Here is a 101,372-nt window from a genome sequence, read left to right on the forward strand (position 1 = left end):
AAAATCACGATCTGTTTCTTTCTTGCACGATGATGGATCCCCAAGCTGTCGAGTGATTTCCCGCAAAAGGATGAAAATGGCCCAAGTGATGAAGGAGTGACGGATTGCATCGCGGCGACTTTTCCGTCAAGGATTCGGGGGCGCACGCCAGAGACAATAAACGCGGTTGGATAAATGTTTACTGTTGCCTCGGAAAAAACAACGCTCATTACTGAAGATTAATTTGAAGTCATACATCTGGTGTTATTTTCAGTATTATTTGTTAAAAAAAAAGTTAGTTTCAAGGTGAATTCCAAAAGTTTTTCTTGAACCTGTCATATTTCATTTAAAATCGAAATACCATCCAACTCACTTTTTTAAGAAAATCATGTTTGACCGTTGCAACTACTGCACTTTTCGAAATCCTTCAATATCTCACAGCTCTCTCGCACTTCGTCAACGCTTTCTCACGTTCGCACTATTACTCTCTCATTCTCAGAAAAACACACAGTCTCAAGCTAAAATGTGCAACATAGAGGTGCAAAACACACCTTTCCTAATGTTGGCCGCTCTCGCGAGAGAAAAAATTTCCACTCTTTCTCTTTCGCTCGCTTTTCCTCAGTTCTCTAGACGATGATTTGCGAGCCGGAGCCAAGCAAGATCGCGCGAGACGACGCGAGTGGAAACTTTAGAATAAAAGTGGGTGCGGGAAAATTATTTATATTTAAAACCAGTTCTCACGTTTGCCGCAGAACACCCCACTTTGGCGGCATCAGTCTACCGCGGACAGTCACTCGAAAACGATCGTTGAAACCGCGACTTGATCCACTCCGGCCTGCTGAACCAGCTGCTGGACTTGGACCCCGGGACCAGAGCATCATCTGGAACTTGCGTGGAAATTTGTGAAATTTTGTGAATCAAGTTCGAGGAAGAAAAACAGCCATTCATAGCAAGTGTAAAGTGATACTGTGACACAACAGTCGTTTGACTCAGCGGCGTGTTTCGGATGCTGTAAAGTGTCAACGAGAGCCAAGATTTACGAGATCACTGTCAAGAGTGGTTGATGATCCGCAGAATTAAAAATAATTGAAGAAACGGGGAAGCCTGCCTAGAAGATAAAGCATTTTCACGTAATATCACCGAGGAATTTTGTGATTTCGCGGGACCGTGAAGACCAAAAGGCCAGAAAAGCCGTGACGAACGCATTTTATTTTTAGTGGAAACCGAAGGCTTTCTCGTTTTGTGCTCGCGTTAAAAGGAACAGAAGCTGTCAGTCAAAATCATTCTCAATTTTTGCGAGAAAACAACGGAAGAATACCGTACCTTGCGAAGATTTGGAGGTCGAATAGCAGTGACTTCAAGATTTTACCCCCCGGTGAAGTAAAGAAGAAGGAAAACTCCCAAATTTTCCGCGAAAACGCAACATCGCCCGGTTAAAAATAGAACTGCATTTGGTCCAGAAGTAACCTGAGGTCTGAGCAAATCCCCGAAAATCTATGCTCCACTGACTCACTCGTCTGAGTTAGACGATGCTGCTCGGCGTCAGACAGACTCAACAGCACGTGCTTCTGGATCGGGAATCGCATTAGTCAAATCGCGCGCTGGTGCAGAAGAAGTGTACACGCCGTCGCCCGCTATTAATAGCGCAGAACTCGAGGAAGAGAGTTCGAAAAAGTAGATCAACCCAAATCTAGCCGCAATTAAGCAAATGTTCCGCTGTTGCCTGGAGCGGCAACAGAACAGTGAAATTTCAACAGACACGTTCAGACCTCCCAGGAAGCCAACATGTCTTTCTGTCGCATCACCGGCAAGTGCCGGTCACTGCCGAAGCCAAACTATTTCCCCATGCTGCCACCAATCTCTCCAGCAGATGCCAAACGGTTCTGTCGAGTGACGGGGAAGTCGTACGGACTTCCGTCGCACCACTTCATACCGGTCTGCCTGATCAAATCTTCACGCAAAGAAAAGTGCAAAGTTACCAACATTGCCGGCGAGCTAGACCCCCACCACTACCAGCCAGGAAACTACGGAAATCGCAAGCATGCAGTCGTCGTTGCGTTCCGGTACGTGTTTCCGGTTCTGGACGATACCGACGAAGCGCAGAAAACACTCACCAGCATCTTGGTTCAGAAGAACAAACCAATTGAGCAAAGCCTCTACGTGTACAAAGTCGATGAACGAAACTTTGGGCTGGTTTTCCCAGCCCGCTTGGAAGCTGCCGTCCGCGACGGAGATGTTCGCGATGTAATGCTGGCCAAAGAATCCGACAAACTGCTGATCAAACTCAAAAAAGGCAACAGCGTTTCCGTCAGCCTGAAAACTGTCGAGCAAACCGATCTGGAGCAACTGTACGAGGGTGAAGGTCCTCGCGAAGAGGTCATCAAAAAGCGTGAAAAGGAGGAAGCCAAACGTCCAAAACCAAAGAGCAAATCCAATCTCTCGAGCATCGCAAACATTTTCGAGCAGAAAGAAAAGGTTCAAGATCTTAAGGAAGAGGAAGAACAAAAGTTCATCGAAGCTCATCGCGAAAAGGCTGTCCGCCTTGCCACAGAACGTCGTGAACGTCAACTCGCCGAGAAACTCAACGCTTTGAAACTCAGCGAACACCTAATCACGCAAGAAAGTGAACTTGGTGACCTAGTCAAGCCAATGATCGAGTCCTGGGATTGGAACACCTTGGAAAAAGAAGCCGCTGAAAACAGCGCAAACGAAGTGTCGATCAAGAATCTTCCAGAACCCGTTCAAATCACCCCCGTCGAACTTCCACCCAAACAAATTCAAGTCGATCACGCGATCCTCGAAAAATCCTCCGGCATGGAGGCAGCCTCTTACGTTGGAACAATAAACCCAACCAAGATCGAAATCAAATCCGATCGTCTCAAAGCAATGAAATCCCTCACCCCAGAAACCTTGGACGCCCTCGCCCACGTAGAAGAAAAGCTAGCCTCCCAGTCGGAACTCTTCCCCCATCTGGACGACCTCGCCTCAGTCATCGCCCGCATTCAAGACTCCCAAGCTACCACCGTCGACGGCGTCCCCGGCGTTAAACTCATCGTCAACCACCAGGAAGTCTTCATCCCCGGGCAAACACTAACCATAAACAACAAACCAACCTTCGTACCCGGCCAAACGCTCGAGTCCCAAAACGGAATCCTCGAGTTCGTCCCAGGGGTAACCATCACCGCCCACGAAGGATCGATCCACTTCATCCCGGGTGAGATCGCCCTGACGAAGGCGGGTAAACCGCAGAACTTTATCGCCGGAAAGGTCATCGACGGAAAGTTCGTGTGCGGTCAGGTGTTGACCATCAACGACGAGCCCCAGTTCGTGCAGGGACAGACGATCGTTACGCCCGAAGGTGTCAGCAAGTTTGTGGCTGGGGTTGTGGACGAAGCTACGGGCGTGTTCGTACCAGGGCAAAATATTGAAACGCCAGAGGGAGTAAAGTTCGTCCCCGGACAGACGATCACGGTGAACGGAAAGGAGAAGTTTATCCCTGGACAGACCGTGATGGGTGCCAACAAGGAAATGGTATTCGTTCCAGGTCAAACGGTGGTTGACGAACATGGGGTTTCCAAGTTTATACCAGGCAAAACGGTTGTCACACCGGAGGGTTCCAAATTCGTTCCTGGACAGTACGTGGACGATACCTTTGTTCCCGGTATCACCGAAGGAGACAAGTTTGTGCCGGGAGTTAACATTGAAACCAAGGAAGGATCCAAGTTTGTCCAAGGACAGATTGTTCACACGAAGCACGGTGATGTGTTTATGCCGGGATCAACGACGGTGGCGGAGAATGGAGAGTTGATGTTTGAAATCGCTTCGACTATTGATGCCGTCAAGTTTAGTGAAGCTACTCCGGTTGGGCTGGTTATGGATAGTGATAACATGAAGATCACCGAACCTTCTCTGTGTGTGTTTGGACACATGGTCCAGCAAGAGTCTGGTGTCGAGTTTTATCCGGAGAAGATTAAGCGGGAAGAGCTGCCGCAGGGTAAGATCGTCCCAGGAAAGTTGATCAAACAGCAAGCGAATACTAAATTCATTCCTGGAATGAACGTTGAAGAAGGTTTCATCCCAGGACAGGTGGTCCTCACCGATCACGGTGAGCAGTTTGTACCCGGACAGGTGATTGAAACATCCGAAGGACTCAAGTTCGTCCCGGGTCAGATCATTGAAACGAAGAACGGTGCCAAATTTGTGCCCGGACAAACGATGCAGACGGCGGATGGTCCACGATTCGTGCCAGGTCAGATCATCAATACGAAGGCCGGACCAACGTTTATTCCTGGCCAGGTAATCAGTACCGATGATGACGGAGAAAAGTTCGTACCCGGCCAGATTGTGGACACGGATGATGGGCCACGGTTTGTGCCGGGTCGGGTTGTGGAGACGGAGAATAAGGTGACGTTCATCCCGGGTAGAATTGTTCAGACAGCTGATGGTCCCAAGTTTGTTGCTCCGGACCTGAAGGATACCGAGGACGGCGATGAAGAGTTCTTGGTGCAGAGTTACACCGTGACTCCGGAGGAATTGAAACTGTTGAAGCCAAATCAAACATTGAGCACGATGGACTCGCAGGAGAGTTCTTTGATCGTGACGCTGGATAGTTCGATGCTGCAGCAGCTTTCGGAGGCTGGAATGCACGTTGGACGCCAGGTTGAAGCATCCGCTGTGGATTACGTACTGCAAAGTACCAAGGAGCGAAAGGCACTGCAGAAGTTCATTGCCGAACACAACATCCAGAATGGCAGTGTGGATGTATTGGAGAATATATTCGACGGCTTGAAGTCGGTTTGCAGTCGGGTTAACCTGGAATCGTTGCAATGTGAACTCAACGAACGGAAGCCTATGGATGTTTCCGTTTGCAATGGATCAGTGGGAGTGGTGGATGCATTGGCAACTAACTTGGCTTCAATCTTGGCGAATACTGACGAAAATGAGAATCGCACCATGTACGAGGTGATCGCTGAAGCGATTAAGATGTCCAACGGCGAATACAGTATCGAGGAGCTTCAGCACGTGATGCAGAATCCGGCTGCGGTGGATTACCTGGCTGGTATGGTAAACAAGACGATCGTGAAGAACAACATTGATCAAAAGTTAAAAACGATTACCGCGTTGGTTGGAGATAACGAGCAGAGTGGAGAGACGGCTGTTGCAAGCCACACAGCGATCGAGGAGTTCTGTCAGCTGATGGACAATGATCGTATGTCGGAAGCGTTTGTCAATTTGTTGAAGAAGGACGAAAATCTGTTCAAGTCTATTGTGAGTGGACTGAAGACTTCTGGGTTGGCGGAAGATACTGTCAATATTGCGGAGATTTTGCAAGCTGCCGTGGTGGATAGTATTCAGGAGAAGGCACAGTGTGCACTGGTGGAGTTGATGGTAGATCCGAACCACGATCAGTTGACGGCGTTGTTGAAAAAGTCCGAAGGATTGGCACTTGCGTTAGGCAACAGTAAAGAAGCTGAGACGTTTGAGTATCTGATGAAGCATCCGGAAGCGTTGAAGGATTTGAACAAGGATGATGATCTGTTCACCATCATCAACCGAGTGTTGATTATGGAGGAGCTGGCCCAGGATGACGACGAGTATCGGGAGTTGATCGATAGTTTGGAGAAGACTCCGGCGCACGCAACTAGTAGTGATAAGCTGCGAGAGTTGATCCGACAGAGTGGAGCTCTTTCGTATGCTCCTACCAAGAAGCTCGCGATCGAGACATCCAAGGATGTTCCCATTTCGCTGTTCTACACCAACAATCAGCTAGCCATTGAGGAGTTCTTCCTGAAGAGTGGACAAACCCAGCGACACTGTCCGAAGGCTTTCCTGATCATCAAGAAGGGCATCCAGGCTGTCATCCCGCGGGAATCCAGCCATGAAGTGCTTGCTGGCAAGATCGCCTACACCGTGCTGGACGAGAACGGCATCCGGCACTTCCAGCCGATGAACGTGCTGAACGCGCTCAAAATCACACCCCGATTCCTGAATCGGTTCTCGATGTACACTTGTGATATCGCCGAGGAGCTGGACAATGACACGCTGAGCAGTAGCAGCAGCCACGATGGGGAGTTTGAAGACGTGTACTGTTACGGCCGGCCATTGTCACGGCGGGGTTCGTTGAGAGTGCCAGCGGTTAATGGAGGAAATGGTGCTCCGTATCCCAGGAGAGGAGACAGACTGGACAGCTACGGCTACTTGGGATCGACGCCACCGTCGACACCACTGTCACATCGCAAAACGACAGCTCCAGCGGCCAGGATTCACCACCAGAAGCATTATCCGCTGCATCACGTTGAGAATGTTAAGGTGAGTGTTTTTTTCGCGACTAGGGTGTTGGTTTGTTGCAATTGGAAATTGTGCGTTACCCGATATTGATCAGGTGTCAAGAAAAGATTGTTGCTAGTCCGCTATATTTAGCTTAGGCCAAACAACAGCTGCCCTTCAAAAGTGAGATAGGTTTTATTACTATCGACGTCGTAAATGTCGTGCGTGTGACATCGTATCATAGTGCGGACCCGAGCAAAAAATGTTCCTATTTCATGTGAACCACCGAACTCTCGGTCAAGGTGCTCCGCGTTGGACGTTTTCAGGTCACAATGTTCTCCGAAATCACGCAGGTGAACAGGTGCACTGGACAGTTTGCGCTGCGAAGGAAATATTTTGCGTTTTTCAAGTCAAAAGTGGATGTTTCGCAAAAAAAAAAACGAACATCGTGTAAAGTTCTGTTCGGACAACGGTAACAACGCGTTTTCAGTACCGAAATACCACAGCAGCGCGTGCACCTCTCCATTAGCGAATCGTTCATAAATTCCTCCCACTTTCAACGTGCTGTGTTTTGCAACGTGTGCCCATGAAAATAGAGAAAACAGGAAGACTTTGAGTTTGATCGTCAGTGCAAATTTGTTGCTTATGTTTGTTGCGGAGTTTTTTGTTGTTTTTTTGCTCGGGTTCACCAAACTGAACCTTGTACCACTGCCATCGTAGATCTTAGCGCAAAAGCTGATCGACCTCCGTTACAAATGACAGTTCTGGCGCGAGAAGAGATATGGTGAACTTTAACAGGCTCCGTGAATGTACACAATTTTTGCTCGATACTCGGACGGCGTTGCCGCGCCGATCTTCGAACAATTGCCCCGTCTTACAACAGGGTCGATATTTTTAAACTTTTTCAAGCAGCAAACGAAAAAAAATCGCGTCTCTTCGCATCACAAGTAGTAATTTTCGCTGCGATACACTTCGACGAAGCACAATCTGCGGCCTCCTTAAAATAGACCGCTTAAACGAAGAAGCGCGCCGAACCCCAACCAATGGCCGCCGCCAACGCGCCCGGAAAATCTGTTGCAACAAATCAACCACAAGTAGATAATGAGCCGCTCCACAAACGCTGGACCATCTGGTGTTACGATGCTATGAATCTTTCCCGTTTCCCCTTTTTCAGACTCTCCCGATGGCGATGCGGATAGCGATCAAGGCCTCACTTTCGCGGGAAGCGCCGATCATGAAGTCCTCCAGCCGGGACTACCTGCACCGGTCCTCGTCGCTTGCCCGGCTCAAGTGATTTGTGGATCCTGGGCTTTAGTTTTTAACCGCACACCTGTATAGAGTTTATCCCATGAGTGAGCTGTGGTCTATTAGCTGCTAAGCGCCTGATTTTGGTTATTTTATAGAAATATACATTACGCAATCTAATAAGACTTTTTCAAAGATGTATACATTGTATTAGTTACACCTGTGCACAAACCCCCACTACACTGCTGTTTCAACTGATGCTGCATAGTATTTATACTCTTTGATAGGTATAGACGAAACAACAACGGTTTCTTTTTAAACAAACATAATCTGACACATAATAAAGAAAGTGAAAATCGACACTTCCAGGAAGTTTGTTTTCCTTCACGACACGAGAAACCCCCATCATCTGGTTCATCACGATTTCCTGGGAAGCGATTCGCCGATTCGCAGACCATTTTTGCACATCTGATACCGCTGAACCGTGGTTTTTTGACCACTCTAAACTCACAACATCCTTTAATTTGATCCCTCCAACGTACCAAGGTCCAACGCCCGTTGATTGTTTACTTATGGTGGATCGACATTTCAGTAGAATTAGCTGCACTGGTAAAACCAGTTTTCGCGATGATCCGCAACTTTTGAGCGCATTTGCGAGAAAGTGAATCAAGATATTCGAGCTGTCCTAGATTTGAGGGGTGGCCACAGCACAGACCTTGTTCTGCCACGGGTCAAAACATTAGCTGCGGTTCACTGCAAAGTCTAAACCACCGCGACTTGCGGAGGAGATGATGATGTTAGATTGCTGCTGCAGTGTCCCTCCGAGAGTGTAGGTGGAAAACCCAAGCAATTAGTCTCTTTCGAGGGAGGAGCAACGAGGAGTGTGGACGCCGCTAGGGTGATTAATCATGCCCTGGCCAGGGCTAATCGAGGACGTTCTTGAGCTGTCATAGAGGCGGGTAAGAAATATTGTCTTTGGCATTGAAAATGTTCGATAATTTTAGATACCTCCATGGAGTCGCGTGGTTTTTCCATGGAGTCACGAAAGACCACGCGACTCCATGGAATTTCGCCAAAATGAAAACACTCATCGATTTGGTAATACATCGGGTAAACATCATGCAAACGCTTGCTCAATTTCCTGGCTGGTCGTCCCGCGAACAGACAAGCATTACACGTATATCGTAAACCTATTAAAATATTGTTTTTGCACGCATAAAAAGATTGGAGATGCTCAAAAAGCGAGAAGGGAGCCATAAAAAACGCTCAGTCTTGTCAGCCGGACGAAGACAGAAGTGAGCCGAACCGGTTTAATGCGGTAAGCACACTTAAGTGTCCTGGATTTATTTGTTTGGTTACGACTCATAGAATTGTCAAATGCCGGTATCTATAATACTTAATCTATAATATTTAAAAAAATAATCTCTTCGAAAAACAATATTTCAAAATTTAAATATAAAAGGTATGACATCAAGACAAATGTTCCAAATACATGAATATTGTTCAACATATTTTTAGTTATTTTAAAACACTTCAAATTTCTTAGCAAATGACCATTTGACGTTATCCATTAAATTTTAATCTGGAATAACACAGCATGATAGTCAGCCAGATTTCAAAATATCAATTGCAACAATGCAACAATTTCTAAAGATGCATGGACATTATGGAGCCTACCACAATACATGTTTTTAATAAAAAAATTGAAACAAGCCCAGGGTGACCACTCGAATTACATTTTTAAATACTTGACTTTTCCCGACATTTTCCAGACTCTTCCAGATAGCTCAAATAATAGACATTTCTTATCTAAAGAATGATTACAAAAAAAATTGTGTATAAGTAAAGTCAATATCAACCACTGAAAAAAAATTCTAAGTTAATTTAAAAAAAATCCAACTATTGGCATTTTTTGTAAAAACAAAAACTGAACAACAAATCAAAAAATACATCAAAAATGGAAATTCATTATTTATGAATCAGAATAGAAACATAAACAGTTCGTAGTCGAAAAAAATCGAAAGTTCAACAATACTTATAACTTTCATGTTATTTTTTATATTGGAAAACGTATAGTTTTTGATAGGGCATTTGTCCCTATTTTGGGCCTAGTACGTATTTTGGGTCTACCAAACTTAATTCAACGAAATTGAGCATTTCACCAAATCTGGCAGAGATCTGCCACTTGAGAATGATACATGCAGTCATTATCTTCATTTTGGCCGGCAAGGATCATTCACTTTTTCCTCCTAAATTAGAAATAAAGCAAAAAATATATCACTCTTCACAATTTTCTTGGCAAATCGCTAGGTGCCCATTAGGTCCAAAATATTCACCACTTTTGCTTACCACTTGTTGACACTCAGCGTCACGGTTTTCATCGCTCAGCACATGAGTGAGAGTTGTCCCCCGAATCTCGAACCACCGGCAATGTGTTTTTATTGGTGGGTTGCACAATCCCATTGCAAAAACAATCACAAAACTGCCACCAAATCAATAAAATAACTGATTGAAGTCGTTCGTCCATATCGGAGAGAAATGGATATATTTTCGGTACATTTGACAATTCTACAAACTGTGCCAGTGTGTGTGCGCTTCTCGAATTTCACAGTCTTTCTTGCATATTACGAGCTTGTTGTTTGGCTACGCAACAATTGTTTAATTATGTTTAAAACTCGTAAAGAATGATATAAATCATGTCCAAGCTAATTGTGCACGTAATGCAAGTGAAATCAATCATTCTAATGTTTATTTGTGGCTTAAAACATCACAATGATTTAGCATATTTGTCGACCGAATTTGTGCGGCTGTACTGTACGAGCTGGGGCTGAACCGTACGTCATAAAAAGTTCGCCACGTGCTTCGAGATTTCAACCAATCAGAAGGTAGGTCGAAAATATGCACAAAGAAGGTCGTATGCTAGGAGCAATATCCCCAACATAGGGGCAAAAAGTGTTTTAGTTTTTCGTGCTTTTACAGCGATATAATGTATTTTTATCAAAATGTTGATAATGTACGAGCTTAAGCATTAAAAATCCAACTTATTCATGTATAACAAACTAGGCTGCCAATAGCAGTCTATGAGAATAAATCAAATTAAAAGTGCGCTCTGCTTAGTAGGCCCAAAATAGGGACAAATACCCTACTTCGTTTCAAATAGAAAAGACAAAAAGTAAAAAAAAACTGAATTTAAAATTTCATGCCTACTTTTCCCACTTATTTTAAGCAAAATGTTTTTTTTTTTCGTAGAACAAAAGTTGCTCAAAATGAACTCCTAAACACGGGAAAAATGAAAACATTCGAAAAAAATTGGGCAGTAGAGGGTTAACTTTACCTCTTGTTGATAAACAAAAATTTATAGAGATCATTGGATTTATAAAAAATATTATTAAAATCTGTGTAAACTGCATCTAATATTTATTAAGATTTTCCATACTCAAATATAGCTTTTCCATACTCAAATATATTAAAATAGTGAAAAGAACCTTAAATTGGAAGTGATTTATTAAAGCAGAATTGAGTGAATTAAATTTGAAAATTGTACAAAATATCAAAAAATTATTCAAGAGTTGAAATTAATTTTCAAACAAGTATGCTTGGAATTCCCGACTTTTTTCTGATTTGGCGGATTTTTACGAATTCCCGACATTTCCCGATTTTCCGACATGAGATGCCACCCTGAACAAGCCATACCAGTTGAAAATTAAAAATATACAAATTAAATTCTTTCAATATCACTAAAGTTTACGGTAATTATACATAAAAAAAATCTACTGTTATTTTTTTGTTTACGTTCTAAAACAATCTGAATTTAGACAATTGAGCAGTTCTCTAGGATTTCGGTCATTCGATTTTTTTTTGTATTTTTTAATCCGACTGAAACTTTTTTGGTGCCTTCGGTATGCCCAAAGAAGCCATTTTGCATCATTAGTTTGTCCATATAATTTTCCATACAAATTTGGCAGCTGTCCATACAAAAATGATGTATGAAAATTCAAAAATCTGTATCTTTTGAAGGAATTTTTTGATCGATTTGGTGTCTTCGGCAAAGTTGTAGGTATGGATACGGACTACACTAGAAAAAAATAATACACGGTAAAAAAAATTTGGTGATTTTTTTATTTAAGAGCGAGTCCACGAGCAAAGCATACCCATCTCGCATCGACCTCACCAATCTGCCTGAAATTTTCAGGGGTTGTTTGTACATATAAAACTAGCATCTGGCCAAAATATGAGCACTCTAGGTCAACGGGAAGTGGGGCAAATCGGGACACAAAGTTTAAAGGTTCAAAAACGTCAAAAATCTTAAAAAGGCTATAACTTTGGCAAAATTCAATTTATTTTCAATGTTCAAAATGCATCTGAAAGGGTTTAAAAAATGCAACAAAATGCAGGATAGAGCATCCCAATTGGTTAAACCTAAAGGGAGTTATTGGCATTTTAGTGAAAAAAAAGCATAATTTTCAAACTCAAATAAAAAAGTGTTCCATCCAGATATCAACTCGGTTCGACCTGCAGCTTGTAGGGGACATCTGGGACTACCATCTGAAACTGAGAACGCTTTGGGTAAGGCAGTTTAACATATTAAATAGACACTTTTACTTTTAGTGATTTTTTTGGTCGTAAATTTTTGATCGGGGGACCCCTTAGATCCCATTTTCTGGTGATATTTTTATCATATTCGTGTTCCTGAGACAATTTCACAATAGAAACATGCATAAAAATGTTTATTTTGATCCATTTTAACCCTTTAAAAAATAAAAGTTAAAAAAAAACCTCCATTCACATTTATTGAAAATCAAGCTCGTTTCCAAGGATACTAGATGACACCAGAAAAAAGAAGCTTTTTAATTTTTTTTAACTTTTATTTTTTAAAGGGTTAAAATGGATCAAAATAAACATTTTTATGCATGTTTCTATTGTGAAATTGTCTCAGGAACACGAATATGATAAAAATATCACCAGAAAATGGGATCTAAGGGGTCCCCCGAGCAAAAATTTACGGCCAAAAAAATCACTAAAAGTAAAAGTGTCTATTTAATATGTTAAACTGCCTTACCCAAAGCGTTCTCAGTTTCAGATGGTAGTCCCAGATGTCCCCTACAAGCTGCAGGTCGAACCGAGTTGATATCTGGATGGAACACTTTTTTATTTGAGTTTGAAAATTATGCTTTTTTTTCACTAAAATGCCAATAACTCCCTTTAGGTTTAACCAATTGGGATGCTCTATCCTGCATTTTGTTGCATTTTTTAAACCCTTTCAGATGCATTTTGAACATTGAAAATAAATTGAATTTTGCCAAAGTTATAGCCATTTTAAGATTTTTGACGTTTTTGAACCTTTAAACTTTGTGTCCCGATTTGCCCAACTTCCCGTTGACCTAGAGTGCTCATATTTTGGCCAGATGCTAGTTTTATATGTACAAACAACCCCTGAAAATTTCAGGCAGATTGGTGAGGTCCAAACGACGTCCCATACAAAGGGGTATGCCCTGTTCGTGGACTCGCTCTTAACTTTTTGTCACTAAAACTTGATTTACAAAAAAACACTATTTTTAATTTTTTTTATTTTTTGATATGTTTTAGAGGACATAAAATGCCAACTTTTCAGAAATTTCCAGGTTGTGCAAAAAATCATTGACCGAGTTATGAATTTTTTAATCAATACTGATTTTTTCAAAAAATCGAAATTTTGGTCGTAAAAATTTTTTAACTTCATTTTTCGATGTAAAATTAAATTTGCAATCAAAAAGTACTTTAGTGAAATTTTGATAAAGTGCACCGTTTTCAAGTTATAGCCATATTTAAGTGACTTTTTTGAAAATAGTCGCAGTTTTTCATTTTTTAAAATTAGTGCACATGTTTGCCCAGTTTTGAAAAAAATATTTTTGAAAAGCTGAGAAAATTCTCTATATTTTGCTTATTCGGACTTTGTTGATACGACCTTTAGTTGCTGAGATATTGCAATGCAAAGGTTTAAAAACAGGAAAATTGATGATTTCTAAGTCTCACCCAAACAACCCACCATTTTCTATCGTCAATATCTTAGCAACTAATGGTCCGATTTTCAATGTTAATATATGAAACATTTGTGAAATTTTCCGATCTTTTCGAAAAAAATATTTTCAAAATTTTCAAATCAAGACTAACATTTCAAAAAGGCCAAACATTCAATATTACGCCCTTTTAAAATGTTAGTCTTGATTTGAAAATTTTGAAAATATTTTTTTCGAAAAGATCGGAAAATTTCACAATTGTTTCATATATTAACATTGAAAATACTTTTTGATTGCAAATTTGATTTTACATCGAAAAATGAAGTTGAAAAATTTTACGACCAAAATTTCGATTTTTTGAAAAAATCAGTATTGATTAAAAAATTCATAACTCGGTCAATGATTTTTTGCACAACCTGGAAATTTCTGAAAAGTTGGCATTTTATGTCCTCTAAAACATATCAAAAAATAAAAAAAATTAAAAATAGTGTTTTTTTGTAAATCAAGTTTTAGTGATAAAAAGTTAAATAAAAAAATCACCAAATTTTTTTTACCGTGTATTATTTTTTTCCAGTGTAGTCCGTATCCATACCTACAACTTTGCCGAAGACACCAAATCGATCAAAAATTCCTTCAAAAGATACAGATTTTTGAATTTTCATACATCATTTTTGTATGGACAGCTGCCAAATTTGTATGGAAAATTATATGGACAAACTAATGATGCAAAATGGCTTCTTTGGGCATACCGAAGGCACCAAAAAAGTTTCAGTCGGATTAAAAAATACAAAAATTAAAATTGAAGAAAAAAGACCGATTTCGTAGAGAATTGCTCAATTAAGACATGAATTCATTGCAAATATTTGTTCTCACTAAAATAATCAAGAAAAAAACCCATTCCAAATGTCCCCGTTCCCCAAATCATCACCGTCGGAGGTCTTGGAAGCATTACCACTCTACCGGCAGCCAACAAACTGAAAGTGATCTTCCGGATGACATTTCAACCCACCATGTCACGGATGAAGTCACGACGGACATCACCTCCCGGCCTGCGTGCAGCACGATGGTAACATAAATCAGACTGCGCTCCTCTGGTCGGCCTGCGGCCAGCGAAACCTGCAGAGTGCATCAAGCTGTCAGCTCTTTTCAAGCTCATAAATTTGGGATTTGGAAGTCGGTGTACTGCTCAGACGATCTTAGTTTTGTTTTTCGTTTTCATGCCTTTTGGCAGAAGCATTACGCGTAAAGTTCGTGTTCATGTCTGTTCACTTTCCTGCGTGCCCGCTTAATTACACAACATCGACTAGCGGAGATCTTTGGACCAACCAGGCCAACATCTGACTGGGACTGATGGCGAACACCGGCTTGAGAAGCGGTAAGAGCATGTTGTCATTGACGTGCTCTACGAACGCACACGGATAGAAATCCTGTCCGGGAAATCGACAACATTGTTCTCGATTCGTTCTGAAATTCGTTTCAGAATGTTGTCGATCAGTCGTCCGGTAACATTTGCAACAAAATCGAGAACAATGTTGTCGATTTTGAGTGGTAACGGTTGGTGACGCCTGATTCAAAACAAAACGCACGCAGCCATCCCGAACGGTTTAATCGGTTTTTGAATTGACCGTTGGTTTTGGTTTTTGAATTGACCGTTGGATATTTCTTTGGTTCAGTAAAACAGTTGATTCGTTTTATTTATTTATTGAGGCAAATAATACATAATTAATTTAATAACTAATCTTTGTGTGAGTGTGTGTGTGTGTGTGTGTGTGTGTGTGTGTGTGTGTGTTAAGAATTTTGGAATTTGTGAATTTGTGAATTTGGGATTTTGGGAATCTGGGAATCTGGGAATTTGAGAATTTAGGAATTTAGGAAATTGGGAATTTGGGAATTTAGGAATATATTTGGGAATTGGAAAATTTAAGAACTTGGGAATTTAAGAATTTGAGAATTGAGGAATTTGGGAATTTAGGAATTTGAGAATTTAGGAATTAAGGAATTTGGGAATTTGAGAGTTTGGGAATTTGGGAATTTAAGAATTTGGGAATTGGGGAATTTGTGCTTTTGGGAATATGGAAATTTGGGAATTGGGGAATTTGTGATTTTGGGAATTTAGGAATTTAAGAATTTGGGAATTTGTGAATTTGTGAATTTGGGATTTGGGATTTTGGGAATCTGGGAATTTGAGAATTTGGGAATTTAAGAATTTGGGAATTTGGGAATTCAGGAATTTAGGAATTTAGGAAATTATGAATTTAGGATTTTGGGAATTTAAGAATTTAGTAATTTAGGAATTTAGGAATTTATGAATATGGGAATTTGAGAATTTGGGAATTTAGGAATTTGGGAATTTGGGAATTTAAGAATTTGGGAATTCGGGAAATTAAGAATTTGAGAATTGAGGAATTTGTGAATTTGGGAATTTAGGAATTTAGGAATTTAGGAATTTAGGAATTTAGGAATTTAGGAATTTAGGAATTAAGGAATTTAGGAATTTAGAAATTTAGGAATTAAGGAATTAAGGAATTTAGGAATTTATGAATTTGGGAATTTGGAAATTTGGGAATTTGGGAATTTGGGAATTTAGGAATTTAGGAATTTTGGAATTTAGGAATTTTGGAACTTAGGAATTCAGGAATTTAGGAACTTAGGAATTTAGGAATTAAGGAATTTAGGAATTCAGGAATTTAGGAATTCAGGAATTTAGGAATTTAGGAATTTAGGAATTTAGGAATTTAGGAATTTAGGAATTTAGGAATCTAGGAATTTAGGAATTTAGGAATTTAGGAATTTAGGAATTTAGACATTTAGGAATTTAGGAATTAAGGAATTTAGGAATTAAGGAATTTAGGAACTTAGGAACTTAGGAATTTAGGAATTTAGGAATTTAGGAATTAAGAAATTTAGGAATTTAGGAATTTAGAAATTAAGGAATCTAGAAATTAAGGAATTAAGGAATTTAGGAATTTAGGAATTAAGGAATGAAGGAATTAAGGAATTAAGGAATTTAGGAATTTAGGAACTTAGGAATTTAGGAATTTACGAATTAAGGAATTAAGAAATTTAGGAATTTAGGAATTTAGGAATTAAGGAATTTAGCAATTTAGGAATTTAGGAATTTAGGAATTTATAAATTTAGGAATTTGGGCATTTAGGAATTTAGGAATTAAGGAATTTAGGAATTTAGGAACTTAGGAACTTAGGAATTTAGGAATTTAGGAATTAAGAAATTTAGGAATTTAGGAATTTAGGAATTTAGAAATTAAGGAATTAAGGAATTAAGGAATTTAGGAATTTAGGAATTTAGGAATTAAGGAATTTAGGAATTAAGGAATTTAGGAATTTAGGAATTTAGGAATTTAGGAATTTAGGAATTTAGGAATTTAGGAATTAAGGAATTTAGGAATTTAGGATTATAGGAATTGAGAAATAAAGGAATTTTGAATTTTTTGAATAATTGAAGTTTTGAATTGTTAAATTATTGAATTTCTAAATTTTTGAATTTTTGAATTTTTGAAATTTTGAATTTTTGAATTTTAGATTTTTTGATTTTATTTTTAGGAATATGGGAATTTGAGAATTCAGGAATTTGGGAATTTGGGAATTTAAGAATTTGAGAATTTGGGAAATTAAGAATTTGAGAATTGAGGAATTTGTGAATTTGGGAATTTAGGAATTTGATAATATAGGAATTTAGGAATTTGAGAATTTGAGAGTTTGGCAATTTGGGAATTTAAGAATTTGAAAATTTGGGAATTTGGGATTTTGGGAACTTAAGAATTTAGGAATTTGGGAATTAAAGAATTAGGGAATTTGAGATTTTGGGAATTTGAGAATAACGGACTTTGGGAATTTTGGAATTTCAGAATTTTAGAATTTTAGAATTTTAGAATTTTAGAATTTTAGAATTTTATTATTTTATAATTTTAGGATTTTTGAATTTTTGAATTTTTGAATTTTAGAATTTTAGAATTTTAGAATTTTAAATTTTAGAATTTTAGAATTTTAGAATTTTAGATTTTAAATTTTAAATTTTAAATTTTAGAACTTTAGAATTTTAAATTTTAGAATTTTAGAATTTTAGAATTTTAAATTTTAGAATTTTAAATTTTAAATTTTAGAATTTTAGAATTTTAGAATTTTAAATTTTAGAATTTTAGAATTTTAGAATTTTAGAATTTTAAATTTTAAATTTTAGAATTTTAAATTTTAAATTTTAGAATTTTAGAATTTTAGAATTTTAAATTTTAGAATTTTAGAATTTTAGAATTTTAGAATTTTAGAATTTTAGAATTTTAAATTTTAAATTTTAGAATTTTAGAATTTTAGAATTTTAGAATTTTAGAATTTTAGAATTTTAGAATTTTAGAATTTTAAATTTTAAATTTTAGAATTTTAGAATTTTAGAATTTTAAATTTTAGAATTTTAGAATTTTAGAATTTTAAATTTTAGAATTTTAGAATTTTAGAATTTTAAATTTTAGAATTTTAGAATTTTAGAATTTTAGAATTTTAGAATTTTAAATTTTAAATTTTAAATTTTAGAATTTTAGAATTTTAGAATTTTAAATTTTAAATTTTAGAATTTTAAATTTTAAATTTTAGAATTTTAGAATTTTAGAATTTTAGAATTTTAAATTTTAGAATTTTAGAATTTTAGAATTTTAGAATTTTAAATTTTAAATTTTAAATTTTAGAATTTTAGAATTTTAAATTTTAGAATTTTAAATTTTAGAATTTTAAATTTTAGAATTTTAAATTTTAGAATTTTAAATTTTAAATTTTAAATTTTAGAATTTTAAATTTTAGAATTTTAAATTTTAGAATTTTAAATTTTAAATTTTAGAATTTTAGAATTTTAGAATTTTAGAATTTTAGAATTTTAGAATTTTAAATTTTAGAATTTTAAATTTTAAATTTTAAATTTTAGAATTTTAAATTTTAAATTTTAGAATTTTAAATTTTAAATTTTAGAATTTTAGAATTTTAGAATTTTAGAATTTTAGAATTTTAGAATTTTAGAATTTTAGAATTTTAAATTTTAAATTTTAAATTTTAGAATTTTAAATTTTAGAATTTTAGAATTTTAGAATTTTAGAATTTTAGAATTTTAGAATTTTAGAATTTTAGAATTTTAAATTTTAGAATTTTAAATTTTAAATTTTAGAATTTTAGAATTTTAGAATTTTAAATTTTAGAATTTTAGAATTTTAAATTTTAGAATTTTAGAATTTTAGAATTTTAAATTTTAGAATTTTAAATTTTAGAATTTTAGAATTTTAGAATTTTAGAATTTTAGATTTTAAATTTTAGAATTTTAGAATTTTAGAATTTTAAATTTTAGAATTTTAAATTTTAGAATTTTAAATTTTAAATTTTAGAATTTTAGAATTTAGAATTTAAGAATTTTAAATTTTAGAATTTTAGAATTTTAGAATTTTAGAATTTTAGAATTTTAGAATTTTAAATTTTAGAATTTTAGAATTTTAGAATTTTAGAATTTTAAATTTTAGAATTTTAGAATTTTAAATTTTAGAATTTTAGAATTTTAGAATTTTAGAATTTTAGAATTTTAAATTTTAGAATTTTAAATTTTAAATTTTAGATTTTAGAATTTTAGAATTTTAGAATTTTAAATTTTAGAATTTTAGAATTTTAAATTTTAGAATTTTAGAATTTTAGAATTTTAGAATTTTAAATTTTAGAATTTTAGAATTTTAAATTTTAGAATTTTAGAATTTTAAATTTTAGAATTTTAGAATTTTAGAATTTTAAATTTTAAATTTTAGAATTTTAGAATTTTAAATTTTAGAATTTTAGAATTTTAGAATTTTAAATTTTAAATTTTAAATTTTAGAATTTTAGAATTTTAAATTTTAAATTTTAGAATTTTAGAATTTTAAATTTTAAATTTTAAATTTTAAATTTTAGAATTTTAAATTTTAAATTTTAGAATTTTAGAATTTTAAATTTTAGAATTTTAGAATTTTAGAATTTTAAATTTTAGAATTTTAGAATTTTAAATTTTAAATTTTAAATTTTAGAATTTTAGAATTTTAGAATTTTAGAATTTTAGAATTTTAGAATTTTAAATTTTAGAATTTTAGAATTTTAGAATTTTAGAATTTTAGAATTTTAAATTTTAGAATTTTAGAATTTTAGAATTTTAGAATTTTAGAATTTTAGAATTTTAGAATTTTAGAATTTTAGAATTTTAGAATTTTAGAATTTTAGAATTTTAGAATTTTAGAATTTTAGAATTTTAGAATTTTAGAATTTTAGAATTTTAGAATCATAGAATTTTAGAACCTAATACTACTATTACAATTTTGAAATTTTAGACTATTACAATTTGAACATTTTAGACTTTAAGAATTTTTAGAATATTAAAATTTTAGAATTTCAATCCTTAAATTTTACAAAATTTTATTGTTTAAAGATTAAAGAACTTTAGAATTACAGAATTTAAGATTTTCAAAATTTAAAGTTTCGAATTTCAAAATTTTATAATTCAAAGTTTTAAAATTTCAAATTTTATGAACTTCAAAATGTTAAAATTTTTAAATTTTAGGATCTTTGAATTTTAGAATTTAAGAAATTCTCAATTTAGAAGTATAAAAATTAAGAAATTTTGAAATAAAGAAATTGAGTTGCTGAAAAATTTAGAATTTTCGAAATTTTTAATTAATTTAAATAAAAAAATATAGAATTTAAAAATTTCTGAACATTGGAATCATAGAATTTTAGAATCTCATATATATAAATATAGAATTGAAGAATTGAGGAAGTATAAATTTTGAGAATTTCTGTGTTTTGGAAATTTAGAATTTTAGAAATCTAGAAATGTAGAAATTCAGACGAGTCTTGAATTTTTGAATTAAGGTTATTAAAATTTGAAAAGTATTGAGTTTTGGAATTTTAAAATTTAAGAATGAAATTTTTTGGAATTCAAAAATTTTATTATTTTGTAATTTAATAATTTTAAAATTACAGAATATTAGAATCTTAGAATTTTAGAATTTGGAATTCAATAATTTAAAATTTCAGAATTTGGAATTTTAGAATTTAATAAATTTGAAATTTCTGAATTATAGAATATAAGAATTTTAGAATTTTATAGTTAAACAATTTCAGAATTTTGAATCTATTTTTAATTTTGAATTGTAGAATATTAGAACTGAAATTTTAGAATTTAATAAATTTGTAATTTCAGAATATTAAATATTTTTTTTAGAATTTAATCATTTTAAAATTTGTCGAATGTTATTTAAGAACTTTGGATTTTGGAATTTTAGAATTTTAAAATTTATTTAGAAATGTGTGTGTGTGTGTGAATTTCAAATTTAGGTTAAGAATCCTAGAATTTTGGAATTTAAGGTCTTGAGAGTTTTAAAAATTTAGAAATTTAGGTTTTTTTTAGGAGGAGGAGGAGGAGGAGGAGGAGGAGGAGGAGGAGGAGGAGGAGGAGGAGGAGGAGGAGAGGAGGAGGAGGAGGAGGATTGGGGACTCCTCGACGGCGCAGCTTCGTGGAACGTCTCGCCTCGTGATGAATTCGGCGGGTCAGCGTCGTTCTGTGTAAGCAAACTTACTACACTTTTGGAAACACTATTGAATGGCATTGGACGCTCCTCGAGGTCCGAGGCCCGAATCCGTCCTCTTTCGATACCTAGGGACCGGGCTCCGCGAAACTCAACGCCGCTAGCTTCCGCACCGACATTGCCCTTCTTGTCCGGTACACCGGCCAGCTGCGTTTGCCTGTACGCCTGTCGGTCCTTGCAGGAATCTCCCTTGCGGTCATCGCGATCGCCGCGGGGCCCTCCGGAATCGCCGGCACAGCGGCTTCAGTGTCGACGGAACAATCTCTGGAGGGCAGGGCAGTTATCTTCGCCACCGGTTCCACCGCGCACCAAGCTTTTGGCCAGCACTCGAAAAAAAACAAACATAAACAAACTGTCGCACTCACAATCGTCCGTGTGGTGTGGGTTGCGATTTTGGTTGCGTTTGACAGTTGTTACGCTTGAAAAAACTTTGAGGAAATCGAGGGGCGTTTTCGAAAACAAAATGTTTCGAAAGTGATGAACATGTTGTCGTTTTTGAGAACATTTGAAACGAAATCGAAAACAAACGATGTTCTCGATTTCAACACAATTTGGTTTCGGTAATGCGGACCGGATTTCTATCCGTGCAGTAAGCAATTTTTCGTTTCATAATTAGACGCCAATCTTTCTTCTACATGAAATTTCGTAAACATCAAAATTGACACTTGCGCCAAGAGCGTACAACACCCGGCAAAGTGTGTTTACACTAAACGATCATCGTCATCAGCGATACGGTTGGGTTGCATAATTCTAAAAATATTAATTAGGACCTACCATACTGCCACTGACTGGTCGGCTGGTAGCGAATGTCGACTTGGACGTTACGATCGACGACGTGACAGTCCATCGCCAACCCCGGGGTCAATGGGGTTCGCTGAGTGCAAAACCCTTTCGACTAAAGTGGCCATAAATTATAAAGGGATATAATCATCCAAACTGGAGTAGAATTTCGCACATCTTTCGAAAATTTTCCGCTCAGTCGTGCGAGTCCAGTGTTTGACAAACGGTTCTACAAATGGAGCACCGTTGATGGACGTAAGTGGTGCAAAAGATCAACGATGCCGTAACTTTTGCGGAAGAGAGTACCGACTGTTTGTCTATAATTGTTCGGTGACGTCAAACTATCCTGAAACTTTGAAATTCGTAAAGTGGCACTTTAATCCAGACTTTGCGAAAAGTGTAAAAACGCAAAATCCGGCCGGCCGAGCGATCGCCGTGGGAGTATTTCCACCGGCACGGGGTGTGGTGAGGTAAATGACGCATTTCGTCAATTTGTCTCCTCATTTGCTGCACCTCTAGGTGTCACTGAACGACTACGCCAACGCCCTGATGTCGACCGAGTGTAGGTGTGAAAATGGGCACGTGCGATGTGTATGGCGGACTAGTTTTGAAAGGACTTTATTTGAACCCGTGGGATAATTAGTGGGTATATCATCAATTGAATCCAATATGATATATGAAATATATGAAAATTTTATATAGAATTATCTCCACAGTTACATAATTTTGACATTTTAGTCGAAAATGAGTTAATGATGACGTTTACGTACACTACAAGATGCTTTAACCCAATTTTGGAAACTCGCTTCCGTTTCCCGGATATCGCAATACACACTTGTGACATAGACCAATTTATCATCAAAATGATTGTGCACACTTGTGACACGTCATACATGTTGTTGGAAAATGTGGAAAATTTGTCTTGTTTTTCACAAATTTATGTTGATACACACTTTCTAAAAGCAATACAATCTTTTGTTTTTGAAAATACACTGATTAAGTCGGTTAAACTATTGATTTGAGCTTATTTTAGTTTGTATGGGAATTTTGTGCACACTTGTGACACGTAGTACAATTTTACTTACGAAACACACTTGTGACACGTGCTTTTCAGATTTTTGTTTACATTATATACTGTAACTTTTAACTGGTGTAACCAAATTAGTTGAAACTTGGAGCGTTTGTTAAGCAATAGTATACGAACCGATTGCTTCAAAAGGTTTGGCTCTACCATTCATAGTTTTGAAAATATTTATCATCAAACTTTAAAAATCGATTTTCTCGAAAAGTACTAAACGGTCGTTGTCACAAGATATCACACAGCTGACGATTGCCTGAATAAATATTTCCTAATTGAGCCATCATGCGTCTCCATTGAACGAGTTTGTTTGGAGATATTTGATGGAGAAGCTTCATATGATCAGTCACCATGCCTAGCTAACACGATTCGAGCATTTTAAAACGAGAAAAAACTGAATTTTCAACTGCAGGTTAGATGCCCTAGTAACATTTTTAAACATACAGGTTTTATCATGGTTCTGGAAACCCTCATACGGCCTAAAAAGGCTTTATGGCCTACTTAAAACTTAAAATGTTACGAGGGTGGTGACGATTAGCGGGATTTGAAAATCCCGAAAATCAAGAGCTAAATTTATAAATTTTTCGTCGTTTAACACTCCTCCGTCCAAGCCTCCGAAACCGTTGCTTCGCTAATTTCAACTCGCTCGCATTTGGCCCCATTTCAACCAATCTTGATCGTTCTTGCAGCATTCGAACCGGTAGGATTTCAAGATTCATCTTAAATAAGAACGAACCTGATCTGACTTACCTGCTAGTAACACCGACTAAATTCGTCGAAGCAACTCTTTTTAGGCGCTCGTTTTAGGGAACACACCATGGCCAAATCAACAACAAATTTTAAATCAACCATTCAAATTTTACTAATTTGGGGTCGCTGAACACGAATATGACACTTAGAATATTCCAAAGTATTCAGAAATCCAGAAATCCAAGATGGTGGCCAATATGGCGCCTGTAGTATATTGGGAACATATATTTGAGGGTGTAATAGTGATTCAACCACTCAAATCTAACTAATTTGAGGTCGCTGAACAAGAATATGACATTTAGAAAATCCCAAAGTATTCAGAAATCCAGAAATCCAAGATGGCGGCCAATATGGCGCCTGTAGTATATTGGGAATATTTATTTGAGGTTGAAATAGTGATTCAACCACTCAAATGTAACTAATTTGAGGTCGCTGAACACGAATATGACACTAAGAATATTCCAAAATATTCAGAAATCCAGAAATCCAAGATGGCGACCAATATGGCACCTGTAGTATATTGGGAACATATATTTGGAGTGCAATAGTGATTCAACCACTCAAATCTGACTAATTTGAGCTCGCTGAACAAGAATATGACACTTTGAATATCCCAAAGTATTCCGATGTCAAGAATTTCGATATGGCGGCCAAAAAAAAATGGCGCCTGTAAAATATTGGGAATATTTATTTGAGGGTGTAATAGCCATTCAACCACTCAAATCCAACTAGTTTGGGGTCGCTGAACACGAATATGACACTTTGTATATTCCAAAGTATTCTGAAATTCAGAAATCCAAGATGGCGGCCAATATGGCGCCTGTAGAATTTTGGGAATATTTATTTGAGGGTGTAATAGCCATTCAACCACTCAAATCCAACTAATTTGAAGTCGCCGAACACGAATATGACACTAAGAATATTCCAAAGTATTCAGAAATCCAGAAATCCAAGCTGGCGGCCTATATGGCGCCTGTAGAATTTTGGGAATATTTATATGAGAGTGTTAAAGACATTCAACCACTCAAATCTAACTGATTTGAGGTTGCTGAACATGAATATGACACTTGGTATAATCCAAAGTATTCAGAAATCCAGAAATCCAAGATGGCGGCCAATATGGCGCCTGTAGAATTTTGGGAATATTTATTTGAGGTTGAAATAGTGATTCAACCACTCAAATGTAACTAATTTGTGGTCGCTGAACACGAATATGACACTAAGAATATTCCAAAATATTCAGAAATCCAGAAATCCAAGATGGCGACCAATATGGCACCTGTAGTATATTGGGAACATATATTTGAGTGCAATAGTGATTCAACCACTCAAATCTGACTAATTTGAGCTCGCTGAACAAGAATATGACACTTTGAATATCCCAAAGTATTCCGATGTCAAGAATTTCGATATGGCGGCCAAAAAAAAATGGCGCCTGTAAAATATTGGGAATATTTATTTGAGGGTGTAATAGCCATTCAACTACTCAAATCCAACTAGTTTGGGGTCGCTGAACACGAATATGACACTTTGTATATTCCAAAGTATTCTGAAATTCAGAAATCCAAGATGGCGGCCAATATGGCGCCTGTAGAATTTTGGAAATATTTATTTGAGGGTGTAATAGCCATTCAACCACTCAAATCCAACTAATTTGAAGTCGCCGAACACGAATATGACACTAAGAATATTCCAAAGTATTCAGAAATCCAGAAATCCAAGCTGGCGGCCTATATGGCGCCTGTAGAATTTTGGGAATATTTATATGAGAGTGTTAAAGACATTCAACCACTCAAATCTAACTGATTTGAGGTTGCTGAACATGAATATGACACTTGGTATAATCCAAAGTATTCAGAAATCCAGAAATCCAAGATGGCGGCCAATATGGCGCCTGTAGAATTTTGGGAATATTTATTTGAGGGTGTAATAGCCATTCAACCACTCAAATCTAACTAATTTGGGGTCGCTGAACACGAATATGACACTTGGTATATTCCAAAGTATTATGAAATTCAGAAATCCAAGATGGCGGCCAATATGGCGCCTGTAGTATATTAGGAATATTTATTTGAAGTTGTAATAGTGATTCAACAACTCAAATCTAACTGATTTGAGGTTGCTGAACATGAATATGACACTTGGTATAATCCAAAGTATTCAAAAATCCAGAAATCCAAGATGGCGGCCAATATGGCGCCTGTAGAATTTTGGGAATATTTATTTGAGGGTGTAATAGCCATTCAACCACTCAAATCTAACTAGTTTGGGGTCGCTGAACACGAATATGACACTTGGTATATTCCAAAGTATTATGAAATTCAGAAATCCAAGATGGCGACCAATATGGCGCCTGTAGAATTTTGAGAATATTTATTTGAGGGTGTAATAGCCATTCAACCACTCCAATCTAACTAATTTGGGGTCGCTGAACACGAATATGACACTAAAAATATCCCAAAGTATTCAGAAATCTAGAAATCCAAGATGGTTGCCAATATGGCGCCTGTAGTATATTGGGGATATTTGTTTGAGGTTGTAATAGTAATTCAACCATTCAAATCTTATTATTTGGGGTTGCTGAACATGAATATGACACTTGGTATATTCCAAAATATTAAGAAATTCAGAAATCCAAGATGGTGGCCAATATGGCGCCTGTAGTATATTGGGAATATTTTATTGAGGTTGAAATAGTGATTCAACCACTCAAATCTAACTGATTTGAGGTTGCTGAACATGAATATGACACTTTGTATAATCCAAAGTATTCAGAAATCCAGAAATCCAAGATGGCGGTCAATATGGCGCCTGTAGAATTTTGGGAATATTTATTTGAGGGTGTAATAGCCATTCAACCACTCAAATCCAACTAATTTGGGGTCGCTGAACACGAATATGACACTAAGAAAATCACAAAGTATTCAGAAATCCAGAAATCCAAGATGGCGGCCAATATGGCGCCTGTAGTATATTGGGAACATATATTTGAGGGTGTAATAGCCATTCAACCACTCAAATCTAACTAATTTGGGGTCGCTGAACACGAATATGACACTTTGTATATTCCAAAGTATTATGAAATTCAGAAATCCAAGATGGCGGCCAATAAAGCGCCTGTAGAATTTTGGGAATATTTATTTGAGGGTGTAATAGCTATTCAACCACTCAAATCTAACTAATTTGGGGTCGCTGAACACGAATATGACACTTGGTATATTCCAAAGTGTTCAGAAAATCAGAAATCCAAGATGGCGGCCATTACGGCGCCTGTAGTATATTGGGAATATTTATTAGAGGTTGTAATAGTGATTCAACCACTCAAATCCAACTAATTTGAAGTCGCCGAACACGAATATGACACTAAGAATATTCCAAAGTATACAGAAATCCAGAAATCCAAGCTGGCGGCCTATACGGCGCCTGTAGAATTTTGGGAATATTTATATGAGAGTGTTAAAGACATTCAACCACTCAAATCCAACTAATTTGGGGTCGCTGAACACGAATATGACACTAAGAATATCCAAAAGTATTCAGAAATCCAGAAATCCAAGATGGTTGCCAATATGTAGTATACTACAGGCGCCATATTGGCAACCATCTTGGATTTCTGGATTTCTGAATACTTTTGGATATTCTTAGTGTCATATTCGTGTTCAGCGACCCCAAATTAGTTAGATTTGAGTGGTTGAATGGCTATTACACCCTCATATAAATATTCCCAATATACTACAGGCGCCATATTGGCCGCCATCTTGGATTTCTGGATTTCTGAATACTTTGGAATATTCTAAGTGTCATATTCGTGTTCAGCGACCCCAAATTATTTACATTTGAGTGGTTGAATCACTATTACACCCTCAAATAAATATTTCCAATATACTACAAGCGCCATATTGGCCGCCATCTTGGATTTCTGAATTTTATAATACTTTGTAATATACCAAGGGTCATATTCGTGTTCAGCGACCCCAAATAAGTAAGATTTGAGTGGTTGAATCACTATTACAACCACAAATAAATATCCCCAATATACTACAGGCGCTATAGTGGCAACCATCTTTGATTTCTAGAATTCTGAATACTTTGGAATATACAAAGTGTCATATTCGTGTTCAGCGACCTCAAATCAGCTAGATTTGAGTGGTTGAATCACTATTACAACCTCAAATAAATATTCCCAATATACTACAGGCGCCATATTGGCCGCCATCTTGGATTTCTGAATTTCAGAATACTTTGGAATATACAAAGTGTCATATTCGTGTTCAGCGACCCCAAATTAGTTTGATTTGAGTGGTTGAATGGCTTTTACAACCCCAAATAAATACTCCCAATATACTACAGGCGCCATATTGGCAACCATCTTGGATTTCTAGATTTCTGAATACTTTGGGATATTCTTAGTGTCATATTCGTGTTCAGCGACCCCAAATTAGTTTGATTTGAGTGGTTGAATGGCTTTTACAACCCCAAATAAATACTCCCAATATACTACAGGCGCCATATTGGCCGCCATCTTGGATTTCTGGATTTCTGAATACTTTGTGATTTTCTAAGTGTCATATTCTTGTTCAGCGACCTCAAATTAGTTAGATTTGAGTGGTTGAATCACTATTACACCCTCAAATATATGTTCCCAATATACTACAGGCGCCATATTGGCCGCCATCTTGGATTTCTGGATTTCTGAATACTTTGGAATATTCTAAGTGTCATATTCGTGTTCAGCTACCCCAAATTAGTAAAATTTGAATGGTTGATTTAAAATTTTAATGCTTTCTTGTTGATTTGGCCATGGTGTATTTCCTAAAACGAGCGCCTAAAAAGAGTTGCTTCGACGAATTTAGTCGGTGTTACTAGCAGGTAAGTCGGATCAGGTTCGTTCTTGTTTTAGATGAATCTTGAAATCCTACCGGTTCGAATGCTGCAAGAACGATCAAGATTGGTTGAAATGGGGCCAAATGCGAGCGAGTTGAAATTAGCGAAGCAACGGTTTCGGAGGCTTGGTCGTCCGTGTAAGTGAAATATGCCTTGGACGGAGGAGTGTTAAATTAAATTTTATTTCAGTTTCACAAATTTTATTGAAATTAGATTTTTTTTTTTATAATCTGTATCAAAATTCTTTTTCACGAATGAAATGCAAAATTTTCAAAAAAAAAAGTTATTCTAAAATATGTTTATGAAAAATGTCTCAGTAAAAAAAGCAACTAATTTGCTTTTATTTTATCATTTTTAAATTTCGACCCAGATGGGAAACACACAAATTTGATAATATTGAAAAATAATTTTGCAGTAATCGATATAGGTATTTTGCCTGACACATTTTAATTAAAAAATTGTAGGTTTTTCATACAAATCACCTTTTTAAATTATATCACTCTGCTCTTGAAAAAAAGGTTAGTATTAAACGCATACATCTGGTTCAACATTCGTATTTCACAAGAAAGCTTTCCAAAGATCTTATGTACCGTTTTGATCAAACAGTTTTGATCAGTTCAAATACCACACCCCTAAAAAAATGGTTAACTTTTTTTAACGAAATTTTCAGATGTTAATCAAATAAAATCCGACAAATTTCAGTTTGTTTTAATTGCTGTAGTTTTAACCTAAAAGCGATTTTTTTTAATTGAGAGTGCCTTTTTTTATTTAGTTGAACTCTAAAAAAATGTTTTTTAATTTATCTGAAAAAAAAATTATATAACAATTCTGGGAATGTATAAAAAAAGAAAGATATTTTGTTTCTCACATTTTTTTTATATTTTGAATACAACCCTGCGTTAACCACTACTAAAGATACAGATAAACTTTCAAAAATATATAATAATATATTTTATTTCACTTCCATTAAAATTTCGGTAATGTTTGGCGAAACTTTGTATGGCATACTTAAATATGAGATATAATTGATAAAAAATTGAATGTGGACAGATTTTGTGAAAAAATGTGTGATATTACCTCTAAACATGCGTAATTTTATTATATCTATTAAACTTGTTTGTAATGTGAAAGGTTTTGGAATATTTTTCAAAAAACTTCAAAATATGTGCAACAGTTTAAGTTAGAAATGTTCAAAAATCATCAAAATTTTCTTTTTTTTAAACAGTAAAATTTAAGAGAAAGCATGTAATGTGTCTTTTCTAAAAATGTTTTATCAGAATAATAAAACTAAAATTCTTTGTTGTGCTTTGAATTCCGTACACTCGATTTGGCTTATGAATCGCTAAAATTTGGACTAAAATTTTAAGTAAAGCACAATCATTTTATTTTATTATTAATTGCATTTGGCACTGACTGCAGCCTCCAAATAAATTTTACATGGAAGTTGATGTAAATTTCAATTAGCTTAAAATAAATAATTGTTAAAACAAGATTCCGAATATCAAAGCGTCCGGGAAGAAAAACATTCAGAAAAAAATTCGCTGAACTGCTTAAAACTTTCTATAATTTTTTTTACGCACAGTTGATGAGATGCAGACGAGGGATTAAATCTCTAAGTTAAATCACCATTATTCTTAAGACTACAAAATCATTCAGCGAATTGCGCCAACAACCGCCATTCATTCATCGACATTCATCGTTAAGCAACAAAAAAAAAACTGCCCAATCGAGATCAATCGATGCGCAATAGCGTGGTCAATCGCCAATCAAATTAACCATTTATTTTTGAAAGTGTGAGAACTGTGCAATTTTGTGTGGCGTGGGTGGTTTCCATCTTTAAATGTTGCAGTGAATCATATTTGCAAAAAATCAGTCCCACTCAGACAGTTTTTTCACACTTTTTCTTCAGTAAGCTGTATCCAACGAATTTTCCTCCCGAGCTGGGTGACGTGTGTCGTCTGGTCTAACCTTAAACTATGACCGTTTGATCTGAGAGACCAAGTATCAGAAGAAAAAATGACTTGAATTATCTTGTTAATCGACCAAAAGCTGAAGCATCAGTTCAGCTTAGGTTTCTTTATGATGAACCAAGAACGAAATATGTCTTCAATTAACGAAATAAAGTCAAAAAGCATGCCACACCAAACTCAAACACCTGTCAAAGTCCGTGGGAAAACTCATTTTCGTAAATAAATAATAAATAAAGTCCATTTTCCGGGTAGTCCCGGCGGCGACTGTCGCATAATCATCCGGGAAGCAGAGAAAGTTCAAGCTGTTCGTTCGCTTCAAAATCACGTGTCCAACCCACAACAAGGAGGAAAACTCGACCCATCTCTATCGCTAAATATGAACCACGCGGTGACACAGCGGCGGAAAAACACCAACTGGCCGCTCCAAACCAAACCCAAAATAACAACAAAGTCTGGGCGGGATTTGCGGCCTAAGGTCAGCAGGTTCGTTGCACCGGGTGCGGCAGCAGTGGCCGTTGGAAAATTGGAAAATTCGCTCTTGGAAAATGGTCAACCCATACGCTTCTATTGGGTTGGCGAGATTCAAGTGCAAAGTGTTTCATGCTAGTTTTAGGTGTAATTGATTGTAATCGTTTCAAATTTGACTCTATTACCTAATTTTTAAATAAAATTGTTTAAATACTATTGTCTTCTTTGTCTTTTTTACTTCAATTTAGTTTGATTTCTCAATTATTTAACAAAAAAACACTTTAAGGTGTTTTAAGCACGTTGTGCACCCTGGCCACCTACAAACTTTTTGACGCGAGTCAAGGACACATTGACCTGCGGGAGGGCTTGTACTGACTGTTTCACCGACGTCATTCGTGCACAAAACTGAACCCCAGAAGCAGGAGGCCAGGAAACAACATCTCCGCTGCTAAATTGGCCGGTAATCTTCCACCCGGCAGTTTGAAAACTACTCACACGCTCTGAGCTGTCACACTAGCGATGATGAAGGGGAGAAAACATTTTCCATATTGCTGGTCTAAGTCTGAAAGTAAAAACGGGATTTCCGGGCTTTTCCCTTCAAAGTGCTGAAATATTGCAATTTAATACCATCGATCATATGATGCTCCCTTCTTTTTAGACTAAAAATAAAGGTGTGAAGACTATTTTTAGAGGAAAACAAGCAACCAAACAACACTTTAACGGGTAATAAATTTACTAAAATGTTGATTTTACTAAAAATGTCCAAAATGCTTGAAAACATCGTAAAAAACCGAGTAGCTCTGATTCAGGACGTTACGGCTGAATGGTCCCTTATGTAACACACTTTTGCTTTATGGCCGGCAACAAAACAAAACGTATAGGCTCAAAAAGAGTGACGCAGGGTAAATTCTGTGTTCGGTGTAAATTTACATTTCAAAACAAACAACAAAACTGATGAAAATAGTCACCGTTGGACACACCGGCTAGGGTCGTTACAATATTTATAAACTTAAACCCCCCGTGGGCAGTGAGTGTGAGTTTGTGTCCATTTGGAAGCGCAGTACATAGTATAAGGTCATTCCATGGCATACAAACCATTTTTCCACCCACAGACTCGTTTTCCCGTACGGTACACGCGGCTTAAAATAGAACGCTTTCGCACCTTTTTCGGTGAGAAAACTGCCACAGACAGGGAGACGATGTTTTTTGAGATATTAATTTCTTCATTTTTTAAATTTAAAAAAAAAATATTTGAGAGTGGTTTCAAATATTGAGCATAAGTTGCAAATCTAACAGAAAAACTGAAATTACCTAAAACAAACCTTTGAAAAAGTTTGAACATAAAATTATTTTCCTCGAAATTTATTTAAAGTTTAGTATAATCAGGTGACTAGAATTTATATGTTATATATGTTTTTCCATGTAATTTTGCCCGCTGAATCTGAATCTGCCCTCAGAATTGAGCTAAAGTGTCAAAAAATAGATTTTTGGTCATATTTTAGGTTCAAATTATAATTTAACATGGAAACCCAAAATATGACCAAAAATCGATTTTTCGACACTTTAACTCAATTCTGAGGGCAGATTCAGATTCAGCGGGCAAAATTACATGGAAAAACATATATTTGGGCAATTTTTGAATTTCGTTAGGGTGATCCCATATGGTTTTCCCTTGAAAATTAGACTTTTTCAAATGAAGATATCTTGAGTTTAAAGAAAAACACTCCTGAGATGTTTTCAGCGTTTGTAGTGCTGGATCTCCTCTTTCAAATGCAAACAAGTGCTTAAAATTTGGCTTGCGCCTTTTCGAGATATTTGAGTTTTCAATCTGCATCTTTTTTACCTTAAAATGGCTGTAACTTTTGACCCTTTAGGTCCAAATTTACTTGTCAAAAAATAAAAATGTGTGTTTTTTTGAGCTCTAAAAGTGCCCCCAATATCACTTTTCTCTAAAACTTAACCCTGAATTTCCACGTTCAAAAACTGATTTTCGAAGGTTTGCTTAAGATGCTTTCTATAAATTTGGTTGTAGAAGGCGTAGATTACGAGATAAAATTTTGGTATCTTCGACAAAGTTGCTTGGATTGGCAAGCCCAACAACTTTCTAGAAGACAAAAAATTCCCAAAAATAATCCTGAAAAGTTAGATTTTCAAAATCACCCTAATCGTCAACCACCCTTATTTTCAACCAAGCCAAAAGTTGCCCCTTTTTATTTAAAACAACTCTTCTGAGGACACCAAAGCTCCAAAACTTCACCATTTTTCGGAAAATCCGTTTCCACTTAATTTTGCGATCTGGACCACTGTGCATTGCTCTTACTGGTTTTGAAAAAAAAAACCTTGATTCAAAGCAGTCGATTCTTTTCAGAATAACCAGTTAATCAGAATCATCAGTTAATCAGAGCGCAGTGCTCTCTAAAAACTGAATATGCTGTTTTTTATATATTTTGTTATTTAGCTGAAACTATTCGGGACTGATCATAGACATCAAGGCAATTTTATATTAATCCGTTTTTTCCCGCTTTTTCTGAAGTTTTTTCATTTTTTCTGAATTTTTTTAAGCGTTTGAAGTGTTAAATCTTCCCTTTTGAATGCAACCTGGCGTTTCAAATTTGGTTTGCGCCTTTTCAAGATATTTACCTCTTTACCCTAAAAATACTGTAACTTTTGATCAAGTCTAAATTATTTTTTTTTCAAAAAAGATTTTTTTTTTTGTTTTTCAGAGCTCACATTTGTTCACTTTTTTTTTCTTAAACTTAACCCTAAAATGCTACGTTCATTGCGAAATAAAATTTTGATGTTTTCGACGGTTGTTGTTTAGAAGAGGAAACAAAATCCCAAAAATATTCCCAGAAAGTTAGATAATATAAAACACCCAGATCGTGAACCACTCGAGTCAAAATTTGCCTATCAGCACTTGGACCTTTAATTACAGTCTTTGCGACTATTTAAAAATAATAAGGCTGGTACAAATATTTTTAAAAGGGAGGGGGGCCCTTTTTTTCAAAATCGACTCGAAAAAACAAGGATTAAAAATATACATATTTAAAATCAAAATTCCAATAGAAATTTAAGTCAAATCAGCTTAAATGCAATTATCCTGCATTTCTAGTCATTTCTAGCATGTTTAAATTTATGTTTAAAAGCGTTGATTTTTTTTTTTGCAAAGGTTTCTCTTATTTAAATTTAGAAAAAAAATATTTTGTAGCGAATCGCCACAAGTAATTTTGCAATTAGTGTACACTTGATTTATGACCCCTAAATGGGTCTAAATATAAATAATATTATGCTTTTTCTATTAATAATATTATGCTTTTTCTATATTTTATTCAAATAACAAGCTTAGTAACTTGCCTTAGAAAACAAATTCGTATACGTGTAGATCTTTCGATCTGTGATGTAATTGCCGGTTAGAACCAAACCAGCCGTTAAAAATTTCATTCGATACACTCAATTGCAATTTCATGCTTTCGGTGTCACTTGAGCAAATCGGTAATTTTCACGTAATTTTACATGAAATAACTTGAAATAAAAAAAAAAAGCGACAATGTCTTTCCTTAGAAATTTCTTTCCAATATTGCAAAAGTGTGAACCCGCAACCCATTCCCATAAAACAAAAAAGATTAGAAACTCGTGCTAAAGTACTGCATTCCACCAATCAATTCACAATTAATGACTTCCGCGGAAGCATCCCACCACCCCAGTTGTTCCACGGTGCATGCAACGTCCATAAAGATCCGCTCGATGACACCGAAAACGGCTCGCCCGCTATTCCCGAAAGATTGATACCCATCGTTAAGTCCGGATTTATGAGCCATCGTCTTTTTCGGACGGGAAAAGCAAACACCGCGGGGGAGAATAAAAGTTTCTTGAAAGCTAGAAACGAGTGTATTATTTAACGGGCGAAAATTAGCTGACAAATTTTACGGATTGAACGTAAAAAAAGTGTTCCAAAATTTATTACATCATTTGAACTTTCGCTATAAGTGGTTGCGAAAAGTACAGGGAATGAATTCACGCAGATGCGATTCGTTATGCGAAAATGAGTTATATTCTCAAAGTGGTATTCAAAAATAGACCGCGCATACTCATGCGATTAATTAATCCACTTCATTAGCACTGCTCTCTGTACTCGTCTACTCGAGAGTGGCAAACCTTAATTCACATCCGAAACTTGTTGAATGCTGGCTCAATTTTACGGTCTCTTTTGCACTAATTACCAACTAATTAAATTATATCTCACCGTGCACCCTCGCACGCGCACCTTTCCACATGCTTTCAGATGTACGATATTTTGGTTGTAAACAAAAACTACGATGCCGAAGGGCCCGACTCCATCTCGGTGCGAGTGGGGGATCTGGTCGAGGTCCTGGACATGGGCGAGTCCGCCAAGAACAACACCGCAAAGTGAGTAAAGTATTTTTGTTTGTTTTTTTTTTTTGGTTGCTGCCATAAGGGTGACTGAGACCATTGTAGCCATTATGGCACATCTTGACAGCTCAAGCACAGACAAACGGTCGTGAATCTCTTCTAGAGTTTGCATTTTGTGTGGTGCTCGCACTCACATCTAGATTTCTCCAGTGAAGAGTGATTGATGGATTTTAAAAAAGCGTTCAAAAATTTACGTCTGTTTGTCTGTGGCTCATGTATTCAAATACTTCCGTCTGCAGGAAGCCCAAACTGGACCCATCGCTGAACGTGGGCAAAACCGAGAGCCTGCTGGACAGTTCCGTCTCCAAGCACAAGCTGGCCGTCAAACCGAAGAAGAACCACCAGAGTTCGCTACGGAGAAGCGTCAGTCCACAGCCGCCGCAGTACCAGCCCAAACCGAATGAAAAGTGAGTATTCGACTAGACTACATTTATTTTCTACATCAGAGTGCGACGTTTTCTCTTCCACTTGCTTTTCCAAATCAAATCCTTCGTTATCTTCCTACGAGATCTTTCCTTAGTAACAATTTTACATGTTGACAATCTTCCCGAGAGTTCTTCTTGTAGTCATCTGAACAGCTTGAACCACTGCTTCTCTTCGGAAATCTTCGGTTCAAGTACCGCCAGAATCATCTCCAGAAACACGTCCTCCAGTCCGGCGTTTGTTTTCGTCGAGCATTCGACATAGTTCGCCGCCTTCAGCTTCCTAGCAATTTTCACACCTTGCGCCTTCGTCAAAAACTTCCTCCCCTCGTCCCTCCGATCGATCCTCGTTCTAACCAGCAAAAACGGTGTCCCCTTCCTGCAGTACCTCCCAATTTCCGGCAACTACCTGGCCCTTACATTCACCAACGCCCCAGGACTGTCCACGGGAAAACACACCAGGAACACATCGGCCTGCTGGTACCACTGCTGAGGTCGCAACCCGTCCAAATCCTTCCGATCAGCAGCGTAGAACAAGTTCAGCGTGCACGGCTCGTCGCCGATCTGCAGTTCGGCGGAATAACTCTCAAACGGCATACTCAGCCGGAATCCGTGCGGTGATTGGCGGGAACAAACGGGCTTCCCGAAGATTCGATCTCCCACGGCGACGCACCGGATGGTTCGACGGGGCAACGGTCTTGGGACGGATGGTTCCATTTCTCTGTTCGATAAGCAGCGCTGGATCGTCAACGAATAGCTGCAGTTTACTGACTGGTTTCTTCTGTACGCCGCGGACAGGCTCGAGCTAAGCCCAGCGCCAGGCCGAGGGGGACTAATTTGCGAATTTCGACGTATGCAATTAGCGTGATTAGCGAGCTGCTAAAGCTCGAATCTTTGAAATGGTTACGTTTTAGTTAATTTCTTTTGTAAATCAAGTAACGTCATGAACAGAAGTAGCGAGTGATAAATTGAGAGTTTGTTCTTTGATAGTGGTCCTTTTGAAATGCGACCTTTTATCCATTCGATTTGATTGCTGGAATAAATTATACATTTGAGCAATTCTCTACAAGTCTCCATACAATTTTGGCAGCTGTCCATACAAAAATGGTATGTAAATATTCAAACAGCTGTAACTTTTGAGTGAATTTTCTGATCAATTTGGTGTCTTCGGCAAAGTTGTAGGTATTGTTGAGGACTTTTTAGAAAAAAATAGGTACACGGAAAACAAAATTTGCAGATTTTTTAATTAACTTTTTTTTCACTAAAACTCAATTTCCCAAAATACGTATTTTTTGATATTCGAGATTTTTTTATATGTTTTAGGGGACAAAAATTCGCAACTTTTGAGCCATAGAGAAACATAGTGAATTTTTGAAAAAATAGTGATTTTTGGAAAAAATCGAAGTTTCATGCAAAAACAAGTTTGACATAATTTTTTAATGCAAAATTGAATTTGCAATCGAAAAGTACTTTACAGATTTTTTTGATAAAGGGCTTCGTTTTCAAGATATAGCCACCGAAAGTTTGATTTTAGCGAAATATTTGCAGTTTTTCCATTTTTAAAAATAGTGACCATGAGTGACCATTTCAGAAAATATTTTCAGAAAATTTGCTATAAAATTGTCTACGAGGCATTGAAGATTGGACCACGGGTTGCTGAGATAGAGCCGCTTTAAGAAAAAGAAACACGAAAATTGAAGTTTTCTAAGTCTCACCAAAACAACCCACCATTTTCTAATGACGATATCTCAGCAACTAATGGTCCGATTTTCAATGTTAATACATGAAACATTCGTGAAATTTTCCGATCTTTTCGAAAAAAATATTTTGAAAAATTTAAATCAAGACTAGCATTTTAAATAGGCGTAATATTCAATGTTTGGCCCTTTTAAAATGTTAGTCTTGATTTAAAAATTTTCAAAATATTTTTTTTCGAAAAGATCGGAAAATTTCACGAATGTTTTATGTACCTATTTTTTCTCAAAAGCCCTCAACAATACCTACAACTTTGCCGAAGACACCAAATTGATCAGAAAATTCACTCAAAAGTTACAGCTGTTTGAATATTTACATACCATTTTTGTATGGACAGCTGCCAAAATTGTATGGATACTTGTATGGGTGAACCAATGACGCAAAATAGCTTATTTGGTCATAGGGAAGGCCCCCACAAAGTTTGAGCTAATTCAAAAAATACAAAAAATAAAAATGGTCGAAATCGGCCGATTTCGTAGAGAGTTGCTCATTTATGCAACGAGACTTGTGGAGTTATACTTAAATTTATTTATTTGTTTGCTATTTGGAATGGTTTTTTTTTGTAACAGAAAAATAAGTTAAAACAATTACTCCACTAATATCATTCAAAGAAGAGAAGCTATGATTTGCCAATATTTGATCCCTGAAACGTATCAAACATTGACAAAATGAAAGGTAAAGTAAAGTTTTTCGAAATCGACCAAGTTCAATAGAATTCCTGAAGCGAAAACAAGTCCGCTGATTGAAAACATCTGTACTAACGTCACTACGTTCATACTACACGAAAATCGTCATTTTGCTCAAAATGTGTTAAAGAATGCTTATAAAATTAGCACCATGATGCGATCTGATTGTAAATTTACGAGGGACATCGTATTATTATTATTCTATTGTACAACATTCGTTGAATATCATAAGTAGGGTTAGTGAAATTTCACGATTTCGCGGACAGCGTGAAATCCGCGAAATTTGGCTTTTTCCGCGAAATCCCGTGAAATTTTATGTTTGTATGAAAATGTAACGATTTTTCATAAAATAACTTATCAAACTCAAAAAGGAATAAAAATAATGTCATGAACTACTGTAGAATTAAGCGAGTGAATACCCTGGTTTTATTACTAATATAAGGTTAATGATTTTTGACGGTTTCGTAGACGGCGTGAAATTCGTTAAATTTATCAATTTTCTCGAATCATTGAATGCAAATATGGGCAAAAAAAAATAAAAAATAAAAATGTTGAAATAACAAGCCATAGTTTCAACATTTGCATGGAAAAAGGGTTTTAAAATGCATTTTACACTAGTTCAGTAGTTTTGCAATCATTAGTTTTCAAAAAATGTAAGATCTGACGAAAACAAAAATTTTAGCAAAAAAAAACATTTTGCGATAGCAAACATCGAAAATTTTCAAAAATTCGAAAGATTTTTAAATCAACCCAAACATTCTTAAAATGATCCCAAACATTCTAAAAATGGAATGAAAAACGCAGGGGAATGAATTAAAAATTTATTTTAGCTGATCCATTGAAATGTTTAAGTTTTTCGAAAAAATATTTTTTTGTCCCCTGATTTTTCGGGCCAACTTCGAAGGGATGGGGAGGGGGGGGGGAGACAAAAACTTTTAATAAAATTTGTACTAGCCTAACAACTTGATAAATATTTCACCCAAAAAGAAAAGAAATTTTATTAGTTTTCAATTAAAAAGCTTGATTATATATGTGTGTCAAGTTGATATGAACCATTTGAAGAAATGTTGAGATTTTTTAGTTTTTTAGAAACTAGCAACATTTAGTAATATTTTCATTCGCTGTACTAAAAATTGTAGTGCTATTTTATTTGAAAGGTATAGTTTTGAAAAAAATTAAAAAAATCAAGGTTTGTTTTATTCAAAATAAAATTAAGAGTATTTTTTTATTTTTGGAATCATATTTTAAAAACATAACAATTTTTTTGGCCCTGTTAAATTTTAACGATATTTGTTTATTTGGGTAGATGATTCCCTTGAAAGTTAAAAAATACTCCTTTTTTGTTTTCTCTTCTCATTTAGAATAGATTTTGTTAAAAATTATATTATTCTTTCAAAATGTTTATAAATTTAGTTTTTGAAAAATGAGCTAAAACCCTTAAAAAATATGTTTAATGGGCTAAATGACGCAGAAAATTCTATTTATTTTACTCATTTTGACTGAACAAATCTAGCTTTGATATGAAATTCAATAAAATGTAAAATGATATAACAGAAGCAAATTAGCGAAAACATTTGAGCTTTGTTAGTCGAATATTAAAAGAGCAGTTCAGTAAATGAGAATACGCGTGCCCTACTCATTTTGTTTCAAAAAATATATAGAGCCCATCCAATAACCAGGAGGTTTTTTTTAATTGGAAGAATTTTTTTGTCGCATTCAAATTTAGTATTTTTTTTACATAATAATACATAATGAAGCATAAAAAGTAGTTTCTGTGATTTAAACATAGGATTTTCAGAGTTATTTTAACATTTTTCAAGTTCCGCGAAATTTGCGTGAAATTTGGTGTTTTGAAATGGAGGTCCCCGTGAAATTTGCAATTTTCGAGCGTGAAAAATCACTAAGCCTAATCATAAGCAAAAGCTAATAAAGCGATTTCAAATACTTCCATCTCCTACAGGTGGAAAGTACGAATCTTCGACGGGGATGACAACGCCAAAGCGGGCTGGATTCCGGTCTCGGTGCTGGACATCATGCACACCGACCAGGCCGTGTTCGGCGAGAAGGCCAACGATGCCGCCTACCGTCGAGAGTGAGTCATGTCCTAAATCGATGCTAAAAATGATTTAAAACTACTTCTTCCTTAATTCAAAACAGAGCTGTCGTTCGAGAGCTGATTGAAACTGAGGAAGAGTTCGGCCGCGACCTGCAGCAGGTCGTCGAGAACTACATCAAGTACATCGACAACCCGGACAACAAGATCCCCCGGATGATCCGCGATCACAAGGACGACATCTTCAACAACTTCAAACAGATCGCGGACTTTCACAACACGTAAGCAGCAATTTCGACGGTTTTTGGCACCATTTTAGGAAGCACGGTCTGCGAATTTCAAAAAACCTTGCAAAAGTGACAACCGAAACCGGTCTTCTTTTCCGCTCAATTTAAGTCATCGCCTGGTCTATATTTGAGCATTTTTTTTATTCTTATTTTCTTTGGCTCCATCAGCGTACTGATCGAGGGCGTCAAGTACAACGCCAACAATCCAAAAATGATCGGCAAAACGTTCCTGCGGTTGGAACGCGACTTCGACAAGCACGTGCGGTACTGCCGGGATGTGCCGGCCGCCCAAGAGTTTCTGGCCGCCAACGACGCCGTGCGGGACTTTTTTATGGTAAGTTCAAACTGCTGCTATAATTTTATTCCAACCGATTTCGACGCGACGCGCCAAAGTTCCAAAATTAATCAGCACCATCTCGCGGTTGGCGATGGAAGCTCGCAAGTTTTCCTGTCTCAAACTGCGCATGTCCAACTTGGCCAACCGCGTCTTCCCCCCAACCAGCAATGTCGCACCGCTAATCCGCCGGGTTTCAATTTCAAGTGGCGTTGATGTTGACAGCATGTGATGCGCTTAATACGGTCGAGTTTTCGCGCACCATCAGACTCCGTATGTTGTGGTCGTCGACACCTCTTTGAGATATGTTGCGCCTGGTGTCGTTTAATCTGATGTTATAGCGGACAAGCCGACAACTAGTCAACCCATTTGCAGCGGTTGTCAAGGTTGATGACATGCTCGTTAGGCCACGACGAAGTCGCAGAGGTTGCAACATTGTAGTCCTGGGGTTGATTTATGGGCGGGTTGAGTTTGATTGCTGGGGGATTAACGAAGGAGGAAGGATTAAACGGTACAATATATTTGCCAATTTTTGTTCCTTGAAAAGAATAAGGTAATAAAACTCCTTATTTTTTGGAATATAATAGATTTGCTGGTTTTACTTTTTTATTTTGACTCTGCCAATGATCGATGATATTATAGACAAGCATATGAAAAATCAAGAAGTCTGTTGAAAATAGGGAAAACAAAAGTCAATTATTGCAGACTTCAATAAACTTTTTTTTGCTGTTTGGGGTTTTTTGAATACCCCTTACTTGATGGCTTAAAAAAAATAAATTATTAAGCCTTTGAACAACATTCCATTGTGAAACTACTTACTTTTCCTGCCATTCTCTAATGACAAAATGGCTTTATTTTCATCGCATAAATAACAATGCTAAAAGTTCTTTTCTGCATCCATTTGATTGATGAAATGTTTAAATTCAGTTGTGTTGATTTCGACACCACAATAATCTTTTTTTTTTGTTTGTCAATCATTTCGAAATCTTGGAAAACGATACAGCTGCTGTTCACATGTATCAGAAGTATTTGGTTTTGTTTTTGAAATTAAATGTGCCAGAATTGAAAAAAAAAAACAATTATTCAACTGGCTCACAATATAAAAATCGGTTCAATATGATCAATCTTTCAACCCGTAAGGCAGATTTTGGGGTTTTTGCTGAATGGCACTATTTCGCTACCGCACATGGCAAAAGTTCTAGAACCCATGAGAATTATTTCATCTACTACAGCCAGCTCTACATTTATTCTCGCTTCAAATAAAAGAAATAATTTGATAAAGTGGGAAGGATGAGGAATTAGGAAAAATATGAAAACAATAGAAAAATTATATATATTTTTTAAATATATTGTAAAAACGTTGTAGCATTTGCAAATAAATATTAAAAGTTCAAATTTTACTTAATATGGTTCAATGACACTGTGATCAGGAAAAACAGTGCATTAAAAATTACCCAATAAATAGTCCTTAAACAAAAATAGATTGTTCAAGGTATTAATTATCTCAAAATCGTATAAAATTATAAAAATAATTTATCTTACAGAACACCAGGTAGTTATTATTGATCAGCACGACTGAGTGCTTCTAGCATATGCGGCGAGTGTAGCTAATTTAGGTAATCTCAAATACTCAAAACTTTAAAATTCGATATCTCTGGAACGAAACATATTCCTTTCTGTCGATAAGTGATTCTTATGTAAAATTGGACGGGGAATACGATGGTGAGGTAAAATTTAAAAAATAAATAGGGCTGTTTTGAGATATAGCCATTTCAAGTTTTCAATTGTGCAATACAGGTAGAAAACATATTTTAATCTAAGTTTTGATCACGGAAATGGATTCTACGTCCAATTTCCTTCAAAATTGAGTCTAAGACCGACCCTCTAAGATTTGTGGTTCCTGGGTTATCGTCGTTTGAAGATATAGGTTTCGCTCAAAAATCGCCAAAAAGGCGATTTTTTGGGAGGGTACAAAAATGGAGGGGTTGGTCCGATTTGGATGAAATTCGGAATTTTTGCATGTTTTGATAGTCTCAACAGCTCTGCCAAATTTGAGCAGAATCGGATATGGTAATTTTCGAATGCTTTTGGAAAATTTGGAATGCATTTTCTCAACATTTCTTTGATTTAACATTTTCAAATCACTTCAGAACATTTTTGGGGTCATATTTAACCTCAAGGACCCAAAACAAGAAAACGAAAAACAATTTTTTAGTTGATTCGTTTATCCGAATTAAAATTTTCCGAGTGCTTCAGATAATCGCACTTGGACTGTATGTTCAAACACTGAACAACAAAAACTGCTTCAACAGAAAATTCATATTTTTTTTCAAATTTAAAATTCAACCGTCAAACTGAATATAAAATGCAATTTATTAGGTTCGTTCCATACATCCCACTTAAATGACCTCCGATTTTTTCCCTGCAAGTTACTTCAACGATATCGACTACACCCACCACCGCTGAACTGCCCCTGATCGCATAAATGTCCCATATGCATTTTCATCGATTTCGAGTTAATGATGCAGTTTGGTTCAAAATTGTGTGCTCTTTCTAAAGAGAATATAACATCCAGTACTTTGTTCTAGAAATCAGGAGGAAATCCAGTTTTTTCGCGAAAACTTAACACGTAGCCTTATGTATGGGACAAACTTCAAATGCGTTTTTCTCAGCTTGCTGTTTTTGCATATGGGACATTTATGCGAACATGGGCAGTGAACTTGCTCGAATTTATTGGCCATTTTTGGGACGGCAAGACATGTGACGCCAAGCCAGCTGGCCGTCCGTCAGTCAGAAGGTGGCTGTATAGCATGCGGGGTGGTGTCACCATCAACCGACACCAGTTACATACAAATTTGCCAAACTTGAGCGGAAAATGAGAAAAATTCTTCCCAACGTGCCGCCGCGAGACTGTCTTAAAATTAGACCACGTTGGACGGATGGCTAGAAGAAACACAAGAAGAAGAAAAAAGATGGTCAATGTTATTAAAATGACCACAAGAATTTTTCTAGATCTTTTTTCTACAAAATGCATCAGTTTGAGGAATTTAGTTGAACTCAAATCTTTAAAAAAGGCATTGCAAGTTTCTTCGACTTTTCAGACATAAAACCAACGCAAGATTGCGTCAAAATATTTGACACACACACACCAACAAAAAAATTTATGGTGCTTTCCCATTTTCCTCAAATGACATAACAGAACACAAAGTTTGACGACCACCAGCAAGGGAAGAATGGGATGAGATAACTGAAGAGAACAATAAAACAAGAATAGATGTCACCGCTCTGAAGCAGGAAAAAAACGTGTGTGTGAAAGCGTCTTCGTTGCTCAATCTCTAGCAGTGAAAATCGTTTCCGGATTTTTCGGTTCAAAGAAGACAGCTGATGTTCAGGCGCCGAGGAAAAGTCAGTTTCAAAATGTTACGAAATTATGTCTTAATTATTAAAAAATGCAATTTTTCAAACAAGGATATGACAGAAAAATATTGCTTCATAAACTCGAAATTAAAAAATCTGACAAATTACCGCAAATGTCCTTGTTTTGTCGCCAGCACCCTCTGTCTGTGTTTTGGAATCCGGAGGATCAATCTCTCAAACGGCGGTGGTGGCGGCACCATTTGTCACGGTCGATCATTTGAACCACTTTCGGCGAGGATCAACGAAAAAAAAAACGGGCGCCAAAACAACATTTCAGTGGGTTTACGCCGGATGCGGCGGTCTCACTCTCTGCGGGAAACTCAACTGAGCGTGAGAGCGCGTGAGTGACCAGGGGGAGAGCAGAGGGGAAATGAGTGCATTGGGGAATGCCAAGGAGAGTGATTGGAACGCGATCTTTTTTTTTAATATGAATGAACAATAAATTTAAAAAAAAAAACTACAAAAATAAAGCAAAGAATTGAAAAAATGAACACAACGTTTTATTTTAGAGCAATTCCAGCTCAAATCAGGATTTTGTCTGGTACTTTTGTACCCGACCCTCTCCGATTTCAATGAAACTTTGTAGACATGTTATCCTAGGTCTATATAAGCCATTTTTGTGTATATGGAGCAAACAGTACTCGAAAATAACATTTGAGAAGGGCGTGAGGTTTTTAAATATTTTTGTATTTTGCAATTTAAAAATTACTTTATCTCGAAGCCGTTGCATCGTATCAAAAAGTGGTCAAAGACAAACTCGTAGGAAATTGGACGGTCTTTCTGAAAAAAAAAATACACTGAAATACACGCCACTTCTATGAGATTTCTTGATTTTTAAGTTTAAAAGTTAAATTTCAAGGTGATGTCACGATTTTTTTTCGCTCAAAATTTTTGAGGAAATAGCCTAAAATATTGCAAAAAGACTCACAAAAAATGCAGGATGGTATGTCTCTCCTAAAAAAATACAAAAATCTTTTACTAAAACTGTTTTTTTTTTTTTTGAAAAGTGGTCTTAACGTCAAAATTTTCAAAAACCGATAGTGGGAATCGATTCCCCAGACAATTTTACATAAAAGTCTCCATATTGACCATTGCCTTAAGTCCAATCCTTGGGAAGATACAGCGGTTTTAAAAATAAAAATGATGAAAAAACTGGATTTTTTGTGGATTTTGGCAATTTCTATATGACGGACTTGGTTTTTTAGTTTCGTAAATATTTTTACCGGAAAGCTCGTCCAATTTCCCATAAATTTGTCTTTGACAGCATTTCAATTGGATGTATGACCTTACAGATATAAGTTTAATTACATTGCTCATAACTGTAAATAGAATATTTTTTTCAGTGTGGTAGAAAAATGGATAGTAAATAAGCTTACATAAATAGATAAAACGAGTTAAATTGACAAGCTGTCAAAGACAAACTTATGGGAAATTGGACGAGCTTTCCGGTAAAAATATTTACGAAACTAAAAAACCAAGTCTGTCATATAGAAATTGCCAAAAACCACAAAAAAAAACAGTTTTTCATAATATTTATTTTTAAAGCCGCTGTATCTTCCCAAGGATTGGACTTAGGACAATGGTCAATATGGAGACTTTTATGTAAAATTGTCTGAGGAATCGATTCCCACTATGAAAATTTTGACGTTTAGACCACTTTTCAAAAAAACAGTTTTAGTAAATGATTTTTGTATTTTTTTAGGAGAGACATACCATTCTGCATTTATCATCTTTTTGTAACATTTTAGGCTATTTCCTCAAAAATTTTGAGCTAAAAAAAATCGTGACATCACCTTGAAATTTAACTTTTAAACTTAAAAATCAAAAAATCTCATAGAAGTGGCGTGTATTTTTGTTTCAGTGCATTTTTTCGGAAAGCTCGTCCAATTTTTTACGAGTTTGTCTTTGACCACTTTTTGATACGATGCAACGGCTTCGAGATAAAGTAATTTTTAAATTGCAAAATACAAAAATATTTTAAAACCTTACGCCCTTCTCAAATGTTATTTTCGAGTACTGGGCTCCATTTATACAAAAATGGCTTATATAGGCCTAGGATAACATGTCACAAAGTTTCATTGAAATCGGAGAGGGTCGGGTACAAAAGTACCAGTAAAATTCCTGATTTGAGCTGGAATTGCTCTTTATTCAAGATTTTACTCATTTTTAGTTTGTACAACGGATACATGATTCAGTATAATTTGAATAAAAACATCAGTAAAAAAAATACATTCTACTTGATAATATTTGAAAAATGTATGGCTTTACCATATAAACTTTATCATAAATCTTGAATTTGCGATTTCTAGAACTTTTTTATGTTTATTGAGATACTGTATCAAGTATTACAAAATCGTTATCAGATATCTACGTTTGAAACCATTGAAATAATGAAATAATCAAATATTTGTTAGATTGATCAAGGTTAATGTTTGAATTATATTTTTGATTTAATTTATTTTGCTGGCAAATTTTTGATGATTAAATCAATATTTTTTTTAATAAACCATATTTCTAATTTTCAAAATATTTGTGAAATATAAAAATAATTTACTGGTGTTTGAAAGTGTTTTTTAGGCCGTTGCATATATTTTTCAAAGTTTATGTTCATGAGAAAAAGAGCAACAGAATTGTTTATACTCAATTTCAGGCATTTAGAAATATTACTTGAAAAATAATTCGTAACCAAAAATTCAACACCTTTGACTGTTTTGTTATATGAAAATTGGGCCATTCCAAATTTTATTAAAAGTTTTATCCTTCGATTCTGACTGAGATCAAATATGAGAAGAATTATTGCTCAAAATAAAGCCAAAATAATGAAACATTTAAGGGGCCATCCATGAACCACGTGGATGCTATGGGGGAGGGGGTTGAGATTTACGAAAAAAAGTGTCCACGTGGTTTATGGATGTTCCCTAAAAAGTGCTGCATAATCTTTTAAATTTATTATTGGATGTTAAAATTATCAGTTTCCGAATGCAAAAGATCCAGATTTGTCTATATTTTCAACTGACAGAAGGGAAAAGAAATTTCAATTTTAACCGGATATTCCGGATTGCGATGAGGTACCTCGGTCTACCAATTATAGGTATTTGATCAGAGTTCCTATAGGGTTATTTTCAAAAAATGGTCGGAGATATAATACGACATGCCATAATGAGTGTTGTAAAAACAAAGAAGATATCATATCATCAAATTTCGGCTGTATTCTAAAATGTGAGAAGAAAGAAAATACTTGTTTACTGCTTGTTGGACATAGTATCCACTTCCGGTCTATCCAAAATTTTGTTCCCAACTGAGATACTTTTCAATTTATCGTCAGTTGTGTGCTATCTTGTGACAACGACCATTTAGTACTTTTCGAGAAAATCGATTTTTAAAGTTTGTTGGTAAATAATTTCAAAATTATGAATGATAGAGCCAAACTTTTTGAAGCAATCGGTTCGTATGCTATCGCTTAACAAACGCTCCAAGTTTCAACTAATTTGGTTACACCAGTTAAAAGATACAGTAAATAATGTAAACAAAAATCTGAAAAGCACGTGTCACAAGTGTGTTTCGCATAGCATAGCATAGCATTGGTGTCTACCCGTAGTTGCTACTCTGTTATTGACCAGGACCTCCAAGAATTGCTCCGTGGACCACAGATGAAGAGTAGGAACCAATCATCACCACTTCGCAACTTTCAAATGTCCCTATCATGCTAGCCAATCACAGCGCCGGCCACGACCAGTGGTAAGACACGGGGGAAGTGGTTAGGAATTTTAGTCCGATACTTGAGTGATGAAGACCGCTAAATCGGCTGCGTCTTCGACAAAGTATCACGTGAGGTTTGAGGGTGTTAGTAAGATGGGTGTGAAGCCAGGATTCACCGTGGTAAGTGATGCGGCCGGTCAAATCTATTTATAGTCCTTAATTCTTCGTATGTTCTTGGGTTCATTTTGGAAGCTTTCCAATTCGGTTCACCAAGCTTTTTTGTGGTGAATTCTGGTCGTGTTGAAAGTTCAATATTCGCCTAACAATTATGCAACCAGTGTTCTTGAATTCTACTTGCATTCAATATTGCATTTTCCTGTTCTTAGGTTCACACAGATTACAATCAAGTTTCTTGGATTCTTATAGCATTCTTAATAGTCAGGACCCGGTGCCTGCAATCCCCGTTACAGTTTATATGGAATTCCAATAAGAATGTAACAGAAAAATCAGGCTTCGGGTCCAGACTGTTAATCCTTCTAATCAACTAAGCCTCGATGGTCTGGTGGTTAGCATTTTTGTCTGCTGACCCAAAGGACGGGGGATCGAACCCCGCCGCGAGCTAATGAATTTTTCGTTCATATTCAAGTGTTCAGAATTCCCTCTTTCCATAATTTCTCGATAGGAGCAGATGGGAATCGAACCCAGAACCTTCCGCTTACAAAGCGAACAGCGTAACCATTTAGCCACGCCTACCCAACACGTGTCACAAGTGTGTTTCGAAAGTAAAATTGTACTACGTGTCACAAGTGTGCACATAATTCCCATACAAACTAAAATAGGCTTAAATCAATAGTTTAATCGACTCAATCAGTATATTTTCAAAAACAAAAGGTTGCATGGCCTTTGGATAGTATGTGTGTACATAAATTTGTGAAAAACAAGAAAAAATTTCCACATTTTCCAACAACACGTATGACGTGTCACAAGTGTGCACGATCATTTTGATGATAAATTGGTCTATGTCACAAGTGTGTATTGCGATATCCGGGAAACGGAAGCGAGTTTCCAAATTCGGGTTAAAGCATCTTTTAGTGTTTGTTAAGTATAGCAAAACGTCATCATTAACTCATTTTCGACCAAAATGGTCTATGTCACAAAATAGCACACACGTTATGTCAAATATGTCAAGCGATAGATCAAAACACGAGTAAGAAGTGTTCTGGAATGGGAGAAGATATCTATAGAAAGAATTGAAATCAATACCAGAAATGCAGAGTTTGAGGATGCAGGTTGCTGCACGACCCTGGTAATTTTTCCAAAATTGGCATCTTGTTTTTAATGATTCATTTTTTATCAAAATCTTAAAACATTTTTAAAGAATAAAGAAGTGTTTGTTTTGAAAAAAAAAAAAACTCTTTTCCAACAACTTTCCACGTCAAGATCCCAAATAAAACCACTCTTTCTCTCTGTTCCGGACCCCCGCCTCCTCCGCCCACCCCCAGATCCCACCGGGTGGTCACTCCGAGCGCTCCCAACGCTGCAAGAGCGCTGCTGGGAATGTAATTTTAGAATCCCGTCGTGACGATCGCGCCTTTCGGCCGCGGCCCGTCAGTCGTTGGTCATAGTTTCTAGTGGCAAGATCGCCCCGTCCGCGGAACGCGTTTTCTTCTTTTCTCCCACACCCAAGTGTCTGAGGAAAATTGTTCAAAGTGTTCAAGCCGTGGTCGGCAGCAGCAGCAGCAGGAAGGAAGAAGTGAGTGGCTCGCAGGGGTTTGAAGTTGGTTTGAGAAGAAATTTTGAAATTTTCCAAACGTGAAAATCGCTGGCTGACGGAGCAAGATAGAGTTGGTGAATTTGTGAGCGTTTTTTTTTTTTTTTGCTTCTTGTATTTGAGAATTTAAAGGTGAAGATCGTGCGTGCTCGTGATTGATCACTGAAGATTTGAAGGTTATCTTTGGCTCTCGCAGGAAAAATCTTGACCCACAAGTGTCACACTTTGTAGAACCAGTCAGCCAGCTAGTCAGTGTGTATGTGTTTGTGTGTTATGTAATAATACCAGACTCAGTGACAGTGGAAGTTGTGCGAAAATAGGACACAGGAAAATTCAACTTTCTCTTGTTCATCGCAGATTTTTTCCCGAATTTGGATACTTCCAACGCAGTTCAGGATTGGCGGTTTCTGCAGACGAGCTCTAGAAACTCCAAGAGGTTAGCTAAAATTTTGCAATTTTTCACTCCCACGGCCATTTTCCGACCGCGACGGACACATACAGACACACATACACAGAATGTACCGGATGTCGAGTTGAGCCGAATCTGAGATCACGCTCGCTCTGGAACCCCCTCCGTAGATCATGTTTTAGACGAGGAGGTCTTCATCAGTGGATTTCCAATAATAAATTTTCCAATCTTTATCTCCGGTTCTGTCCTGAATTAAACCCATTTTCCCATTAAATCTCGCAAACTACCACAGGCAAACACCAACCGCCACCACTTCCACCACCACAATCAGAGGCGGTTTATATTTATAACAATCTCGAAATCAAGTCTGGCTTTTTCGCACAAAGCGCCAAAAAACCTAGCTCAAACGCGCCCATGATTCGCTCATTGCGCGTATTCAAGGACACCTGGCCCAATCGCCAGAGATCAATGAAACTACGCGGCATTTGTTTACCAAACAACCAACACATACACACAAAACACACACACAGACAACAGTTACACCTCTTAAGAGGTTGTTTACACCTGCAATCCATACCCTTGGTCTGAACCTCGCGAGGAATTCCCACCACCACCTCACCTTTCGAAATGTGCAGCTTGGATCGACACCGAGCGTCAACAGGTGGTGGCTCGGCCGCTCTCCCAAGTTCATGGAGTGGGTCCAAGAAATGTGGTTCCAATTTCACGCAACGCCCCCACATGTGGCGGACGATTGCATCACTGCCAGCTCGGTTGGCGACACTGACAGTTGCTGGTTTTTCAAGTTTTTTTCTTTTTCGTTTTCCTTTTTTTACGGAACAGAGCAGTTCAAGAAAAATGAGTGTAATTAAACACACATCAGAGTGAAATTTTCCCGACACTCGCGCAATGTTTTTGCGAAAAACTCTGACGCGCGTGGAAAAGGGTGTAAAATCGGATGGCGAGTGTTACTTATTTTTCGATAAACAGTGCAGAAATTCGGTATTGACATTGTGTAAGCGAGCGGTAGACAAACCAGGCAGTTAAAATAATACTTCTTGGAAATTTGTTAATGTACACAGAAAAAAAAGTTGAATTCTGGAATGTTAAAAATTTGGTAGGTTGAATATAACATCTTTTTTTGAGCATTATTACATAAAAAATGTGTAAAAATGTGAACCTGATGATAATTCATCAAAAACTGATGAAAATTCATCATTTTCTGGGGTAAAATTAATCATTTTTTTGCCACAAAATCTGTCACCATTTCCTGATGAATATTATAATCATTTTTTTTTCTGTGTAGGGAGAGTTGCTTCTTATTTTCATTATACTAAGCTGAGCGACCTATTCTAAATATCTTAGGTTGTTTTTCACTTTCAGAGAAGCTTTGAATCAACAACTTTTATCTTGACTTTTATTAAATGAATGTTGTTGATTAATATGAAAAATAAATAGAATAAATTTTATTCATTATTTTTTTAAAGTGATTAAAATAGGTATTTTCCCCTACTTTGAATCTATCAACACATAAAAAAATATATTTTATCACCGGCATGAATTGAGTTCAACAAATCATATAAGTTATATCTTTCTATCAATTTGTTTGTTTGTTTTTTTTTTGTGATAATGGAATTATAAAATATTACAAAACTGCAGTAAAACAAAACAGTTTTCTCAATATTTTTTAGTTTAATGAGTTCTCTTTATTTATCATAAAATAACCATACTCACTGAAGCTATGATGGCTTGGTAAAAAAAACCGTCGACTTCTTGCTTGTTACGGCGGTAGACCCACCGATCTTAACTCCAAGGAGTTTCTGGATGAACCAGAACATACTTACATAGTAAAACAAAATCATATTATAAAACATAAATATTTCATCTGGGAATAAACACGAATTTCGACTCAGAAAAATGTGTTAAATTACATATTTGTATGTGGAATTGCACTTTTCCCTCATAGAATGTAAAATTACATCTTAATATTAAACCATACAATTTGCAAACTTCAATTTATTAGCGGGAAAGGTTATTGTGTCTTTCAAAAACTCAAACCCCTTAAGGCTTCTTCCTTGGTAAATTTAGACATTTTTAGAGGTAAAATTGAATATTGACAAAAAAGATGTACTCATTCCCAGATTTAAAATTTTAATGATTTTATACTGTGTACTTTACTAAAATGTTTAGTTTTCGATGTTGATTTCTTCAACACATGCAATGTTTTAAAAAAGTCTGAAAAACTTGACAAACACAAGATGGACAAAAAAATAAACTAAAGGATAGCTTCATTATTATATAGCAGAAATATTAGTGATAACAGAAATCAAGTTTTTCACAAAAAAACAATCATGTTTTTCCAAAAACAGCAAACTATTTTTTTACTTTTAATAAACATAATAATTTATTAAATTTGAAATTGGTAAATTTACAAACTATCTAGAATAAAATAAAAACTTGCATAATTTTAATTTTTTTTTGAAAAATTGCGTATTTGTCTTGTCTTTTAGTTTTGTATATTGTTCATATTATTATTTTATCCTAATTAACATTTTCCTAAAATTAATCATTTTTTTGCCACAAAATCTGTCACCATTTCCTGATGAATATTATAATCATTTTTTTCTGTGTAGGGAGAGTTGCTTCTTATTTTCATTATACTAAGCTGAGCGACCTATTCTAAATATCTTAGGTTGTTTTTCACTTTCAGAGAAGCTTTGAATCAACAACTTTTATCTTGACTTTTATTAAATGAATGTTGTTGATTAATATGAAAAATAAATAGAATAAATTTTAGTAAAGTGATTAAAATAGGTATTTGCCCCTACTTTGAATCTATGAACACATAAAAAAATATATTTTATCACTGGCATGAATTGAATTCAACAAATCATATAAGTTATATCTTTCTATCAATTTGTTTGTTTGTTTTTTTGTGATAATGGAATTATAAAAATAAAATATTACAAAATAAAAAATAAACTCACCTTCTAATTTAAAGCTAAACTTTCAATTTATTGAAGCAAACAGTATTACAAAATGATTCACTTCATGCATTCTTACAGAAATCCTGCTGTCAAAAATTTAAAATTCATCAACGAATATATGAAAATAAATTCCTTAAATTTATAAGTTATTTTTCGATCCATGGTCCCAAAATTCAATATTTTCAAAAAGCTTGAAATAGCCCTAATTTAATAAAAATGAAAATAATAAACTTTGTACAAAGTTTTTTTTTATAGTAAACAATCAATTACACAACACGACATTTTCGAAGTTGATGTCAGTAAACAGTTCAAGTTTCACTCGTTGAACACGCTATAATTGACAGAATTGAAATTACGTGAATTTGCAACGAAAAAATAAAAATATAGATTTTAGGTATAAATTCTATGAGTTCATCAACTGAACAGTGTAAAATGTATTTTAAAACACTTTTTTCATTTAAATGTGAAGACTATGGCTTGTTATTTAAATTTTTATTTTTTTTATAGTTTTGCCCCCCCCCCCTTGACCTCGGCCAGGGCCGAGGGACAAAAACTTTTTTAAATATTTGCATCGGCCTAAACTTCAAAAAATATTTGCAACGGCCTTTTACCCGAAATTTACAATGTTATTTATTGGCAGAAATTTCACCTAAATTCAATTCTGTCAATTGAGGCGTGTTCAGGGAGCTTTTCGGTTTTTATATAATCAAAATCCATTTTGGAATTCGGGAATTCGGGAATTCGGGAATTCGGGAAGAATTGTTCTAAAGTGTTTTCGAAAAAAAATAAAGGAGATTTGAAGAAAATAAAAAAAATATTTCATGTACACTTTAATACCGCACTGGATTATTCTAAGTGAAGCAAAATAAGAGCGAATTACCAACGCTATTTTATTACAACCTGTAAAAAAACAAAATATTGAGAGGTAATAGGGAAAGAAATTAAGATCATAATTTTTTCAATTGTTTTGAAATAAATTCCAATGTTATTCTTACTCAAATTAACTTATCTTAAGTTATACTAAAGCATTCAGATGTAAGGGTAAACAATAACAACACATTTTTTTATTTATAAAAAAATAGGTCAAATGCCTCCTCCGCTCAACCAAACCAGAATGTCCTCTATATCAACCAGAAGATCTGTCAAGTTGAGGGCCAATTTTCCCACGATTACCCTCACCCAAACCAAGCAAAAGAACACCGAAAGGTGTGAAAAACTTTCCACCACCCAGCAGCACGAGGTGACGGTTTTACGAGTGAAATAAAAATATTTGGAATCGACCCAAGTTCAACACGCCCACGCATTTTGCCCATGCTTGAATGTCTAAATTTCCACGCAAATAATGATGATCTGTGAGGTGCGGTGCGAGCAAGTTGGCAAAATAATCTGGTGAAATTTAAATTATCGCATGCCGGGGGAAATTTGGTCGTTCGATCATAATTTACGATTTTAGTGTTACGAAAATGTGCCCGGAATTTCAAATTTGGTGCGTAATTAGTGTTCAGTAATTTATGTCGCCAAGTTGAAAGGACAGAAATTTTAAATAAAATGAGATATTTCAAAGAAAACAGCTCAGCAAACATGCCAGCCAGTGGGGAATCTATCTTCCGGGGTTGTTTACAAGTAACTTCAGTCGTGTTCGATTTTGGAACGAACATGCTTTGCTAGCTGGGCGAAATCCATGTGACGCAAATCGCCTAAGTTATTGCTAATTACACAAAATCTTTGATGTCATACGGGCGAGCGCTCGGGAAAGTGATTTGTGCGTTGGTTGGCGTTGGTTTTAATTGGAGTGCAAAAAAAGTTCATTCGTTAGGAAATATAAATTAAAATCGAGCACCATGCGCCTCCATGGTTTTCTTTAGAGATAAATTTAAGAAGGATGACACTTAGTTAATAGAATTATTTTGTGTGGTGGTTATGAAAAATTACCTTCTTATACCTTGTTTTTTTTTGCGAAGTTTTTTCGGTTTAAGTGGTCAATTACAACAAACATTTTTCCTACAAAAATCTGCTCCTGTTTTTTGTTATCTTTCTTATTTTGAATATTTTTGCTAGAATACTCTATTGCTTTAAGTTGCTTTAAGTAAACACAAAAAAAACTTCTGTATAACAACTGTCCTCATATTGGGAGGAGAGCGCATCCACGTCGTTTATGGATGGCCCTTTCCCAACACAACATCTCAAAAGTCATCGAACTTTGGTCGGCATTTCATAACACGAAAGTTTCTCATAAATACTTCCCCCGGCAAAAGCCCCATTAAACTGTCGAGCTCAATATCCCTCAATTGCCGCACCCGCCAGAACTATGTTTCCTCATTCGCTTCGTGGCATCAGCATTGTCTGCGTCCGCTTTCAACCCACCACATACATTTTTCCGAGCAAGTAAAATCCCATCAATTTGGCAACGAGAAAAGTTCAATCCCTCGTGAATATCTCCTCCGCCGCCGCGGATAATCTCGCGATATGCCTCACAGCGAACGAAATTGCAAACATCTCCTCCCCATAAACTCAGCGCAGAAGCTCGCAGTTGAATTTCATTGACGCGAAGATCTAATTTTAACCACCCCCGTCCTCGATTTCGGTTAGATGCGAAACAATAACGAAAAATATTGATGGAGGGGGAATTTTTGCACCGCCGTCGAACAATGTTAATTGCAAAATTGCGCTACATGAAATTTTGTTTTAATTTTTACTTCTAGGACCTCTCCCAAAAACTAGACGACGACAAGAGTTTAGTGGAACACCTCAAACTACCCATCCAGCGCATCAACGACTATAAACTTTTATTCAAGGTGAGTTAATTGAGATTTTTGTTGAGTACCATGCGTCTCCACCAACTTGAAGTCGTGGAGGCGCATGGTACTAAATTTGTGCACTTCATAACATCATGCTTAACACTGAAACAACCAAACCTAAATAGTGGGGACGAAGGTTTACAACCGTACTCGGCTATACACCCTAATTTAAGCGGACAAATTTGTAAGAGATTTCCCATTAGGGGAAGGTGGGGCAAGACGACCATATGGGGCAAGAGGAACAATCGCTCGTACGGCCGTAATTTTTACAATTTTGATTATTTCCAGTATGAGGAAATGTTGCTAGCAATGCAATTAGCTGATTCTACTACCACATAACCGCCAAAACGACGTAAACGCCACGGAGCATAAGAATGAAGTTTTTTTACAAACCTTTATTTTCTTATAATATTTGGGAAGTACAAAATAAGACTTTGGGTTCGTTTTAAGGCTCATTTTATCAAAATGCAATTTTTCCTAGATCAGTAGTGTCCCTACAAATGACTTGCACCTATTATAAAGTATGATTTGACTTTTGATTATATTTGTTGAGAGCTTTTAAAAAAATTTGTTCAGGTGGGGCAAGTGTACCATATGGATTTTTAGTATGGAAAAAATACGAATTGCTGCAACAACATATTTTATTGGGAAATAAATAAATAAACGTATTTAATAACTGATAAACAATTGTTTAAAAAAATGTCCATACAAAATATAGTGATATTATGAAAATTTCCTTTTTTCATCTAAGTAATGATCTTTTTCGTAAAAACGATCAAATTTTTAGTAAAATAATATTCTTTAATCTAAAAATGAAAGAAACGTTTCAAATACATCCTAATCTGATGTATCTAAGTGATAACAGTTCAATTGTCAGCAAATTAACATGTTTTTTCATGCATTGTTCCTCTTGCCCCAACGGGTTGTTCGTCTTGCCCCACTAGTTGAGTAGAACATACGGAAAATAAAAAAATTTAAAATCATTTTTTTTGCATTATAAAACAGGATTTTTTGAAAACTTGTTCTATCAAAGTCTTAGTCAAGACCTGGAATAATATGATTATTATAAAATCCGTCCCGCCCGTGTGGATCAATCGGACCGCGCACTGAACTCACAATCCGGAGGTCGCTGGAACGAATCCCGCGGCGGGCGCTCTAAAATTCTTTGTGTTAATATAGGTATTCGGCGCCGTCGCTCCGTGCCATACTTTCATACACTTAGGAGCCCAGGGCGGCGAAGTCCTTGTAGATAAAAAGGAAGACACTAGTGGTTGGTACTAGCAATGGTGGCCGACAGCTATAAAGTCAACTTCGTTTTTTTTATAAAATCCGACAGATTTTTAACGTTTTTAATGGGTTACAACGATCATTTCCTTAGCTTGTTACACTTGCCCCACTTTCCCCTATATGTAAAGCCTCATCTACAATCAATCTTACGCAAACTCTTGCGAAAACAATCATCAAGTTGATCCAGATTTCAGTCGAGTATCTACCATCGGTTGCTGCGATCCCTGTCTGACATCGAAGTAACAAAGTAAACAGTGACAGACGCAACATTCTGCGATTTGCCATTGTAGATCAGGCTTAAAGGACGTATTGGACTATGACAAATAAACAAACAAACCAACCAACTTTTTGACAGTTTGGCAGTTTGCCTGTTTTATTTGTTTGCAAAAAAAAAACACAAAACACTAAAAAATGCGAATTTGTTTGTTTGTTTGCCATAGTCTAATACATCCTTAGGAAAACTACGCTATTAGATTAAATATGTCCTAGGTCCAAATTTGCAGTCGATCATTTCTTAGCTCTTAAAAATGTATGCATTTAAACATTAAAAAAACTGAAAGCGTACAACGAAATTCTTACCGAAGCTTTTTGGATTAGAGTCTAGAGAGTTTTGCAGTATGTGTTTGATCGGGTGTATCTTTCAGTAATTTTGGTCTAAATTGATGAAATTAGCTTCAAGTGCGAGCAAAAGAGGGTTTTCCAATTTGGGTATTCTGGTTTAAATTTATCAAATTTTAACTCTTTTTTTTTTGGCGTTCAAAGTTCAAAATTTGGTCATAAAAATTGTCTATTTTTATTACCGTTCAATGTTTTTTTCCTTCCGAACGCGGGAGGTCGCCGCCAAGGTTAGCAAACGGCGCGTCACGCATTAGTTTTCCAGACGATCCGCGAGATAAATGCGTGGGCGGAGAGAAAAAGTTGCCCACACACTCGACGTGGGGGATTGAGAAATCGCCCTGAGATATTTTTGGGGGGAAAGTACTATAAATAATAACCTTGATGAAGGATCGCGACCTTGTTCAACGTTGCAGATATTCATTTTTTTTTGTAGAAAAGTAATATTATATTCAAGTTGTTGGATTTAGCCAAACAACACTGTCTTTCCGGTTTAGGGCGATACAAACACAGAAAAAAAATGATGGCAATATTCAACAGGGAATGATAACAGATTTTGTGTAAAAAAAAGTGTAATATTGCATCAGGAACTGATGTTTTTGAAAATTTTTTATCAGGTTCTATTTTTACACATTTTTTATGTAATATTACTTAAAAAAGAGGTAATATTCAACCTAACAAATTTTCATAATTCCAAAATTCACCTTTTTTTTCTGTGAATTATACGCCACTCAGGTAACTTAGGTCTAGGAACGATTTTCTTGGCACTATGTTACATCTGACTTGATCAGGATAAGGGTCGAATTCGTTGAAATGGCGTTTACGTTACATGACCATAAAACGGTAGCAGACGTGCGTAGGTGGAATTTTGTGTACCCCTGCCGAATGAAACATTTCTTCAAACAAACAATGTGGGCGTGGTTTTATAAAAAGAACATTCTTCCACACCTGAGGAGCACGGGATTTTGATTGTATAATTTCTGTGAGAATATTTTTAAACGCTTGTTTACCAAAACCAGATGCCACCGACTCGAACTATGAATCATTAATGTAAATTGCTCATCATTCAAATTGAATCCACACAAAAAAATAAATTTTCTTCACGCCTTGTAAAAGTTCACATCCAAATCCCGGCTACAAATCTGTACAGGTTGACTGGTCTCAAAAGTGGGGCAAATGATTTAACAAACGTATGTCTATGAGTCAGTCAAACTGCTGATGACGACATGGTAAACGACTCAAGCGCACCTTGAAACAATTGTGTCTGGTTTGTCTTGAGGCAAACACGGTGAGGTGCGATAACGCTAAAATAATTATAAGGACAATTGATTCAGATTATTTTACAAGCATTCCTAAACGTATTTCTGACCTGTTTTTTTTAATTTACCGGAACACATTGCCCCATTGTTGATTTTTCATCACCACCCTATTAGTCTGTGTATTATTTTTAAAATACCATATTTTTCCAAGCCAACCCCCTGAGAATGAATTCACCGGTGGTTATAAACAAACGTGTCATTTGCCAACACATGTGTCTAAAAATAAGTTACGATGTTTACAAAATGACGATGTTTGCAATATGCTGCGGTGCGTCTTGTTGGTGCGTTTTGAGATATTTTTGGCTAAGCCGAATCATATTCTCAAATGCAACTTAACAGGTGTTTCACAAAACCGTGACTTTCGTTTTTTTTTTTTAAAAAAAACAACATTCTCTGTCATATTCTTTCACAATAAGTTACTTACCTGGTTGGCATCAGCGAAGTTTCGATCTCTGCAATAAAAAGAAAACAAAAAAAAGATGAAAAATCTAATAATTTTGTTTCGCAATCTGTAGGAACTTCTGAAATATTCCAACGCGCTCGGCGAAAATGTCACCGACCTCCAGAAGGCCCTAGAGTTGATGCTCTCGGTGCCCAGTCGAGCAGCCAACAACAAGTATCTGGAGAGCATCGAAGGTTTCCGCGGGAACCTCCAGAAGCTAGGTCGCGTCCTCGCCCACGAGTACTTCGGCGTCAAGGACAAGGAGAACAAGATCAAGGAGCGCTACCTCTTTCTATTCAAGGCTCGAATTCTCATCACCAAGGCGAAACGCCTCTCGGACGAAAAATCGATTTTTATTCTTAAGGATATCGTTAAGCTACCCGACGCGCAAATCAAGGACATCGATTCCCGTGCCTTTGAGCTAGCCCCAAAGACCGCCGGAAAAGGAGACAGCAGTGCGGTGGTGCATCTGATCGCGTACTCGGAGGAGGCGAAGAAGCGCTGGATCTACGAGATCGAGGAGTACGTCAACAACGCGGTTGCACTGCAGGAGCACGCTAACGACGATTTGCGTATAGATCCGACCCAAACCAACATCGACGAAAGTATCATTAAGCTACCGCAGCGCATCGAAGCGCACAAAACCGACGAGAATATCAAACCGTCGGACATCGCGGACAATTACGTAGTGTTCAAGCACAAGGCGCACCGCGACGACGCACAGTTGGTGCAGAAAACCGTCAGCCAAGAAGTAGTGGTCGCGGCTGACGAAGAAGAAGAGGAGAAATCCGCCAGTGTCTCGGAAAGGCTCGCTGCATTCGAGGTCCAAAAGTCCCGAAAGCTCGAGTTCAACTCCAGCAAACAAGAAGCCAAAACCCAGGAACGTAGAACCTCATCTTCATCCACACAAGTTCAACAAGTCACGCAGCAGAAACAAGTTGTTCAAACTTCCACAACTCAGGTTCAGGAACGTAGAACATCATCCACAACTCAAGTTCAAAGCTCTACTGTTGTGCAAAACTCATCAGTGCGACAAGAATCCAAGGCCGTCACCCAATCAAAGACTCAAGTCCAGGAAAGCAAGCAAATCGAAGCTCAAACCAAGGTTCAATCACAAGAGTCCAAATCGGCAGCTGTCAAGCGTCAACAAGAAGTACAACTTGAAGCCCAATCCAAGGTTCAAGTTGTCGAAGCTTCTCAGCAATCAGTTTCAAAAGTCGAATCGAAAACCTCATCGACCCAGCAAAAGTCCGTTTCTAAAGCTCAACAGCAAACAATTGTCGAAACTACCACAACAGCAGCATCGGCAGTCCAAGCACAAGAATCCGTCTCCAAAGTCGCCCAGATTGAATCGAAATACGCTTCCCTAAAACAGAAGCAGCACCAACAGGCGACCACAGTCAGCGAAGAGGTAAAGACAGAATCCGTACAGGTTGTAACCAGCACCAAGCTAGACTCCGTGTCCAGCTCACCGATTGACGCCGACTCGAAAATCAAACAGATTGAATCCAAGTACGCAGCTCTAAAGCAGAAGCAGCTCGAGCAAAAATCTGACGAAGTCGACGCCAAGTTCCAGATTGTAGAGACCAAGTTTGCTGCCCTCAAGCAGAAGCAAGAACAGCAGAAGCAGCTACAGCAACCGAAGCAAGAGCCCACAAAGCCAGTTGAACAGCTGTCCAAGGTTGAGCAGATTGAATCCAAATACAAAAAGCAAGAACAACAGCAAGAAGTCGTTGTAGCTAGAGTTCAAGAAACTGTAGTCCAAGAACAGAAGCAAGAAACACCAAAACCACTGTCCAAACTAGAACAGTTAGAGTCCAAGTACAAGAGCAAGCAGGTTCAGCAAGAAACTACTGAAGTTATCCCGACTACTCCAATTGTCGAGACAAAGCCGGCTGTTGCAGCCGAACCACTGACCCCAGATTCTCTTTCGAAGATCCAACTGATCGAGTCAAAGTACGCGGCACTCAAGCAAAGGCAACAGCAAGTTCAAGAAACTCAAGTAACCGAGGTAAAGGCAACTGTCGAAGTACAGGAAACTCAATCGAAACTAGCGCAGATCGAAGCCAGGCACACCGCTCGCCGACAATCGTTCCAGAAGGACCACGAAGAAGAAGTTACCAAGAGCAAGCAGGAGTCGAAACTTCCAGTGCTAGCCAAATCCGAAGAAAAGCACTTTACCGCGCAAAAGGTTGAAGCAGTCAAGCTAGTTGAAGCTCAGAAGAAAACTGAGGAAGCATCGAAACCAACTCCCGAATCGCCTAAGCCAAAGGTCGACAAGAAGGATCGTCCACGACTGCAGATTCCAGTGCCGGAGAAACCGCTAGACTCGGTGAAAGCTCCCGAAAGTCCAAAGAAAGTACCGGAATCGCCAAAAACTCCAGTTAAGAAGCCGGAGAGTCCACCACCAGCTAGCAAAAAGTTACCCGAAGCACCCAAGACTCCAGTGAAGGTTCCAGAGAGTCCTAAACCAGTTGAGAAGAAGGTTGAGCCTGTGAAAACACCAGAGCCACCAAAGACTCCAACCAAAGTATCCGAGTCACCGAAGCCAAAGCTTCCGGAAACACCCAAGACACCAACAAAGGCTCCAGAGAGTCCAAAACCAGTTGAGAAGAAGCTTCCTGAAGCACCAAAAACTCCAACAAAGGCTCCAGAGAGCCCAAAACCGGTAGAACAGAAGCTTCCTGAAGTTCCAAAGACTCCAGTGAAGGTTCCTGAAAGTCCAAAACCAGTTGAGAAGAAGCTTCCAGAGGCTCCGAAGACTCCCGTGAAAGTTCCAGAGAGTCCGAAAGCAGTTGAGAAGAAGCTTCCCGAAGCACCCAAGACTCCAGTGAAAGCTCCAGAGAGTCCGAAAGCAGTTGAGAAGAAGCTTCCCGAAGCTCCTAAGACTCCAACAAAGGCCCCGGAGAGTCCAAAACCAGTTGAGAAGAAGGTTGAGCCTGTGAAAACACCAGAGCCACCGAAAACTCCAACTAAGGTACCCGAGTCACCGAAGCCTAAACTTCCGGAAACACCCAAGACACCAACAAAGGTTCCAGATAGTCCAAAACCCGTTGAGAAGAAGCTTCCAGAAGCTCCACAGACTCCAGTGAAAGCTCCAGAGAGTCCAAAACCCGTTGAGAAGAAGCTTCCAGAGGCTCCGAAGACTCCAGTGAAGGCTCCAGAGAGTCCGAAAGCAGTTGAAAAGAAGCTTCCCGAGGCGCCGAAAACTCCAACAAAGGCCCCAGAGAGTCCAAAACCGGTAGAACAGAAGCTTCCTGAAGTTCCAAAGACACCGACTAAGGTTCCTGAGAGTCCAAAGCCAGTTGAGAAGAAGCTTCCAGAGGCACCAAAGACTCCAACAAAGGCCCCAGAGAGTCCTAAGCCAGTTGAGAAGAAGCCGGAAAAGGTCGACCCACCGAAGCCGAAAGAACCTGAGAAGAAACCATTCGAAGCAAAGAAGGTTGAGGCAGTCAAGCTTCCTGAACCGGCCAAGAAGGTTGAAACACCAGCAGCAGCTGTAAAAGCACCGGAATCACCAAAGCCCAAGGAAGTTGAGAAAAAGCCATTTGAAGCAAAGAAGGTTGAAGCCGTTAAGCTACCAGAACCTGTTAAAAAGGTTGATACTCCTGCCGTGAAGACACCGGAATCGCCGAAGCCAAAGGAAGCAGATAAAAAGCCGTTCGACGCGAAGAAGGTTGAAGCAGTCAAGCTACCGGAACTGAACAAGAAGTCCGAACCTGCTAAAACTAAAGGTAAGTTGAATGCGTTATTGTTTCGATCCGTTTGGGTGAATACATTACGGACCGAACACGTTTGTTGAATTCATCTGCACTGTATACCAGGCTTTTACATTATTTTTGAACTTGAACATAATTACAGCAGAGTCCGCTAGCACAACAGGTTACGATACCCCTGTAGCGGATGATGATCAGGAACCCTCTCTAGAGAGTCTAGTAGAGCAGAAATCTAGAGAGGAATCACTCAAGCTTAAGCTTGACGAGATCTACGCTAAGGAGAAGGCAGCCCTTGTCGAGGCCAAGCGAATCCGACAAGCAGAGGAGGAAGAAATACGTAGGAAGTTTGACCAGAGAAGCAAGCGAGAGATCCAGCAGATCAAGGAAACTGCGTTGGAACTTTTGGAGCAGATTCAAGCAACAAGGGAATCGGTAAAGACAGTATTAGGTGACAGTGACGAACCGAACAAGAGGGAATCGAAATTGCCAAAGGTTGAAAAGTTAGCGGTGCAATCCGATTCGAAACTTCCGAAGATCACCAAGGCGGCAGATAACGGTTCAGATTCTCAACAGCAGCAAGAACCTCCGCCACAAGAGAGTTCTAACGAAGGAGGATCTGATCAACAGGAAGGCACATCTGGTGGAGATCAGAGCAGCCAAGGCAATCAGGGAGGAGATAACCGAGAAGGGTCAGGCGACGGAAGTGGAGGCAAGCGAACTCCACCGCCTCTTCGGTTACCAACTTTCTTTGATCCACCTCCACCACCAGTATATCAGGCTACTATCGAGGTATTCATCAAGAAGGAACGTCCACCACCACCACCGCCACCAAAGATCACCAGAAAGCTTGTGGTCAATACCGACGAACTAGAACGGAAGACACAGCTGTTCTTTGAAGGCCATATCGACGTTCCGGATCCGGACTATTCTACAGCAGCCGCTCACCGGAAGGTAAAAGGTCTTAAGCACCTTATTGGTAAAACCGGTGAAACAGTTCGGTACGCCGAGGACACAGTTCACAAGGCGGAACAGGGTGAATTCTCTAGTATTGTATTCCCCGAACCAGAAGAAGAGCGAAAGCCAAGGGAACCTGCCTACGAGTATCAGTACACGGTGGAGGATCCGATTACCGGCGAAAAGATTTGTACTGCTGATCCTAACGTCGTTTTGATTGAAAAAGAACTAGAGATGGAAGATCAGTATACCTCTAGATCGTCGTCGAGATACACTTCCCTTAAGAATCGTTCACTAGAAGGTACAGTTAGTAGTTTGGACGCTTGTGTCCTCTGTTGTCTCTCTATCTGTTAACTCGCACTCCGTAGTACGGCAAGCCCGTTGGCTACAATGCACCAGCTCGAATCGGCAAATTGATGGCGATTAATAGCATGCTTCTACCCGTATAACTGTGTCTTCGTCTGAAATATCGAATTGTACTTTATTTGCAGCTAGCCTCTTCGAATCATCCTGTTCTTTTTTGTTTGTTATGTTCTATCAACTTTAAGCAAATTTTCCGAAAGAATAAAAGAAATTTCGTGAGCTAACCAAAACAATTTTTGATTAAAAACCACTCAAAACGAACTCATGCTTTCTGTCATCTCAAGATTATACCATTTCCTGTTCGCTGCGTGTGTGCACTTCTCGACATTAATACCAATCTAATTCCTTTCCAAACCTCCCTTAAACCAACCCAACAACTTGACCATTTTTGGACGTATAGCGCAACTCGAGGAGTTGGCCGATTTCGAGGACAAGCACCTGGAGAAGATGTCGGCGACGCAAACCGAGAAATTGCGGGTGCCAACCAACATTCGGCCCCACTTTGTGCAGGCCATTCATGGTCTGTGCGTTGAGCGTAAGTTGTCGTTCCAGTAGATCGTATAGTCATACACAAGCAGTAGTACCCCGTGATCAAATGGAAATGTCATACGTATGGATTTTTGGCACATTTGCATTTGATACTAAGGATCATTCGAGTCTTCTACAGATTATGCAAAGACACAAGACTTTACATCGAAATACCCACATCATCATCGAAACGAGAAACAAACATAAATAATCGCTTCAAGCAAGCTTATTGGAGTCCCTTGTCCGCTTCAAATAAATGTTCAAATTAAGGGTATAAAAGCTTTGAGTACATATCTAAACTAGCTTCGTAGAGTACGCTTCTACTTCTCAGTGTAGAGTGACCCAGTAAATAATGGTAATTCTATGTAATCCAAGTTATCTTTCTTGTATCTAAACAGCTTTCAAGTGAAAACCTTAAGTAAAACAGAGGACATTACACCCTGAACAAGCACACTATACCAAAGGCAACCGAAACGTTGTCACTCAGTAGAACACTTTCACAAACCTTACTAGAATCTCTAATCAAAACTTTCTACAGCAAACCGAAACCCCTTGTGAAACCCCCAAACTAATCTGCTACTTTCTTGCAAAACCAGCTGGCGAAAATGCCAAGTTCTCGTGCCAACTGGACGAACGTTCCAGCGTGCAATGGCTCAAGGATAACAAGCCGCTCGATGACAAGCTGGCGGATCGCGTCATCACAAAGGAAGCCGACAACCTGACGTACTCGCTGGAGATTCAGCACTGTCGCGAAGAGGACACCGGCACCTACACGGCACGGGCCATCAACGGTTCGGAGAATGCCGCCTGTACGGCGCAACTCACCGTGGAGAAGTGTAAGTAGCTTCGTCGGGGAGAGGTCACCGTAGGTCACCGGCATCACCGGTATTCATCATTTTGGTTGTTCCCACGCAGTGACCCCAGAGCAGAGGAAGGCTCTCTCGGAAACCAACGCCCCAGTGTTTAGCGTCATACTTAGAAACACCGAGGTCGTTGAGAAGACTTACCTGACCTTCCTGGTCAAGGTCAAGGGAGATCCCAAGCCGAAGATCCGATTGTAAGTAGTTCGCGGTGGGTGGGACGTTGTCCTCTAATGTTCGTGTCTCGATCTTTCGTTTCTCTGTTTAGCTGCAAAGACGATCGTGAGATTTCTGACACTGACAAGCGTATGAAGGTCGTTCGCGAGCGTGAGGACAGTGGGTACTACGAGTTGATCATTCCGGAAGTCCACAAGGGCGACTGTGGTGTGTACTCGTGCACGGCCTACAACAAGTTCGGCAGTACCAAAACCGAAGCCCAGCTTCTGGTTACTGACCAGAGAGAACTGTTTAACGAGCTGGACACTCTCGACGATAAGAGTAAATTCGTTTGGAAAAAGAACGGTGTTCCCTTCGATCCTGAAGAGCGGTTTAAGGTGCTAATGGCGGATGATTCCGACTCGTTGGCGCTTGTCTTCCAGCACGTGAAACCTGAAGATGCTGGACTCTACACTTGTGTTGCCGCAACCGCTTCCGGCAATATCCAGTGTAGTGCTGAACTCACGGTTCAGGGGCAAGTCAACCAACTCATGCAGGACCCATCCAAGCCGCACATAGTAATTGAGTCGAAGGACGCACTGTCGCGAATTGGCGGTAAAGCTATGCTCGAGGTGAAAGTCCACGGCTATCCCAAGCCGGAGCTCGTATGGCGTCACGAGGGCACCATCATCGAACCCGGTGGTCGCTTCAAGTTCCTCTACGAGGACGCCGAGTCCGTATCGCTGGTCATCATGGATGTGCAATCTTCGGACGCCGGTGCCTACTCGATCGTTGCGCAGAACGAACTTGGCGAAGACTCTACCTTCATCAATCTGACCGTCAAGTGTCCACCAAGTATCGTGCGGCCTCACGACACCTCTGTCATGGTTGGCGAAAACTTCAAGATGTCCGTGGAAGTCAATGCCGTGCCGGAGGCTACCGTTCGCTTCTACAAGAACGGTAAGGAACTCAAGGAGGACAACCGTATCAAGTTCCTGACGGCCGAAAACTATCACATCATCAAGTACAGTCCGACCACCATGGACGATGCTGGCAATTATTCGGTAGGTTGACCCATTTTTCAATTTTCATGTCTCGACTCCAAGCAATGCTTTCTTCCAGATCATCGCCGCTAACGAGATCAGCCAGGCAACCGAATTCTGGGAGTTCACCATCAACTCTCCACCGCGTCTGATGCACGGTCTGTCGAAGGAAACGATCGTCAACGAGAAGGAGGACATCGAGTTGTACGTCAAGGCGGACAGTAACCCCAAGCCGATCGTGCGCTGGTACAAGGAAGGAAAGGAGGTGTTCCCCGATGGCAAGCGTATTCTGATTATCGAAGAAGATAATCGTTACACGCTGAAGATACACGCGGCTAACCGTGACGACACTGCGTTGTATACGGCCGATATCATCAACGATTACGGTACCGTTACGGAGCGTTCCCAGGTGAATGTGAACACCAAGTCCAAGGTCCGTGAACAGCTGGAGGCCATCACTTGCAAGGAGGGCGATAGCAATGTGGTCATGAGCATCAAGGCCGACGGTTACCCACGACCAAAGGTTCAGTGGTACATCGATGACGTCGAGATCACCGAATCCCGCAACGAGTTCAAAACGGTTGAGGAAGGACTGTACTACAAGTTGATCATGAAGGAAGCCAAGGCAGAACTGCAGGGTGTGTACAAGGCCAAGTTCACCAACGAATACGGTTCGGACGAATCTAGCGCCAAGACAACTATCCAGTGTTCGCCTAAGGTACGCAAGTCACTGGTGGACACGGAAGTCGACGAGAACACTACTCTGACTCTGGAGGTCGAAATCTACGCGGAGCCCGTGCCGGAGATCAGCTGGTTCAAGAACGGCCAACCGGTGCAGACCGACGCTCGTCTCACGATCAAGCGCGACAGCCAGCGGGTGGAGAACTACACCCTCTCGCTGACCATGGTCCGCGGAGCAGACTCCGGCGATTACGAGGTGCGTGCGGTCAACGCCATGGGAACCGCTACCAGCAAGTCGAGGGTCGTTGTGCAAAGTAAGTATTGTTACATGCTTGCAGCTGATTCTATACATGTTCTAGTGTTTAGACTTTATTTTTTGTTGGTTTACAAAAACGATCGCTGCCAGCCGTGGCAGCGAATATGTGTTCTTCTATATGTTGACAAGCGGAAATCGTGTTTTGTCAATAACCACCTGACCTGACTTTGATTGTGAACTTTAACTCTTTGCGGAGTTTTTTCTTTTTTTCTGGGAGATACTGTGATAATATCCTTATGTGTTCTATTAAACAACAATAAATCGCTTAATGTTATTGTCATTCAGCCGTGTACGTTGAGCAGGAAGCAATAGTGGAGGAAAGCAACGAAGAGTTGCTAATTTCCGACACGGTAACGATCGAACAGACCGTTATCGAGCTTGTTCCGGAAGTGCCTCCGAAGGAGGACAGTCCGGTATGCGAGCAGACATCAGTTACGATCGAAGTTCGAAAGGAACTCGTAACCGAGATCGCGCTGGCCGAACCGGTTGCCGCGGAGGAACCGCCGCCCATACCGGTGCCGGTTCAAGAGATCGAGATTGTTCTACGCAGCACCGAACCTGCTGTCGATGAGGAAGTTGTTCTTGTATTGGACGATCAGGGTAAACGGAATTCCTTCAACAACTTGTACACTATCCAGGCACCAAGTTCACTGTATGATAGAAACCTCTGATTCCATTCTTTGCCCCTTTTAGTGAAGATTTTTCACCTCAAGTACTCCACCAAGTTGTTTTGATGCAAGTCTTTCGAGCTCGTGTACATAAAATCCCATTGTTTGTAGTGTTAAGTCAATGACCCATTGTTATTAATACTTGTTTATACACATGCCAACACCTATTCATCGCCATCAACACACACCCACACCTGCCAAACACCCGGTCCCGTATCGACGTGATCTCCACGTCGTTTGTGATGCTACGCGCCCTTGTCTGTACTTGTTGCATACACCTGAACTACACAAAACCAAAACAAATCCCGCAAATCATGCTCTGTGTTGCTTCGGTACACTCTCTACCGGGAATAGAAGCCCTTGTAGCGAGCCCCGATGAGAACGCCGAAACACACCACATGATCAGCGAATGCACCAAAATTGGCCAGAACGGAGAGACCATCATGATCTCGGTGCACACCGAAGAGAGTCACGCCGCGATAGTCACAGGTAACATGTTCGTTGATTGACCCTATCCTTGAATCCCAAATCCCAAAAAACGCACATTTTCAAGCACCTACCAAAAACACACACGCACAAACACATACACCTCTTCCCAGGTACCGAAGAGTCCCACTCGATCCACCAGATGCGCGCGACGACGATTATATTTGAAGAAGACAGCGGCTCACCACTGGAAGTGCCCCAGCGTATCATCTTCCCCAACAGACCGCACGCTTCGGCGTTGCACGTGGAGGAGATCGACAGTATCACGTTCAAATCTCCAGAGGAGAAGGCTCAATATCACAGCCTAACCGTGAACGAATCCGCCGGAACGCGTCTCGTCATAGAAGAGCTCGAATCGGACAACGAAGCCGCTTCGGGAGGTGGACGATACTCGCGAGGAGTGTCCATTACGTCGGCTTCGGATGACGAGCTGCTGTCGCGACAGTCCAGCCGACCGGGAATGGAAGAGTTCACTGAGCAGGCGAAGCAAGCCGAAGAATCCCAAGGTTTGACCAGAGAAGATGCCGATCTGAACGATTCGGAGAAGAGCAAGAGGGTTCGCTTTGAAGAAGACCTGGCCGAGGGCGCAAAGAAAGCTCGTCTGCTCGAGAAGCAAGAATCTGAAGGCGGCAATGTAGAAGTCGATGAGGGATGTATTAAAGTGGACAAAAATGAAGCCACTTCCCAAGCTGGTAAGCTTCTTTCAAAAGAATCCATTGAGGAAGCTGAAGGTCCGAAAGGTAAATCAGTCGATGAGAGCGAAGCAGAAAAAGCACAAAAGAAACAAGCGTTGCTCAAGGGAACAGTCGACGTAGAAGCAGCTGAAGAAGCGAAACCTATCGTTTCTGAAGACACTGAAAAAGCAAAGAAAGGCAAACGCTTCCAACAAGAAGAAGCAGTGGAAAATACTCAACCTTCGGTTAAAGCACAAGAAACACAGGAGGACAACAAGTCTAAGAAAGCCTTGAAGAGCGAAGAATCCGTCGAAGTCGAAGCGGATGCGTCTGAAAAGCAGAAGCTGACCGATGAGACAGCTAGCAAAAAGAAAGCTCTGTTGAAAGGAGAATCTGTTGACGAAATCGCCGAGAAAGCGAAAAAACTCGAGCAGACTGAGGACAAGCCCAAGAAAGCTTCATTGCAAGAAGACATCACTGAAGTTAATGCTGACAAGTCTCAGAAGCCACAAGAATCCGATGCAAACCGCGCCACTTGCCCTGAAGGTAGTATTTGAAACATCTAACTCTCACCTCTACCACTGTTGAACACTTACACCAAACATTCACACTTTCCATGCATAGTACAACACACTTTGAGTGTTTCGATTGGCCGCATGCTACCTCGAAATTTGTACACTCGCACACAAGTGACTAACGCTTACCGCGCCGGTTTCAGCTCAGCTAACCGTACTGGTCCTCCTATGTCTCGCTTCCTGTCCGCATCTACCGTGGTAAAAGAGGCGATTGGCGGTAAGTTCTTTGGGCAACAATTCGAAACTTTACTTCATGTACCAAACCAAACTGTAACAACGGCAGTTCAATGCTTCGGTGGCTGCTTAGTGCCTGTAGATACTGCGCTGCTGCCGCTGAAGAAGCTGCTGAAGAGCAGAACCAGAAGTCGTGAAATTAGTCAGGCTTATCTATTTTTCTACCGCACCTGTCGTAGTGGATAGCAACCACTTACCTTCTTCCGAATGAGTTCAAACAAATCTATGTAAATAGTGTCTCTAAACACTTGTAAATATGTTTCCAAACTAACAAACCTCAGTCGTGCCCATCAACATGAACTAATCCCTGAACTTGTACCTCTAGCGTCCCCGGAGATTCTGAAGACCGACATCGCCGACGTTACTACGTTCGACTCGCTCCACTGTCGTGGACCGTCGAAGCCGATGGCATCCCGCGCCCTGCCGTCATCTGGTACCACAACGGAGAGGAGGTCAAGGCCAGCGACCGCATCCGATTCACTGACTCGGGAGTAAGTTGATCAGTTGACTCATTTTAAATGATGCAATTACTAACAGACCTTTCTTTGCAGACTACCTACAAGATCGAGAACCGCGACGTGAAGGAAGCCGACGCTGGAGAATGGAAGGCCGTTGTCAAGAACCGTATCGGCGAGAAGACGCTGCCGTGCAATTTGACTGTTATTCGTAAGATCCTCAAACTCTGATAATGAATCCATCTAACCAACTCTTACTCTACAGCTTGCAAGGAGTACCGCCGTCCCAAGTTGAGCAAGGGTCTGGAGGACATCTCCGTGCACAAGAACGAACCGATCACGCTGAGTGTCACGCTTACGGCCGATCCGGAGCCGGAAATCAGCTGGATCCAGAACGGCACCGAGGTGCAAGCCGACAACTTCATCCAGATGAAGACGGAGATCCAGGAGCTTGAGTACAACCTCAAGCAGATCACGTACACGCTGTACATTGCCGAAGGTCGTCACTACGACACCGGTAACTACACCTTCCGTGCCAAGAACAAGTACGACATAAACGAGTCCAACTGCCGGCTGGATGTGCTGCTCAAGCCAGAGATCGAGAACTTGTCGGACATCACCGTGGAACCGTTCACACAGGGTGTGTTCCAGGTGCTGATCAAGGCGAACCCCAAGCCGAAGGTTACCTGGACCAAGGACGGTATCAATCTGTGCAACGTCGACAACTGCGACGTTATTGCCGACGTCGAGAAGGAAATCTACACCCTTCTGGTGGAGTCCTGCGCTATGGCCGAACATGGAACGTATACTTTGACGGCTACGAACAACTTTGGCGAAACCGTTGCAACGGCTAAGCTGAACGTGCACAGTATGTGTTATCTTGACTTTAACCTAGCGACCAAAAAAAAGCTAACTAACTAAACTTCCACAGCCACGAAGCCAACGTTCACCAAGGAACCGGACAGCTTGAACGTCCACGATTGGGCCGATGTGTACAACAAGGTTGAAGTTCGCGGCGTTCCACGTCCTGCCATTCAGTGGCTCCGCAACGGAACGCCACTTGATTTGGAGGAAATCGACCCGGAATCGAACGAACCCAAGGTCAAGGTCGTGACTACTGGTGACTCTGAGGTGACCAGTGAGTTGTTCATCACCCACTTTGGGCCTGAGCTGCAAGGAAACGTGAGTATGCACTGGCGTGCTACCAAGACGCATGGTTCAAATTAAATCTCTTTACAGTACTCTTGCTTGGCATCGAGCATCGGTGGTGAAACCGAGGCCAAGTTCATGATTTTGGTCAAGAACGAGCAGCCCGTGTTTGGCAAGGGACTGGACAGATCTATGGATCTGGAGGAAGACGATCGCTTGGAGCTGTCCTGCATTGTTGATGGTAGCCCACTGCCGAAGATGACCTGGTACAAGGATGGCAACGAAGTTATCGCTGATGATCAGTAAGCAATTTAAATGGTTTGTTCATTTTATAAAGTAAACTTATTTAATCTAACTCTTTCAGCGTCAAGATCACCCATGGACACGACGGACGTTGCCGTCTGGTCATCGATAAGGTTGATCCCGGTGACAGCGGTTGCTACAAGCTGGTGCTGTCGAACAAGAGCGGCGATGTTTCCACGCAGAGTTCTGTTGCGATCACACGTAAGTTACCAATGCAGACCATAATCGAGTACACCCATTAACCAATGATTGCTTCCCGACAGCCAAGCAAAGATATCCGGTGTTCATCCGTCCGCTCCAGGACCACAAGATTGTCGTTGGAGATAAACTGCACATGGAAGCTGAAATTGCTGGCTACCCGATGCCGGAAGTTAGGTGGTTCAAGGATGGCATTCCAATCCACCAAACGCGTGCGATCAACTTCATCAACGAGCCCAACGGACTGGTTGGTTTCATTATCGATCGCGTCACGCCCGAGGACGCCGGTATCTATACCTGCGAGGTGAAGAACTCGGTCGGTTCGGCGACGTCCGCATCGATCACGGAAATTCTTCCAAAGGCCAAGAAGCCCCAGTTCATCAACGAGCTGCAGACCATCAGCATTGTCGAGGGCTATCCGATCAAGATGAACGTCAAGGTTGTTGGCTATCCAATGCCAGCCATCAATTGGCTTCACAACGGAACGCAAATCACTGGTGATCGCTGCAAGATCACAGAGGAGAGTGAGGGAAGCTCTTGGCTGTCCATCGACAAGGCGGTCGGAACCGATGGTGGCGAGTACTCGGTTGTTGCTTCCAACGAGAATGGAGATACCATGTGCGCTGCTACCGTGACTGTTCTTCCAGTCACTGACACCTCGATTGGAGAAGAGCCACCAACCTTCCTGGGAGGTATTCGGGACATTATCGCCGATGAGGGCAAGGAGCTTACGTTCAGTGCTCGCTTCGCTAGTAACCCAGCACCCGAAGTCATCTGGACCAAGGACGGAGAGCCGCTGCAACCCACTGGACGCGTTACTGTCACTTGTGACGGTAAGAGTGTTGGCCTAACTATTGCTCCGGCTGAGACATCCGACTCTGGTGAATACGCTTGCTTGATGGCTAACCCATTGGGCGAAACTGAGACCAAGGCCTCGGCCACTGTTCGTAAGGTGTTCCAGAAGCCGAACTTCGTGTACCGCTTCCCGGATCTTCAACAGCTACCAGGATTGGAAGCCAAGTTCCCGGCTAAGCTGGTCGGTGTGCCACGCCCAACTGTACAGTGGTACAAGAACGAAACTCCGATTTCTGCCAACGATCGTTACAAGATGAAGTACGAGGGAGAACATTGCTGCCTGTACATCAAGGAATGTAACGAGTCTGACACGGGATTGTACTCGTGCATCGCTACCAATCGCGAAGGAAGCAGCACTATCGAAGCCAAGCTGGATGTCGTGTCGCAACTGACCAAGGGTGATGAGCCACTGCCAGCGTACTTCATGAAGAAACCAGTCGATATGACAGTTCTAGAAAACATGAAGGCCAAGTTTACTGCTTGTGTCGATGGATTCCCGCTGCCAACTGTGGAATGGATCCGTGACGGACATCGTCTGGTTCCAAGTGAAAAGTACCGCATCGAAGCTGACATCAACGGTCTTTCTCGGTTGATCATCGACGACGTTCAGGAGGAGGATCTTGGACGTTACACATGCAAGATTTTCAACAACCTTGCTGAAGTGTTGGCGCATGTAAACCTGCGTTTCGAAACTCTTGACGCCCATCCACGCCGTCGTTACGGAAAGGGCAAGGGCAAGGACTACCTGCATAGCACGCCTTACCCGCTCATGGACAGACCGATCATCTCGAAATTGTCCGATCGTCGTTTGACTCTGTCATGGAAGCCATCGATGACGACCGTTCCGCGCTATCCAATCACGTACCAAATGGAAATGATGGAGCTTCCCGACGGAGACTGGTATACCTATCAATCTGGACTGCGCAGCTGCTCGTGTGAAGTGCGCAACCTCGAACCGTTCCGTGAATACAAGTTCCGCATCCGCGTTGAAAACAAGTATGGCGTTAGTGAACCAAGTCCCTATGTCCAGACGTATAGACAGAAGCTGGAGCCAGATGCGCCAGTTTTCTATCCATACCTTGGACCGGGACGTGATTACCGCCCCGACGTTTCTCCGCTCTATCCCCACAACTTCGACGTAGAGCGTCCATCGCACAAGGATCAACGTACCGGCATTACGCCAGAGTTCCTGCGCCAAGAGTTCCCCGTTCAGTTCGGCACCAAGAACCACAACGTTAGCCTGTTCTGGTTTGTGTATGGTTATCCGAAGCCAACAATGACCTACTACTTCAACGATCAGAAGATCGAAGCCGGAGGTCGTTATTGCTTTAGCTACACCAGAAACGGCCAGGCTACGCTATTCATCAACCGCATGTCTGAGCGTGACGTTGGCGTCTACGAGGCAGTCGCCAGCAACGAGTACGGCTCTGTGAAGCAACGTGTCTGCCTGGAACTCGGAGAGTATCCACGATTCCTGCAACGCCCGGAGGAAGTGTTCATCATGGGTCGTCGCTCGGGACGTATTGAGGCGAAGATCGCAGGAGTACCGTTCCCGGATGTAAAATGGTTCAAGGACTGGCAGCCCATCACAGAATCTACTCGCGTCAAGATGATTTTCTACGAGCCAGACACCTGGGTTCTGCTGATCACCGATGCCATCAAGAAGGACGAGGGCCTGTATTCGCTGAGCGCTTACAACGCTATCGGATCGATCAGCTCGTCGGTTATGGTGCACGTTGAAGATAACGAGGAAGACTACGTGTACAACGCTCATCACAGAACTCCGTACGTTCGCGCTCGCAACAAGGTGTGCGAAGACTTTTACGACATTGGAGATGAGATTGGTAGAGGTACCCAGGGTATCACTTACCACGCTGTGGATCGTTCCAACGGACGTAACTTTGCGGCTAAGATCATGCACGGAAGTCCGGATCTGAGACCGTTCATGTTCAACGAGGTGGATATCATGAACATCTTGAACCATCGTAAGTTGATCCGCCTGCACGACGCCTTCGATATCAACAGGTCGTTGACATTGATCTTGGAGCTTGCCTCTGGCGGTGAGTTGGTGCGTGACAATCTGCTTGTTCACGATTACTACACTGAGCGTCAGATCGCTATTTATGTGTACCAGATTCTGTTGGGTCTGGAGCATATGCACACCAGAGGAATTGGTCACATGGGACTGACCATCAAGGATCTGCTGATTGCCCACCCGGGTAGCGATAACCTGAAGATCTGCGACTTTGGCTTGTCTCGCCGCATTGAAGACGATAAGCTTTACACGCTGGACTACGGTATGCCTGAGTTTGTTGCTCCAGAGGTTATCAATCGCCGTGGAGTTGGCTTGGGTCAGGATATGTGGAGTATCGGTATCATTACGTACATTCTTTTGGGAGGTGTCAGCCCGTTCCTGGGTCGCAACGATCGTGAAACGCTCACCAAGGTACGCGATGGAAAGTGGACCTTTGTTGGCACTGTTTGGGAGTTTATCTCTACCGAGGCACGTGACTTCATCACCAGGCTGCTGGTTTATGAGGACGATCACCGTATGACCATCAAGGAAGCTCTGAATCACTCGTGGTTCGATGTCATCTACAAGAGAACCTTCGAGGAGTATCAGATTGGTACGGATCGTCTGCGCCGCTATTACTACCATTACCGCGACTGGTACACGAATGCCTCGTGCCGCACATGGTACCGCCGACGCCCGTTGATGAGCTGCTTCGACCATCCGTCCAAGATGGTCTATCCGTCTGGTATCATCTTTACTCCGGAGGGCACTCCACCACCGGTCGGCGTGGAGGACACCCCGCACAAGCGCAGGAAGTGGGACGAATACGTCTCCAAGGACAACCATCCCGACTACGAGACGGCTTCGTTCAAGTCCGAGAGCCACTACCAGCAGGGACCGGACACGTACCTGCTGCAGCTGCGTGACACCACCTTCCCGTGCCGTCTTCGTGAGTACATGAAGATCGCCAAGCACCGGTCGCCCAGCCTGCTCAGCGAGAGCAACTACGATCAGAGCGTAAGTAACAGAGAGGGTTGTTTTAGGTTAGAAAGGTACTAATTTTGGGGTTTATTTTACAGCTGCCGATCATTCGCGAGCGTCGTCGTTTTACTGACGTCATGGACGAAGAAATTGATGACGAGCGTAGAAGCCGCATCAGCCGTTACGGTACTGACGATAGCATTACCATCAGTCGCCGTCTCCGTACCGAGGTTGGAACCAGGTTGGGATCGTACGCTGAAGCCGAAGCCATGATCGAGGTAAAGCGTGAAGGTCATGCACCGTTCTTCCGCGAGAAGCCACAGACAATTTCGATTCGTGAAGGAGAACCAAACCAGATCATCTGCTACGCGGTTGGTGATCCGAAGCCATCGGTAACGTGGTTCCGCAACGACATGGTCATCACCGATAATAACCGTATCAAGGTGCTGGATGACGTTGATGGTCGCTCGGTGATTCAGTTCCATCCGGCGACGTTCAACGACTGTGGTATCTACAAGGCAGTTGCCAGCAACCGAATTGCCAAGACGGTCGCTCGGTGCCGAGTCGTGATTGCCATTATTCCGGACGCACCTGATAGTCCGGACGCAGTGGCGGTCAGTGATACGGAAGTGTTGCTGCGTTGGAAGCAGCCGAGAAGCGACGGTAACTCGCCGGTTATTTGCTACAGCTTGGAGATTAGACAGCACGGAAGGCAAGATTGGATCGATGTTGCGAGCAATATTGACCACGAGTTCTATCTGGTGCACAGTCTGCAACCAACCACCGGTTACCAGTTCCGTTTGGCCGCTTATAACCGAATTGGTTGGAGTGACCGTGGTATCCCTACGAAGGCGGTGCACACGTTGGAAGTGGGAGCGCCAAAGATCCAAATTACCCGCGCCATGAAGCAGCTGCAACAGTTGACCGAATCCGGTCAACAGGTTGGTCCCGAGGAACGCGGTGGTCGTTTGGACTACAGCTACGAGAAGACTCCGCTCAAGTGGAGCATCGAGGGCAATTACAACGAAAAGTTCAGCTTCATGTCGGAAATCTCGCGCGGTCGTTACTCGATCGTCGTGAAGGGCTTGGAAAAGGCCACCGACAAGATCGTTGTCGCGAAGATCTTCGAGCTGGGTGACGAACGCGTCGCCGAAGCTGCTGAGAGTGAGTTCGACATGCTGCGCACGTTGAGACACGAACGTATCGCTAGTCTGCTGGCGGCGTTCAAACCGAAGAATACCTCGATCGCTGCCCTCGTTATGGAGAAGCTGCAGGGTGCCGACGTGCTGACGTACCTCAGCAGTCGCTCCGAGTATTCCGAGCAGGTCGTTGCCACGATCATCGGCCAGGTTCTGGACGGTCTGCAGTATCTGCACTGGCGCGGAATTTGCCACCTGGATCTGCAGCCGGACAACATCGTCATGTCGTCGGTGCGACAGGTCCAGATCAAGCTGGTTGACTTTGGAGCGGCCCAGCAGGTCACCAAGTTGGGTGCAAAGGTGCCCAATCTTGGATGGTTGGACTTTACTTGTGAGTTTCATGGTGTCATACAGTGACTGAACATGGGGTAACGACGATTCTTTTTCTTTCACCAGCTCCCGAAGTGCTCAACAATGAGGCTGCCTACCCGCAGACCGACATCTGGACCGTGGGTTGCTTGGCATACCTGTTTCTGTCCGCCAACAGTCCGTTCCACGGCGGAGACGAGGCCGAAACGCGTGCAAACATCAGCTTTGTGCGTTATCGCTTCGAGTATCTGTTCAAGGAGGTCACGCAGGAGTCGACCCGCTTCCTGATGCTGATCTTCAAGCGAGCCCCAACGTAAGTAACGTCTGCACTGCGTGGTTGTTTGAAATGCTGACTTGTTTTTCTATTGTAGCAAACGTCCATCGGTGGAGGAGTGCTTCGAGCACAGATGGCTTGTCCATACCGACTTCATGACGAAGAAACGCGAGCGTGCGATCTTCCCGGGAAGTCGTCTGAAGGTAAGGAGGATATCTTTGCTTCGTTCGAAAGTTACGTATAATTTACATGCCACCATGGTTTTGTTTCAGGAATTCTCCGAATATTACCACTCGATGAAAACGAACGAGGCCACCAAGTCGGAGACCATCTCCAACCTCGGTGGTCAATCCCCACGCCAGTTGCTGCGATCCAACAGCATCCAGGAGGAGCTGTTGACCACCTTCTAGAAGCCTTCCTTAATATCTACCACTACCATCTTATCATAACACACTACTTTAAAATGATACTTTCGTCTCTCTTGAACCCTTCAACTATTTATTTACCCATTTATTTATTTATTTATCATGTATAGCACGTAGTTCACGTAGCGCCCCCGAAAAAGGCAGCTAACATTCAAACTAAGTTTTGTACATACTCAAATCTTTGTTTCCTGAACAGCAACTTGATTTTTATTTATAAACCTTTAGGCATTATCATTAGGGAAACGCATAATAGTAAACCACGAGAACTCTTTATATATTTGTATATGTGATAATCCGGGTCGGAACAATTTTTATATGAATTTTTAACCGAAACTATAACCACAAATACGTTACACATCCCTGAAGAAACGACTCGGACCCATATATCGTGTTGCTCTCGTTGGTGTTTTTTAATATCGAGAAGTGTAAAAATGTGCTAGTTTAGCAAAAAAACAAAGAAGGACAGCAATAGAAGATAAGAACAGAAAGGATGGCGACCGCCAAACAAGAGAACTGTGTAATTTTAAGCGATAGCAAAAATAATAAATTTGGAGATGATTAGGTTACTTTGCTGGCGAAATGTTCGTGTAGAAAAAAAAACTATTCTTAATAAATCGAATAACCAGATTGATTTATCTTATTTTGTAGCAACGGCAAACTTTGGAAGCTTTAAAATTGTAGAACGTTATTCTTTTCTGTTTTTATCAATATTCTTTTGAATTTCAATAAACAGTTGTGCATAAACAGTTTGTATTGTTTTTTTTTTAAATCACAAATAACATAACACCGACCAATAACATTTCTGCGCAGGCTCAACTCGAGTGGAAGCATGAAATTTGGGGTCATGTTTTCGAATAGTTTTTCTCCAAAGTTTGTATGGAAAATTAGTTGCAGTTCCTACATATTGCATGCAATTTGTAGATTTTATGCAAGTGCGACAAACCACCCTTATTATTCATACAAGCTTTGGAAAAAATCATAAAGGAGCCATTACACTGCCTTTTGTTTGCGAGTTTGGCAAACTGTCAAACAAGAAAAAGTGCGAGCTTGTTTGTTTGTTTGCGTTAGTGTAATGGCTCCTTAAAATTTTATATTTTAAAATTTTATATTTGAACTATTATTCAACTACACCCAAAACCGGCAACAATCGTCCAAGACAATGATAAAAGAGAATTATGCTCTCGAGCTCATTTCCAAAAAAAAAATCCAAAAATGATGTCTTCGGGGATCGAACCAGAACCTTTGACAGACTTACTCAATGACTTAACTGCCTCGGCCACCACTGCTTGGTGACTAAAAAGTGCTTTGAAGTCCATGAGTCAGAATTATCCAAAAATGACATGGGACACTTATGCGAAGAACGGCAGTATATTTTAAATGAATTTTAATATAAATTGATATTTTGAATTCTAGGTTGCCTTTGATAGCCACTGTCTTTCATGCAAATTTCAGTCAAAGGTATTCAAATTAAATTATTCCCATTAAAAAAAATTAAAAATAAATTATTACAAAAATATAAAAAACAAGCCTTACCCGACAAACTTCGTTCTGCCTTTTCGTTTTTTGACGTTTCAGGCTTTTTTTTCTTATTCAGCCTCCTGTGATCATAATTTGATTTTACGTAACTTTTCCCATATAATCTGCAGATTTTTCGGAATCAGTTCCAGAGTGGCCAAAGGTGTAACTTTTTTGCGTAAGAACCTTCCTTGGACTTATACGAACCAAACGCAACAAAGAGCACCTCAATCCGACGCTCTTTGTGGAACTGATTCGCGTTCGAACAAAACCGTCGAAATTTTTTATATATATAGATTACATTAAAAAAATAAAAAATTAAAAATTAAATAAATAAAAAAAAGAAACATCAGGCACTAGGGTTATTTGAAATATTCACATTTTATTGTTTGTTTACCTGTGTTTATCAATAGAGCAATTCTCTAAGATTTTGATCATTCAATTTTTTCTGTTTTTTTTAGTCCGACTGAAACTTTTTTGGTGCCTTTGGTATGCCCAAAGAAGCCATTTTGCATCATTAGTTTGTCCATATAATTTTCCATACAAATTTGGCATCTGTCCATACAAAAATGATATGTGAAAATTCAAAAATCTGTATCTTTTGAAGGATTTTTTTGATCGATTTGGTGTCTTCGGCAAAATTGTAGGTATGGATATGGACTACACTGAAAAAAAAATTATACACTGTAAAAAAATTTTTGGTGATTTTTTATTTAACTTTTTGTCACTAAAACTTGATTTGCAAAAAAAACACTATTTTTATTTTTTTTTTTATTTTTTGATATGTTTTAGAGGACATCAAATGCCAACTTTTCAGAAATTTCCAGAATGGGCAAAAAATCTTTGACCGAGTTATGATTTTTTGAACCAATACATTTTTTTTCAAAAAAAAAACGAAATATTGGTCGCAATTTTTTTTTTTAATTTCATTTTTTGATGTAAAATTGAATTTGCAATCAAAAAGTAATCTAGTGAAATTTTGATAAAGTGCACCGTTTTCAAGTTATAGCCATTTTTATGTAACTTTTTTCAAAATAGTCGCAGTTCTTGATTTTTTAAAAATAGTGCCCATGTTTGCCCACCTAAAAAAAAATATATTTGAAAATCTGAGAAAATTCTCTAAATTTTGCTTTTTCGGATTTTGTTGATACGACCTTTAGTTGCTGAGATATTGCCATGCAAAGATTTAAAAACAGGAAAATTGATGTTTTCTAAGTCCCAAACAACCCACCATTTTCTAATGTCGATATCTCAGCAACTAATGGTCCGATTTACAATGTTAAAATATTAAACATTTGTGAAATTTTCCGATCTTTCCGAAAAAAATATTTTCAATTTTTTTTAATCAAGACTAACATATCAAAAGGGCGTAATATTGAATGTTTGGTCTTTTTGAAATGTTAGTCTTGGTTTAAAAAATTTAAAATATTTTTTTCGAAAAGATAGGAAAATTTCACGAATGTTCCATATTTTAACATTGTAAATCGGACCATTAGTTGCTGAGATATCGACATTAGAAAATGGTGGGTTGTTTGGGTGAGACTTAGAAAACATCAATTTTCTTGTTTTTAAACCTTTGCATGGCAATATCTCATCAACTAAGGGTCGTATCAACAAAGTCCAAAGAAGTAAAATGTAGAGAATTTTCTCAGCCTTTCAAAAATATTTTTTTCAAAAGTGGGCAACCATGGGCACTATTTTTAAAAAATCAATAAATGCGAGTATTTTGAAAAAAGTAACATAAAAATGGATTTAACTTGAAAACGGTGCATTTATCAAAATTTCACTAAAGTACTTTTTGATTGCAAATTCGATTTAACATCAAAAACTGAAGTTGAAAAATTTTTGCGACCAATATTTCGATTTTTTGAAAAAAATTGTATTGATTCAAAAAATCATAACTCGGTCAAAGATTTTTTGCCCATTCTGGAAATTTCTGAAAAGTTGGCATTTAATGTCCTCTAAAACATATCAAAAAATAAAAAAAAATTAAAAATAGTGTTTTTTTGCAAATCAAGTTTTAGTGACAAAAAGTTAAATAAAAAATCACCAAAAATTTTTTTAAAGTGTATAATTTTTTTTTCAGTGTATTCCATATCCATACCTACAACTTTGCCAAAGACACCAAATCGATCAAAAAATTCCTTCAAAAGATACAGATTTTTGAATTTTCACATATCATTTTTGTATGGACAGCTGCCAAATTTGTATGGAAAATTATATGGACAAACTGATGATGCAAAATGGCTTCTTTGGGCATACCGAAGGCACAAAAAAAGTTTCAGCCGGATTAAAAAATACAAAAATTAAAATTAAAGAAAAAAGACCGATTCCGTAGAGAACTGTTCAATAGTTTCATGAGGTTAAGTAAATAAATAGTTAAGGAGCTATTACACTACGGCAAAAAACAACTCGCTCTTTTTCGTGTTTGACAGTTTGCGAGCCATTTGCCACGCCATGTGTAAACACAGCCGTTTTTCGATTGATTCTCATTTTAAAGTTTGTCAAAATTGTTTTCACGTTTTTATTGAGTACTTTTGCATTGTATTGAAACCTGATTAAAATGGATTTTCGATATGTTATAGATTATTAAAAACTGAATACTGGGTTTGAATTTGTAATACGTTTTATCAGTATATTAAAGTTTTTGGTCTATGGTTTGAAACAACTTATTCCATCTAAAACAACAGAAATATTTACTGTAAAGATTGCCTTTTTGAGGGCTACTGTTAAGAGTTGATAATTTGAGGAAAATTGATTTTCGTCACAAACAAAATAAATACGTTCAATTTTCACAGTGTAGGGATGTGATAACTCAACTATAACTTCCTGGAACTACCCCTAAATAGACACCCAAAGCTGACATAATTTTCGAGCACTAGTTTGACTAAACCACGTAATTTATGGATGCTCCACTCCACCTTTAAAGCCCTCTAATATTTTAAATATACTCTGCACTAGAAATCTACCTTGAACCATACCGCGGTCACTCGTGATGTGTATTTGTTTTGCAGTTGGCGGTGCGTTGTAATTGCACCCTTTAAATATGTTTCTCTCGTTGGGACTAGCTCTGTGATATTTATTGCTCTGGTTTTGCTGAGGTTTTCATGGGACCCAAAGTTGTCGAATTTGATGGAAAAAGTGGGCAGCTTCGTTCTTTTTAAGATTTGGAAAACTTGAACACACCCTTGCGCAAGCTTTTGTTCTCGGGCTAAAAAAAATTAAGACAGTTTAGAATCGAAGAAATTAGTTGATGACAGTCATTTAACGAATATTAACGATTAAATCTAATTGAACAAATAAAAAAAAATCGATAACTATTTGTCCAGAACTTTGATAAATTATTTTTTCTTTATGAAACAAGTGTTTTTTTTTTTAAATAATGCAAAAGCTTTTTAAGCGGTGTAAAATAGTTTGAATTTTGTGTTGCAGATGTAAGTCGTGAATTGTATTTAGTAATTTTGTGTGTTTCCAACTTAAAACACAGCGAAAGCATCTAAAAAATTGTCAAACCCCGGACGGGTGCGATACCTTGTTGCGAGCTCTCTATTTTCGCGAGCAATATGCCATCGGTTGGAAATAGATTGCGATAGCGGGGGGGATTCATTTCCAATTACGGGTAGAAGATAGGTTAAAAGTAAGAATGAGGACTGAACGCACAAGACTTGGTACTCACCGCATGCCTGTTCCCGAACAGCATCTTCGCTTTGTCTTCTTCCTGAGGAGACGGTTGCTCGTCGACTAGCACCTTTTTCAGCTTCAGCTTTTGCTTGATGGCCTGAAATTCGAAATCAACACACTACATTAGAGCGTCCAATTTCCCGTCCCGGGAAAAAAATTCCCGGGATTTCCCGAAAAAAAAATATTTCCCGTTTCCCGGGAAATTTGTAAATTTCCCGGGAATTCCCGAAATTTAAGCGGAAGTATACATTTTCTTAAATTTTTGGAACTATTATTTGAAAATGCTCTGAAAAAATAATAAATGAACAAACTCAATATGATTTTGTTCAATTAAATGTATTGTTTGGTTTATATATAATTAATTAGATTATCAAAATTATGATATCAGAATTATTTCTGATAATATTAATTTTGAAGCAACTGGGAATAGATCTTGCTTAATGAGTATTAAATTATTACAATTAGGTAAGCTTTTAACAGATTGATGTTACAGTAGTTGTTCGGTAACTGGGCTGAGAACGTAGCCCAGTCACCGAATGCTGCTCGCTAACTGGGCTGAACGTAAAATAACGAGGGGACCACCGATGCATAGTATTATCCTGATGTAATATAAACATAAAAATTTCTCAAATATATTTACAATGCTTACTTTTCATATTTCTTTAATTATGACTTGAAATTAAATAAATATTTGAAAACAGTTTTTTTATTTGTTGAACAGGCTCTTGGCATCCATTAACCCCTAGGTCATTTCGGTTTGTTTTGGTTTTTTGACGTTTGTCTGCTTTTTAAGTGGGCTACAGCCCAGTTATCGAGCACCCAGTTAAAAAGCAGCCCAGTTAAACAACGTCCAGTTACCGAACAACTACTGTATTTCATCAAAACAATATTAACTCCTTACCTCTAAATTAAAATTGATATTTTTTTACGTTTCTATTTACCATAATCAAATGAGATGAAAATCGAATTTGTGCAAAAAGTATTAATTTAGTGCAAGTATAGGTGTTAGAGGGTTAAATGTGAAAAAATTGAAGACTTTTTGTGAAATGATGTTAATTTATAACATAAACCTTCACACATCTTTAATGATGTTAATTTATAACATAATTTAAATCATGTTGCATAACAATACAAAAAATTCATTGGAAAATTACTTCTATTGTTCGTTCTCAAAAAATGCAAAAATATATTCAAAGCTTGCTTCAAATATTTGAAAACATTGGGTTGTTTGGAGTAAAACCAACACTAAAAAGCTACCATTTGTTCAAAAGCTGAAACCAGTATTTGTCATGAAAAACATAATTTCTACAAGTTTTTATTTTCTTGTTTCAATAAACTGGTTACAGAGGCAAGTTTGAAATTTCTCATAAAAAAAAACCAAAATACATTTTCTTGATTTGACCTTCACACTTATTTTAACCATTTTTAACATTGTCCTTTACAATTTTGATGCATAATATGAATTATAACCAAGATCATAGCAATATTCATAAAAAAAAAATTCCCGGGAATTCCCGGGATTTCCCGGGAAATTGGCTGAAAATTTCCCGTTTCCCGAGAAATTTGTAACCCCGGGAAATTGGACGCTCTACACTACATTCTTTGACCCTTTACAAGTTATTTTGGCGATTTACCTGGGACAACAGCACCCGCCGGCTGTCGGACTTCATCGCCAGCAGCAGATCCAGCCAGGTCCAAGTCACGTTGTGGTACTCGAGTGTCGGAATCAGCAGCGACAGGTCGGTGATGTCCTCGATGTTCTTCTCCTTGTTGCCCTTGTAGCTGACGCGCACCGGCACCTCCGGGATTTTGATGTAGATGAACAGTTTGTTCTTTTCGGCGCGTTCCTTCATCTTTTCCACGTCGTCCTGGATCTTGACGTAGAAGTTGCTGTCCTTGGAGCTTTTCTTGCCCTTGGAGGAGGGAGCGCTCTTCTTGGAGGACGATTTGGTGGCCAGCGAGGAAGCCGAGCTGGAGCTGGCCCCGTCCTCGAGTTCGTCGTTCCCCTCCGTTTCGGACGCGTCGCGATCGGGGAAGCAGAACTTGAGCATTGTGTTGTAGAACTTTTTCGAGATCGCGATCGTGATCGGGACCACGTTGATCTCGAAGTGTTCCTTGACGCTGATGCCACCGACGGGAGGCTTCTCACGACAGAATACCCGCAGGACGCGCTTGTGGTCGACCGGCATGTCGCGTTGGATTTCCGTTGGGCAGAGCACTTCTTTGTAGTTGTCGCGAGGTATTAGATTGTTGATCCGGATGTATCCTAGTTCGAGCAGATGATCGACGGAGTCGTCACTCTTGGAGTTTTTGGTGTACAAAAAGTTGCTCAGGATTAGATCTGCAATGCCGATCTGACCATCCGCTTCGGTCAGCCTCCACTGGGCATGTTTGAAGCAGATTTCGTTAGCACGCACGATCGTCAGAGGTTTATCCTTCCGGATGGTGGCTAGACGGTTCGAAGCAGAGAGCTGAGTTTCGTTGTAGCAAGATAGCATCATGTCAAGCTCGTCACTCTTATTCGTCAACATTTCCTTGTACTCCCGGATAATTTTATGAACTTCGTCATACTCGAGCCGCAACTCATCGTTGTCCCCCTCCTCCAATCGAGCTTTGGTGATGAAATGCATGTCCTTTTCCAGGCAACGAATCCGCGACATTAAGCTTCTGATCTCCGTTTGCACGTGCTGAATGGGACGTTTCTGATCTTCAATGCTGTACAGCTGAAGCTGGAATCGCATCCTCGCCAGCCTCTCTGAGGCTTCCTTTCTTTGTGGTTCCACGTACAAGAGTAAATTGTTCACAATGTCCAAGATCATGGCGTACTGCAGCGAGTTGGTGCACACGTCCAGATCGTGGTGCATCAACGTGAAGGCGTCTACCGGTTCGTCCTGATTCTCCCAGGGACTCAAGCTCTCCTCCACCGGTGGAGGCGGAACTTCGCTGATAGTTCCCGGATCAATACTGGTATCGCCATAGCTCACATAGAAGAACTCACACTTACAGCGCGAAACGATCCGCTGCAGCTGAATCGGTGACTTCCCTCCGGGATAACTCTCCCCGGTGCCACCCACCGTCTCCGATACAACACCGCCAACGCTCTGTCCGCTCCCCACCAGATGTGGCAAGTCCGGAAACTCGTTTATCACAGTCGCTTCCCTATCGCGCTCCTGAATGTTGTCCACCGTCAGCCACATGATTTCAGCCATTTCCCGCGTGTCCCCGTCCTCCGCACTGACCGTCGCGTAGTACTGCATGCACTCCAGCGATCCCACCCAGGTCGTCTTCGAAACGATCGTGTGATCCCGCCAAACAGGTCGATGCACCCGCTGCAGAATCTCCGCCTTGGCTGCACTCAATATCACATACCCCGAAGTTTCACAACCCTTCAGCAGCACCTGAGAGTTGACCAACGAAATGAACCAATTGTAGTGCAACACGTCCCCGTCCTGGCAAGCCTGCAGTCCCTTCAACTGCTGCTGCCTCGTCTGCGCCGACAAGTCGTCACTAAACACCACCGACTTGTGGTCCGCCTCCGAAATCAACTGCTGCAGCATCACAAGCCCATCCGAAGTCTCCTGCCTCTTGCTGATGTGACCCTGACTGCCCCGTCCTCCCGCTCCCCCTTCCGAGTGATGCTGCGCCGTTCCCTTGTCCTGACTGTTCCGGGACGACTTCAGCGGCGTATTGTTGCCCTCCTTGCGAAAACTCTGCAGCGATTCCGTCGACAGGTTGTTCTTCAACCGTTGACTCTTCATGAACGAATCGAACAACGCGAACGCCACGTCCCGGTTGTCCTTGGTCCACGCGCCCTTCAGGTCGTACACGACCAGCTTGTGCGTGGGCGTGTCCTTTTCGCGCTCGTTCCCATTCGCCAGAAGTGCCTCCCGGCCGTACGACACGCGGGCCACGCTCAGGAAGTAGTAGCTGGAAAGAAGACACAATAGATTAAAACTTCGTACGAAAAATCAACACCAACAAACTCACCGACAAATGTCCCCGTTCGAGTTGGAGATGCTCTCCGAGCTCCCGTCCGTCCGATCGCTCACCGTCGTCGTGCGCAGCCAAATCTCCGCATCGTTCAGCTCGCAGTTCATGTACATGATGGCCCAATCGGCGCGCGGTCGGTGAATCAACCCGTCGTCGATCGGCGAAAGCGTCAGCGTGTGCTCCGAGCTGAGCGTAATCCGGCCTCCGTTCAGCTGGAAGCCCCGATTTAGCGCGTGCGACATCCAGTAGTAAATCTGGAACTTGTGCAGACTCATCTGCAGGTTCGCCTTGCGGTAGTGCCGACTCAGTTGCTTCTTGCGCGGTCGGACGTTGTTGAACACGGGCCCGCGACGCGTTGGCCGAGTCACGCCGGACAGGATCAGCTTGAGGCTCTCGAACCAGCGGAGCGTGCTGCCGTACAGGACCAGGTTTGGCACGTCCACATCGGTTTGCTTGATCTCGAACGAGACCCAGATGTTGAGGTTTTGCGAGCGGAATGCCCGGAAGGAGTCGTGCACCTGGTTGCTGGAGTATTCCGGGAGTTTGTCCGGGGCGCAGGGGATAACGGCGTGATGATCGTTGGGGTTTGCCAGGCAGATCCAGTTTAGTTTGAAGGTTAGCCGGAGGTTCGGGAGATGGAGGAGCCGACAATCGTCGTACCGGGAAGCAGTTCGTACGAACACGTTCAGGTCTCCTTTGAACATAATCTTGGCGTTGGTGTAGACGATGCCACAGTTGTTCCAGGTCAGTTCCATTTCTTCCGTGGTGTTGTACGGATCGAGCGAAGCATGCAGCAGGATTGTGAACTGCTTCGCTATGATCGTAAGTCGACCATGCATCAACAATCGCATCTTGTCCCAGAAGGGTAGCGGAGGACTGGGATCTCTGGACGGGGCGGAGATCTTTTCCATCATCAGATTACACTGAGCCATAACCGGTTCCCAGCAGGGACCGAACGCGTACGCCAAGTAATCCAACTCCCAGTCAAAGTCATGGTAGAACTTGATCGAGGTCATACTCCGCTGGATCGTGTGCGTCCCAAAGGGATCCCCAATTTCAATATCCACATCCCGCTTAGCCCTTCTCGGTGGTGCCATCTCCGCACCGGCCAAATGTCCAAACAGGTGCATCGCCTTCACGTGGAACATCGGCTGTGGATAATCCCTGAGCATAAACTTCCACTCGCTACAGCTCACATTCACCGCTCGACACCACAGCGTCACAAACTCAATCCCTTCCTCCGGCCAAGGACTCTCCCCGTCAATCTCCCGTATCATGTTGACGGCATTTTCCGTTCCGTGAACGGACGGATCGGCCATCGCCATAATCTCCAGATCGGTCATGATCCAAGCGATCAGTCGCGTCCGAGGTGGGCCCGTTTCGGCCAGCTTCTTCGACCGTTGAATGTAAATCTCCGAGTTTTTCTTGATCAAGTTCGCGTTCAACTCGTCCAGTTTCCCACCTGGCAAGATCAGCCGTTCCGCGCAAAGCTGCGCAATTTTCTGGTCAAACAACTCTTTCCGCTTAACAGATTCGTTGTACTCGTCCAACAGCAGAACATAGTTGTCGCGAAGTTTCACCTCGAACGGATCGTCACTCATCTCCATCAGGAACTCTTTGATCTGGATAAACATGTCACTCGGCAGTGGCGAATCCTGCGTGAATGACTTCTTTTTGTATCCATGAATCAGCTTCAACCACTTGTAGATCGACACAAACTCGTTCACGATCGCACCGTAAAAGTCGTGATCGTACGGAAAGATGATCCTCACCACACCGATCGAGGTAGCCCAAACTTTGTTGTTCGCCTGCCGGAAATTCTCGTAGTGCTTCCTCTCCGCCCTCAGCACGTCCATCTCCGCCAGCTGGTGACTGTCCACGTCCTTGAAGGTAAAAATGTGCTGATCGTCAATCTTGATGAAAATGTTCTCGAACGAAATGAACCATCGCTCTTTCCGACTAATGTACAGATTCTCGCTGAAGATCTGCATCGAGTGGCGATCGCTGATCTTGATCGCAAACTCCGCACTTCCTTCGGCGTACACGTCGATGACCCACGATCGGCGGTCACTTCCCGATGAAACCTTGGGAGCTTCCGGCAGCTCAAGTGGGGGTTGTGCCATCTCCTTTCGCTTCAGCGCTTCCTTGAGTTCCTTGATCTCTCCAAACAGCGTTACCACGTGCATGTGCAGGTTCGCGTTCCACATCGCGCCGGTGTCCTCCAGGAAGTGGATGGCCAGCTTGGGGTGCCTCGGATGTTGGGTAAACTCCACCCGAATTACCTTGAAGTTGGCAAACATGTTCTGCAGCTCAGCGGAGGCAAACTCCGAGCCGGAAATGTTCTTAAAGTCTAGCACCTCCATGTGGAACTGATCCAGCTTGATCACGTTGATGGTGGGCGTCTTGGCCAGGGACAGTTCGTTCAAGTTGGCCAGCACGCACGTTTCGTACTTGTTGAAGAAGAATGCGGTCACGTCCGTGACCTTGGCGTTGATCAACAGCCCGGGCTTTGGTCGCTTCGATGGAGAACAGTTCTCCATGTCCGGCGGATCATCCCTGTCTTCCGAAGGTTGCTGGATTGACTTCCGTCTAGCGAATTCCGACGAGCGGTACTGCTCCAGACATTGCTTCGCCTGCACGAGGTACATCGCCAAACCGGGACTAAACTCCGTCCGGAAGGTGTGTATCGTAAAATCCAACTTGGTCGCATCGCCATAGCTGCTCAGCTTGATCAAACTTACCCCGACGTAAAACGGGCTTCCACGGATGTGGCTCTTCTTCAAACTCTGACCAAAGTCTTTGTGGGAAATGCTGCCGTTCAGGGACCACCACAGCGACTCGATCATCAACTCCGCACTCCAGTGGCGTTTCTCGAGCACCAAATTCAGCAGCCGATTCTCGTACACGCTGCTCCGAGTGTCCGCAAATTGGTCCAGCAAAAGTTTCGTGTGATTGCAACAGATCGAGGACACTTCCTGCGGTCCAAATTTGAACACCGAAGTAACGTTCCACAACTCGGCACATCCAGTGATCACCACTCGCTTTAGAAACTCTTCCAACGCGCCACCGCTTTTAACCCCGCTCGCGCTAGCCGCCGTTGCCAGCTTCAAACTCTTCGGATTCATCTGCCGTGCCATGCGCTCACTTTGGAAGAAGTTTTTACTGATCCACCCGTAAATCTCCTTGTGGTGGTAGATCATCCGGAACGACTTGAGCTTCGAGTAAACGTTAACCAGGTTCTTCTCGAGCTTGGCATCGACGCTAAACTGCTCCAAAAACAGCAGCTTCTCCTGCATGGTGTCAATCTCCAGCTGCTGCAGCTGCGTCCCAACGTAAAACATCGGCAGTCGAAATTCGTCGGAAATGTTCCGATTGCTAAACTTACCGGAAATCGTAAACGTCTGCAGTGTCACCGAAAAGTCGTTCGAACTGTTCTCGCGCACCGCCGATACGGTTGTGTTCTCGATTTTAATCGCGAAATTCTTCGGAATAATCGGTGCAATCCTGAGGTACGCTTCGCTTCCATCTCCACCATCCCTGTCCACACAAGGAACCTGCTCCAAACTCACACTATTCTGGCGTAAAAACATCTGATGACGTCGCTTCTGACTTTGGGCATCCTTGATAAACTCGTACAGACCCCCGTGCAGCACCATCTTCGTGTTGGTCATCGCCATCTGAAGCTTCTCCAGCGAGATCGGCCCATGCGCCACCAACACGCTATCCAGGGCAATCCCGAAGCTCAGCTCCCCCAAACACGGTTGACACTTTTCCGCCGACTTCTTCCCCATCGTCGAAGCCGGACAGTGTCGCAAGATCTTCGCCTGCGCATCGCAAAGTGCCGCCGAAACCAGCATCGTCTTCGTGCTGTGCATAATGCTACCGTCCAGGTGCAGTTCCTTGGCGGTCGCGTGCAGCAACCAGCCCGGATCGTGGTCATTGTTCAGCAGCGCAATCGAAACGTTATTTATGTGCACCGCCATGAACTGCGCAAACTTCAGAATCATCGGGTGGACCTTCTTCTCGCGAAAGTCCAGAATCCGACGGCCGGCGGCTGCGGACGAGTCCGAACCGCCGCCGGCTGGCGTGCCTGGGGCCGTTCCCGGCCCCGTCCCGAACGGGCCGCTACCACCGAAGGCATTTTGGTTTTGCGAGGCTGTCGGAGAGGGTGGCTGCTGCTGACGGCGGTTGATGTCCTTGTTCACCCGAATGTCGCGGATGTTGATCGACAGCAGCTTGGTGACCTCGGAGTTGAAGAAACTGCTCCGGATGCAGATTTCGTCAATTTGCTGAAAGGAGTAATAATTTATAGCAAATTCATAACTGAAATTCTAAAATTCTAAAATTCTAAAATTCTAAAATTCTAAAATACTAAAATACTAAAATACTAAAATTCTAAAATTCTAAAATTCTAAAAATCTAAAAATCTAAAACTCTAAAATTCTAAAATTCTAAAATTCTAAAATTCTAAAATTCTAAAATTCTAAAATTCTAAAATTCTAAAATTCTAAAATTCTAAAATTCTAAAATTCTAAAATTCTAAAATTCTAAAATTCTAAAATTCTAAAATTCTAAAATTATAAAATTCTAAAATTCTAAAATTCTAAAATTCTAAAATTCTTAAATTCTTAAATTCTTAAATTCTAAAATTCTAAAATTCTAAAATTCTAAAATTCTAAAATTCTAAAATTCTAAAATTCTAAAATTCTAAAATTCTAAAATTCTAAAATTCTAAAATTCTAAAATTCTAAAATTCTAAAATTCTAAAATTCTAAAATTCTAAAATTCTAAAATTCTAAAATTCTAAAATTCTAAAATTCTAAAATTCTAAAATTCTAAAATTCTAAAATTCTAAAATTCTAAAATTCTAAAATTCTAAAATTCTAAAATTCTAAAATTCTAAAATTCTAAAATTCTAAAATTCTAAAATTCTAAAATTCTAAAATTCTAAAATTCTAAAATTCTAAAATTCTAAAATTCTAAAATTCTAAAATTCTAAAATTCTAAAATTCTAAAATTCTAAAATTCTAAAATTCTAAAATTCTAAAATTCTAAAATTCTAAAATTCTAAAATTCTAAAATTCTAAAATTCTAAAATTCTAAAATTCTAAAATTCTAAAATTCTAAAATTCTAAAATTCTAAAATTCTAAAATTCTAAAATTCTAAAATTCTAAAATTCTAAAATTCTAAAATTCTAAAATTCTAAAATTCTAAAATTCTAAAATTCAGTAACAACATTTCAAAAGGGCGAAACCTACGATCCTGACGTTTCGGGAAAATCAACATTAAAAATTTTGCACTTTCGATCAATTCCTATTTCCACAAAAAAGCATGAAAACCATCAATTTTGTCAAAACGTAATAGAAAATAGCAATAATTTCATCATAGAGAGAAATTTGAAATTAATTAAGGTGTTTTTGCTATAAAAAATTGAGAAAAACAAATTACGCCTTTTTGAAGATCGTGCCTCCATTTTCGCCCCACCGTTTTCGCCACCCACTCAACCAAAACAACGGTTTAGCCCGTCAGGTTACGCCACAAAGCAAAAGTAAACAACAGATTCGCCCTTTTGTTTTTTGTTCATTTTTCGGGTTTTTAAAGAAAAAAGTGGTGAAACAACTATTTAATCATTGTGAAACGTTACATTCAGTGATAGTACAGTGATATTTGAAACCTCAGTGATAAAAAATTGGTCTAGAAAGCCTTCATAAGGAGTCCGATTCAGGCCAGGACTCGTTGAGCTAGGATATACCGTAAGTAGCAAGTTGGTTTGACGATGTGGTCTATATTGAAGTGACGTTCCTTGGGTTGTACCCGCCGGAAGTGGGAGACATGACACCCCGCGACACCATCCTGCCTTCTCAATCTTTGCATAGCTTCGATGGTTACGGAAGCGATGATTTTGTACGGCATTCCTCCTAAACCTCCCTACACTAACTTTTTGTCCTGCAACTGCTCGACCCAGAATCCCCGGATGTCCCAAGAACCGTTAAATTATGGACCTTCATATCTAGATTGTGAATCCAGACCAGATCTGATACTACAATGATTGAAATTAAAAAGTTATGTATTTAGGATCATACAAATCTGTGTTTGTTGTGGAATTGTGGTCAGAGACATCAAAAACATACATTTTGATCCATTTTGAGGATTGTCAGGTTAAAATTCACTTAATTATAACGAAAATTTAGTATTTCTAAATATACGTCGGAACTTGTAGAATACACTACATTCCCCCCTCGTGATTGGATGAAAACACAAGGGCGGAAACTCAATTTGGTTTGTTTTGATTGATGTTGTTGATTAGCCCTTTTGTTTTTTGCTTGTAAAACTACGTATTTTCGGAATTTTGTGATGATGGAGGGTGTTTTAGAATCAGTTTTGTTCGCTTTATATGATTCTGACAAAAACTCAGTTTGTTTACATCTGAGGGTTTCGCCCTATTGAAAAGTTGTTACAGAATTCTAAAATTCTAAAATTCTAAAATTCTAAAATTCTTAAATTCTTAAATTCTAAAATTCTAAAATTCTAAAATTCTAAAATTCTAAAATTCTAAAATTCTAAAATTCTAAAATTCTAAAATTCTAAAATTCTAAAATTCTAAAATTCTAAAATTCTAAAATTCTAAAATTCTAAAATTCTAAAATTCTAAAATTCTAAAATTCTAAAATTCTAAAATTCTAAAATTCTAAAATTCTAAAATTCTAAAATTCTAAAATTCTAAAATTCTAAAATTCTAAAATTCTAAAATTCTAAAATTCTAAAATTCTAAAATTCTAAAATTCTAAAATTCTAAAATTCTAAAATTCTAAAGTTCTAAAATTCTAAAATTCTAAAATTCTAAAATTCTAAAATTCTAAAATTCTAAAATTCTAAAATTCTAAAATTCTTGAATTCTAAAATTCTAAAATTCTAAAATTCTAAAATTCTAAAATTAGAAAATTCTAAAATTCTAAAATTCTTAAATTCTTAAATTCTAAAATTCTAAAATTCTAAAATTCTAAAATTCTAAAATTCTAAAATTCTAAAATTCTAAAATTCTAAAATTCTAAAATTCTAAAATTCTAAAATTCTAAAATTCTAAAATTCTAAAATTCTAAAATTCTAAAATTCTAAAATTCTAAAATTCTAAAATTCTAAAATTCTAAAATTCTAAAATTCTAAAATTCTTGAATTCTAAAATTCTAAAATTCTAAAATTCTAAAATTCTAAAATTCTAAAATTCTAAAATTCTAAAATTCTAAAATTCTAAAATTCTAAAATTCTAAAATTCTAAAATTCTAAAATTCTAAAATTCTAAAATTCTAAAATTCTAAAATTCTAAAATTCTTAAATTCTAAAATTCTATAATTCTATAATTCTAAAATTCTAAAATTCTAAAATTTTAAAATTCTAAAATTCTAAAATTCTAAAATTCTAAAATTCTAAAATTCTAAAATTCTAAAATTCTAAAATTCTTAAATTCTATAATTCTATAATTCTAAAATTCTAAAATTTTAAAATTTTAAAATTCTAAAATTCTAAAATTCTAAAATTCTAAAATTCTAAAATTCTAAAATTCTAAAATTCTAAAATTCTAAAATTCTAAAATTCTAAAATTCTAAAATTCTAAAATTCTAAAATTCTAAAATTCTAAAATTCTAAAATTCTAAAATTCTAAAATTCTAAAATTCTAAAATTCAAAAATTCTAAAATTCTAAAATTCTAAAATTTTCAACTACCGATTTCGATAAATCAATCCAAGTGTGTAAACTCAAAAATTCAAGGGCATTTCAGTGAGAAACTCTGGAAGTAACTCGGAGTAACTCTGAGTTTTTCAGCTTCCTCCCGAGTTTTTCAATTCCCACCCGATTGTCGATACCTTGGTAAATGCAACCATGACTACAAGCTTGCGCCACACTGTTTACTGTTGTTGACTGTTTACATGTTTTTACCGGAGAATTAGAAAAAAAAAATAATCCGAAATTATTTTTTTTTTAATTTAAAAAACACAAAAATTAAAAAATATAAAAAAATTGAATTAAAAAATTCAAAATTTTAAAAATTCTGAAATTTTAAAATCTAGAAATCAAACATTAATAAAATTCTAAATTTCGAAAACTTAAAAAAATATATTCAAAAAGTAAAACAAAATTTAAATTTTTACAATTAAAAAATTTGGGAATCCAAAAATTAGGTATTTTAAATTTTATTCAAAAATTTAAAAAATCAATCATTTTGAAATTTAAGAATTCAAAACTCCATACATTTCTGAAATTTCTAAAATTAAAAAAAATCTTAAAATTTGAAATTTTTAAAATTGGAAAAGACAAATGGGTAAGTCATGGAATAATTATTTTAATGAAAAAAATGTTGTGAAATCGAAATGCAATCCTAGTTTTGGTGTTTTTTTAATTTTTTTTTCGGAAAATTGAGTCGTTGGAAATATTTCTTCAAGTAGGGCGATTTTTTGGCCGTTATTATGGATAAAATCACTCTAATCGCCAAACAGAAAAAACGAGTTTAATTATTTAGGATTTAGGCCATGCTAAATTGAGCCAAATCGGAGCACTTTTGATCTAGATCCTGTTGGTTTGACGTGGAATCAGAACTTTGACGTTCGATTTTTAAGCTGGAATTAAGGTAAAAACAGCCCGTAGCCATAGACTGACTAGTTAGTTTGTCAGTCTATGATTTGGCTCCCTATCAAAAGTTTGGCAAAATAATTTGTTTATAAAGTGATATGCAGCAAAAAGGATGAAAATTGGACCAAATGCCTAACTTTCCAAGGATTGGAGCGTTGGCGTTATCTAGCTGAATAAACTTGTAAGAAATAGAATTCTGAGGAAATTTGAATGAAAGATAAGGTATGTATTCTTATCTTCTAATTACTTTTGTAATGAGTTTATTAAATTGACTCAATGCATCACAACAAACAAAATTTGTTTTAATCATAGCGAAGTATATCCAAAATACAAGATAAGATATAAACCAGACAGACCATGACTCACAAAATCATGGCTCTGCTGGAAGGGAAGCAAAACTCTAATCCATTAAAAAGGTCAACCTTACGATTGAATTCTAAATTTAGCCCAATAACATTGGTTGGAAGCCACCACAAGCTCCACATTCGTCGTCACATTCCATTATATAATTCCGCAACGGAATCTCCAGCCGCGGTAGAACCAATAAAACCGTCCAAACTTACCACCGAGAAGCCACTCTTGCAGATGTTAACATCCCGCAGGGAAAACGGTAAACCAATCCGACCGAAGCGAATTTTGATGTTGAACTTGCGCTTCAAGACGTAGCCGATGCATTGCGGGAGAAACCTGCAAAAAAAAAACGACACCGCCGAAAAGGTAGGGGGTGAAATTTATTAGAAACCATTAATTGCAGCAAAAAATAAGGCAAAATAATGAGTCTCCCCCTTTCGGAAAGGTGGGGCCCCCGGCGGTAGTCCCAACTCGCTCACTCACCAGGTAATTCCCAAATAAATCAGCACGATGATGACCAGGAACCAGAATAACGTTATCATGATGCCGGGCGCATACTTTCCGCGAGTTTTCCGACGCGCGACGCAAAATCCAGACGATTAATTCAACAGGGGAGGAAAAGAGGAAAATTATTTTCACCAACAGACCGCGGTGACGACGATGGAAAAGTGATAAAAAAATAACAACACATCAGCAGCGATCTGCGAGGTTTGACAGTTGCGACTGTTTTGACAAACAGATGTTTTGGTTGGTCGCGCGCGGTGAAGCCGAAGCTAATGTGTGAAGCGGGCTGTGAAGAAAACGCCGGTTGGGCAAATTCCGTGACGTAGTGTGCGGGTGATCCCCTTTTGAGAGAGTCTTTTTACGCGCTGGCAACGCTGCACTTTGACGTTTCACAAAACGCGAAATAAACATCACAAAAAATCAAAACAAACAGAATAAAATTCGCAAATTTGTAAAGTTAATTTTAAATTTTGCAGTGCAAATGGTGCAAATTGTATGAAAAACAGTGTTCATTAGGTTGATAAACAGTCCCTCTTGCCGCACCAACAATGGAAAAGGTCGCCAACAGTTGCCGCCTGTGTCTGCAGCCGGATGTAAACAACCCATCCGGATTGACCGACTTTGCAACCAACTCCGTAGACAGCGCTCCCTTGAGTGATAAACTCAGCAGTGTTTTTAGTTTTACGGTATTTCCGGGAAATATTTTAAAATCTAAATTCTAGACTAAAACTTTTTTTTTTCAGTTGGAAAAAATAGACGTCCTGCCCAAGTTAGTTTGCGGAACCTGCTGCACCATGGTCGGTGACTTTCACGATTTCTCCGAGCGGGTCCAGCACAATCAGGAATACTTGCGAATGCTCGTGGACCAGCAGGAGCAAGTCAAGCAGGAAGCAATGGACGGAGACTGGGACGGCGAGGAGGTTGGTCGAGGAACGGAGGTTGCCCCGGAAATCGTAAAGATCGAGCCGGAACTGCTGCCAGAGGGTGACTCCGATGGGGACAACAGTGAGGGTGAAAACAGGTTGGACGAATCGTCGGAATCGGACTCGGATTTCAGCGAGGGAGATGACGATTGGACGCCGCAAGTTACGGAGAGTAGAGAGGAAGAACCGGTGGTGAGGACAAAACGAAAGTACACGAGGCGAGCGCCGTTGAAGCCGAAAAAGGAGAAAAAGAAACCCGGACACGACCCCTCGAAAGATTACCGCAACAAGCCGAAAGAGGAGATTGAAGAAGAGGACCGACTGATCTTGGAGTATTTCAAGTTTGCTTGCGAACTTTGTCACGATCCCGCCGATACGTTTATCGAGCTACGGAGGCACTTTCGAGAGATACACAATCAAAAGGGCTTTCATCGGTGCTGCAACAAGAAACTGTTCAAGCGGTGCCATCTGCTGGAGCACATCCAAGTACATCTCAATCCGAACCTTTACGGTTGCGATCTCTGTTCGAAGAGCTTCTCGACAAAGGAGTACAAAGAACTTCACTGGATGCAAACGCACGCAACAGTCGACCGCCCCTTCAAGTGTGACAAATGCCCGAAAAGTTTCATCCAAAAAGGCCAGCTGACATCGCACATGGGTCGTCACCAACTGTATCCGTGCACGCTGTGCGACAAAGTTCTCGCCGGAAAGGGCTCCTCAGCGCTCACATGGTCAACATGCACTCCGACGAAGGCCGAATGATCTGCGACACGTGCGGTCGCGAGTTCAAAACCAAGACCTGCTTCGACAAACACACAAAGCGACACATGGGCGTCGTCGAAGACACCAGCATAGAGTGCACCGAGTGCCACGAAATCCTCCACAACAAAGCGACCCTCAAGAAGCACATGATCGCCAAACACACGCAAACAAACGAGCAGCACATTTGCAACCAGTGCGGCAAGCAAGCGCCCAACAAGTTCGCCCTCGAATCCCACAAGCGGAAGGTGCACTGCGAGGAAAAGTACTGCTGTGAATTTTGCGAAAAGCGCTTCAAAAATCCGACGACCCTCAAGGAACACCGCGCCACCCACACCGGCGAGATCCTGTACCAGTGCTTGTACTGCACGACGACGTTCAACTCGAAGGCGAACTTTTACACGCACATCAAGAAGATCCACCCGGCCGAGTGGGAGCAGGAAAAGATGGCCAAGAAAACGCAGCGCAAGCTGCAGCGGCAGCAGCCGGGACCGTAGCCGGGCGACGTTGGCAAGGTATTGGGCAGTGAATGAAGTGAACCAATAAAATGAGATTGATAATATTGTACTAATCGATGATTTGCTCTACCTTTATGATTTTTCTCACAGATCCCTAAAACTCCAACACAACTGTTGCGTAGAGTTGGAAAGAAAAGGGTGGAGCCAGAACGCCACAAGGTAAGTAAGTTTTTATGTTCTTTATTCAATTGTTCAAAGCGACGAAGCTTCCGGCGCTTGAGCTGTACACTTGGCACTGTTACTGGCATGTTTGGCGGGTTTTTCCTCTACTGCCCAATTTTTTTTATTTTTCGATAGTTTGTATTTTTCCCGTGTTGAGGAGGTCATTTTGACAACTTTTGTTCTACGAAAAACTCTACTTCTTTTGTTTTATGTTTTTCTTATTTCATTTTTAGTATTTTAATATTCATTTATCTTGTTTAGTTTATGTTTGTTTTTGGTAGTATTTGGCCTATTCTACCACCTTCAATCATTATATTTTGCCAATTTTTATTTTTCATGTTTGACTACAAAAGTCACTTTTTATTTTTATTTTTTGCTTATTTTTCACACTTTCTGCTATAAAATCATTTAAATCTTTAAATTGTTAAGTTTATTGGCGGAGTCACACACAGCCGGAATTCTTTGAGATACGATGAAGAAAAACTAAACACGAGTTGTACGCAAACAAAATTTATTTAGCTCCGAACTGTTCAAGCGACACGAGTGGAATGAATCCGTTAGCGACAGAGCGCTCAAATGAAAAAATTTCTGTGCTATCAAAGTTGGCAGCACTCGTCGGGTGAAGCCCAAGATGTTTGATACTAGGTGAGCATTGTCTACTTCTGACAAAGTTAACGCTAAAAAAATTACATTTTTTTAAACATTGGCAAAGTCACAAAAAACAAATAAAAGTTCCAATAAATAAGTTTTCTAAAATTTTAAGAGTTCTTCTTTCCAATGCTTTTTAATGATCAAAAATTGGTTGAAAAAATGATTTTTGGCGATTTTTTTAAATCGAAGCCCGTCTAAAGGCGGGGTTCGGTTGTAGAAGGTTAAGAATTCGATCCTATTTCCATTCCCTATTGAATATTCTCTCTATGCAAACTTTTTTCCTTCATCACGTTACTGAGGAAAGGCTATAAAATCACTCGAAAAATGAACTCCTCAATAAAACCTCCTAGACCCACCTTCATGTATACCTATCGACTCAGAATCAAATTCTGTGCAAATGTATGTGTGTGTGGTGGGATGTTGATCAAAAAATTTATTATCTCGACATTGGCTGAACCAATTTTGTCCGTTTTGGCGTCATTCGATCCGTCTTGGGGTCCCATAAGTCGCTATTAAAAATTATGCAGTTTAGTTAAGTACTTCAAAAGTTATG

The 101,372-nt window shown here is 39.3% G+C and overlaps 3 protein-coding genes across 4 annotated transcripts; 2 read left to right on the forward strand and 1 right to left on the reverse strand.

Annotated features, from left to right (window-relative positions):
- The first annotated feature begins 734 nt into the window (after nucleotides 1-734).
- On the forward strand, nucleotides 735-79,885 carry LOC6047868 (obscurin). The gene is made up of 30 exons (XM_038261358.1): nucleotides 735-6,288; nucleotides 7,421-7,537; nucleotides 35,298-35,422; nucleotides 35,686-35,853; nucleotides 40,270-40,401; nucleotides 40,467-40,643; nucleotides 40,818-40,983; nucleotides 55,966-56,058; nucleotides 59,798-62,762; nucleotides 62,826-63,458; nucleotides 63,586-64,695; nucleotides 65,158-65,292; nucleotides 65,882-66,121; nucleotides 66,201-66,342; nucleotides 66,414-67,365; nucleotides 67,424-68,339; nucleotides 69,364-69,498; nucleotides 69,609-70,715; nucleotides 70,888-70,942; nucleotides 71,304-71,469; nucleotides 71,530-71,644; nucleotides 71,699-72,301; nucleotides 72,365-72,615; nucleotides 72,673-72,884; nucleotides 72,947-73,086; nucleotides 73,149-76,969; nucleotides 77,032-78,463; nucleotides 78,529-78,754; nucleotides 78,813-78,918; nucleotides 78,988-79,885. The coding sequence occupies exons 1-30, from the start codon at nucleotides 1,765-1,767 to the stop codon at nucleotides 79,123-79,125; spliced, it is 21,102 nt and encodes a 7,033-aa protein (XP_038117286.1). The 5' UTR covers nucleotides 735-1,764; the 3' UTR covers nucleotides 79,126-79,885.
- A 3,378-nt stretch (nucleotides 79,886-83,263) lies between these two features.
- Nucleotides 83,264-98,038, reverse strand: LOC6054349 (protein KIAA0100). 2 transcript variants are annotated; one of them, XM_038262811.1, is made up of 7 exons: nucleotides 97,786-98,038; nucleotides 97,515-97,638; nucleotides 88,324-92,615; nucleotides 85,971-88,263; nucleotides 84,332-84,433; nucleotides 84,187-84,201; nucleotides 83,264-83,866 (listed from the first exon to the last, which is right to left on the reverse strand). In XM_038262811.1, exons 1-7 carry the CDS (start codon nucleotides 97,842-97,844, stop codon nucleotides 83,816-83,818), a joined length of 6,936 nt encoding a protein of 2,311 aa, XP_038118739.1. In that variant the 5' UTR covers nucleotides 97,845-98,038; the 3' UTR covers nucleotides 83,264-83,815. The 2 variants fall into 2 exon arrangements, with proteins under 2 accessions (XP_038118739.1, XP_038118740.1); XM_038262812.1 differs by lacking the exon at nucleotides 84,187-84,201.
- A 160-nt stretch (nucleotides 98,039-98,198) lies between these two features.
- Nucleotides 98,199-100,063, forward strand: LOC6040641 (transcription factor grauzone). The gene is given in 3 exon segments (XM_001849949.2): nucleotides 98,199-98,492; nucleotides 98,550-99,441; nucleotides 99,444-100,063. Coding segments are annotated over 3 exon segments (1,572 nt in total). The 5' UTR covers nucleotides 98,199-98,354; the 3' UTR covers nucleotides 99,986-100,063.
- The last annotated feature ends 1,309 nt before the right edge of the window (nucleotides 100,064-101,372 follow it).

This window comes from Culex quinquefasciatus, chromosome 3, assembly GCF_015732765.1.
Source record: "Culex quinquefasciatus strain JHB chromosome 3, VPISU_Cqui_1.0_pri_paternal, whole genome shotgun sequence".
In the NCBI taxonomy this organism is placed as follows: Eukaryota; Metazoa; Arthropoda; class Insecta; order Diptera; family Culicidae; genus Culex; species Culex quinquefasciatus.

Bases quoted from the DNA above. Each gene is read 5' to 3' on its own strand.
- LOC6054349 (XM_038262811.1), bottom strand. From the start codon at position 97,844: ATGATAACGTTATTCTGGTTCCTGGTCATCATCGTGCTGATTTATTTG. The intron at 92,616-97,514 runs GTAAGTTTGGAC...TACTCCTTTCAG, and splicing joins GCAAGAGTGGCTTCTCGGTG to CAAATTGACGAAATCTGCAT. The intron at 88,264-88,323 runs GTGAGTTTGTTG...TCTTCTTTCCAG, and splicing joins TCGAACGGGGACATTTGTCG to CTACTACTTCCTGAGCGTGG.
- LOC6047868 (XM_038261358.1), top strand. From the start codon at position 1,765: ATGTCTTTCTGTCGCATCACCGGCAAGTGCCGGTCACTGCCGAAGCCA. The intron at 35,423-35,685 runs GTGAGTAAAGTA...TTCCGTCTGCAG, and splicing joins GCCAAGAACAACACCGCAAA to GAAGCCCAAACTGGACCCAT. The intron at 72,302-72,364 runs GTATGTGTTATC...AAACTTCCACAG, and splicing joins GGCTAAGCTGAACGTGCACA to CCACGAAGCCAACGTTCACC.